The sequence below is a fragment of the Odocoileus virginianus genome, chromosome 18 (genome assembly GCF_023699985.2).
Source record: "Odocoileus virginianus isolate 20LAN1187 ecotype Illinois chromosome 18, Ovbor_1.2, whole genome shotgun sequence".
NCBI lineage: Eukaryota > Metazoa > Chordata > Mammalia > Artiodactyla > Cervidae > Odocoileus > Odocoileus virginianus.
Genome location: NC_069691.1, coordinates 56,976,980 through 57,121,158, shown reverse-complemented (window position 1 = coordinate 57,121,158; position 144,179 = coordinate 56,976,980). Strand labels below are relative to the sequence as shown.

Here is a 144,179-nt window from a genome sequence, read left to right as displayed (position 1 = left end):
CAATCATATGGCTTTTATCTTTCAATTTGTTAATGTGGTGTATCACATTGATTGATTTGTGAATACTGAAGAATCCTTGCATTCCTGGGATAAAGCCCACTTGGTCATGATGCATGATCTTTTTAATATGTTTTTGGATTCTGTTTGCTAGAATTTTGTTGAGGAGTTTTGCATTTATGTTCATTACTGATATTGGCCTGTAGTTTTATTTTCTTGTGGCATCTTTGTCTGGTTTTGGTATTAGGGTGATGGTGGCCTCACAGTCCTGAATATTCATTGGAAGTACTGATGTTGAAACTGAAACTCCAATACTCTGGCTACCTGTTGCGAAGAACTGGCTCATTTGAAAAGACCCTTATGCTGGGAAATATTGAAGGCAGGAGAAGGGGATGAGAGAGGATGAGAAGGTTGGATGGCATCACTGACTCAATGGACATGAGTCTGAGTAAACTCTGGGAGTTGGTGATGGACAGGGAGGCCTGGCATGCTGCAGTCCATGGGGTTGCAAAGACTTAGACACAACTGAATGATTGAAGTGAACTGAACTGGTCTCATAGAAAGAGTTTGGGAGTTTACCCTCCTCTGCAATTTTCTGGAAGAGTTTGAGTAGGATAGGTGTTAGCTCTTCTCTACATTTTTGGTAGAATACATCTGTGAAGCCATCTGGTCCTGGGCTTTTTTTTGTTGGAAGATTTTTGATTACGGTTTTGATTTCCATGCTTGTAATGGGTTAAATAAAATTATATCTTATTTTAGAGGCAAGGCAACTTAGGTTCTGAAATGTGAAGTAACTTGCCAAGACTATATGTCTTGGGGCCTGCTATGTCTGACACCTGACAGCCCATACTCTTAATTAGTCTCTGTGCTGGACTTTAGTTAATGTGCAACTGTTCAGTGATTGCATTAAATTTGTGATGCTGCTTTCATCATAGTAAAAGCAATAATAATCACACAACACACACACAGCATGACAATTTGCAGTGGCTTCTGGCCAAGGTCACTGATTTAGAGTCAGAACTTCACATTTTTTTGTGTTTGTCAAACTCAAATAAGTGAAGTTTTAATATCTGAGGAAAACCAAAGTGATCTTTATTTAATATATCACATAGCAAATTCCTAATTTCACATATTTCAGTCAGTCTCTGTGCTTTATTCTTCAAGCTTTAGAAAGTGGAGAATTTAAACATCTTTTTGAGAATTACTCCAAAGATAAGGGGTGATTAGGTATTCCTTTCCAAGGCAACAGCTTTTTAGTGAGAGAGTGGAGATGAGAATTCAGGTCCTTAACAGAGAGCTCACTGTCCTTTCTAAAACACCAAAGAATCTGGTGAAGAATCTGTCTAAAGATATGGGTTCCTCATCTATTAATAGCCCTTCTATTAATAATTTTCAGTGACTGGATATCCTTGGCTTTTGCTGGTATTTTGGAGAACTGAAAATATTTTCAAAGTTATATTCAGAAAGTCTTCAGTGTTTCTCAAATATGTTATGTGGTAAGCAACTGAAACTATGGCAGGCAGGAAGGAAATAAACATGAAGAATCTATTATTTGCCAGACATATCAGAATGTCCTTTACATATAATGACTTTGTGAGGCTGATATTAACTCCACTTTACAAGGGATAAAAAGTCTGAGAAATTAGTCATTTCCTGTAAATTATATGGACAGAAGGATTTGAATCTAGTCTGTCTACCACCAAAGTCTTCACACTTTTCTTTACCTGCCCTCCATCTTGGTTGAAAATTAAATATATAGCTTTTTATGTCTGGATCACCTCAACAAAACAATTGGGTACTCTCTCACTGAAGTAGCTCACACTAAAAATAAATACCCTTCTTCCTCCCATGAGCTTCCGAAGTTTGAAGAGAGGAACTCAGGATCTCTGCTAAACCTGAGTGCTTCCTAGAGTAATCTGAACTCAGAGACTCTAGTTAAGATCACTTTTCCCCCCCTTTCTGAGACTGTCCCACTGATCTCTTATAAAATTTTGAAGTTTTATATGATAGAGATTTTCAAGCATACACTAAAGTAGAGGAAATAGCATTGTGAAAAAACTGGGTACGTTGACCTGGCTCCAATATTATCTGCCCTGATTTTATGCTCTGTATAATACTGCCATAAATTATGGTGTGTCTGTCTCTGGTGGTTAGCCTTGGGTTCTTACCCCAGTACAGGATGAATATTTTTCCTTTCAATACCAAGTCTTAATGGTGACTAGCACCAACATTTTAAAATGCACAATATGTGAGATAACAATAACTCAGCTATCAGAATAAGATACAGTAGGGATGTAAATTTTTCACCTTGAAAAGAAAGCAAAGTCAGGAGAAGTGTGTAAAGACTGAAAATTAGGAATGTGAAAACAAAAGATCATTTGGAGCCATTCTGTTCCCATGAGTGTATGTATATTGGTTTCATTGAAGGTTGGGAAGGACAGTAAAAGGGCACAATGATCAGGTTAAGACCACTGGATTACCTGAGAGACATAATTATCTTTGGTTACATGGAGTGCCTGTCTGCATTGGGTACTATATCTTATCTGCCCTGAGAGAAATAGAAACTCAAGAAAGAAATTTGTTACATTATTTTTCAATTATCCACCAAAATGCTTGGAAACATTGGACTATGAAAGATAGAAGATAATAAAAAGCATTTGTATTTGACTTTGGAATGTACTGCTGTACTTACAATTGTCTAAGGGGTGTGTCTATCTGGCAAGTCTCTTCACAGAACAGGAGGCCATTCTGTTACAAGTAGGGCCTGTTGGAGCTGTTTTCTTGTTTCCTTTAGCTACATGTCTCTTTCTGACTCTCTCTGTCCTATTTCTGTCTGTCTGTCACTCTTGTGTTACCTTAATGACAGGGTTTTAAAAGGTCCTAGTCTTATAAAGTAATGCTCAAAATTCTCCAAGCCACGCTTCAGCAATACGTGAACCATGAACTTCCAGATGTTCAAGCTGGTTTTAGAAAAGGCAGAGGAACCAGAGATCAAATTGCCATTATCTGCTGGATCATCGAAAAAGCAAGAGAGTTCCAGAAAAACATCTATTTCTGTTTTATTGACTATGCCAAAGCCTTCGCTTGTGTGGATCACAATAAACTGTGGAAAATCCTGAAAGAGATGGGAATACCAGACCACCTGACCTGCCTCTTGAGAAACCTGTATGCGAGTCAGGAAGCAACAGTTAGAACTGGACATGGAACGACAGACTGGTTCCAAATAGGAAAAGGAGTACGTCAAGGCTGTATATTGTCACCTTGCTTATTTAACTTATATGCAGAGTACATCATGAGAAACACTGGGCCGGAGGAAGCACAAGCTGGAATCAAGATTGCCGGGAGAAATATCAATAACCTCAGATATGCAGATGACACCACCCTTATGGCAGAGAGTGAAGAGTAACTAAAAAGCCTCTGATAAAAGTGAAAGAGGAGAGTGAAAAAGTGGGCTTAAAGCTCAACATTCAGAAAACTAAGATCATGGCATCTGGTCCCATCACCTCATGGGAAATAGATGGGGAGACAGTGGAAATAGTGTTAGACTTCATTTTTTGGGGCTCCAAAATCACTGTGGATGGTGATTGCAGACATGAAATTAAAAGATGCTTACTCCTTGGAAGGAAAGTTATGACCAACCTAGATAGCATATTAAAAAGCAAAGACATTACTTTGCCAACAAATGTCCATCTGGTCAAGGCTATGGTTTTTCCAGTAGTCATGTATGGATGTGAGAGTTGGACTGTGAAGAGAGCTGAGTGCCGAAAAATTGATGCTTTTGAACTGTGGTGTTGGAGAAGACTCTTGAGAGTCCCTTGGACTGCAAGGAGATCCAGCCAGTCCATCCTAAATGAGATTAGTCCTGGGTATTCATTGGAAGGACTGATGCTGAAGCTGAAACTCCAGTACTTTGGCCACCTCATGCAAAGAGTTGACTCATTGGAAGAGACCCTGATGCTGGGAGGGATTGGGGGCAGGAGGAGAAGGGGACGACAGAGGATGAGATGGCTTGATGGCATCACTGACTCAATGGGCATGAGTTTGAGTGGACTCCAGGAGTTGGTGATGGACAGGGGGGCCTGGCGTGCTGTGATTCACAGGTTCGCAAAGAGTCGGACACGACTGAGCGACTGAACTGAACTGAACTGAGTCTTATAGCTTTCAAATATTAATGTTAACAAAGTTGCAACTAAATGGATGAGATTTGGAGAGTTAAGCTTGGATTTTCCAAGTCAAGTCTATCTTCACACAATTACTAGGGGATGGCAACCCACTCCAGTACTCTGGCCTGGAGAATCTCATGGACAAAGGATCCTGGTGGGCTACAGTCCATGGGGTCACAAACAGTCGAACATGACTGAGGGACTAACACACTTTAGACACCATGAGCCTTCTGGACCATTTTCTATGTCCACAGGGGTTCCAGTTCTATCAACAGTATCCCTCCAGATTTGGTTGTCACATGATAGTAAGTCTACTTCCTCCCTGTTTCATCTGCTGACCTCTTCCACCCTGGTACTGGGAAGGTTTTTCTCCTGATATTGCCCTCATAACAAATTCTGGTAAATGAAGGTAAGGTCTTCTCTAAGAAAACTGCCCTGTTGTTTGCTAATGATCTCAATCCTGAATCCCATAAATGGCTAGTGCACAACTGCAAATTAAATAAAGTGAACCAAAAGGTAAAAGTCTTTAACTTGGATGGGAAAGACTTCCTGCAAGGACCAGTCAGAGAAGAGTTAATGCAGCAGCTGGGACTACTGTCAAAAGAAAGAAAGCACTCTGTGCACATTGTCATGAATTTGCCAGCAAAGGCTATTGAGTTTCTCAGCACTTTCAAAGCACTCTTAGATGGACAGCCATGTGGCAGTGAGCTCCTTCCCATCGTGCACTGTTACTGCTTTTCCAAAGATGTTAATCCAGCTGAGGATGTTCAGCAACAAGCTGGAACTGTGTTAGGCATCTCCTTGGAGGCATGTAGTTCAGTTCACCTAGTAAGAAAAGTGGCCCCTAACATGGAAATGTTATGCATCTCTTTTTGGATTCCTGCTGCTATACTTTACAAGAGTCAGACTATAAATTGAAACAATCATGAAGATCCACCTCTTCAATGCCAGAGGACAGATAAAGAATTTTAAGAAGAAAAAACACAAATTGCTTCAGTCACTTAATTGGAAATATTTTCTCCATTTCTTCACTAGACTTTGTGAAAGTAAACTATCATTTGTATGATTTCTAATATTTTAGCATTCAGTTACTTTGAACCCTTTTATTTTACCCTAGCTGGCTTCCCTGGTGGCTCAGATGGTAAAGAATCTGCCTGCAATGTGGGGGACCTAGGTTTGATCCCTGCATCATGAAGATCCTCTGGTGAAGGGAATGGCAACCCACTCTAGTATTCTTGCCTGGAGAATCCCATAGGCAGAGGTGCCTGGCAGGCTACAGTCCATGGGGTTGCAAAGAGTCAGACATGACTGAGCGACTAACACACTAAGAACAATAGCCTGGGGTTTTCCAGGTGGCTCAGTGGTAAAGAATCTGCCTGCCAATGCGGGAGACATGGGTTCAATCCCTGCCTTAGGAATATCCCCTAAAGAAGGAAATGGCAATTGCTCCAGTATTCTTACCTGGGAAACCCCATGGACAGAGGAGTCTAGCAGGCTATAGTCCATGGGCTAGCAAAGAGTTGGACACAACTTAGTGACTAAATAGCAGCAGCAAGAACAATAGCCTAGTACATTGCATAGGTGTCTATATTTATGCACCCCAAGCTGGAAGGAAAACAACTTGTCTTAACTTGCCTGTAAATTCAAAAACCCCAAGCAAATCAGTACTGTATTTCACTTGTGTAGATCTGGCATGCTTTTATCTGAGAACTCAATCTATTAAAAAAGCAAAGCACAAGACTTACACATACAGTGATTTTCCCACCCTGAATCAACTGGTACTGTTCTCATTTCAACACTTCTTTTCCTTTGCCAATAAGTATATGCAATCGGTGGGAGCATTTGTTCAGATTTCAGTTCAAGTAGTGCAGTCACCATACTTACAGGATGATACAAAGTTATATGAATTACTTTGCCTTTGCACTGAAGAGAATTGCCTTTGTGTTGGTGAAATAATAGAAAAGACAATAATAATAACCAGTATTGATTTGTTCTCTACCAGCACTGTACTGAATGCTTGCTTTACTTTCATTACCTTATTTTGTCTTCACAGTATCCCCATTAGGTATTAATAAATTGTTATAATCTTCACTTTATAGGTAGGGGCACTGAGGCTTAATGGAATCAGTTAACTTGATTCCCAGCAGTTAGGGCAGAGCTGGAATTTGAGTATAGGCAGAATAGCTCCAGAGCTCAAATCTTACACATACCCACAGAACCACTTCTGAAAGTAGGGTGCTCAATCACTCAGTCATGTCTGACTCTTTGCCACCCCATGGACTATAGCCCACCAGGCTCTTCTGTCCAAGGAAATTTAAAGGCAAGAATACTGGAGTGGTTTGCCATTTCCTCCTCCAGGGGATCTTCCTGACCCAGAAATTGAACCTGAGTCTCCTGCAACTCCTGCATTAGCAGGTGGATTCTTCACCACTGAGCAAGCTGGGAAGCCTCTGAATGTAGACCCAAGGCAAAATATCTTTGAGTAGAGGAGCAGCATGTGAGAGTGAAGGTATAGTGCTTATGTGACATAGACATAAATAAGGTTGATTGGGGTTAATCAGAATGGGCTCAGGGTGCAAGATCAGTGAAGGAGGTAAAGGTCATGGGAAATTAGTGGTGGAGAGGAGAGGAAGGGTAGTCAGGGGTAAGTTAGATCAAGGTGGAGGGCCTTCAAGGTCTAAGAAAGAAGTTGGGGATAAGAGATGACACTGGAAACATCTCTAGGCTACTAGTCAGTTTAAGAGAAATAGTGGTCTATTGCTTTACTTTTTAGTAGCAACATTCTTACCATATAGACTAATGAGAATCTATATGATACATATAATCTATACAATATACTGTTTATGTTCCATCTCTGTGATAGGTTAGAACTGGATTCTAACTTTCTTTCTTTCTTTTTGAAAGATTATTTACTTTGGGGCTGTGCTAGGTCCTCACTGCTGTGCACAGGCTTTCTCTAGTTGCAGTGAGCAGGGGCTACACTTCGTTGTGGTGTGTGGGCTTCTCGTTGTGGTGGCTTCTTTTGTCACCTAGTGGAGCATGGACTCTAGGGTGCCTGGGCTTCAGTAGTTGCATCACGTGGGCTCAGTAGTGGCTTGCAGGCTCTAGAGAACTGGCTCAGTAGTTGAGGTGCACGGTCTTAGCTGCTCTTAGATGGGATCTTCCCAGACCAGGGATCAAACCCATGCTCCTGCACTGGACCACCAGGGGAGTCCTGGATCTAAATTTCTTTCCTGAGGTTCTGATCTGAGAAGTTTTCTTCCTATTGTACTTTTCTTCTAAACACCTGAAACTTACTGAAGAAAGTGAAATATGCCTATGCTTTTGACTTTGATGACTAATATTCATTGCCATTCTAAAAAGTGACAAATTTTCCTTTTTTTTAAAGTCTTGTTTGAAAGTACATTAGGCATGTGTATAAAGATAATAACCATGAAAGTATGAAGGTGTCCCCTATAGTTAGTTCTATGATATTTTACCATTTAACATGTACTTGACCTTCAATAAAGGGGTTTATCTGTTACGGTTTTATTAGAGTAGATAACTTATCTTTTGTTTCAGGTACATTTTTCCTTGGTGCCAGGGTAATTGATACTAAGGCAGAATGTTAATACTTAAGAAAAAACTAAGTAGGGAAGAATAATCTTTGCAAGTAGGAAATGTGGTATATAATTGTATTTAGAGTTGAATCATATTTTAAAATATATTCTATAATATAAACCTAGCACATTAAAAAATCACTTTACCAAACTCTTTAATAATAGCTACTTGCCCTTAAAATCTTGGACTATGCCACAGAGGACAGATTATTATACTTTTAATTGTAGAGCCTTCTGATCATATGAATTCTTCTCATGTTTCATTGTAGTCCAATAAAACATTATACTTCAAAGGAAAAATGCTATGAATTTATAGTGCTTTTAGAATTCTAAAATCTGTTTCCTATTTTGTTGATTAAGACAGAAGAGCATTGATTGTGAATAAAGAACATGCTATGTTGAAAAGAAAATTAAGGATTCTGATGTTTCTCTGCCAGATAGCACAAAAACTAAGAACACCACAGGAATTTTTCAACATTATTAACCTCCTGACAATGTGTGGGTCGTATAAAGGACAAATGAATGTTTTGGAGGGACTGAGAATGCCAATTTTAACAGACTGTCCAATGACTGTAGATAAATATTTGTGTTCCTGGGGATTATTTGATTTTTATCAAAGCAAATTGAATTGGAAACATGGCATGTATTAAGTCATTGGTACTTATTGTCTAATTCTTTTTCCCATAGAAGTTTCTATGCACCGAAAGAGCACTAAGTCATCAGTTAGACATACCATGTAATGATCCTTATCATATCCAGACAAAATAAAAGCCTTTTAAGAAGCTACTTCACAAGACAACTGCATAGCTTTCCTCACAGGAACTTGTTAAACAAATAACGATTATTAAAGCTATTGGGTCAATCGCTTACACCAGTTTAACAAGAACAATTCCAAGATGTCTAGCCTATTCCACATTCCATGTGACTAACTATGGTATCCAGAGCTTGGAAAATATCCAGGCAACTCACAGTAGCTTGTCTTAAACGCTTTGTAGACACTGGATTTTAAGGAAAGTAGTAAAATTAGGTTTACAGAGGAGAGTCTTCAAGGCATACCCACTGTCAATGCTATAAATGGTCTCAACTGTATCAAAAAGTTGTTTAAAAGCACCCAAAGCTGAAAACGTTGCAGATTTAGCTCCTATCTATATCAGAGTTGGCAAGTGTATAAATCCTAATTGCTGATGTGGAGGTTTATTGTATCCAGTGAGATGAGTACATGGGGGTTTGCACAAGCCTCTAATAGAGACGGTACTGTGAGTTGGAATGACTAACTTTTAAAAATGTGTCACATTAACCCCTTGCTTATTTTTATAGTCATGCCACGATCAGGGTAGAAACAGAAGGAAGATTTAGAGTGGAAAGACAACAGATGAGAAAGACAGGAAATCAGTCCTTGTCTAAGGAGGATTTGGGCAGCTTTGGGGTCATTCTGTGTTTGTACTCTAAAACAGTAGGAACGGCATTTATTGTAATAACATGTAAGAGGTCAAGTTCAGAAATAGTAAGTGAGAAGACCAATTGGTACTCTAGGTCCCTTTTCTTGAAAACAGAGTCTGGAACATAAAACTCTGAAGCTAAGTTAAATGCCCAAGATAAGAGATTTTAGAATACTGTGTCAGTGTTCTAAATCCAGGCAAAAAAATCTGGGTCACAGAACCACGGGCCTAGGACACCAGCTCTAATAGGCAACACAGTCAAGTGTTTCTACATTTCCTGCTTAAATTCCAAACTTCTGAAGATTTTGAAAGGTCTGAGCCCAAAGTTTTCTTTTTTCATTTGATTCATATTTATTAGACACTTATTACATATCAGGCACTGTATGCACAGCAGAGACTATTACTGAACTAGGCAGACATACTATCTCTTTTTAAAGGAGACACACAATAAATCAGAAAATGTAGAAATGGACAAATGACTCTAGAAGAAATAAAGGGAATGATAAGTTTGAGAATGGAAGGAAGTTGTTTTAGATAGGATGGCCAGAGAAAAAATCTCCAAAAAGTGATATTGGAGAGTGAGAATGAAGTTTGAGAATGAGCGGACTTTTGAGGAACTGGAAGAAGAACCTAGTGGAATGTCCTGGAGGTTAAAAAATAAGATGTCTTGGTTAAAAAAAAAAAAAAAAAAAAAAGAGGTGGGTTTTGAAGATAGTGAGCACAGGTGAGATGGGGGGGATAGAAAAGTTGACAAGAGCTGGCCTATACAGTTAAAAGAGAAAAGCTTTTTGCTAGAATAAGGCATGTGCAAGTAGTTTAAGAACTGACTTGAGATAATATGGTATTTTTATAAACTAAAAGATAGATCATGAGGGACTGAATATTCCGCCTAAGAAGCCCATACATTATGAAGAGTTTAATAAGGAACTTTCTAAAAGTAGAGATGCACATATGAGGCAGACTGCTGGTACTGGATTGTGGTGTTCAAGTGAGTTTCTGAAGAGCCTGGGGTTAAAAATCAACTTCAGGGCAAAACACTGCCATTCAAAACAGTGGTGGTGGAAGCCGGAGGTTTTTTTCTTTGGATGATGAAACTGTTCTACAAAAGACAGCAGGGCAGGATGGTGAGTCACCCAGCGTGGGCTGGTGTGAGGCAGAGCATTATGTGGCTAAACCTGAAAGGCACATGAATGGGGGACAAAGGAAGGACAGAAAATCTGCTCTTCATGCTTCTGCTGTTTCCTGGGAAGACACGCTCTAGAAGTAGCTGCTGGTGTCAGAAGGAAGAGACGTGTGAAGCCAACCTGACCCTAATCTGACTGTAAGCAAGCCTTGAAGATCTCCAGAGAACCTGCAGACTTGTGAGCAAGTAAAATGCTTTCTAAAGTAGGTCACTGAGATTTGTGGTGGGTGTCACCCAGCACTATTACAGTGGGAACCTCATTAACAACAGGTTGATGGTCCAGCCAGAGTAGAACACACATTGTCTGTAATCCAGTAATCCAGAGCAATCTAGTGTTCCTACTAAATTAGCCTGCTATTCATCTGTGCATTCACCACATATTTATCATATATTTAATATGGAAAACAACAACAGCAGCAAAGTTCAGACAGACTATGGTGTCTGCCTTTGCAGAGAAACTATTTCTAGTGAAGGAAGTGGACAAAAACAAGTAAATTTAAACCTAATCTAATGTGAAACTCTTACAATAGCACACATGTCCTTCTGAGAGAGAATAATAGATGGGGTGAAGGACAGGAGATGACGACCTTGGTGGTGGCCAGGGTGGGGCTCTTTGAGGTGACGGCGGGGCTGAGCAAGCACATCTTTCTCTCGCTTGAATGGTCTCAGATAATGGTTTCATTTTTTTCACTTTTCTAAATGTATGTAGTGTCAGCCCAACTGCGTGCCTTTGCTCTAGGCTAACTAGTTATCCATGGTTTGCATTCTGTGTGTTCAGAGCTACTGAGCTGTTTTGCAAGTTTGTAGAGAAAGGCTGAAAAAGGCTTCATTTTCCCTTTTCCAAAGGGAGCAATTACTTACTCTCACTAGAACAACAAACTTAGGTCCTAGGTTGTGAATGAAATTTGATTTCTCTCAGGTGAGAAGTATTCTGTATATGGCAAATCCAGAGAAAAATGTGATTTTAGCAATACTGCAGGGACTGTGGTCAGCATGGAGCTCATAAAGGCCTTTGTTTTCCATGTTTTCCTTGGCCCCGTGAGAAGCCTGGAGCAGCTCACACACCCATCTCTATCCATGTTAGTGGGACTGAAAAGTGCTGACACAGGATTGCAGATCAGGGCCGGTGGCTTGCCAGGGTAAACTTGTGCAATACACTGTACATCCCTCCGAACAACAGTGGTTCTTTTGTCACTTAAACAGAGGCTATTAGAACATGAGTCATTAAAAGAGCTTTAGAAAAATAGGCAACATTTTCCAATAGTGTGGCTTTAGGCGATCCCTATAAAGTATCAGAAGCTCTGGAAGAGGTGAAGCATTTTCATGAGTAACTAACAGTGGATTCGGAATCCTAATCTGAATTGATTAAAAGCAAGTAATATTTTAAAATGTAATTTCTGAATGTCAAAGAAGCCCATTATTATGGAGAACTGGATGAAGATTTAACCAGAATAATTTATTTATTTATTTTTTTTTTTATTAGCTGGAGGCTAATTACAATATTGTAGTGGGTTTTGTCATACATTGACATGAATCAGCCATGGAGTTACATGTATTCCCCATCCCAATCCCCCCTCCCACCTCCCTCTCCACCCGATCCCTCTGGGTCTTCCCAGTGCACCAGGTCCGAGCACTTGTCTCATGCATCCAACCTGGGCTGGTGATCTTTTTCACCCTAGATAATATACATGTTCTGATGCTGTTCTCTTGAAACATCCCACCCTCGCCTTCTCCCACAGAGTCCAAAAGTCTGTTCTATACATCTGAGTCTCTTTTTCTGTTTTGCATATAGGGTTATCGTTACCATCTTTCTAAATTCCATATATATGTGTTAGTATACTGTGATGGTCTTTATCTTTCTGGCTTACTTCACTCTGTATAATGGGCTCCAGTTTCCATCTCATTAGAACTGATTCAAATGAATTCTTTTTAATGGCTGAGTAATATTTCATGGTGTATATGTACCACAGCTTCCTCATCCATTCGTCTGCTGATGGGCATCTAGGTTGCTTCCATGTCCTGGCTATGATAAACAGTGCTGCGATGAACATTGGGGTGCACGTGTCTCTTTCAGATCTGGTTTCCTCTAACCAGAATAATTTTTGAATGTACATAAATAACACGAATAAGAATACTTTCAAATCTTAAACAGGTCTGCGAAATTCTAGCTTACTGATAAAATACAAACTCAAATAAATGGCTTTAGGATTTTTCTCATTTTTAATACATGCAACAGTGGAGTTGTAGGAATGAGGAAGGGAAAAAGTCCTTATTCCACCTTTCAAGAAAAAATCTGGTTAATATTTTAATGATATTTCTGCTAGCTTTTTTTTTAAATCACAAATTCTTTTTTACATAGTTGAATTCATAAGTTCAGTTCAGTCACTCAGTCGTGTCCAACTCTTTGCAACCCCATGGACTGCAGCATGCCAGGCCTCCCTGTCCATCACCAACTCCTGGAGCCTACTCAAACTCATGGCCATCGCATTGATGATGCCATCCAACCATCTCATCTTCTGTCATTCCCTTCTCCTCCTGCCTTCAAGCTTTCACAGCATCAGGGTCTTATCAGTGAGTCAGTTCTTTGCATCAGGTGGCCAAAGTATTGGAGTTTCAGCTTCAGCATCAGTCCTTCCAATGAATATTCAGGACCTATTGCCTTTAGGATGGACTGGTTGGATCTCCTTGCTGTCCAAGGGACTCTCAAGAGTCTTCTCCAACACCACAGTTCAAAAGCATCAATCTTCAGCACTTAGCTTTCTTTCTAGTCCAATTCTTACATCCATACATGACTATTGGAAAAACCACAGCTTTGACTAGATGTAACTTTGTTGGCAAAGTAATGTCTCTGCTTTTTAATATGCTGTCGATCTTGGTCATAACTTTTCTTCCAAGGAGCAAGCGTCTTTTAATTTCATGGCTGCAGTCACCCATATGCAGTGATTTTGGAGCCTCCCACAAAATAAAGTCTGTCACTGTTTCCGGTGTTTCCCCATCTATTAGCCATGAAGTGATGGGACCAGATGCCATGATTATAGTTTTCTGAATGTTGAGTTTTTAAGCCAGCTTTTTCACTCTCCTCTTTCACTTTCATCAAGAGGCTCTTTAGTTCTTCTTCCCTTTCTGCCATAAGGGTGGTGTCATCTGTGTAACAGGTTATTGATATTTCTTCCAGAAATCTTGACTCCAGCTTGTGCTCCATCCAGCCCGGCTTTCTCATGATGTACTCTGCACATAAGTTAAACAAGCAGGGTGACAATATACAGCCTTGATGTACTCCTTTCCGATTTGAAACCAGTCTGTTGTTCCACGTCCAGTTCTAACTTTGCTTCTTGACTTGCATACAGATTTCTCAGGTGGCTAGTCAAGTGGTCTGGTATTCCCATCTCTTGAAGAATTTTCTAGTTTGTTGTGATCCACACAGTCAAAGGCTTTGGCATAGTCAATAAAGTAAAAGTAGATGTTTTTCTGGAACTCTTGCTTTTTCGATGATCCAACAGATGTAGGCAACTTGATCTCTAGTTCCTCTGCCTTTTCTAAATCCAGCTTGAGCATTTGGAAGTTCAGGGTTCATGTACTGTTGAAGCCTGGCTTGGAGAATTTTGGGCATTACTTTGCTACCATGTGAGATGAGTGCAATTGTGAGGAATTCATAAGGTACATGTAATTTTGCTTCATGCATTTTCTTTCACTATGTTATTCCTTAGGAGAGACCACAGGTTGGCAAATTATGGGCCAAATCTAGTGCACTGTCTGTTTTGATGGAACACAGCCACTCTCATTAACTTCCAGAATTGTCTATGGCTGCTGTCATGCTTCAGGGAGAGTTGAGTATTTGCAACAGAGCCTATGGGGCCCACAAAGCCAAAAATATTTGCATGCCAGCTCTTTCCAAAAACAGCTTACCAACCCTGAGGATAACTATTAGAGTCACATGTGAACATTTTAAGGCTCTTGTAAACATAAACTAAAAGTTTATGTATCCATGGGCACTTTTCCTAGCATTTGTCTGATGAGACTACTGTTTGTCTGTAACCAGCTATACATATACATTAAATATAAATATACGCAATTTTAGAATTTAATAGGCAATAGTATTGTATCTCTTTTATGCTTTAATTTTTATTTATTTGAGTAGCAGTGAAAATAATTTCCCATTGCTTTTTAAGCACTTTCATCTCCTCCTCTCTCAATTGCTTTCTCTTGGCTATGGCCCATTTTGAAACAGAGATATCCTTTCAAAAGTAAATTAGCAAGGGCTCTATATCAATTTAGAATATCAACTCATTTATTGTTTTCACTTTGAATATGCTTTCTAGGTTTTGGTTTTTTTCCCTTTGAGAACCTATTTTGAAACTTTTGAATTATTTAATCAATATAAAATTTGCTCTGTGAATTATTTCAAAGCTTCTGAGTTTTAAGTTTCTCTAGTATATCATGTTTAGGAAGTATCTTGTTATTTTTTAATAAAAATTATTTTTTAATCCAGGCATCACAACAAGCAAGAAACAAAATTTTATTATGGACTATAGGCCTAAGGATGGAGAAGGCAATGGCACCCCACTCCAGTACTCTTGCCTGGAAACTCCCATGGACGGAGGAGCCTGGTGGGCTGCAGTCCATAGCGTAGCGACGAGTCGGACACAACTGAGCGACTTCACTTTCAGTTTTCACTTTTATGCATTGGAGAAAGAAATGGCAACCCACTCCAGTGTTCTTGCCTGGAGAATCCCAGGGATGGGGTCACACAGAGTCGGACACGACTGAAGTGACTTAGCAGCAGCAGCAGCAGCAGGCCTAAGGAATCCTAAATTGATACTACATTGTTGGCATGTTGCAATTACCTAAAAACAGTCTAGATTTTTTCACAAACTGAAAAGATGAATAAAAGAGAATTTAATAATATACAAAATTCCAGTACCAGAAAAAATACATATATAAGAAAAGGATTCTAAGTCTCAGATAATAACTCCACTTGTTTCAATGAGTCAATATATAAAAAATTCTTCTTCAAAGAATTATAATATCTCCTTGAAGTCAATTTAATGAGATTTTGTCAATAGTTATAAAAAACCTTTTTTTAAATAAAATTTGGGTATCTATTTAAATAATTTTCAACATGATACTGATTTCACATCACAATAAAATGAGCCTAATGAAAAAAAATTTTTTTAATGGAAAAGGATTTATATTTAAATTTATCAAATGTCTTTTCAGTGTGTGCTGAAATCGATTTTTTAAATCTATTTTTACAGATCTATTTTTAAGATCTATTTTCATAAATAGATTTTTTTAGGAAAAATTTTGGGCTTGCAGAAAAATTGCAATGATAGTACAAAGAGTTCCCATAAACCCCACACTCAGTTTCTCAATTATTAATATCTTACATTAGAATTGTATGTTGATTACAATTAATGAACCAATATTAGTACATTATCATTAAAGTCTATATTTTATTTGCTTTCTCTAGTTTTTATCTGATATTGTTTTTGTTTCAGGATCTCATCCAGAATGATGCATTACATTTAGTTGTCAAGTCTCTTTGGCTTTTCTTGGCTATAATAGGTTCTCAGACTTTCCTTGATTTTGATGACTTTGACAGTTTTTTAAAGGAATGTTGATTGGATATTTTATCAGATGCCCCTCTATTAGAATTGGCCTGTTGTTTCTTCTTTTCAGAGTTGGGCTGAGTTTATGGAATATGGGAGGAAGATCATGGAAGTAAATGACCATTTTCATCACATAGTGTCAAGGGTACATACTATCAAATGACGTATCATTGTTGATACTGACCATGAATACCTGCTGGGGTTGTGCTTGTCATGTTTGTTCATTGTCAAGCTACTCTTTTTCCCCCCCTTTCCATATTGTATCTTTAGAAAGAAGTTTCTATGTGCAGTTCACATTGAAGGAATGGGGGGAAAAAGTTAAACTCACAGAAACAGAAAAGTAAAAAAACAGTTGTCAGGGGTTGGAGGATGGGGACATAGAGATTGATAAAAGGGTATAAACTTTCAGTTATGAGACAAGTAAAATTTGAGACTAAGGTAAAACATTGTGACTATGGTTGTTAGTATTAAATTGTATAACTGAAATTTGATAACAGAGTAGAACTTAAATGTTCTCACCAAAATCAGAAAATGATAAATATCCGAGGTGCTGGATATATTAATTAACTACGGGGGGGAGGGGAAATCCTTTCTCTCTCTCTCTCTATGTATATATATACATACATATGTGTGTGTGTAAATATATATGTATATATATAAATAAAATCACCATAATGTACTCTTTAAATATCTTAGTTTAAGATGTCAATTATACCTCAAAAAAGATGAAATTAAAAACTCAAAACATTAAAAAATAAATAAAAAGGAATATGCAGTTATTTTCCTTTTCCTTGAGGATGGAGTACTTACATAAATTATTTGGAATTCTTCTGCGTGGAATATTTTTTTCTACTTCGGCATTTATTTATTTACTCAATCATTTCTTTATATCAGTATGTACTCATGAATATTTATTACACTTTGAGTTATAATCTAACACTTCTATTTATTTTGTAGCTCAAATTGTTTCAGATTTGGCTACTGGGAGCTCTTTCAGTTGGCTCCTGTATTTCTTTGACATACCTCTGTCAACATAGGGCTTTTTGCTTGTTTGTTTTGTTTTTTAGAGAACTTTCTTAATTTCTGGCACAACGAGAAGCTCCAAGTTTATCTTGCATATTTGCTGCCTTAGCAATAGAATCAGCCATTTCTCCAAGGAGCTCCAAGTTCCTTTTAATTAGTTTCCTTTTATTAGAAAGCAAGATCTGATCATTAGACATGGTTATTACTCCTAGGTGCAGTTGCTTCTAGGACCCCTCAGCTGACAGGGCAAGGTAATGCATGTGTATCTACTAAGCTGTATAACACACACATATATAAATATTTCTATATGTAACCCACTGGTATCAAAAGTAACCTAAACATAAGTTCACACGTACATTTCTAACGCTAATCCATTATCCTTTGTATGTTTTAGTTTCGTCTTGTTAATCTGTATGCTCCTACTCCAACAATGGGAAACCTTGCTCCCATCATCTGCCAATTACACCATGCATGTACCAGAACTGTTAACCCAAGATCCTTGTGGAAAACAACTTTATCAAGTAGCATAGAGTGTATATATGCAATATCCTTCATTTCAAGTCTTAAAGATTCCACCCATTCCAGTTATTTGGTCTGTCCACTAACTTTTAATTCTTATTCTACTGCATTTTCTATTAAGACTTACTTCCTGTTCCTGCTTGTTAGTCTTGAAATTGACATGATGGTAAAGAGAACAGGTGGTATCTGTGAGAGATTTTCAAATTTCTTGAGGTCATGAAGTATGTATGTGGACATATTTATAATAAAGCCTTCAGTTCAGTTCAGTTTAGTTGCTCAGTTGTGTCCGACTCTTTGCGACCCCATGAATTGCAGCTGATATTAGATTGCAGATAACAAATAGTATGAAAAATGTTTATGTAGAGTGAATCCTACCAATATGAGTCAAGAAGTAAGGTTGGTTGGAAGTTGTAGGCTTCATAATAAAATATTTCTCTTCCCTTAAATTTGTTGTTATCAGTAAAATGAGTGCAATCTCTCTACCGTTAACTTTCTCAAGGCTATTACTTATATTACATGTTATAATGTAACATGTGGGATTTAGTCTCAGAAATCAGGTAATGCAAATATCAAAACAAATATCACAGACATCTCACGCTAAGTCATATTATGAAATGCTCCACAAAATTCCAATGAACAAACAGTTTGATTATCAGTGAAGTGTCTGGCTTTCCTGAAGTAATCCTCACACTAAAATTGTTAATAAGAGTAATATAACATTATAAATTAACTATATTTCAATAAAAATTTTAAAATGTTAATAAGAAAATGTGAGTATATGTGATTCTGAGATAGCACATTTCAAAATCATTCCCTCAAGTTTCCTATCATCTCATATTGAAATATAAAAATGACACAAAGATAATAATTTAGAAAATGAAAGTGCAAAATCATATCAATTCCTCCTCTACGCACCTCCTTGGATATAACCACAGTGAACACATGAGTTTATTTTTTTTCTATCTATATACCATGACTGGCCTCATGAACCATTCACTAGCCTAAATTTGAAACCACATTGATTCCATCAATGAACTATTACTATTCAATGACTTGTAACAGCTAAAAGCTGATACTTTGTTATAATATCTTTGATCAAATTATCAGTGTGAAGTTTTTCTCAACTTTAATTTATTATCTCAAATCACTCATTAATTCTTGCCTTCTCCCATTCCCACTGACACTGCAAAATTAGCTATAGGTTAAGACCCCAAAATTGTCTCCTGTCCTTCATCATCCCATTCTCTTCCTACTTCATCCTCCTCAGTATTTCCAGTGTAATTTTCCTGCAATACAAACATAATTATGTCTCTTTTACTTAAAAGTCTTTGATATTTGCTATGTTTTACCAAATTCAGTCCAAATTACCTGAGAACCTTTTAAGGCTGTACCATAGCCTTTGGAACCCTAGTTCACATCTTCTCAGCCTCACCTCTGATGTCAGCCTGGATGAAATTGGTATTCTGGCTTTGACTCATCTCAACAGAATCTCATCTTAAATGGACACAATGTGTTTTTTACTTTTTGCTCTAGGACTTCTCCAGTGCCATAGCTGGGAATGGGATTCTACTTGTTTGAGCTCACTCATGGAGCCCCCAAATTTATGAAAGTTAACTCTGAGGGAAATCCTCAATTTCTGAGGGATGAAATCAGCTCTGAGACACTTTGAGCTGGTGTTTCTTAGAGGCCAGAATTAAGCCAGAGGGTCTCAAAGCTGTGATATCAAAAGTACACCTTTCCTGAGACTTTCCCTCCTTCCCTCATTCTCTCTGGGTCCCCATTTGTGCTGTGGGATTATCTCTTGGACAGAGGCTTTGATTTTTGGTAGAATCAAAGCTAAAACATATATTATTAGATTCTCACTGGAGGTAAATTAGGATGAGAAGATGTCAGAAACTGAAGCTTTGGGCAATTTGATATAGCTAAAGCATCAGCAAGGTGTAGGTCAATCATTAGCATTTTCTGGTGTTCACATGCCCAATGATAATGGTGAATGGAAATTTCAGCAACCATGGCCTGAAATTAGCCAAGGGCTGAAGATAGCCAAGGGCTCAATCTGCTTGGGGATGAAGGTAGATATCGTTCCATGGGGATAGAAATGTAGCCAAATAGGTCTTATAACGTCAAGGTCAGTTTCAGCAGTGAAGACTACAGCTTGTTACATTACTCTTTATCTATAAAGTCACTTGTGGAGATTATGGCTGGCCATCACCTTGAAGACTGAGAGGCAGATGGGACTTTTTACAGGGCATAGCTGTATCTGAGTGGTACAGAGGATACAGATGGCTTCCGAATTCCTAACTCACTTGGTCTTAGTCTTATCTCTGATGTCAACACACATTAGTTTGGCTTACCTCATGCTGACATCTTCTTTCAAGTACTGGATGTTCTGTACTTTTGCCTTCAGGTTTTTCCAGTGCCACAGTTGCTTCTGGGAAGCCTTCTGTTCGATCAGGTATGCTGAGTCTGGAAGTATATAGGAATTTATTTAACCCATAGTAGATCTCAACTAATGAGGAAAATGAGCTATAGACAAAAGACATCAATCCTCAGGTACACAGTTCCAAAAGATATTCTACAACTTCTTTAGACGATTCCATGCAGGTTTGAGTGCCAGTTGCTTGCAATAGTGATTTGAATAATGCATCTATGTTTGCTTTTTGCACTGTTCCTCACTCCTGCTCCCTATATACATGTTTTTACCTGAGGCACTACCTTTGGGAAAACTCAGGCTAAAAAAAAGTCCTTAAATCCCAATATGGCTCTATCGTCTATTTTCTATCCTTCCTGAAGACCTAAACATCTTGACAGGATAGCATAACCTGTGTGTTTCCTTTTTTGATCTAAGAAATAGATCAAATGGACATCAATTATTTTTTTCTTTAAAGAAGTAGCTGTATGTTTGGTTTGGGGAAATACAATGCATTATTTTTAATATTTGCTATTTCCTGGAATCTAAATCATGGAATATACTATAAACAACATTTACAGGTAAAGAAACTGAGGATCAGATCTGAAGAGTGATTGATCAAGGATACTATGGTACTGCAACCAGTTTTTCCTTTCATGTTTTGGCTCTCTTAATAATATTAGATTGTTTCATCAATTATTAAGTGAATCCTCAAGTCAGACTTACCCCAGAGTCACCTGATCCTTATTAACTATCTTTTTTGTCAGTTGTACAAACTTGTCATTTCATTCTGGTAACCAAAGCTCTTATAATTCACAAAAGATTTGGGAAGCAGATACCACTGAGTTCAGCCTTTCACTGACATTCCTTCTACAAAGGCCCAACTAAACATTGGATCAGGTCAGTTCAGTTCAGTTGCTCGACTGTGTCTGACTCTTTGTGACCCCATGGACTGCAGCATGCCAGGCCTCCCTGTCCATCACCAATTCCTGGAGTTTACACAAACTCATGTCCGTTGAGTCAGTGATGCCATCCAACTATCTCATCCTCTGTTGTCCCCTTCTCCTCCCAGCTTCAATCTTTCCCAGCATCAGGGTCTATTCAAATGAGTCCTTTGCATCACGTAGCCAAAGTATTGGAGTTTCAGCTTCAGCATCAGTCCTTCCAATGAATATTCAGGACCTATTGCCTTTAGGATGGACTGGTTGGATCTCCTTGCAGTCCAAGGGACTCTCAAGAGTCTTCTCCAACACCACAGTTCAAAAGCATTAATTCTTTGGCACTCAGCTTTCTTTCTAGTCCAACTCTCACATCCATACATGACTACTGGAAAAACCACAGCTTTGACTAGATGAACCTTTGTTAGCAAAGCAAGGTCTCTGCTTTTTAATATGCCATCTAGGTTGGATATAACTTTTCTTCCAAGGAGCAAGTGTCTTTTAATTTCATGGCTGTAGTCACCATCTGCAGTAATTTTGGAGCCCCCCAAAATAAAGTCTGTCACTGTTTTCACTGTTTCCCCATCTATTAGCCATGAAGTGATGGGACCAGATGCCATGATTGTAGTTTTCTGAATGTTGAGTTTTAAGCCAACTTTTTCACTTTCCTCTAAAAGCAACAGTTAGAACTGGACATGGAACAACAGACTGGTTCCAAATCGGGAAAGGAGTATGTCAAGGCTGTATATTGTCACCTTGTTTATTTAACTTATATGCAGAGTACATCATGAGAAATACTGGGATGGATGAAGCACAAGCTGGAATTAAGATTTCTGGGAGAGAGAGCAATAACCTCAGCTATGCAGATCACACCACACTTATGTCAGAAAGTGAAGAATTAATGAGTCTCTTGATGAAATCACAGAAACACTGGATAGTACCAAGTACTCTCCCCTAGGAGCTCTGGCCTAGATAGTGGAAGATGGTAGCTGGTAGAAGCTGTGGCAATTTACCCACAGCTCCTGCTCCTCCAGATCACCTACTGGGTGATCCCCCAGTAGGATCAACCCTCCCCTGAAGTCTAGCTCTCTCAATTGACCCTATAAATTTATATAGGTATTGGGTTGACCCAAAAATTTGTTTGGGTTTTTCCATAGGATGTTGGATTTTCAATCCAATATATACAGTATAGGTAGATGCAGGAATCATCTACACGAGATCTTTTTCATTCTAATAGTTTGTGTGTCTTGTAATGATCTGCTTGTGGGTAAGGATTGAATGTTTAAAGTTTTGACTCTTTAGAACCTAGCAGAGTGCTTCAGGACTTAGTAATCAATCAGTTAATTCTGTTAGACAAAGGAAATTCCTCAAATCATGAACTTTATATCAACATCATCAAAGTTATAATGATAAGCTAGCTCATTCTAGGCATGTTCTGGGTAGTGACACTAAGGGAGTAATTTTAAAACTTGGAATAAACATAATACAATTATACATTATGGTTACAATGATGTATGTATATGTAATTAGGAGCAAGAACAAAAAGTTAAAATAGGCTGTTCTAGTGCAGTAAGGTTAATGAATAATTTTTTATTTCTTTGGCTTTTTAAAAACACTATTTTCAAAGGATAGTGGAATAAATACAAGGTTGGAGGAAGAAAACTTGGAAAAAAATGATAGAAGAGTATGACAATAACTAAAAAGCTATAATAAAGAGAGTTAGAAATCAAGTGGTTTCTGGCTTACAGAATCTGAAAAGAGCCTTGTTGGTTGGTCTATGAAGGTTGGTTGATCTATGAAGGATGATGACCATCTCCATTAAGGGACCAAGTTAGAGGCATAGGCTTAGGTTATAGCGTGAGGGATTTAGATAAGAGAAAAGGGAAAATTTTCAGACAGTGAGATTTGATAGACACTGGAATGTGTAACTGGGGAAGCTTGTGGAATTTCCTTCTCTAGAGGTTTTTTAAAAATAGAACAGCATCTCATCTGCCTGAAGGATGGACTCTGTTTGACCTTTCAGAGTATCCACTGAACCCAGAAGGTACACACACCTTAGAGAAGAACGTGAGCTTGAATTATCCTGGGTAGCTTGGAAAATAAAAATAGGGTGAATAAATTTCATGTTTAATTTGATTTATATATATCATATACGTAAATTACAATAGCTATAGTTCTTTCTTTTCCTGTCAGTTGGATATTTCAATTTTTAAGGCCTGGAGTTTAGAGCTTAAGAAAAAATACTGGAGGGAGGGAAGGAAGAACTCATCTTACTTTAGAGCCTATTTTTATAGGGAATAGTTAACGAGAAAAAAAGCATTTTGGATATTTTGATTTTGAGTTCACTCCCTATTTTAAATAATTTTTTGAAAAAACATCAACCTTTCTGTTGGCTTAAATATTTTTAGTGTAAAATTTAAAAATATAACTTAGTCTACATTCTGTTAGTGATTTTGGCAGAACTAGTATTCCAAACTGGAAGAGGTTCTCTGTATTTAATTTCCTCTCCGGAAGTTTACCTTCAGAAGTCCAAGTGTGAGGTCAAGTCTTGGGTTGCCGGAAATGTAATGTCCTTTACTGTCTGAGCACCCAGACAGCACTTAATGAAACATCCTACTTTGTGGACATTGGTAAGGATTAAAGTGCTTTAACTATTTCCTCTTATTTTGTGATTTCTATATTCAGCCTTCTAAGATTCAAATATAGTTATATGTAAGTAAGAGCTATATTCTTACTTATGTTCTCTATATTCAGCTATAACTGCAGATTTCTAGTTACAGGTGACATTCCTCTTTTCCTTCCTAAAAACCAAAATGTTCTGCAGGTCAAAAGGAATGTAAGTTGTAGAACTCATTATCTACCTCAAGCAAAAACAATTCCAGGGTATTCTAAACCTGATTTCTTTCCACCTCTGTTTTGTTGACCTGAGGACACTTAGAGTTTAAAGCAGTGAACCATTTTCTCGTATTCACAGAGCTCTTCATATTTGTCAGACGGCTTACTCTGTTAATATCTAATCTGATTGTAATAAGAACTTCATGAATGTCACGATCTTATAGATAAGAAGATAGAATCTCAATAAGAAGATGTCACTTGCCCAAGATCACAAAACTTGCAAATATAGAGTCGAAACACTTCTGATTTCAAAGCCTGTGTCTTTTCCATTGTCTGTGAAAAAAATCTTTGCTTTCCTGGGGTTTTATTTTTTCACCGTTGATGAGCTCTTTCCCTCTGATTTATTCTGAACCAAATTATACTGAGACCATTACATAATGTTATTATTACCAAATAGAAAATCATTCTATCATTCTCATGGAATAAAATCAAAGGTTTAAAAATTTTTTTTTGCCAGTCCACATATAAGTCATGTAAATTCTGATGGAGATTACAACCTGTTCTAATTCATACTAGCTATTGCTTATTAAGCAACATTTGCTTTTATTACAGAACTTACTTTATTATGTCAGTCTCTAACAGTGTTGAACACAATTTCTACACCCCCAGCTCTCTGTCCTGGGTGTCTTCAGGGTACACTGGCTTTATTTCCTTCTCTAACATTTCGGAAGTTTGTTTAATACTGACTCAGAGGAAGCATTCTAGCTGAGTCCTCACATGGTGGTGTTTACAGCTCCGGAGTGCACATAATAGATAAGCTACTGATTTCCACAAGACCCCCCGCACTTCCTGGGTGTGTGGGTGTGTGTGCTTGCGCCTGTGAATTAAGATTGTGCAATCTCCCGGGTAGCTGCATCAAGTTGCAAAGTCATTTCACATCTCTTCAACATTTCTCTAGCAAGCCTAATTTCATAAACCAAAAACCATTGTATTTCATAGGAGGTGTGCTGGTAACTGATAATTAACACTGCAAACCCCATGAGTTTACAACAAGATCAAACCTGATATTGAGGCAAGGAGTAGAGAAATTTGCCTAAGGAAATATTGTGAAATTAAGTTGCAAATGGCCATAGATGAACAATGTTCCATCTGCGGGATTTCTTTCCTTGATCATAATTATAACCAATACTTATAGGGAGCCAAGTTATATGGCAAGAACTTTGTTAGGTCAGTATCATTTTATTTAATTCTAATGCTTACCCTGAAAGACAAATATAGCTAAAGCAAATTTATGGAAGATGACCAGAGAATTCAAATAAAGTATCCTATGTTGCCCTGATCTCTCTTTGGTTCCTTTTTTGATGTTACTCTGGATGAGGTTTAATTGTAGGTTACATAAGGTATAGTAGAATTTATTAGAAGAACTGCCTCTGTATATTAAGGGGTTTGGGCTAAAGATGTTTGGGAAATGATGGTAGTGGGCTGAGAATAGATCCATCAAACTCTTGAATACTTCAGAGAAGGTGGATCTAAGGCAGAAAAGCCACATAGAACTCAGACCATTGTCATGTGGAGATAGACAACACATACATGGCTGTGCATATAACCTGTCTTGGGCATAGTTCTAAAGTGATTAAATCCATCATGAACAAGTCCCAAACATTAAAAATCCAGAAACAGATTTCTTTTAACCAATAACTGAGAAACCTTTATTATCTCAAGATTGTGCTTACCAAATTTAGGCATTCTCTGTGACTCTTAGTTTTAAAAGCCATCATAATTTTTTCCCTTTGTTTTCTCTTTCCAGCAGCTGCTGCTACTTCTGAATTATGAGGCTTGTCATATTTCTCTTCTTCAGTGGATAGCTTTATTTCTGCAAAGTGCATAGCATGAAGCTGTAGACTGCAAGCACTGAAAGACCTAAATGAACGTGTAAGAATGACCACAAGGCACCAGGCGTGGGTGTATTTATCCGTTTGTCTCATTACTAAGAGGTTTTAGTTCCAAAAAATATCCGGAAGGATTTAGTTTTGGGGAAGTGGGGAGGGAGAAGGAGTGGAGTAAGATTTTTAAATTTTTAAACAATTTATTTGAGCTTCCTATTGATATATTCTATTTTCTTTATGTCAGAATCAGAATTTTTTAAGGGACTCTTAAAGATTTTCAAACCAGTGTAAACAGGCATTAGAGAGTTGATTTTGGAAGTTTTTAGTATGTTAACAAAAAGGCATTTTATTTCAAAGATAATTGGAAATTGCAAAGTTTAAATACAAGTTATTAAAACAACAATTAAGACATTTTGTGGCCCAGAAACACGCTGATCTTGGTGGCACATGCTCTGCTCCATTTGCAAGCTGATTCGTTTACATATGGCTAGCCAAAAAGTTTGCTTTACATTGCATCATACAGAAAAACCCGAACAAACTTTTTGGCTTACTCAATAGTTCTAGCTGATATTTTCCGTGCCAAGGAGGTCATGTGTTTCTCATTGATAGAGGAAAAATGAAGCCACTTTCTCTCTTTGCAGAGCCAGCGTAAGACAGTGGTAAAAATATTCAGTTCTAGAGTCAGACTGCTGGGGTTAAAATCAAAGCTCTGCCTCTATCAAATTCTGGGGCCTTGGCAAGTTAGTTAACCTCTCTGTGCTGCTGTTTTATTTGTATTATTAAAACAGGGAAGATAATAAAATGACCTATTGTGCAGGGTTATTATGAAGATTAAAATGAAAAAGTCATGATAAGCATTTGACACATGAGATCAATATATGTAATTCTTCAAAATTTACATATAGTCATATTCACCTTTTTCCGGTGTACAGTCTTATGAATTTTAATACATGCATATTATAATCACCAACACAACAGGAAGCAGAATAATTTCAATACCCAAAGAATTCACTTATGCTGCCTCCTTCTAGTCAGATGCTGGTGACACTCCCCTTTCTCCTCCAGATCCTAACCCCTGGCTACAACTGATGTGTCTTATGTCCCTGTGGTTTTGCCCTTTCTCAAAATGTCATATATATGGGATCATACTGTATGTGACCTTTTGAGACTGAAAATTTTCATTTAGCATGATGCCTTTGTGGTACAATCTGATTTATACAGAATCTTATCTGAAGGGCTGACTTCATGGAAAAGGATTAGGTGAGAAGTTTTGCGTTTTTTTTTAAAGGTTTTTAAAGGATCATTAAAGGGAACAAAAGCTCAGATTAATCTTATCCAAAAGGAGAGTTTGGCTTAGTAAGAGAAAGGAAATTTTCAGAGTTATCAAAATAGGATACACCTTTAAGAAGAAATTCTTTCCCTGCTATTAGGGTCTAGAGACCTAAGTCAAAAAGCCATTTGGAAGGCCTGGTATAGAAATATATGAGTCAAATATGAATTAATTGAGAGGAAAGTGTGTTTGTGTATGGAGGCTTGGAATGGGGTAAGGTGTTGGAAGGTAACAAACAATTCCAGATAATCAGTGAATGTAATCATACTAGCTCTGTATCTTACAGGTGCAAATTAACTATTGTTTGGTACAGAGGGGACTTGGACCTTAATTACTTCCATGGCTGACCTGTATAACTGGGCAGGTTAGGTAGCTGCTATTATGAAACAGAGAAGTAATCTTAACCAGGATTGGAAGAGAGAATGCAGTGGGGTGGGTGGGGGAAATAGCAAGACTGAAGGAAGGGAAAGAACTCAAATGGAGGCTGAACAGATAAAGCTGCAACTGGTGAGGCTGGAGTTGTAGATCAATGTAGGTCAATGTCAACTGGTGCCAGGGGCAGCAATTATCATATGCTACAACTATCATGTGTCTTCTAATTTACACAGACACACATACACGTATTATGCATATGAATGTGTTTTTAATTTGATCTATCTTTATTCTGTAAATCAGCTAACTTGCTCCTAGAAAATGTAATGTTAACCATATTAACCTCAGTTTTCTGGGCATATACCAGGGTCATTTATTTGCTATTTAATTTAATCCTTGAGTCAAGACTCTGTGGGAGATATAACTTTTTCCATTTGATAGATGAGGAAATTGAGGTTCTGAGATGTGAAGTGACTTACCCAGAGAAACAGAGACAGTGAATGAAGGCAGAGTCAGATTTTGTTGTGTCTATTTAGAGCTTTGCCTTTGCTGGGCTTTTTCTTTACTCTGGTTTCACATGATGAGAGTGTTTGGACTTGGAATCTATTTGAAAATCCATGATCTATTTTTAAATATGAGGTGACAAAATATCTTATATTTTAAAGTGTATTCTATAATGACACTTTCTCTTTGAATGTTCGTTGTTATTTTTTAGTGGTGATGATACCTTTCATCCACAGTTACCAATTGAGCTTAGTAAGACGTTTAGGAAAGGAACCATAAACTATGAAAAAGTCTGAGAATCAGAAGACCTAAGTTGAAACTCCAGTTCTATTCCTTATAACTGCCTGAGCTCCTCAGCTTTGTGTCCTTTGGTGAATTTAAAGTGATAATACATAGAGGATCCTGCTGTGATTTATGTCGGAGAGTGTTTTGCCTATGTTCTCCTCTAGGAGTTTGATAGTTTCTGGTCTTACATTTAGATCTTTAATCCATTTTGAGTTTATTTTTGTGTATGGTGTTAGAAAGTGTTCTAGTTTCATTCTTTTACAGGTGGTTGACCAGTTTTCCCAGCACCACTTGTTAAAGAGGTTATCTTTTTTCCATTGTATATCCTTGCCTCCTTTGTCGAAGATAAGGTGACCATAGGTTCGTGGACTTATCTCTGGGCTTTCTATTCTGTTCCATTGATCTATATTTCTGTCTTTGTGCCAGTACCATACTGTCTTGATGACTGTGGCTTTGTAGTAGAGTCTGAAGTCAGGCAGATTGATTCCTCCAGTTCCATTCTTCTTTCTCAGGATTACTTTGGCTATTCGAGGTTTTTTGTATTTCCATACAAATTGTGAGATTATTTGTTCTAGTTCTGTGAAAAATACTGTTGGTAGTTTGATAGGGATTGCATTGAATCTATAGATTACTTTGGGTAGTATAGCCATTTTGACAATATTGATTCTTCCAATCCATGAACATGGTATATTTCTCCATCTATTTGTGTCCTCTTTGATTTCTTTCATCAGTGTTTTATAGTTTTCTATGTATAGGTCTTTTGTTTCTTTAGGTAGATATACTCCTAAGTATTTTATTCTTTTTGTTGCAATGGTGAATGGTATTGTTTCCTTAATTTCTCTTTCTGTTTTCTCATTGTTAGTGTATAGGAATGCAAGAGATTTCTGTGTGTTAATTTTATATCCTGCAACTTGACTGTATTCGTTGATTAGCTCTAGTAATTTTCTGGTAGAGTCTTTAGGGTTTTCTATGTAGAGGATCATAAAAGCAAAAATAAACAAATGGGACCTAATGAAACTTAAAAGCTTTTGCACAACAAAGGAAACTATAAGCAAGGTGAAAAGACAGCCCTCAGATTGGGAGAAAATAATAGCAAATGAAGCAACAGACAAAGGATTAATCTCAAAAATATACAAGCAACTCCTCCAGCTCAACTCCAGAAAAATAAATGACCCAATCAAAAAATGGGCCAAAGAACTCAACAGACATTTCTCCAAGGAAGACATACAGATGGCTAACAAACACATGAAAAGATGCTCAACATCACTCATTATCAGAGAAATGCAAATCAAAACCACAATGAGGTACCATTATACGCCAGTCAGGATGGCTGCTATCCAAAAATCTACAAGCAATAAATGCTGGAGAGGGTGTGGAGAAAAGGGAACCCTCTTACACTGTTGGTGGGAATGCAAATTAGTACAGCCACTATGGAAAACAGTGTGGAGATTTCTTAAAAAGCTGGAAATAGAACTGCCATATGACCCAGCAATCCCACTTCTGGGCATACACACCAAGGAAACCAGATCTGAAAGAGACACATGCACCCCAATGTTCATCGCAGCACTGTTTATAATAGCCAGGACATGGAAGCAACCCAGATGCCCATCAGCAGACGAATGGATGAGGAAGCTGTGGTACATATACACCATGGAATATTACTCAGCCATTAAAAAGAATTCATTTGAATCACTTCTAATGAGATGGATGAAACTGGAGCCCATTATACAGAGCAAAGTAAGCCAGAAAGATAAAGACCATTACAGTATACTAACACATATATATGGACTTTAGAAAGATGGTAACGATAACCCTATATGCAAAACAGAAAAAGAGACTCAGATGTATGGAACAGACTTGTGGACTCTGGGAGAAGGCGAGGGTGGGATGTTTCAGGAGAACAGCATTGAAACATGTGTATTATCTAGGGTGAAACGGATAACCAGCTCAGGTTGGGTACATGAGACAAGTGCTCGGGCCTGGTGCACTGGGAAGACCCAGAGGGATCGGGTGGAGAGGGAGGTGGGAGGGGGGACTGGGATGGGGAATACATGTAAATCCATGGCTAATTCATATCAATGTATAACAAAAACTACTGTAATGATGTAAAGTAATTAGCCTCCAACTAATAAAAATTAAAAAAAAAAAAAAAAAAGTGATAATACAGAGATTCCCTGGTGGTTCAGTGGTGAAGAATCCACCTGCCAATGCAGGAGACACAGGTTCAATCCCTGTTCTGAGAAGACCCCACATGCCTCAGAGAAACTAAGGCTGTGTACCACACCTATTGAGACTGTGCTCTAGAACCTGGGGGCCACAACTACCGAGCCCATGTGCCACAACTAGAGAGAAGCAGGCTGCCCTAGAGTCTGTGTTCTGCAACAAGAGAAGCCACTACAATAAGTCTGCACACCACAACTAGAGAGTTGCCCCTGCTTGCCACAACTAAAGAAAAGCTGGCACAGCACTGAAGACCCAGCACAACCCAAAGTAACTAAATAAGAACTTTTAAATCATGATAATACCAATTTCCCAGGGTTATTATCTGATTTAAATGGGGAAAGGTATGGGCAAATGCATAGCTATGCTTATCACATGGTAGGCATTTAATAGAATTTTGAGAAATTAGATGAAAATATAAAGGACTTCTAATTTCAAGACTTAAAGCATAAGAATAAAAGATTTATTTACTTGAGTTATAGTCAATTTGGGGCTCTGGTCTATGCTTGGTGATTGTAGAGTAGACTATACACAGCTATTTTGTTTATATTCAACTAAATATTATGCATATAAGTATAAATCTACTATAGTTGGATCAACAAGGTATACACTGAATGAATTAAATTTAAACATGGGATGGTATATAGATTTTCATGATAGTTCACACCTAAAGATATATAAACTTTACACCAATCTTCTCTCCTTTTAATTGTGCTCATATTGAAATTAATAAATACCTCGGGAGATTTCATTACTAAAAGTGAAAAAAGCCAAGCTGGGCTGAGAATTTAATTGTACTGCTATAGAACAGTAGATATGCTTTTCCCTTAAACCTCTTCTCTCGGATTTGAAAGATATGTAAATATGAGTAGTCAAGAAATCTATGTTCCACTAGAATTCAATGCTCATAAATTTTACTGGCAGTAACTGTATGAGGCTGTATTATTCACTTTAAGATTGGCATTTTCTGCTGGAGAGAGTGTGGAGAAAAGGGAACCCTCTTACACTGTTGGTGGGAATGCAAACTAGTACAGCCACTATGGAGAACAGTGTGGAGATTCCTTAAAAAGCTGGAAATAGAACTGCCATAAGACCCAGCAATCCCACTCCTTGGAATACACACCAAGGAAACCAGATATGAAAGAGACATGTGCACCCCAGTGTTCATCGCAGCACTGTTTATAATAGCCAGGACATGGAAGCAACCTAGATGCCTATCAGCAGATGAATGGATAAGGAAGCTGTGGTACATATATACCATGGAATATTACTCAGCCATTAAAAAGAATTCATTTGAATCAGTTCTAATGAGATGGATGAAACTGGAGCCCATTATACAGAGTGAAGTAAGCCAGAAAGATAAAGACCAATACAGTATACTAACGCATATATATGGAATTTAGAAAGATGGTAATGATAAACCTATATGCAAGACAGAAAAAGAGACACAGATGTATAGAACAGACTTTTGGACTCTGTGGGAGAAGGCGAGGGTGGGATGATCTGAGAGAACAGCACTGAAACATGTACATTATCAAGTGTGAAACAGATCACCAGCCCAGGTTGGATGCATGAGACAAGTGCTCAGGGCTGGTGCACTGGGAAGACCCAGAGGGATGGGATGGGGAGGGAGGTGGGAGGGGGGATCGGGAGGGGGAACACATGTAACTCCATGGCTGATTCATGTCAATGTATGGCAAAACCCACTACAATATTGTAAAGTAATTAGCCTCCAACTAATAAAAATAATTGGGTCAAAAAAAAAAAAAAAAGACTAGCATTTTCCACCTTTCTAGTAGCACTTTTTATGCTATTCATTTGAAGTTCAGTTCTACTCACCAGGTATATTTATTGAAAGCTTGCTCCTACTCGCGTTCTACATGCTAGAACTTGTTGACAGCAGGGAGGAAGCCAGGCACAGCAGGCGAGGACAGAAGTTTGGGAAGCCAGCTAGGAATCAGCGCCCGGCTGGGAGAAAGAGAAGACAGCCGGCCTGGGTAAAACTGGGGATTGATGATTACGAGAGCAGGGCTGTCAGCGGCAGGTAGCCACAAAGTTAACGCTGGAGGAGGGAGGGCAAGCCCTCCGAAGTACTGCCGGCAACCTGGCTGCTTCCCCAAGTCCCAGCTGTGCGTCACCCCTCCTTCCTGAACTGAGGCAAGGGCTGTGGGTCTCTCCATCTTTTTAAAGACGCAGACCACAGCTTCCGATACCAAAGAGAGTTTATACAGAGCTCGCTTGTTGAAAGTATTTTTAAAGATCATTTTAAGCACAGTATCTGACTTATTTGTTTACTGCTGTGGTGGGGATTTTTTTCCTCTTCTACTTAGAATGCCTCAATATACAGGTGAAGCCAAGTCTGTAGGTAGTTGCCAAGAGGCACAAAGTAATGAAGCTAGATTTTCGTCTATCCCATACGTCAGTCAAATTGACCATACCGGATTGAAATTAATTGAAAATGTTTAATTCCGTTAATGATGTAGAATTTCAAAAAGCCAAAGAAAGTCTTTTGTGTGTGTTTTTTTTAAACCCACTTCAGCATAACTGGCAGATTGAATAATACCCATTTGTATTAAAAGTGGACATCTTTACTGCAGAATTACTGAAAAAGACATGTCAAGTATCTTCAGCATCTTCCCAATGACATCATTGCTACTTTTTTTTAAAGTATTCTGGGCATTGTCCACATTTAATTTAAAAATACACTGTGTTTTATATTTTATAAGGATGTCTCACATGGTGTAGATGTTTTTATGTTCATTTTGCAATGGAGGAGACAGAATCAGAGAAGTTAAGTGCTTCATCCAAGAACACACAGCCAGTAAATAAATAAAACCAGACTGTGAATCTTTGTATACTGACTCCAGAGTCTTTGCTCTCTTTTCTATAGCACACAGACTTTGTGTAGATGCTAACAAAATGCTGGATGATATAGATGACACACTCTATCTGATAAAAATCTACTGTATACATTATATACCCTTTTCTTGTTTCTCTCATTTCTTATCTAGTTAGTTTAACAAGTATATTCACTAGGTACAAAGTCATAATAATATGGTATAGGCACAAAATTCAACAGTAAGAGGGAGCCATGTTACCAAGAGAACCAGGAACATATGAGAGTACTCTATGGAGAGACTTATTATGTGTCAGATGGTATATTAAAAGAAACAAAATTTAAGTGAAAAAGAAAAAAATGATTGGCTTATTATTTGGGAAACAATAAAGTAAGCCTATAACTCATGCCCACCAAGGTGAAATCTAGATAAAAATTTAAAAAAGTAAAGTCAAAACTTATGAGAAATTGAATCTACATCATCTTAGGGAGGACAAGAATTTTTAAGCTTGAGCATAATGAAAGAAAGCATAGACCAAAGTCTATAGATTTGATTACATAAAAATTTATTTCTGAATATTCAAAACATAAAATAAAAATCAAATAAAGGAGAAATATTTGGCATTAGATTAAGAAGAGCTGTTATTTAAAAACACCTTACAATCAAAGAACAAAAGTCACTAAAACTTGAATAAAAAATGGACAAAGAATATAACCAGACAATTCGGTGAAGAAGAAATACATGACTAATTACAGTTAAAAGATTTCAACCCATTTCTTGAGAAAACATTAACTGAAACAATATACCCTTATCTATCAAAATAGAATGAATGTTTTAAAATATATATTCAATTTGGTGATGGTCTGGTGAGATGGACACATACATATTAGTGCAGTTAATAAACTGGTACAAACTTTCTGGAGAGCACTTAAAATTTTTTTTCTGAAAACCTCAAAGAAGCTCATGCCTTTGACCCCATAGTTTTCTTCCTAGGAATATATTCTGTGGTTTCAGTAAAAATTTCAAAGTTATACACACAAAAAGATTTTTATATAAATATTCTAGAATTTTTTTTATTATGGAAAATTTTATACCAAAATAAAGATACAGAAAATATTACAAATCTCTATGTACCCATTATCCAGTTTCAACAGTTGGTGATATTTTCCTAGTCTTGTTTCATCTATTTCTGCTCTATTTCTGTCCCTGGTTTCCTCTCTTTTTTTCTCCAGGAGTATTTTAAAGCAAATCCAAGAAATCTTATTTTCTTTGTAAATACCTGAATATGATAAAATCTTTAAAAATTATTCAAAGGTTGTTATTAAGTCTAAGAGAATTGAACAGGTTTTATGCTAAAATTTCTTCATTGTCCCAAGAATGTTATTCTCCTGTTTTCTTCACATTAGAATCCAAAAGAGGTCTGCACAATGTATATGTTGACATTATGTCTCATAAGTTTCTTCTAATGTATAACAGTTGCCCCTTTCTTCTTTCCCCTTTATTTATTTGATAAATAAAACAGGTTATCTGTCCTGTAGAATGTCTCTCATTCTAGATTTAGCTGTTGTTTGCTTCATGGTTTCATTCATTTTTTTTCTAGCCCACTTATTTCCTGTAAAGTTGTACTTAGGGAGAGGCTGATAGAGACAGGCTCATTTTTATTTTTATTTTTTGGCAAGAGTACTGTATGTGTGGTGTTTTGTACTTCCTGCTGTATCATGCATGCATAAAATTTCTGGTTGCCCCACTTTTACTGATGATTTGTAGGTTCTGGTGAGGCCTCCCTTTATTTTTATCAGTTTCCTTATTGATTTTTTACATAGTTGCTAGTTATAACTTTCATTAATGATCATTGCCTACATTCATAATTTCATTAGATTTTTTATCAAAGTACAGTTTTTTTTACAATATTAGTTTCACATATGCAACATAGTGAATCAGTATTTTAAAGAATACACTCCATTAAAAGTTATTACAAAATAAAAAGGTTAAAAAAAGTTATTACAAGATAATGTCTATAATTCCCTGTATACAGTATATCCTTTTTGTTTATCTATTTTATATATGGTAGTTTGTATCTTAATTCCATACCACTAATTTGCCTCTCCCCTTTGGTAACTATTTTGTTTTCTAAAGATATATGCACCCAAATGTTCTTTAGAATACAAAATGATATTTTTCTAATTCTTCCAATTCTTTTGCATTAATTAACTAGAAATTTTCTACAGAGATAAACCTCTCTTTTTCAACAATTTGGTTACCCTAAAATAATTCATGCAGGACAGGTATGATACATGCTTGATTCTTTGTCTTATTTATCAATTTTCAGAGTAATGTGTTAATGCTCTTGCTACTTCCATTCCTTGGTTTATAATGGTGCGGTCTAGAAACAACATAAATGTCCAGCAGTAGAAGATAACCTGTGATATATTTGTGCTATAAAACTGCAATCTTTAAATGTAAAAGAATGTTTAATAATACAGAAAAATATTTCAGATGAAATATTAAATGTAAAAGGACATAAAAATATACATGTAGCATGATCCAAATATCTATAATACATACATTACAAAGTCCTATCTCAGTCTCAAATATTAGCATGATGACCATAGGATAGTGAGTTCTAGGGTCTTAAAATTTCTATATTTATTTTCCATAGAACTTCCTATGCAATACATTACATTTATCATGGTAGGGGAGTTTGAAGGAGAATGGATACATGTTTATGAATGGATATATATATGTGTGTGTGTATATATATATATATATATATATATATCAGTTCTGTTCAGTTCAGTCACTCAGTCATGTCCGACTCTTTGTGATCCCATGAATTACAGCATACCAGGCCTCCCTGTCTATCACCAACTCCCGGAGTTTACTCAAACTCATGTCCATCGAGTCAGTGATGCCATCCAGCCATCTCATCCTCTGTCATCCCCTTTTCCTCCTGCCCCCAATCCCTCCCAGCATCAGGGTCTTTTCCAATGAGTCAACTCTTCCCATGAGGTGGCCAAAGTATTGGAGTTTCAGCTTCAGCATCAGTCCATCCAATGAACACCCAGGACTGATCTCCTTTAGGATGGACTGGTCGGATCTCCTTGCAGTCCAAGGGACTCTCAAGAGTCTTCTCCAATACCACAGCTCAAAAGCATCAATTTTTCAGCACTCAGCTTTCTTCACAGTCCACCTCTCACATCCATACATGACCACTGAAAAAACCATAGCCTTGACTAGACGGACCTTTGTTGGCAAAGTAATGTCTCTGCTTTTTAATATGCTATCTAGGTTGGTCATAACTTTGCTACCAAGGAGTAAGCGACTTTTAATTTCATGGCCTGCAATCACCAACAGCAATCACCATCTGTAGTGATTTTGGAGCCCAAAAAGTCTGACACTGCTTCCACTGTTCCCCCATCTATTTCCCATGAAGTGATGGGACCAGATGCCATGATCTTAGCTTTCTGTATGTTGAGCTTTAAGCCAACTTTTTCACTCTCCTCTTTCACTTTCATCAGAGGCTTTTTAGTTCCTCTTCACTTTCTGCCATAAGGGTGGTGTCATCTGCATATCTGAGGTTATTGATATTTCTCCCAGCAATCTTGATTCAAGCTTGTGCTTCTTCCAGCCCAGCGTTTCTCATGATGTACTCTGCATAGAAGTTAAATAAGCAGGGTGACAATATACAGCCTTGATGTACTCCTTTTCCTATTGGGAACCAGTCTGTTGGTCCATGTCCAGTTCTAACTGTTGCTTCCTGACCGGCATACAGGTTTCTCAAGAGGCAGGTCAAATGGTCTGGTATTCCCATCTCTTTCAGAATTTTCCACAGTTTATTGTGATCCACACAAAGGCTTTGGCATAGTCAATAAAGCAGAAATAGATGTTTTTCTGGAACTCTCTTGCTTTTTCGATGATCCAGCAGATGTTGGCCATTTGATCTCTGGTTCCTCTGCCTTTTCTAAAACCAGTTTGAACATCTGGAAGTTCACAGTTCATGTATTGTAGAAGCCTGTCTTGGAGAATTTTGAGCATTACTTTACTAGTGTGTGAGATGAGTACAATTGTGCAGTATTTTGAGCATTCTTTGGGATTGGAATGAAAACTGACCTTTTCCAGTCCTGTGGCCACTGCTGAGTGTTCCAGATTTGCTGGCATATTGAGTGCAGCACTTTCACAGCATCATCTTTCAGGATTTGAAATAGCTCAACTGGAATTTCATCACCTCCACTAGCTTTGTTTGTAGTGATGCTTTCTAAGGCCCATTTGACTTCACATTCCAGGATGTCTGGCTCTAGGGGAGTGATCACACCATCGTGATTATCTGGGTCATGAAGATCTTTTTTGTACAGTTCTTTTGTGTATTCTTGCCACCTCTTCTTAATATCTTCTGCTTCTGTTAGGTCCCTACCATTTCTGTCCTTTATTGAGCCCATCTTTGCATGAAATGTCCCCTTGGTTTCTCTCATTTTCTTGAACAGATCTCTAGTTTTTCCCATTCTATTGGTTTCCTCTATTTCTTTGCACTGATCACTGAGGAAGCCTTTCTTATCTCTCCTGGCTATTCTTTGGAACTCTGCATTCAAACGGGTATATCTTTCATTTTCTTCTTTGCTTTTCACTTCTCTTCTTTTCACAGCTATTTATAAGGCCTCCTCAGACAACCATTTTGCCTTTTTGCATTTCTTTTCCACAGGATGGTCTTGATCCCTCTCTGCTGTACAATGTCACGAACCTCTGTCCAAAGTTCATCAGGCACTGTATCATATCTAGCCCCTTAAACCTATTTCTCACTTCCACTGTATAATCATAAGGGATATGATTTCAGTCATACCTGAATGGTCTAGTGGTTTTCTCTACTTTCTTCAGTTTGAGTCTGAATTTGGCAATAAGGAGCTCATGATCTGAGCCACAATCAGCTCCTGGTCTTGTTTTGGCTGACTGCGTAGAGCTTCTCCATCTTTGGCTGCAAAGAATATAATCATTCTGATTTTGGTGTTGGCCATCTGGTGATGTCCATATGTAGAGTCTTCTCTTGTGTTGTTGGAAGAGGGTGTTTGCTATGACCAATGCATTCTCTTGGCAAGAATCTATTAGCTTTTGCCCTGCTTCATTCCATACTCCAAGGCCAAATTTGCCTGTTACTCCAGGTGTTTCTTGACATCCTACTTTTGCATTCCAGTCCCCTATAATGAAAAGGACATCTTTTTTGGGGGTTAGTTCTAAAAGGTCTTATAGGTCTTCATAGAACCATTCAACTTCAGCTTCTTCAGTGTTACTGGTTGGGGCATAGACTTGGATTACTGTGATATTGAATGGTTTGCCTTGGAAGGAAAGAGATCATTCTGTTATTTTTGAGATTGCATCCAAGTACTGCATTTCAGACTCTTTTGTTGACTGTGATGGCTACTCCATTTCTTCTAAGGGATTCCTGCCCACAGTAGTACATATACTGGTCATATGAGTTAAATTCACCCATTCCAGTCCATTTTAGTTCACTGATTCCTAGAATGTCAACATTCACTCTTGCCATCTCCTGTTCGACCAGTTCCAATTTGCCTTGATTCATGGACCTAACATTCCAGGTTCCTATGCAATATTTCTCTTTACAGCATCGAACCTTGCTTCTATCACAAGTCACATCCACAACTGGGTAATGTTTTTGCTCTGGCTCCATCCCTTCATTCTTTCTGGAGTTATTTCTCCACTGATCTCCAGTAGCATATTGGGCACCTACCAACCTGGGGAGTTCGTCTTTCAGTATCCTATCATTTTGCCTTCTCGTACTGTTCATGGGGTTCTCAAGGCAAGAATACTGAAGTGGTTTGCCATTCCCTTCTCTAGTGGACCACATTCTGTCAGAGCTCTCCACCATGACCCAACCATCATGGGTGGCCTCACACGGCATGGCTTAGTTTCATTGAGTTAGACAAGGCTGTGGTCCTGTGATCGGATTGGCTAGTTTTCTGTGATTATGGTTTAGTGTGTCTGCTCTCTGATGCCCTCTTGCAACAACTACCATCTTACTTAGGTTTCTCTTACCTTGGACAAGGGGTATCTCCTCACGGCTGCCCCTCCTGACCTTGAACGTGGTTAGCTCCTCTCGGTCCTCCTGCACCTGTGCAGCTGCGGCTCCTTGGATGTGGGGTTGCTCCTCTCGGCTGCCGCCCCTGACCTATATATATATAAATCAGACTTACAAAAAGAAAATGTGAATTTATTTAAAGGAAAGGTCTCTGGGAAAGTCATACTTGAAGAAAATTATGGGTGGTGATCTAAGTTCTGGCTTTGACTTCTATTGTAACTTTGGATCTTCCTTCCTACATCTCAATGAGTCTTTACAGAGCTAACCAAACAATTGTAAGGATTCTAAATGTGTTAAGTTCTGTAGACTACTTTTTCTGTTAAACAGAACACTCTCTGTTGACTCACATGATCAGTAGAAAGAGGTCTGTTAAAGTTGAGTCATGCTCAACTCAATTTGATCAATTCAGAAGACGGCCAAACTGAATTTCCTGTTTTTGTTTCTTGCACATGGTGGTGGTGGTGGTGGTGGTATGTGTGTGTGTGTGTGTGTGTGTGTGTGTGTGTGTGTGTGTTGTGTGTGTGTGGTGTGTATGTGTGTCTGTTTTATCAACTGGTCCAGTGGTTTGTATTAGATTAACAAATGGACCACAGTCTCAAGATTGCATTTCTCATCAAGGCCTGTTTAACATAAAATTTGTTTGTTGCTTGGTTTCAAGATGAGTGAAAGGGAGCAGACACACTATCTTTGATTTTCACAAGTTCTCAGTGATCCCCTAGAAAGTACTTGTTTCTACAGGGACCTCCCTGAGGCCTAGTTTCTGCTTCTGTAAAATGAGGATTAGATGGTTTGACTCATATGATTGTTTCCAGCACAATGTACGTAAAACTGTTGGCACAGTCCTCAGCAATAAGCAGGTACTCAACAATGCTAGTTTACTCTTCTCAAAGAGAAAGTGAAGCAGTCTTTTCACCTTTTAATATATTCTAATATTAGACAGCATATCCTGGGGTCAGACTCTCTAGACTCAAGTCCATCTCCACTCTTGGCTTTGGGCAAGTGATAGAAATGCAAGTTTTGTCCCTCAGTTTTCTTATATGAAAATATGGATAATAATACTTCCTATTTATAGCCTGCTATGCATATCAAATGAGTTAGAGTGCTTAGAATGTTTTCTTCCCCAGACTAGGAACTATATGGTATACATTTTTATCTTTATTTTCTGCCTAAAGGAATGAAATTTCCAAGTCCAAAGTTTAAGGCATTTCCCCTTCGGATGATGCGTGAGATACACTGACCACTTCTTACTTTTTACTTCTCTTTTACTAGGTCTTATATAGACCTTCTTCCTTCTGTTGATATATTTAATACAGTCACATAATCAGGTCAAAGTTTCCTCCTGCGATTATAATTGATTAGAATTATGTGAGGTTTATCCCCCTTTTCTTGTTCCTTTTCCTCACTGCTGTTGTCATGGTTTGGTGGTGGTGGGCAGCGTCATGTGACCCTGAAGTATAGTGGTATAAACACCCTGTTGGACTTTCATGCAGCCCAACTTTCTACACACTCATTTTATGACTAATCTTTCGTTGGGAAATTTCTACAGATTTCTGCTTCTGTTGTGGGACATTTTATTACTGTCTCAAAAGGTAAACAGTGTACAATGCTTAGTGAAGGGTGGGAATGGAATATCCCAAGTTCTTTCCAACATGTTGACAACAGAGGATTACTAGGTTTAGGACTAGGATGCTGAATAACTCAGACACAGGGACAAATCACATGGCCAGATTACTCAGGAATAGGACAGCTTAAGTAGTGCACAGGAACCTCAGATGCCAAATGGGAACATTATTCTCAGATTGTAGGGACTGTGTCAGGAAACGTTTTCCACTCACACTGAAAAAAACTAATAGAGCCAAAGTAGATACACCCTCTACGGCAGTAACCAAAGAGATATTTTTAAATGTGTTGCTAATGGGACCAAGGGGCATCCTGGGTGTCTCAGTGGTAAAGAATCTGCCTGCCAATGTAGGAGTCGCAGGTTCAATCCCCGGGTTGGGAAGATCCCCTGGAGAAGGAAATGGTAATCCACTCCAGTATTCTTACCTGGGAAATCCCATGGACAGAGGAGTCTGGTGGGCTACAGTCCATGGGGCTGCAAAAGAATCAGACACCACTGAGCAACTAAACAACAACAACAAATGAGAGCAAGGCATCTTCTCTATTTATTTATAGGCACCAGAGTGTTTTTCAAATTGCATCAAAGTGACCAGGGTGTATACCCTAGAAAAACAGGACAGTAAGTATTGTATCACATCTAGGGAAACGTTGTATTATGAAAACAGCTGGAGTTATAGAAAGTGAGTTTGAAGATATGAGCGCCAATGGTTAAAACCTTCTCACTAGGCAGCCAGCAGTCCTCAGAGTAGAAAGTAATCTGATATGGAGGGTAGACCCCAGTTGTCTGGGCAGAAATATCTAGTACAGGCTAGAACAATCTACTTAGACACTTAGAAACTATTAAAAGCATCTATTCCCAGCTGTTTTAGTTCTGTGTTCACAAGGGCACAGACTAGGGCATTGTTTTTTCCATTGACTGTTCACGCCCAAGAGAAGGAAGCGATTTGGTAAATGCTTCATGCTGGTTATCTTGTGAGATGAACCTTCTGTCTGGGGGCAGAAAACACAGGGCCTTGTGGGCCACGCTAAAGATGTTGGGGGTTGGAAAGCCATTTGTGGGTTTTATAAATAAGGAAGTGAGAGAAAATGTGGTGCTATTTATAGATTTATAAAATATGAAATCAGAAAAAAAATCATCTGCTTTAGCTATTTAAATTTAAGAGTCACTTGACTTCCATTCATGAAAACTTTGGAAACACTCAAAGATAGTGTATTAGTCAGGGTTCTCCAGAGAAGCAGACCAATAGTATATATACATACACATATATATATAATACATATTTCACATTAAGATTATATATGTCTAAAATTTATACATTCAATTATTTACATGTATGTATTTACATATTTTTACAAATATTTACAATATTTACATTTATATATATATAGCTGGATTGGCTCTTGTGATTGTGAGGAGCAAGCCAGCAGTCTGGAAATTGAGATAAGAGTTGATGTTATAACTTTGAGTCGGAATTTCACCAAGAAGCAGTATGGAGATTCAGGAGGGTTTCTATGTTGCTGTCTTGAAAAGGAGTCCTTCCATTCAGTCCTTGCTCTTAAGGCTCTCAGCTGATTGGATAAAACTCACTCACATTAGGAGGGTAACTTGCTTTACTCAAGGCCTACTGATTATGTTAAGCTTCCCTCATAGCTCAGTTGGTAAAGAATCCGCCTGCAATGCAGGAGACCCCGGTTTGATTCCTGGGTCGGGAAGAGCTGCTGGAGACGGGGTAGGCTACCCACTCCAGTATGCTTGGGCTTACCCGGTGGCTCAGCTGATAAAGAGTCTGCCTGCAATGCGGGAGACCTGGGTTCAATCCCTGGATTGGGAAGATCCCCTGAAGAAGGGAAAGGCTACCCACTCCAGTATTCTGGTCTGAGAATTCCATGGAGTGTGCAGATCATGGGGTTGCAGGGTCAAAACGAGTTTCACTTTCACACCTAAAACTGCTTCGCAGCAAAATCTAGACTGATGTTTGGGCAAAAAGCTGTGCCAGTTGTAGCTCAGTTGGTAAAAAAAAATCCTCTTGCAATGCAGGAGACCCCGATTCGATTCCTCGGTGGGGAAGACACCCTGGAGAAAGGATAGGCTACCCACTCCAGTATGCTGGGGCTTACCTGGTGGCTCAGCTGGTAAAGAATTGGCCTGCTATGCGGGAGACCTGGGTTCAAGAGAAGACCTGGGTTGGGAGAAGGAAAAGGTTACGCACTTCAGTACTCTGGCCTGGAGAATTCCATGGACTGTATAGTCCATGGGGTCACAAAGAGTTGGACATGACTGAGCGACTTTCACTTCACTTTGGCCAAAAAACTGGGCCAGGCTGACACATAAAATTTACCATTGCTGATAGTAAAGGTTTATGATGTTACAGTTAGTTTAGAAGTGATTTTATTAGCCCAGGTAAGTCAATTGACCATTTTGCTGCAGGCTTGCAATCAGTTAAGAGAGAGGACCACTCTTGTTATCTGCTTCACACTTGGAAGGGGAGGCATAAGGTAACAGGAGTATTTGATAGCCCCCTAGTATTTTACAGCCCCCTTAGAATCCAAGGTGATAATACCGCTATTTGAACACTTCCCTTTTTGTCCTATATCACACAATCCTTTTATTGACAACTTTATGATAAGGGCTAATGACTTTTAGCTTCATCATTGACATCGTGGAAACCTACTAGTTGATGTTTTGTTAATTAATTGGATCGAATCCAGGTCTCCTGCATTGCAGACAGAAGCTTTCCCGTCTGAGCCACCAGGGAAGCCTTAATTAATTGGAATTTTCCATGTTAAAGTGAATGTCTCTACTTCCAGTGAACAACTGCTTTCTTCTAAGGAGGAAATATTTACAAAATATCAATGATTGTGTTTTCAGAAGATGAAAAATAATACTTGGATGGGTTCTGGAAGATTGTTAGCAATCCTCCTTGGTGACATAAAAGGGAGAGCTTCCTTCCTATTTTCTAGTTTCGAAAGTATTGCCCTGTACATCTTGGAGTCATGGTGGAAATACACCAACAACAGAGAAGCAAAGATACATCCCCAAGCTCATTACATATCATCTACAGTTGAACAAAAAATTCTAGTTTCTTAGAAAAATTGACTCATTACTTAGTTACATAAAATTTAAAGGTCACTTGCAATTAATTATTTGAAATAAAAATAATCATAACAGTTCTAAGAATCTTCCATAACTTTTCTTTAAACTCTGACCCTAAAACTTAATTTATTTCAGGTTTTATCAAAACAAATACCACCAAGGCTGTTATTAATTGCTAGTGTTCAATGCTAATAAACATGAGTTTGGGTTTTAAGGGCCATATTTTAGACTACATTTCAAGGTTTTAGACTATATCTCTAAGCCTTTGAAATACATCCTTACTCACTAAGGGAACCTGGTAAGAGGTTGGCTAAATCAATATTCACACAAGCTCCTGTGAGAAAACCATTCAGAATTGTAGGTTGTTGGGTTGTGGTATCAGATAAATTACATCATTGCCCAGTCAGGGATGGATGTGAAGGGCCATAATCTTTATGTATCTTATTTAATTTTTAAATGATATTTTGAGTTTTTTAAAAACCAACTAGCCAGGAATAAGTCTATTGCTGCACATGTCAAAGTACACAATAAAGTTTATCACTCTTGTTTGCTACATTACTCACAGATTCTAAAGACTGAAAACTGAACTTTTAACTAATTTGATGCATCATCTAATTCTGAATTTAATCATCTTTATGCAGGATTCATACAAATTAGTATTCTTCCTTTGTTTATGGGACCTAACCCATAATGGTTCTACTGAAACTTTATTGCATGGTGAAATGGAAACCTTTTTGTGAGTCTAAGACTTGCAGGAGAACTCCCTATGTGACAAGTACTGAGGACAAATATTCAAAGCAGCCCCCTGCCTGCAAGGAGTTCATAATGTCATGGGGGTCAAAGATAAAGGAACACTTGTAAAGTATTCTGATCAATGGGATAAAAGAGATTTGCCCAGAATTGGGTATTCTCCTGTACCATTTCTCGCATCACCCACAAATACTGTCACGGACACTGTGGTTTTTGCTGACTCAGACTTCCTTACTCCTTCTCTTTCAGGACCCCCACTTTCCCTGGTAAACCCTGCCTCCCAATACAACCTATCATTTGAAACTATCATTCAAGGTGACTGGACTCTTTTAACCAAGGGGGCAAGTATGTGATACAAGGTAGGCTAACTCACAATCTCTCTTAGGACTTTGAATCTTCGAGAGTGTCTTAAGGAAAGAAATAGTTGGAGACTTCATTTCTATGGTCATGTCCTGAAGAGACTATTCAACCAGCCAAATGACGGGTCTTGCCTTCCCTACCTTCTCTGTCCTGCAAGAAGCTAGTTATTCAAGTTTCCTTTGATTCTGTGAGCTATTTCATCCCATATCTTGCCAATAAACTCATTAAAAAATGTGGTTTATGCTGTTTAAAAACCAAAGAATTCCTGATTTGGTATCATTTAATATGAACAGTTCTTTCTGGCCCTCCTTAGTTTTCTCCTACCTTTATCCTCTCCTCACATAAATTTTACTCTCTTTTTTGTCATTCTTTACATCTTTCTTTAGGGCATAGTGATTGCCATCTGAGGAAGATCCTGGGCTCAACTGAGGCAGGCCTGCATTTTCCCTAGTTACAGTAATCACAATGGGTGGGCATTTGAAGAGCTATCATTTATTGAGCATCTGTTGTTCAGTCGCGAAGTTGTGTCTGACTCTTTGCCACACCGTTGACTGCAACATATGTGAGATCAGTTCATTATTACAGCAAGCCTATGTAATAGTATTATAGTTACTTAGAGAAGCAGAGTTCAAGCTTGTTAAGGAACTGGTCCAAGTTTACACAGCAGAAATATATCAGAGCTCTAATTTGAACCCATATCTACCTGACTTCAAATCTCAATATTTCATTGAGGCTGCTCTGCTACCCTACTCCAAGTCATCACAAGTTTGATAAGTTGCACATATTACTTTAACTTTATGAATCTTGGTTCTTTATCTGCAAAATTGGTATATGAATACTATGTCATATAGTTGTAATTACTAAACGGGATAATGCACAGGAAGCCTTTAGCTTTTACAAGTGGTCAAAAAATGTGAATGCTTTCTAGTTCAATTTCAAATTCAATATGTAAATCTGAATCTCAAGGACTACGGGAATTCAAAATCTTAGTTGAATCTGTCATTTCCAATTATCCCTAACAAACTTCTCACCAGAGTGTAGCTGTGGAAAAATACTGAATTCTATTTTCTCCTTTTATTTTTTCCCCTATCCTCACACCTTTCCAACTCCTGGCAGAAATGCTAACAAACAATGAAATGCCTATAGTAGGACATCAATGGCAAAGACTGTTCATGAATTCAAAGTCTAAGTAAATGGGCAGGAGTCTTCTGCACATTTGCCTCTAAGGTTACATATTTGCCTCTTTGTGTTTCACATGTCATTCATCAGTTTGATAAATATATTTTGACAATACTTTAGAATATATCTAAATTTCAATGTCTAAGGTTTTATAATTTTACAGGTAATTTTTAGTTTGGCAGCTGAAAATAGCATCCCCTCTGTCTCATAGTGTTGTTATGAGAATTAAATAAAATAATATATGGCAATTGTTGTACCTTGAACAGAGTAAGCAGTCAAGAGCTTACTATGACTCATTTTGCATTTATAATATTTTGAAAATAATTGATGCCTACCAACTGTTTGCTGAGTTGAACAGAGTCATTAGGTGAACATGTTTCATGGAAAAGTGAATAGCTGAAAAGAAAGGATTTTAAGTTACACAATGTTTGAATGCAAACTGGGGGGAAAGAAGTAAAATTCTAATTAAACAAACAAAAAAAAATCTGGTCAACTTTTTTAGTGTAGTATTTGGTTATGACAATGTTAAAAACTATTGACTCAAATGAAACTTTTGTTTTTAGCTTCAGGTTTAAGTTCTACTCATTTTCCTGATTACCAGGAAGCAATATCTGAACTTAGTGGGTGAGACGAAAGTCATACCTTTGAAATGCACCAAATTCTAAAGGTGCTTCATTGTCCCCACAACTGTAAATGAAGCCCACATCCTTTCCTTCTGGCCAAGGTGATGGTAAAAACACCCTAGAAAATACATATCATCAGAATTTATTTTATAAATTCTTGTCAAAGTGATATGGCTGTGAGAATCACTGGTTTAGAGCTGGTGGATGAGCCTTCGTAAGTCTGTAGCCTTGGGAGCATCAGATACCCATGTTCCTCTCTACTGGGTTGGGGTCAGAGTGGCTGGGAGAGTGGCCTGAAAGCAGAGAGGCTAGAAAAACTAGGAGTGGTGGTGTACAATTTATTACAGCAAGGCAAAGGCAGAGGGGAATAACTGAAAGCATGATAAAACAAGGTGTGTTGAGAGAAGTCGAAGGAACAAACAGTAGGGAGGGAGCTTACAAATGTCAAGATCTATGGAGGAACAGGGAGATTCCCCAGTGGCTCAGAGGTTAAAGCGTCCGCCCTGGGTTCGATCCCTGGGTCAGGAAGATCCCCTGCAGAAGGAAATGGCAACCCACTCCAGTATTCTTGCCTGGAGAATCCCATGGATGGAAAAGCCTGGTGGGCTACAGTCCACAGGGTCCCAAAGAGTTGGACACAACTGAGTGACTTCACTTTCACTTTATGGAGGTATAGGCAAGGCTGGGTCATACAGTCAAGAGTTCAGAGCTGAGTAAGGATCACAAGGATGTGGAAGAATCAAACAAGCTTGATAGTCTCAAATTCCATTGTATTTGCAGATCATGCATGGCAAATCTGCCACTAAAACAGACTAACTAGTTTAAGAGAGACTCCAGGACAGGGCCCTCTACTAACAAAGACGAGGCTTGCCATACATAAGCAGAAATCTCATGCCACTTTGGAAGTGATGAGAGATTTTCTTGAGCAAGATTTTTCATCTTTTATAATGATATATTTCTATCTGCCTTATATCCCAAATCTGTGGTAGAAGACCAAAACTGAAATAACACAGGAGAAATATCATTCCATTCTATCTTAATGGTCTCTCAAACTTTGTCCTCAGCTCTGGCAATGAGAAATGTTATAGGATATAGCACGGTAGGAGCAGTTATTTGCATACCGACATTGACCACAGTTGTGTGAATGAATCTTTACTTCTATTTGTAACTGATGGGAATACTGACTTATTTAAAAACATATAGCTTTAAAAAATCTATAACAATTTAATAAATATACAATATACTTATATAAAATATACTTTTCATAAATGTTATATATTTAAAATATAAGATATGTACATACCTTTATATTTGTTGTTGATCAGTTGCTAAGTTGTGTCCGACTCTTTGTGACCCCATGGTCACAGCAGCACGCCAGGACTGCAGCATGCCAGCCTTCCCTGTCCTTCACTATCTTCCAGAGTCTGCTCAAATTCATGTTTATTGAGTTGGTGATGCTATCTAACCATCTCATCCTCTGCCATCCCCTTCTCCTTTTACCTTCAATCTTCCCCAGCATCAGGGTCTTTTCCAGGGAGTCACTCTTCACATCAGGTGGCCCAAGTATTGGAGTGTTAGCTTCATCATCAGTCCTTCCAATGAATATTTAGATTTGATTTCCTTTAGGATTGACTAGTTGAATCTCTTTGCAGTCCAAGGGACTCTCAAGAGTCTTCTCTAGCACCACAATTTTAGAACTCAGCCTTCTTTACGGTCCAGCTCTCACATCTGTACATGACTACTGGAAAAACCATAGCTTTGACTTTGTCAGCAAAGTGATGTCTCTGCTTTAGAGAATACTGTCTAGCTTTGTCATAGCTTTTTTTCCAAGGAGTAAGTGTCTTTTAAATTCATAGCTGTCGTTACCATCTGCAGTGATTTTGGAGCCCAAGAAAATAAAAGCTGTCACTGCTTCCACTTTCCCCTTCTATTCCAGATGCCATGATCTTCATTTTCTGAATGTTGAGTTTTTTTTTCCCCTTTATTTTTACTAGTTGGAGGCTAATTACTTTACAATATTGTAGTGGTTTTTGTCATACATTGACATGAATTAGCCATGGCTTTACATGTATTCCCCATCCCGATCCCCCCTCCCACCTCCCTCCCCACCCGATCCCTCTGAGTCTTCCCAGTGCACCAGGCCCTAGCACTTGTCTCATGCACCCAACCTGGGCTAGTGATCTGTTACACCCTAGATAATATACATGTTTCGATGCTGTTCTCTTGAAACATCCCACCCTCGCCTTCTCCCACAGAGTCCAAAAGTCTGTTCTATACATCTGTGTCTCTTTTTCTGTTTTGCATATAGGGTTATCGTTACCATCTTTCTAAATTCCATATATATGTGTTGAGTTTTAAACTAGGTTTTCCCCTCTCCTCTTTCACCCTCATAAAGAGGCTCTTTAGTTCCTTTTTACTTTCTGCCATTAGAGTGGTATCATCTGCATATCTGAGGTTGTTGATATTTCTCTTGGAAATTTTAATTTCAGTTTGTGATTCATCCAGCCTGGCATTTCACATGACTACTCTGCATAGGTGTTAAATAAAGTGATAATATACAGCCTTGAAGTACTCCTTTCCCAATTTTGAACCAGTCAGTTGTTCCACGTCTAATTCTAACTGTTGCTTCTTTACCTGCATACAGGTTTCTCAGGAAGCAGGTAAGGTGGTCTGGTATTCCTATCTGTTTAAGAATTTTTCATAGCTTGCTGTGATCCACACAGTCAAAGGCTTTAGCATAGTCAGTGAAGCAGAAGTAGATTGTTTTCTGAAATTCCCTTGCTATCTCTATGCTGCTGCTGCTGCTAAGTCGCTTCAGTCGTGTCCGACTCTATGCGACCCCACAGACGGCAGCCCACCAGGCTCACCCATCCCTGGGATTCTCCAGGCAAGAATACTCGAGTGGGTTGCCATTTCCTTCTCCAATGCATGAAAGTGAAAAGTGAAAGTGAAGTCGCTCAGTTGTGTCTGACTCTTAGCGACCCCATGGACTGCAGCCTACCAGGCTCCTCTGTCCATGGGATTTTCCAGGCAAGAGTACTGGAGTGGGGTGCCATTGCCTTCTCCGCGATCGCTATGAGCCAACACTATATGTAAAAATATAAAAATATGATAAGCAGCATTAAGATATACTGAGATTTAAAAAATGATTTCCACTGTGGTTCTTGACCCACTTCTAGCACTCATGCAGTGACATGAACTGTTATTAAAAAGGAGAATAATGTGTGAGAGGTCCAAATGAGGGGAGATAACTCAAAAGCCAGAGATGTTTTACATTTTAACAAGATGTACTTGTTAAAATAGAGTACTGAGAAAAAAATTCTACTGCTTAGAAGGTGTCATTCTGTATGATTTCTCTAGGACAGTGTTTTTGTTTCTGTAATATATCTTTATTGGTAGCTGCTAAAACTATTCCACTGACATTTAAAAAAATTTTTTATTGTGAAAAATCTAAGGCATACAGAAAAGAAGAGAATAATAAATTCTCATGAACCTATTATCCAGCTTCAAGAATTATTAATATTTTTCTTATCTTGTTTCATTTAAACCCTTACTTTTTTTGAGGGAGGGACTAGTATTTAAGCAAATTTCAGACATTGTTTCATTTCACTCATACACACTTCATTATGCATTGCTAGTTGAAAGAGTATGTTTTATGTACCAACCATGTCATTATCCCAATTTATAAAATTAACAATTTTAACTTTCAACCCATATTCAGATTTGCTTATTTCACATATTTTTAAACAACATATTTCACTTATTATAATTAGGCAAAAATGTGAGAAGTTTTTTGAAATTATAATAGACTTATTTGAAGAAACATGTCTAGTAATAATATTTTGATAATAATAATGATGGTGGTGATAATGAGAGATGTGATCTATTACAGGAAAAATAATTATTATCTTTGAGATTAAGTTGCAAAATGTTTACTTTTAATTGCATATTATTTTATAAAGTCAATTTATAGATTTTGCTTTTTAATTTGTGTGAAATTTGTTTAATTTGATTTCCTATGGTGTTCAAGAGTGTGAATGCTTGTAAGATTTTTAAAATCTATTCCCCAATTATCCCCCAGAAATTGTTTTCCAATTTAATTTCTAGAAACTGAGTACTTATTTTAATTCACCTTCATTAGTATAAAATATAACATGTAACTTTTAATAAAATGGTGTATGAAATATTGCATCTTTCCTTTAGCTTTTTGTGAGAATAAATTATCTTTCAATTTTTTAAAAAATTCTTTTCAAATGTTTCTATCTATAATTTTAATTCTTTGCCTGGCATGATTCTGAACCAACTTTCTATTTCAGGGCTCATCTTACTGATTTGTAAAAACTTTGTCTATAGTAAAGACACAAATTTCTTGTGTACCTTATGTTGTTAAGTATTTTCTTCTAATTTCATTTGTTTTTTCCAATGTAGTTTTAGATTTTTACAGTAAAACCTATCAGTATTTTTTATTGTTATTTCTTTAGAAGTTTTACTCAGATAGTCCTCCCCATCCTAAGATAATATATATTTAAATTTGCTTCATGTTGAAATAATGATTTTTAAAAAACACTTAATTTGTTATTTCTTCTGAATTAATTTTAGAAGTATGGTGTAATGGAAGACGCTGACAGGACTTCTTCCATCATTTCATTTCCATATCATATAAAAAGTAACTTTTCCTTTCCTTACTGATTTTTTTAAACTAAGCTTTTATGTCCACTGTGGCTCATAATGGTGTACTGATTTACAAGTGAATGGGCTGTCTACATATTTTTTCCCTAGCAGACTGTTAAAGGACCCTTTTGTAGTCTTCCTTTGTATCTTTTACACTGCTTTGACCGTGGAAGTCATTAAAATTTGTTGTATGAAATAAACAATTAATGAGTCATTAATATATCTGGGAAAGTATTAACTCTAAGATAAATGAATGTCTGTTTTGACAGGTTTAAATATTTAACTTTTGGAAAAAAGCGCACTGGACCCGAAGGGTTCTTTAACAAATCCCCCAGTTGATGATTCTTTCCTATAACTTAAGCAATGCAGTCACTTTCCTAGTCAGAACATCAGTTTCTCATGGTCCCTAGGATCAGGATTAATATATGGGTTCAAGGCATTTGAATTCATCATTCTTCTGAAACAACTGTGATACAGCTGAGTTGTTATCTCTCAAACCCCTAGTAACCTACAGACATTTTTTTACAAAACACCTTTGATGATTGCATTATACCTTGTCAGTCCAGCAGGATTTCCATATATGCCAGCCAGTTCTGGGACATCTCAACAACCTTCTCCTAAGAATTTGCTTCCGGGGACACACACATCCTAACTCCACTATAAACTCCATCCTCATAGGGACTAGAGCTTCCACTTTTGCAACCTCCTGCGGTGTTGCCCTGAGTGACGAATACTGCCGCTTGCTCCATGCACGAGCCCGCACCTTGCTGCGCTCCTGGCTCCGAGCCGCTGGGCGGATCGGGCCTTGCGGGCACCGCCCAGTCTCCTGGAGGCCGCGGAGTCGCGCAGCGTCGCTCTGACGCTCGGCAGCTGCCTGACTTCGCTGAGTTCTGCAGGCTCGCCGGCCTCGGTCCGGCGCTGAACGCCCCGCGGAGGGCTGGGCACCGCTCGCAAGGCTCGGAGATGGACCCTTTCCCCGACTTCTTCCCCATTCTCGCCCCTCCCCCGCTGCCCTCTGCAGCGTCGTAAGAATGGATTGACAAAGTCTTTTTGTTTCGTTACTTCATTAAGTAAGCGTCTTTGCTTCTTACCGAGCAGCCCTGGTGTCTGGTCTTCAGTTTCCTTTTAGTAAAACAAGGAGACTGAAATAGATGGGCGTTTTCAAAATGTGGTTGAGTTCCTAGGAATGAAAAGGTGCTTCTGGGGCCGCGGTTTAAAAACAATCTAAACCAAAATATAACAATAGAACACTTCTCCCCTTCCCCCGAAAACTAGCCTCAAAAAACCCAACAGCAAAAAACCCCTTGTAAAATCTTTGAGGCAGATAACCGTCCACTGTTTTTTTCCCACAGTTAACATGCTATACTTTAAATTTTCTTCATTTTCTTTACAACACATTGGTTTTTCATCTGTAATGATTTTCATAAGTTGAGAATTTTAATTCAATAATTTCTTCATATAAATTTAATAACTTGTGTGCCTTATATGCACTAGCTGTTTAAAGCAGCTTATGTCAAAAATCATCACCACACAACTTCTGCTTCAGAGAAAATTTTAGAATCTAAACCAAAGGGTTTTAGACCTAGACCAAAGGCTTTTAGACCTAGGTGTGCCACTGTTTTGTCTTGAGCGATTCATTTGAGCAACCTTACTTTTGATCTCTGAAGAATGAGCTAGGACCTGAATGACATCCAAGTCTCTTTCCTGTTTTGAATTCTCAGGACATCCATGCTTGCTGAACTGTTGGCAAGCTGATTGTAGTCAACTTGATTATAGTCAGATCCTCAAATGAATATAGGTTTAACAGCCTAGGATGGTGCCTTGGCTCCCACTTTCAGATTTTTTTCCCCCGCTGTTGGGGCTTTGGGCACTCCATTCTTCATTGACCTTACCAATAGGAAGCAGGATGAGTCATTTGTTGATGGGTTAGGGGTGGGGGTGGGGGTGGGGGTTGGGGAATGGGTGTGTGTGTGTTTCACAAGGCTGGCTGCTGATAGCATCTGAACCTAGGTCCCAGGAAGGAACCCATGGCCATACCTCATTACAAGGATTTCATTACAAGAAAATCAGGCTAAGATCTTATACTTATTTATAAGAAGCCACTCTTCAAAATGTATTGGTCTACTAAGGCCGCTAACTATTTTTGACACAGAAAACTTCGACAAAGAAAAAGTTTGGTGCCAAAAAGTTAAGTCAAGTGAGGTAGGATGCAAAATAGGAGGTTGCCTGGGGTGAACAAAAGGTGTACAACTGGAATCTTCTTATAGGGTCAACTTTCTTGGACTAAAAGAAATGTTCACTTAGTATTGTCAAGGAGGTCAGGAAAAGCATTAGTGACAAACTTTTGATTTAACCCACAAATCTGAGACCTTCTTGAATAACTTCTACCTAACCAGCAAATTTGGAAAACTCAGCAGTGGCCACAGGACTGGAAAAGGTCAGTTTTCATTCCAATCCCAAAGAAAGGCAATCACAAAGAATGCTCAAACTACCACAACAATTGCACTCATCTCACGCGCTAGTAAAGTAATGCTCAAAATTCTCCAAGCCAGGCTTCAGCAATAAGTGAGCCATGAACTTCCAGATGTTCAAGCTGGTTTTAGAAAAGGCAGATGAACCAGAGATCAAATTGCCAACATTTGCTGGAACATCGAAAAAGCAAGAGAGTTCTAGAAAAACATCTATTTCTGTATTATTGACTATGCCAAAGCCTTCGACTGTGTGGATCACAATAAACTGTGGAAAATTCTGAAAGAGATGGGAATACCAGACCACCTGACTTGCCTCTTGAGAAGCCTATATGCAGGTCAGGAAGCAACAGTTAGAACTGGACATGGACCAACAGACTGGTTCCAAATAGGAAAAGGAGTACATCAAGGCTGTATTGTATATTGTCACTCTGCTTATTTAACTTCTATGCAGAGTACATCATCAGAAATGCTGGGCTGGAAGAAGTACAAGCTGGAATCAAGATTGCCGGGAGAAATGTCAATAACCTCAGATATGCAGATGACACCACCCATCACTTCATGGGAAATAGATGGGGAAACAGTGGAAGCAGTGGCAGACTTTATTTTTTGGGGGCTCCAAAATCACTGCAGATGGTGATTGCAGCCATGAAATTAAAAGACGCTTACTCCTTGGAAGCAAAGTTATGTCCAACCTAGACAGCATATTTGAAAAGCAGAGACATTACTTTGCCCACAAAGGTCCATCTAGTCAAGGCTATGGTTTTTCCAGTGGTCATATATGGATATGAGTGTTGGACTGTGAAGAAAGCTGAGTGCCAAAGAATTGATATTTTTGAACTGTGGTATTGGAGAAGACTCTTGAGAGTCCCTTGGACTGCAAGGAGATCCAGCCAGTCCATCCTAAAGGAGATCAGTCCTGGGTGTTCATTGGAAGGACTGATGCTGAAGTTGAAACTCCAATACTTTGGCCACCTCATGGGAAGAGTTGACTCATTGGAAAAGACCCTGATGCTGGGAGGGATTGGGGGCAGGAGGAGAAAGGGACAAGAGAGGATGAGATGGCTGGATGGCATCACTGACTCGATGGACATGAGCTTGAGTAAACTCCGGGAATTGGTGATGGACAGGGAGGCCTGGCATGCTGTGATTCATGGGGTTGCAAAGAGTTGGACATGACTGAGCAACTGAACTGAACTGAACTGAATCTAGGAAAAGTCTCTTGAAAAAAAAGATAGATATGTCTTTCACATTAAGATTACTCAATTTACAAGTTAATTTCCTAAATAGTTTCTTTGGTGACAAAGGTGTAGACAGTATACTGTGTCTGTAAGCATATTGACATTTCTGTTACTCCGAAAGCCAAGAACTATACTCCAATAATTTTTTTTTTTTTAAAAGAGTTCAAAATGTGTCTACTGTCTTCTACCCTTTGCGTTATAGTTTGCTCAAGACTGTGATCATGTCAAGTGTCAAATACTAATATGCCAAATACTGTGATCATAACTAAAAGTTATTTCCTTGCCATCTCATCCTTACAATGTTATGTTTTTCTTTTGAAATAATATTGAGTTCACTTGTTTTGGTTTTTTTCTCCTTATCCTTTTAAAAATATATATGTTCATTCTTTGAGTATGTAGAATATTAATGTAATTTCAAGTCAAAACTAAGAAAAACAGAAATTCACTGGGAAATGTCACTGCCTTGCATATCCCTTCTACTCTGTTTCCCTCACCCCTTGTAGGTAACCAACTTCATTATTTTTAGGTTTCTCCTTTCTGTTTCTTTTTGTGAAGTATGCAGGCATATGTACCATTTCTTACATCCTTGTCTTTTGTTACACAAAAGTGGCATACTATATATTCTTTTATGCTTTATATTGTCAGTCACTTTATAATATCTTTGGGATATTACTTCATGTGAGTTCACAGATATCTTTCTTACGGCTTCATGGACTTTAGAGAGTAGCAATGAGCCAGAGATTTAGAGAGAAATAGAGAGGGAGAGAGAGAGAAAAGGAGAGAGACAGGGCTACTGCTGTATGGTGTACAGACATGGGAGACAGAGATGTATTGAAAACATTTTTTGGAAGTTTTTCTCTAGGTTGTGAGGTGTGGTGGTGGTGGTGGGGGGGGTTTAAGTCACTAAGTCATGCCTGACTCTTTGCAACCCCATGGACTATAGCCTGCCAGGCTCCTCTGTTCATGAGATTCTCCAGGAAAGAATACTCGAGTGGGTTGCCATTTCCTTCTCCAGGTGATCTGCCCAACCCAGGAATCAAACCCAGGTCTCCTGCATTGCAGGAGGATTCTTTGCCAACTGAGCTATGAGGAAGCTGGAGCTGTGAGGTGTAATTCACTTTATTTCTCCATCCTCCAAGAAAATTTTCAGAAAAGGTCACCTTCCTGTTTTACTGGATGTGTCATTTTGCTAAAATACCTTTGAAAGTGTAACAAGAGGTTAATTTTATTTGAGTTTCAGGAGAGGATCAATGATATTATACAGGGGGTCATTTAACAGCCTTGTTTCAACTGTGGCTAATGGCATAGATCCTTCAAGATCTGGTTGGATTATAGGAAAAGAGGCAGAGAAGCCCAAAGCCCTGTGCTCTGGGAATTTGAAGGCTCTTCCCAGACAGGATTAGCAGAGTGAGCAGAGCTGCAGAGTCAGAATGGCAAAGCATAAGTATTTTGGTAATGGCCTGGGATCCAGAGGGTTAGATGCTGATGTCAGGGCTGGGTTATTATGCCAGAACCTGAGAACTGGAGATGAAAGGAGGCCCAAACCTTTCAAGAGTAAACAGTGGGGGTGAGGGGACAACTCAGGATGATCTTCCAGTTAGAACAAGTGCTGCTGTTCATAGCTTCTTTTGAAGTTCTGGTTGGGGTGTTTAATGAACCTGAGACACAAACATGAAGAACTCCAATGACTACGATCGAATGCCATAGAAAAGGTCCAGAGAGGGAGCTGAGGTGGGTAAAATATCAGAGTGAAGAGAAAATATTTGAACTTTATATTTTATGAAGAACCTAAGATGGAATGAGATAAAGCAACCTTGTCAAATTATAAGATACCCAAACTCAGACTCTTATGTTGAAACCTCTGAAAACTAATATTTTAAATGTCAGATAGTATATGCTAATGATTTACTTCCTCAAGAGGTTGAAAATTTGCTTTATTTCTGGTATAAATTCTTAGATGAGTGACTTGAAACAACTAAAAGAAAGTAGGGATATTCAAATATTCTTTTTTCTTTTTTAGTAAGATAGGAGGTAAATGCAAATAGCTGGATAAATTGCAAAACAAATCTTTCACTTCTTCTTTCTTCACTCCTTTCCTCTTTCACTATTAAAACTGTGACAAACATTTATATTAAAACTTGAAAGCCCAAACAAAAATATACTTAGTAAAATTTGTCCAAGGACTATATTTAAGGGGCAATTTTAGAGTTAAAAAATACACAGGGAATTCACTTTAATTTAAATTTGCAGATGGTCATAAAATTTTTTTTCCTGAGTTTGTTTTTGTGGTGTTATTCTAACCTTGCTTATGCCACTGACACCTTTGTCTGTCACATGCAGCCTAGGGACTTCTCTAAATAGTGATTTTTAAAAACAGGTAGGATAATATACAATAGACTAGAAAAGAATCCAATTATATTAAAATATAATTATCAAAAATATAAAAATTATGACATAGTAATATACTCCTTGGAAGGAAAGTTATGATCAACCTAGATAGCATATTAAAAAGCAGAGACATTACTTCACCAACAAAGGTCTGTCTAGTCAAGGCTATGGTTTTTCCAGTGGTCATGTACGGATATGAGATTTGGACTGTGAAGAAAGCTAAGCGCCAAAGAATTGATGCTTTTGAACTGTGGTGTTGGAGAAGACTCTTGAGAGTCCCTTGGACTGTAAGGAGATTCAGCCAGTCCATCCTAAAGGAGATCAGTCCTGGGTGTTCATTGGAAGGACTGATGCTGAAGTTGAAACTCCAATACTTTGGCCACCTCATGGGAAGAGTTGACTCATTGGAAAAGACCCTGATGCTGGGAGGGATTGGGGGCAGGAGGAGAAGAGGGTGACAGAGGATGAGATGGCTGGATGGCATCACCGACTCGATGGACATGAGTTTGAGTAAACTCCGGGAGTTGGTAATGGACAGGGAGGCCTGGCGTGCTGTGATTCATGGGGTTGCAAAGAGTCGGACACGACTGAGCAACTGAGCTGAACTGAACTGACTATACGTATTTTAAAATTAATACATTAAGAAACAGGGAAATATATAGGCCTATCATAATGAGTAATGTGATTCTGTGAGATGAAAATAGATAATTTGTGATATATGAAATAGTGATTGTGTGATATAAAAGTATCTGAGATTTATATTGATAAAAAGTCAAAGTTATTACTATCGATACTATGGTTTGTTGTTTATACTCTGAAAGCCATGCTAAATCATAGTTAACGAAAATAAATATGTAAATTTTTTCTAATTCAAGTTTGCAGACTCCCTGAATTCTTTGAGTTATGACCCCCATTAAGAACCCTTGCTCTAAGTCCATTATACAGAGTGAAGCAAGTCAGAAAAAGAAAAACAAATATTGTACATCAATGCATATAATGGAATCTAGAAAGATGGTACTGATGAGCATTTTGCAGGACAGCAATGGAGACGCAGACATAGAGAACAGACTTGTGGACACAATAGGGGAAGGAGAGGGTGGGATGAATTGAGAGAATAGCACTGAAACATATATGTTACCATATGTAAAACAGATAGCCAGTGGGAATCTGCTGTGTGACACAGGGAGCTCAAACTTGGTGCTCTGTGACAACCTCAGTTCAGCTCAGTTCAGTTTAGTCGCTCAGTCATGTCTGACTCTTTGCGACCCTATGAATCGCAGCACACCAGGCCTCCCTGTCCATCACCATCTCCTGGAGTTTACTCAAACTCATGTCCATCGAGTTGGTGATGCCATCCAGCCAACCTAGAGGGGTGGTTTTGGGTGGGAGGTGAGAGAGAGGCTCAAGATGGAGGGAACATATGTATTAAAATATCTATGGCTGATTCATGTTGATGTATGGCAGAAACCAACACAGTATTATAAAGCAGTTATCCTCCAATTAAAAATAAATAAGTTGAAAAAGAACCCTTGCTCTAAAAAATCATTATATTTCATTTCTCAATGAAAAAAGTATGGATCACACTTCCACATTCACTGCAGTATTATTTAAAATAGTCAATATATAGAAATAAACAATATGTATATCAACAGATGAATGGACATACATACATAAATATACATATTTTATATACTTAAAATATTACTCAGTCATAAAAAAGAGGGAGAAATCCTGCCATCTATGATAACATGGATGAATCTGGAGCAATTATGCTGACTGAAATTAGCTAGTCACAGAAAGACAAATACTACAGGATTCCACTTACATGAGGAATCTAAAAGACAAATGCATAGAAACAGAAAATACAATAGTGGTTTCCAGGGACAGGGGCTGGGATGGGGAAAACGGGCAGTTACTGTTCAATGTGCAGCAAGTTTCAGTTAAGAAAGATATGTAAATTCTAAAACTCTGCTGTAAACAGAAAAAGAGACACAGATGTACAGAACAGACTTTTAGCCTCTGTGGGAGAAGGTGAGGGTGGGATGTTCAGAGAGAACAGCAGTGAAACAAGTATACTATCAAGGGTGAAACAGATCACCAGCCCAGGTTGGATGCATGAGACAAGTGCTCAGGGCTGGTGCACTGGGAAGACCCAGAGGGAAGGGATGGGGAGGGAGGTGGGAGGGGGGACCGGGATGGGGAACACATGTAACTCCATGGCTGATTCATGTCAATGTATGGCAAAAACCACTACAATTTTGTAAAGTAATTAGCCTCCAACTAATAAAAATAAATGGAAAAAAAAATAAAACTCTGCTGCACAACATAGAGTGTGTGTGCTCAGTCATGTCCGACTCTTTACGACTCCTTGGACTGCAGCCCATCAGGTTCCTCTGTCCATGGGATTTTCCAGGCAAGATATGGGAGTGGGTTTCCACTCCCTTCTCCAGGGTATCTTCCTCACCGAGGGATGGAACCAGTTTTCTCTTGTGTCTCCCGCAGTGGCAGCTGGATTCTTTACCACAGCCCTACCTGGGAAGCCCCATAACATAGTCACTGTAGCTAACAGTACAGTATTATGCCCTTCAAAATTAGTTAAGAGGGTAGAGCTCATGTTAAGAGTTCTTATCACAAAAAAAGGAAAAAGAAGAGTAAAAAAGCACACAAGAAAATTTTAGGAGATGGATGTATCTATTCCCTTCATTGTGGTGATGTCATGGGTGTTGCCCATCTCCAAACTCCTCAAACTGTACAACATTAAACATGTGCAGTTCTCTGTATATTGATTATATCTTAATAAAGCTGTTGAAAAGAATAATTCTAAAAAAATATAGATCAATGATTCAAGCTTAAAGCTAAACATGTCCCCATGTATTGTCTGTTCATGTCCCCGAATGCATTTCTAATTTTTAAATGATTATATTTTTCATTTCTAGGAATTTTATTTTTCAAAAATCTGCCTGGTAATTAAAGTTTCATTTCCTTTTGTATATTTTTGTACTTATTTATTTCTTTAAAGTGTTTATCACACATTCATATTTTGACTACTTGTTAAATTAAAATTTAATATTTCTACTGACTTTTATTTGTAGTGCCTGGTTTTACTGTGTGCAAACACCATATGTCTTGCTATCTTATTTGTGGGAATGTTTTGAGGCCTGAATTTAAAGTTCTTCCTTCTAGAAAAAATTTATATTTACTTTTGTCAGGTGTGAGTGGATGGGGAGGATCAAGGAGAGGTATCACCAATCCAGAAATCTCATAAATTAAATATTCAGTTTTATTTTTAGTTTTAAGCTTCAAACAATATTGTGAACCTTTGTGAGTGCAGGATTATGGCTAGTAAGCTTCTGGGTAGATACATATTTTATCACTCAGATTTAAAGATAAGAGGAAATATCTTAATACCCCTCTGAAGGTGATTTTGAGAATCCTGGATTTAGGTTTTTGCCCCCACCTTGCTGGCTCTCTGATCGTGGATCAGAGAAGAAGATGCCCACAAACAAATGCTGTCTCAAGCACCTGCGTCCCTCTTTGCATATGTGTTTTCTCATTGTTTCTGGCCTCTGAGGATTTCCCTGGCTTTTTTGCATACTCAGAGATGCGCTGTGTGTGTGAGCTCAGTCGTGTCCCACTCTTTGCAACCCCAAGGACTGTAGCTGCCAGGTTCCTCTGTTTGTGGGATTTCCCAGGCAAGAATACTGGAGTGGGTTGCCATTTCCTTCTCCAGGGGATCTTCCTGACCCAGGGATTGAACCCACGTCTCTTGAGTCTGCTGCATTGGCAGTCAGGTTCTTTACCACTAGCACCACCTAATGCAGAAATGCACTAGTTAAAAAAAATTATAAGCCTATGTGCAGGTGCACATGTGTGACTGTGTCTGTGTCTGTGACATATTCTATACAGAGAGGATTTCTTTGGACACTGACACCTAGAACACTGTATTGTCAGGTCTGGTACCGCCAAAAATCCAGGCTTTAATCTTCTTTAATCTTTACGATAATACGATGAGATAACTCTTATGTCCTCCTTTGTTATAAATGTAGAAAAGAGAAGCAGCATGAGCAGGCTAATCTTCTACATTAATACAGCAAGTCAGTGGCAGAACTGAGATTAAAAACTGTATCTGCCAGGCCACCAAAATTCATATTCTTTCCTTTTTGCTGCCCTGGATTTTATCCTGTGCCTTGACAGCATTATATTAGAATGTTAGGTCCATTATGGAAGGAGCTATAGGTTCAATCCCTGGGTTGGGAAGATCCCTTGGAGAAGGGCTACAGTCCAAAGGGTCTCAAAGAATAGGACATAACTGAATGATTAAGCATATAAAATTCATAATGATGACTTTTGAGGCTATGTAACTTTCTAATGAGGGGATTGATTTGGGACAGTGCATTTTAAACTTTATACTAAGATATTGTACTATCTGTCTTCAAATGGCAAAAATGCTCAGAAACTGGCCAGTTATTTTCTTTTCTTGTACCAAGTATTGCTCTAATCCTTTTGAGTGTTTTTACCTTTGCTTTATTTTCTTTTCTTTTCCCAGCAAGTCACATCACAACATCTCTGCATTGTGACTCTCCACCCTGGGCTGGAGGGCTCTCTGCTCCTGGTTTTGAGGACTCTGGAGGTGGTTTCCCTTTCATCTCCTGCACTATTCTTTGTAGAGATTAGTCACAACAGCAACGTGATCCCAGGCATTCCTTCTGCTGCTTAATTGACCCTGAAGCAAAGTAAAAGGGCAAACTATGTATAAGTCAAAACGGTTACAGGTGCAGAGGACAGATAAGAGTTTAGCTTTGTACAGGCTGGACACAGAATTGAGCTTCATAGGCTTGTTTTAGATTTAAGATGTTAATACACAAAAAACGATACCAAAGTGTTTATATTCATGGAACAGATTGCTGATTAGTCACAGGTTTGGTTTTTTTTTTTTGCTTCCGTTTTCACTTCCTTTCTTGCTTCTCTTGCAAGCCCGTATTAATTCTTTTTTATTTCTGTAAAAAAAAGCCTCCAGATACGTATCTATGCTCCCAGCACTTTGCAAGCACAGAGTGTGTACAAAGTAATGACAGGAAATCCACCGTGGAAAATGGGAGGACATACTGTTTGAAATATCTAGAAACAAGAGCTGGTTCTATGCTGTTTTTGTCCAATACATATTTCATGACAGGTTTGACTCTTTATTTGATGTTTAAGAACCATGTATTACTTGGGGAGAATTTTACTACTGATTCAGATTTTCTGCCTTGGAACCTTAAGCTGTTATGGCAGATGTTGAATTTTTTTATAAACCTTGAATAATATACAGTATCTGCATTGAGGCTGATGAAGGCAGTGCATCTGAGAAAATTGGTTTTTCTGTAAGGAAACAACCCGCTATCATCCTGACCCTAGGCAATGAGTTTTAAGATGCATTTAGGAAATATGGTAATCCTTGCTTCCTATTATCTCTGAGTATGACAAAATAGAGTTGAATAAATATTTATTGAAAGCCCACAGAGAAGAGTCTCCCAGTGTCTGTATTAGGTCTGATACAGAAGCTGGCTGTAACGGAGAAAGAGAACTGTCAAAAGAGATAGGAGTAAGCTCATACTGACAAGAGATTTTAGGAGTCTGTGATGGCTACGGGCATAGAAATATTTCAGGGTAGAGTGGGGAAGCAAATTGGTGGACTATTTCTGAAAGGGCCTGGGATACTTGGCTGGACCTGGCAAGTTACACATGACCAACACTATTAGGCCTTGGCTTTTCATCCAATAATGAGTAAGTGTCAGGTGAGGCTCTGACGCAGTGAGAATGCTGTGCCAGCAAACATGTGCAACCCTGAAGGGCGGTCTCCATCTGATCTTTGTTTGTGACATGATCAGAGTAAGTAGTCTGCACAGTGGGGATCCCTAAAGTTTTTAAGCAGAGTTCTGTTCAGCAAGTTTTCTCCTTGAAGGTGTGAGGAGCTGTAAGAGCCCACACCTGTCCAAACCCACAACCTATTCCCGAATCATAAAACATTCCCATTTATTTCTTATGGTGCTTCAAGAGACAAATGGAGTACAAAGGCCATGTGGATATTTTTTTCTCTTGTTTTTGGAAATGATGTCTATTGAGGGTAGGGAGTATGGTTTCTAAGGTCCTTTGACCACTTGGTTTCAAATAGGGGTTAAAATCACTCACAAATCTTTTAAGACAATACAAATGTCTATTATTTGAAAAACAAATGATGAGTTGGGAAGAAGTTCTTTATCTATACCACTGTCATCATTTTAAGCTTTTTATTAAGGAGCTAGCAACTATAGTCATTTAACTCTTGGAGGCCATCAATGGCGGGGCCTAGATCTGTGATTTTCAAATTAGGTACTATTTGGGTGGGAGTGGGGATATAGTGGTTTCAGTTAGGGACTGGACACAATAAATCCTAAAATCTTTAATTTGTATCTTATTTATTATATAAACAAATATGTGGTAAGCAGTTATTGGCGTGCTGCGGTTCAGGGGGTCGCAAAGAGTCGGACACGACTGAGCGACTGAAGTGAATTGAACTGTGGCGGAGGAGTTAGTGCTAATTTGCATCAAGAGAATTTATAGTATTTATAATCAGGTGGTCTCTGTTTACTGTTCCCATTTTACAGATGGCAACTCAGAGTCTGAGGAACTTACTATAGCGGGTCAAGCGGCAGAGCCTGGACTGAAAGGGGAGTCTGATGCTCCTCCCATTGCACTAAGCTTCTTCCATGAATGTCAAGTGCAGCTGGATGATGGCATTCTTCTCAAACTCTAATCAAGGTGACTCTTTAGTAATTGGGGTTGTTGTGTATAATATTTTTGTTTTGTATCCTTCCTCTACAGGAAAAGGGAAGGATGACACATCAACATGGCTGCAGAACACAAGTACCTTGACCTGTAAAGACATCTGCAAATATTCTAATCACTTTATAAACTATCTTAAGTGTGTGTGTGTGTGTGTGTGTGTGTGTGTATGTGTGTGTTTAAAGTTTGGGTTGCTTTTCTGGATCAAGTTTTTAAAAACTGTCACTGTTTAAAAAAAGCCTGTCATTGTTGACATTTATTTTAGTTAAAAAAAAATTTTTTTTTTTGAAGAACCAGAGCTTTCCAATTTGGGGGTGGTAGTATTTGTTGATTAATTATTAAAAGTGCCAGGCACTGCTACCTGTATTCTTTTTAAGCTGTTACAACAACCCTGTGATAAAAGAACTATTATTATCTTAATATTATAGATAAGAACATTGAAGCACAGAAAAGTGATCTGCTGAAGGTGATGCAGCTAGCAGATGGGAAAACTGGGGCTTGAACTTGGGCTGACTGGCTCCGGAGACTGTGTCTAATCACAGCTTTATAAAATGCTCTGTCCTGGCACTTGACTGATGAGTGTGTGACCCTTTAAGTCAGTTAATGGTTGTGGTCTTCAGATTCCTTGTTAGTACTAGATAACTTATTCACTTAGCAGTACTCTTTGTTTATATACACATCTAACAATAGCATTATTATCATACTCACTTTACATATAGGGAAATTAGAACTTGGAGGGTTCAAGTAACTGCTACGGGTGGCATATCTGAGATTCAAACCCGTTTTAAGGGTTTATGCAGACTTAAAATTCTATACATTGAATCCTTTATTTGTTTAAAATTTCAAAGTTAAACTGATAACACTTTTGTTCTATAAAGCCGTTAGTGACAGTTCTTCCAATATATGACCTTAATCTACAAATGGTTGCAAATGTTTGGGAACCACTGACATAGATAACAGCAGTCTTAACAATGAAACACTGTGCTATTAATATTATATTATTATTTTTTTGAGAAGTCACATGTAGCAAACAGGATGTTGCCGGACATGTTAGGCAAGCTGTTGCTAATCCAGAAGACTGAAAGGGATTAAATTCTCATTATTACTCATAGTTAGTCCCCAAATATCTGTGTATGTTCAGTTTCTTCAGTTTGGCAGGAAGTTTTAAAGAACCAAACAGCATGCCCTTCCGCCCTTGGCATATTCATGAGCTATTTTGGGGTGAGTCATTGGAATTCTGTGGTTTGTATATCCTGAAGGGAGAGAAGAGACACTGTATGGTTAGCATTTATTTGAAACAGCTAGTTGGAAAAAAAATTCTTTGATAAAAGTTCAGTGTTAGGTAAGAAATGCTTGTGGAAGGACTTTGTTTTGTTATGAAGATTCAGCTCATAGCCATGTCTCTGAGAATATAACATAAATCATATTCTCTAGCCTGTGTATATTCACAGCTTAACCTAGCGCATGCAGAAGCCCTGATCTCACATTTAGTTGGGAGTAATACATAGAGACATACAACTGGTTAAATGACTCTTCTTCTGTCCTGGGGAGTCTCTGCTCCCTAATGCTAAAGTAACGCTCAAAGTTGGAGAGAATTGTAGCCACGTGAAAACAGAGAGCAAACTAAATCTCTGGTCTGTTGGATGATGTCACCAATGTTATAGCTGTGGATTATGATTAAATAATTACAATAGTAAAAAAAAATACAAGTGGGAAAGACTTAGTTTTTCTCCCTTGTAGCTACAGCGGAGCCCAAGGGGGAATTTCAGTCATTAAACACATTTTTTTTCTTTTTTAAAAGATTCGATAAATTTGTTTTATTTTTAAAAACTTTTTGTTGGGTATCGGAGTATAGCTGACTAACAATGTTGTGATAGTTTCAGGTGAAGAGCAAAGGGACTCAGTTATACATATACCTATTCTCCCCCAAACTGCCTTCCCATTCAGGCTGCCACATAATACTGAGCAGAGTTCCATGTGCTGTTAGATCCTTGTTGGTTATCCATTTTAAATATAGCAGAAACACATCAGGAAAAGAAACTGGTTATTAATGGAAGAAGGAAGGAAATACAAGTTTGTTTGATACTTATGGTATGCCAGATGCTGCAATAGAACTCCCCAGTCTCAGAGATACTATTTACATCTGGGGAAAATATTATTTTCAGAAGTTGAAGTGAGCCTATGGTCCATAGCATTAGTTGTCTGTAAGACAGGTACCAGGAAAGGAAGTGGTGATATTTGACACCCATGTTCAATCACAGTTACCCATTTGATTATGAGACCATTATTTGATCCTTAAAATGGTTTAGATGGCACACGAGTAGTGTATTATGCAGCACTGAAACACATAATGAGTAAGGCCTTCTTTTCCTCTCACTTTTCTGATTATGTCAAATAGGAAATTTCATTTTGACATTGGTGAGATTTGAAATCTCAGAGCAGGCAACCGCATCTCCCTAGATTTGAATAACTACTTACTCCAAGCACTTCTTTGTACAGTTACATTTTATTTATGGCAAGTGAAATTGTTTTTTTCATCTACATGGAGAAGTTTAAAATTTATCCATATGAAAGAGTGAGTTGATTTTTAAAATATTAGCTAAATAATAATACATATGCTGAGCTGAATGGGCAGTGGGTAATTGACCTGAAGAGGTTACACAACATACAAAACTTTATAACTTTGGTAAAAGGTAGATGGTTTCACAAATGAATACAGAAAACATAGCTTGCTTAAGTCCTCCCTGCTGGTCCAGAGTAGTCCTCCTCAAAGTGTGGTCCATAGATCAGTGATTGAGAACCCTTTTGTCCTCCTGGAGGAGATAAGTACAGAAATTGCAAGTAATCATTTAGAAACTTTTATAGCTTATTGACATTACATTGACATCCAACCTCATGAGCTATTTTTCTAGTAACTTATTTTTATTGCATTTAATTATATTTTCCCTGTATTTTACAAAAGTATTAGTCTGGAATGGATTAGAAAAGAAACCCAATAGTTTGAGAAGCACTGATGAGAGGGTATGTTTAGAACAAGTAAGTGGCAGCCTGAGCAATTATGATAAAGGACTATGTGTTGGTGAAATGTACATGATCTTCATGGAATCTGGAATCAGAGTTAAGAGGCTAAGATAATAAGTACATCTGAAAGGTACAGGACTATTTCAATCTTTTCATGGTTGTATCCCCAAGGTCCAGAACAGGTCTGGTATATATTAATAGTAAGCACTCTCTGTATATTTGGTGAATGGATGAATGAGTGAATGAGCTGTGGTGTTTTGCAGGCAGGTCTAATGCAATCACTAAAGAGTATGCTCTATTACAATGCAGTCGTAGTTCATTGTGCTTTTTCAGGCATCGTACAACACCCTCTAGTTCCTTTTGTTCTGATTATAGAAACACCAAGACAACTTCTGCGTATTAGTTGGGTTGTCAATATACACTGAATCCAAGTAGGATTAATTTAAAATAATTTTAAATTCTGGGCTGTATACTACAACAGATAGGATAGATTGGGTTATGTTTCTGTAATAAACAACCTGACTATCTCAGTGGCTTGATCCAGCAATTACGTTTTTTCTTTCTTTCACACACATGCACTCAACAAAGGTTGTTTTAGGGCATGGTCATTGCAAGTCACCAAAACCTGTACATCCACAATAACCAAGCTGAGGAAGTGGCAAATCACACTCTGTTTCTCAGAGCTTCAGCCTGAAAGTCACACATTTCACTTCATTTTTTTTTTTTAGCTAAAATACTGAGCATGGCTAATATCAGTAGGGTGGGGAAACAGTCCTACCACATATCAGAAAAGTGGAGAGCCAAGAATATTTTGTGAGGAGTGCTGATTACCAGCATATACACCCACCTATTGTGAATTACATTAACAAGAGTTATTCTTTCTTTGATCTTCTGTGATTGTGTCATCTTCATTGAGGTGTGGCACTTTCAGATCTGAGGACCAAATCTTGCATGTGATGACCCTATAAAGGGAGGGTCATTTGCATCCTCTGCCTCAGCCATCAGCTCACTTACTCTGGCAGTTCCATTTTCTGTTCTTTCTATAATAACAATAGTGACCTCTGCAAGAGAATACCAACTCCTTAGGTTCAGATTCTCTCTCCACCAACCAAACTTTACTGTTGAATACACCCTTTGCATCTTTCCATAAGAAGGCAGGTGGTTGGCCTTAGATCTTGGTCAGGGAGATTTCTTCTAGGGAATTTTTTTAAATGATTTTCAATAAAATTTTTTAAATAAATATTTTTGTATGAGATTGTTAGACTGAAGCAGCTTCCAAAAGGCTCATCAATCCTAAGAAAATCAAGCATATCAAGTTTCTAGATTTGCAAACTGGAGCAGTAGCTCCCTGGGCTAGTGATGTGTAGATTCCTTCTTTTCTTTCCTCCCTTCTCTCCATCCCTCCCTCCTTTCCTTCCATCTGTTACCTATCTATCTATCTATCCATCCATCCATCCATCATCCTCCAAGGCAGGACATATCTACACATCTAGATTGGGCTAGAGAGGATACTTCTGAAGTACATGAAAACTTTTACTTTCTAATGGAATATAAAACATTTTTGCCCCTTACAAATATTTTTATATAATCTGCTTGTGAGTTTACCAGGAAAGAAAAGATTGGCTTTAAAAAGATGATCTTTTTGCAGCTATTGTTAACATTACTTGGACTTACAAAACTAGTGGAATCTTAATCAAGATGGATGAAATTTGACAGCACATTTGAAAAGCCCATGGCTTTGGAAATTATAAATAGAAATAAAAATACCAATATCTGCCTCTGTCTATAGACAACAGAGGGAGGTAGAAATTTGAGACTGCAAAATGTGATTAGCATAAGCAGTCAAATGAGATTACTGAGATTCCCCCAAAGCCAGTTTGAAGAGGCCTATGCCTGTAGTTACCTCTGTTGAACACATTAGCAGAGTAATTTTCAGATTTTTACAGGATTGTGCCAGTGGACACAGATAAATCACCCAGCTGAAAGGTAATGGGGGAGGGATCTTTTATTACTCCTCAATCAGCTGTTGCACATCTAGACATGTAACTAATCATTTATTAGCCTCTAATTTTGGAGGCTGGCTCTAGATGATAAGCCTCATAAAAAGCTAACAAGGAGATTCCTTTGGTAAGGTGGTAAATCATTAAATGGAGAAATGACCAGTTGATTTATGGCCTACTGGACTACTTTAGACTGTGAAAGATAAACCTCAATTTCTCTTTTGCAAGTGATACTCCCCTGTTCCTTAAAAAAAAAAATTAAACATAGACTACACAAAGCAAAAAAGAGCACATTTTCCTCCAGTTTCAGAGATGCTGGCTGACTGGTGAAGCTCAAGTTCTATGTTGTCCTATTTACAGAGGCTGCTCTTAAGTTCTTTCAAACAGGGTCTGCATCTTTAGAGTAATCAGCCTGGTTTTGGCATAGTAGGTGCTTGGTGACACTCTTTTGACTGTGTGCACCAATCCTGAGTTAAAAATGTATGATTATATGACAAAAATATTGCGAAAAAGGTTAAGGATTAAGTCCCCTAAAAAAAAAAGTGGGACTCATCCTTCATTACTCCTGTTTTGGGGTCTTTGCACTTATTCCTTCTATCTGAAGCTTTTCTCTCAGATATTGCTTTGGTTTGTGTGGTCAGTTCTTTCAGGCTTCCTTTCAAAAGTCACTACCTTAAAGATACCTTACCTTGCCACCTTATACACCAGTATCACTCTCCCCACTGTAGCTCTGTTATTTTCTTCATAAAACTGGAAACTGCCTTACACATTCCTATTTATGGTTTTTCTTTGCTGTTAGAATGCGAATCCCATGGGATGGTGGGGGACAGGTAGTGTTACATGTTGTTTACTGCTGTCTTTCTCTAGTGCCTAATCATGGGCCTACATCCTACCCAATGAGTGCTTAATACATATGCTTGAAAATGAAGAAATGGGTAAATGAAAGATGAGTCAATTAATTCATAAAACTGGAAAATGACTGTGACTCGCAGGAGCAGGATTTTTTTCTTTAAAGTTAGTTGCGTGCATGCATGGTCAGTCGCTTCAGTCAGGTCTGACTGTGCGACCCCATGGACTGTAGCCCACCAAACTCCTCTGTCCATGGGATTCTCCAGGCAAGAGTGTGTTGCCACTCCCTCCTGCAGGAGATCTTCCCATCCCAGGGATCAAACCCAGGTCTCCCACACTGCAGGCAGATTCTTTATCATCTGAGCTACCAGGCAAACCCAAGAACACTGGAGTAGGTAGCCTATCCCTTCTCCAAGGGAACTTCCCAACCCAGGAATCAAACCAGGGTTTCCTGCATTGCAGGCGGATTCTTTACCAACTGAGTTACCCAGGTAGCTATAGGTAGTTGGTGACAACTAAAAGTTCTCAAAGTAAAGTTCTAAAATTTAGATTTTTTTGAATGTAAATAGATTTTAAAAACTTATGAAAAAGACATATTTAAAAAATAATGTGAAAAAATTTGACAATGAAATCACTTTCCCAGTCCAAAAAGAATTTTTCTAACATGTTGAAGGCTCAGATTCTTGAAAGGCAGTACCTCTCCTCTTCCTTAGAAAGTTTCTTTTCTATAAACAAATGGACTCCTAAAGAGTCTTTCTGAATTCCAACTGCAAGTTCACAGAGGCACTTCTAAACTGGGCAGGAGAACAGGACAGATGGCTTCGAATATGAGCTTTGGAGAAGTGCTGAATGTATGTTGCATGTCATATCTCACAGCGTAACTACAAACCTTTGGGAAAAAACTTGGAAAAACATTATTCAATGCAATGCCTTGGACTTTAGACACACTCAGTTAGGATAAATGCTCATTACCTAGTTCTGGTATCCAGTTTCCTCTTCTGACCATATAGGTACAACATGTGAAATGATGAGCTGATGAATCACAAGCTGGAATTGGTATTGCCAGGAGAAATAGCAACAACCTCAGATATGCAGATGATAGCACTCTAATGGCAGAAAGCAAAGAGGAACTAAAGAGCCTCTTGATGAGGGTGAAAGAGGAGAGGGAAAAAGTTGGCTTAAAACTCAACATTCAAAAGACTAAGCTGATGGCTTCTGGTCCTATCACTTAATGGCAAATAGAAGGGGGAAAGTGGAAACAGTGGCAGATTTTATTTTCTTGAGCTCTAAAATCACTGCACGTGGTGACTGCAGCCATGAAATTAAAAGACACCTCCTCCTTGGAAGGAAAAGTATGACAAACATACTGTATTAAAATAAAGACATCACTTTTCCGACAAAGGTTCGTATAGTCAAAGCTGTGGTTTTTTCAGTATTCATGTATGAATGTGAGAGTTGGACCACAAAGAAGGCTGAGTGCCAAAGAACTGATACTTTCAAACTGGAGTGCTGGAGAAGCAAGGAGATCAAACCAATCAATCCTAAAGGAAATCAAGCCTGAATATTCACTGGAAGGACGGATGCTGAAACTCCAATACCCTGGCCACCTGAAGAGTGACTCACTGGAACAGACTCTGATTCTGGGAAAGATTGAGGGTAGGAGGAGAAGGGGGGAACAGAAGATGAGATGGTTGGATGGCATCACTGACTCAGTGGATATGAGTTTGAGCAAGCTTTGGGAGATGGTGAAGGACAGGGAAGCCTGACATGCTGCAGTTCTTGGGGTTGCAAACAGTCAGACATGACTGAGTGAATGGACAACAATCACCATAGAGATAGGCAGTTCAGAAATATTTGCACAAATATTTCCTTGAAAGAAGATAAAAATGGTAGAAATTATGAAGAATAAGTACACAAGGGCAATATCATTTTGTGATAAAATACAAGTTACAGCAGTGTTTGGCTGAGAATTGTTTAGGGATATACACAATTTTGCCATAACTTAATGAGGTGTACATAATAAGAAATTCCTGTAAATTACTGTAATTGTTATTTACACTCTCAGATCAGGTTCTTCAGGGCCTACTTGGGGGAAAGATTTGAAGAGAAAAAGCAAGAATCATGTGGAAGACATGCTATGTAGACATGGTATAGCAACAAATTAGTGAAAACAGGAAATGAGTCCTTTCCCTTAAGTAGACTTAATAACCTGGAAGGAAAATTACTCTCTCTGATCTTCATTTGTCTTAGGTGTACAGTGGGGGTTTTACTTAATATAGCATTTCCACGCCATTTAAACTGCTATGACATGGAAATTCCCTGTGGCCCAGTGGTTAGGACTCTGTGCTTCCACTGCAGTGGGCATGGGTTTGATCCCTGGTCAGGGCTTCCCTGATAGCTCAGTTAGTAAAGACGCCACCTGCAATGCAAGAGACCCTGGTTCCATTTGGAACCACTGGAGAAGGGATAGGCCACCCTCTCCAGTATTCTTGGGCTTCCCTTGTGGCTCAGCTGGCAAAGAATCTGCCTGCAATGTGGGAGACCTGGGTTCAATCCCTGGGTTGGGAAGATCCCCTGGAGAAGGGAAAGGCTAACCACTCCAGTATTCTGGCCTGGAGAATTCCATGGGCTGTATAGTCCATCGCGTCACAAAGAGTTGGACTCAGCTGAGTGACTTTCACTTTCAGGAAACTAAGATCTGTCATGCAGTGGGGCATGACCAAAGGCAAAAAAATTGCTGTGACATATGACTCATTTTCTGAATTTTTATCTAGGTGAAGATATGTTGCTTTCTATTTTTCCTTTATTTTATAAGGTTTATTTAAGAAGAATTCACTCTGCTGAGTGCATAAAAAAAAGCTGAAAAAGATACAACTAGAGGAAAGAAGCTGAAGAAGATAAAATGATCAGTTGCCGATAACATGATACTGATATTATGCTGAAGATAATAAATTAAAAGTTCTTAGAATTAGTAAAAGTTTAAACTGAATTAATACAAAATAAGTATTCACAAAATGATTCCTTTCTTCTTTTATACCAATAATTAGGAAATAAAAGGTTATGGGGAGATGCCCATATACCATAGCAGCAATAAAAATAAAGCATCCTAAAATTAGCTTGTCAATAAATATGTAGAAATGATACAAAAACTATAAAATGTTGCTATGATTTATAAAAGAAGACAAGAAAAGGGACATATCATGCTCAAGTGAGAAGACTCAATGTTCTAAAGATGTGTATCTTTAATCTATATATTAAGAGTGAGTAAGTGAGTGAGTGAGTGAAGTCACTCGGTCGTGTCCGACTCTTTGCGACCCCATGGACTGTAGCCTACTAGGCTCCTCAGTCCATGGGATTTTCCAGGCAAGAACACTGGAGTGGGTTGCCATAACATCAATCAAAATCTCAATGGAACTCTTTGGAAAATATGCCCAAATGATTCTGAAGCTCATCTGGGGAAATGAAATGGAAATAATTTCTCCTACCTGTCCTCCTGGGGAGGTGAAGGTCTGGGCTGAGTGGCAAGACATAGATGACAGGAAGGTGAGGAGGCAGGCTGGGGACAGAAGACTGCCATCACTTGGGTCCTGTGACCCATTCTCCAAGTGATCCAGAGCAACTCTTAAACAAGACTTTGGGCATTTCTTACTGGGAAATGAGTGTATTTTAGTCATTAAACAAAGATTCATTGAACATCAGGAATTAGGGGTAGAGCAGTGAATAAAACAGTCTCATCCTTGGGGAACTTAGGTTCTAGTGGAGAGGCAGACAACAAAGTTAGGTTTTGCTGAGGCCTTATAAGGGAGACGTGGAGACACCTACAAAGATCCTAATGAAATAAATGTTTCTTACACTGTTTGTCTTGAAGGACCAATTGTTTCCATTTCCAATCAGTGGCAGACAGATAATTTTGGAAATATAGAATCTTTTGGTTGGATGATGTGGATGATGTGGATGTTGGATGATAAAATTTTTGTTGTTTTCTCATTCAGAACCTTGGCACACACTGAGTTATACCAAACTCAGGGAATGTGTTTCAAATGGGATATAGTACTACAGACAGGCTAGTTTCTAATGGAAGTTGGCTGTGGGAGTAATTTTGCTCCATTCTTTTGTCATTTCACAGTTGTTCCTCTTCATTCACACAAGAGGACTCATATTTCTAAAATTGTCAGTCCTCTACCCTTCAACTTGGTCTCAGTAGTAGTGGCATGGGAGGGGGGCACAGTGAGCTGCCAACAGGCTGAGTCAGCTGAGCAAAGAAATCGGAGTCCAGGTGCTGAACTGAATCTTCCTGGATTCAAATCCACTAGCTCTGTGCCATTGAATGGTAGGTGGGGTCTACTAAGAAAGAATATGGATAAAATTCTAAAAAAGAGAAAGACAAAAACAGGGGATGGTCAGAGAGTATGTTTCCCTCTATCGTATAATGAGAAATATCATTTCCATTTTTGAAGATTCAAAAATTAATGAATGGTCTAATCTCCCATCTAAATGCTAACTGAGTGTCTCCTAATTCCCAAGTTTTCAAGGCTCTCAGACAGTGTGAGGACTTCAGTCAAATTTTGTCAGAAGAAATTGCTGTCTAGTTAAAAAAAATTTTAAATCTCTCTGAGCAAAAATTTTCTTGTCAATGGAGATAATAATGATACACAATGGTAATCACATTGCAATATATAAATGTGTATTTATATATGCTGTACACCATAAATTTACACAAAGTTGTCAACTATGTCTAAATTTAAAAATTGATATATATCTTGTAGGGCTGTTGAGATCATTAAATTAATTGAAGTGTGTAGAGATCCTAGCACCAAGCCAGGGATATTTTAAGTGCTTGATTGATGTTAGCTGTTCTCTTAGACACAAGAGTTGAATAGGTGGTTATTTCTTTGTGTGTATGGTTTGCTTCTACTTCTAGGGTTTCTAAATTCAGGACTCCTGAGTTTCAGAAAAGTATTTTCTTGGTTCCTTTTCCCTTCTGATTCTCATACAAAAAGAAGAGACATGCTGCTGTTTATAATAGCCAGGACATGGAAGCAACCTAGATGCCCATCAGCAGACAAATGGATAAGAAAGCTATGGTACATATACACAATGGAATATTACTCAGCCATTAAAAAGAATACATTTGAATCAGTTCTAGTGAGATGGATGAAACTGGAGCCCATTATACAGAGTGAAGTAAGCCAGAAAGATAAAGACCAATACAGTATACTAACACATATATATGGAATTTAGAAAGATGGTAATGATAACCCTATATGCAAGACAGAAAAAGAGACATAGATGTACAGAACTGACTTTTGGACTCTGTGGGAAAAGGCGAGGGTGGGATGATCTGAGAGAACAGCATTGAAACATGTATATTATCAAGTGTGAAACAGATCGCCAGCCCAGGTTGGATGCATGAGACAAGTGCTCAGGGCTGGTGCACTGGGAAGACCCAGAGGGATGGGATGGGGAGGGAGGTGGGAGGGAGGTTCAGGATGGGGAACACATGTAAATCCATGGCTGATTCATGTCAATGTATGGCAAAAACTACTACAATCTTGTAATAATTAGCCTCCAACTAATAAAAATAAATGAAAAAAAAATTGAAGCAAAAAAAAAAAGAGGCGTGCTGGTGTATGATCATTTCTATGGGTTTAGTTAACAATTAGGTTATGGAGGTTATGGATTAGACTCTGTGGATCATACTTTCTCTTTCCCTGATTGCTTGCTTTCAGAAAGACTTTAATCACAAAGATCATCTCAGTTATCCTTGAGGTAGACAGAGAAGAAGACATGTCCCTGAAATGCAACTGGGGCCCAGTGAGGTGTATGAGGGGAGGGTTGGTCTGAGGGGCAAAGGGCAAACTTCTGCCAGCAGACAGGGTATGCCCACCACAGAAACCTCAGTTCTTTCTGGCCTCAAATAAAGTAATCTTTGACTCATTTTAATTTCCTTCCCCAGGCAGAAGAAAGCTTTAGTCCGTGCCACTTTATCACTTCATTTGGAAACTGTTTTCGACTGTCAGACACAACTATGTCTGAAATCAAGATTAAAGCCTGTGAGTCTTTGGTGAACAAAATGCAAATAAATGCTGAAAATTCCCCTACTCACCTTGAAAGGCTAATGTGGAATGAGAGATTGTTTTCTTGGTCAGTTTTATCTCTCCAGGTGTTTTGTAGAAGCCTAAACAGTCAGTCAGTGGATATGAGTCACCTGGCTGTGGTCAGATTAGAAATTCCTAAAACATGATATAGAAATCCAGATCTGAGGGGAAGGACGAAGGAGGGAGCTCTCTATGGCTTCTATCAGCACCGCTACCCCTTGGAAGCCTAATTTTCCTTCTTTAGTTTTGCACACGTACAGATTGAGATGCTGCTTGTTTTCTAATTTTCCCCCTTTCCTCTTCTGTTATTCCCCCTTTCCTGACTTTTAAAACCAGACACTTATTTGTATTGCATGTACAGCAGACCATCATTAGGGAATTGATTTTTTAGTAAAAATGCTTAAAAGAGGGAGAAGATGAAAGAGGAGAGACAGAAGAGGTAGAGACGGTCAAGAGCAGGGGAGGAGGGAAAGTGAGAAGGGTGAGGACTCGGAGCCTGCAAAGCCCAGTGATGGGACCCGAAGTCTGTGTCCTTAAAGGACGGATTGATGACGGCACACTTTGCCAAACAGTAATTTTCTGTTTGCCCATGCTACAACTAAAGAAAACAAAGGCAATTGTTGAAGTTCACCTAATTTAAGGTTTAAGGTGTTTTGACCTTAAACATCTTCCAGAGCAGTTTCTGTAGTCTTGAAATTGCTCAGGAGCTCAGAGCCAAGGGAAAGCTGGCCCCTGGGTGTTTTCTACTCTGAAGAGCTCTCCAGAAGACTGTTAGGTTTGGGCGAGAACAGTGTTCCCACTGAAAGTCTCCTTGGTCTGCTTGTCTGAAGCAGAGTAATACAAAATCTAATTGGAAATGAAAGTCAGCAGCTGAAATGTCCTTTTCTTTACAGAACTCCGTATCATTCACAGCAGTCAGAGGTTCCTGGTTGACTAGTAAATGCCGCGCTCTCCCTTAGCACAGAGGAGTCAAAGAACCTGCATGATGTTCTTTTTTTTTTTTTTTCTTTTGAGTTTAGCCCAGAGAAAGGTTTATTGCAACAGTCATTCAAAGGAAAACAGGTGGCTTGAGTCACGTTCCTTCTTAAAGGTTCTAAAGTACTTTTGAAGTCGTGATTATTTTTACTTTGAGGACACCTAGCGGCAGTTCATTGCCTGTGTCCTTTAAAGGAGAACTGAAAGAAGCTACCGGATGTAGTAACCGCAGGAGAGCCTGTTTTTTTAAAATTTAATTTTATTTTTTTGGGGGGGAGCCTGTTTTTCTTAACACCTTCAAACTGAAGACAAACTTGCTCTGGCCCTGGGTGATAGGCTGGCCCTCGCCACCTTCTGCAGCCAAATCCCCACCCCCAACTTTCACAGTTAGCAGACAAAATCCCCTGCCTGATTGTTTCACAAGTGGTTTTTAATGAGCTCATTGTTTATTTGCCACCAATGACCTCTTTTTAAAGACTACAGGATGACCACAATCTGGTCAATTCACCAACTAATGAAAAGATCCTGACGGTCTGTTTTAGACAGACATTTTGAAGAGTTTAGAAATATAAGACAAAGATCTAGGTGCATGGGTTTTTTTTTTTTTTTAATCTCTTTACTTCTGATGGTGAAGTGCTCCTTCTCAGCTGTATTCTCAGAGTCCATGACTTGATCCCTCTTTCCTTTTCCTCATCTCTAAAATGGAGGTGAGCCGTGCTTAGATTAGAAGGTGGGTGTGAAGATTACAAGAAATCTCGCGATAACTCGCATAGCACCTAGTATCTGGTAGATACTAAATAATTGTTAAGATCCTTCCCTCTCTACTCATCTGTCTTTACCCCCGACCTGGGGCATGGCCCTTGCTCTGATTGTCTTCCCGACAGAAGACAGCTATTCACTGCTGCACTCTGATTGATCCCCATCTCAGTCCCAGGAGCTTAATACATCTCACCACGTTCATTCTCACTTGCAATACAGATCTACTGACTTGCACTGGATCCATCTTACAACCCTATTCTGTTAGATGGAGATAAATCACACAAAGTTAAATCTCTATGGGCAGAGTTTCCTGTTAGTTATGATATCCAGCATCAAGACTGACTGTTTTAACAGTAAATTCCCTGATGGTCAAGAAGAGATGATGTGATTAGCTCTTTGCCAAGAAGCCTCTCATCCCCTACCCCCTGCTTTTTTTGGCTTAAATTTAGACAGGATAGTTTCTACAATCCTCACTGCATTTGGTATGAAGTCCAAGCATTTTGATATGGCCTTTAAGGAGCTACAAAGCTGTCTCTACCTACTTCTTAAGCTGCATCATGAGCCACTCTTGGCCTTGCTTATTACATTCCTACTCATTAATTAAAAAAAAATCCATAAATCAAGTGAGCTCTTTATTGCCTTGTGAAATTAGTACATGAGTGTTCTTTCTAGACCTCTCATTTTCCTACTCTTTGTCTAACTCCTTCTTAAAGGATTCATACAGTTTGCTTCCCTGGAGAGTTCTTTCCTGACAGTAATCTAAATTTAGTCTCTTCCTTATACTTCTCTTCTTAGCACCTATCATAATTTCTAGCTATGTGTTTTTGTTTATATTTTGTTTATTGTCTGTGTTCCCACTAGAAACAGATATTCAGTGAAAATAGGGACGGGGCATTTTTATTTATTTCATTTACCTAGCAAGATATTGGCTCATGCAGAGCACTCATTATCGAATGAATGAAACCAACGCTATTAATGAGGAAAGTCCATTTTCATTTCCACACACTAACCTGCCCTACATTTCCATCCACAAAGCATTTTTGTTCAGCAGCCTTCTGGGGATTCCCCTTTGCCTCAGAGGTTATTTTTGGCTATTGATAGTCTCGAATGAACAAAAATTGTTTCCTAAGAAGAATCTCTATCTTTTTACCATTCAAAAGATACTTTTCCCCCTTAAAATAGACAATTCAATTAATGCTCCTTACATATCTTTTTGTTTAAACTTATAATAGCACAAATTGTTTTTGGACAAATTCCCATCAAAACAGATAGCTTTGTGTAATGAAAAGATTTTTTCATGCCCTGAGTTTGTGGGTTGAGAAGTAATCCAAAAATTCAAGTCTATTTTTCAGTCAGTGATTCCATAGTTCAGAATTCCATAGTTTAGAATTCCAAAGTTCTTTTTCTTTACATGTGGCTAAACCTGACTTACAGGGGCTTCCCAGTTGGTGCTAGTGGTCAAGAACCCACTTGCCAGTGCAGGAGAACTAAGAGAGGCAGGTTCGATCCCTGGATCAGGAAGATCCCCTGGAGGAGGAAATGGCAACCCACTCCAGTGTTCTTGCCTGGAAAATCCCATGGGCAGAGGAGCCTGGCAGGCTGCAGTCTATAGGGTTACAAAGTATTGGACACAACTGAAGCAACTTAGCACACACGCACAGTATGAAGAGCAGTATATTTAGATCCAGCATTATAATTTTTCAAAAACTAACCAGACCTTAAGACTTGACATCTTTATAATTAAAATATGAATCATTTTGTCTTATTTTGGCTTCCCAGAAAGCAGAATCTGAAACTTAGATTTCTGTGCCAGTAGCTTATTTGTGGAGTGATTTCAAGATTGACAGGAAAGTAGGGAAATCCAATTGAGGGCATTAATGAAATTATTTTTGTGATCAATAGGGGCCTAGGTTCCCCTGAAAACTCTTGAGAATCTGCAAGTTTCACCCTAGGCAACCCTTTGGGTGATTCCTTTCTACCCTCCCTGACTTCCTAGATCACCTGGTAAGTGACCATTTCTTATTTGAGGATTGACCCCAGGGGCTCAGGGGCACTTCCGGGTTGTGCAGCACAGAGTCCGTGAAGGTTCTGAGGCAGAAAGGAAGAAGATGCACCAGGGGGTTGATGAGCTGAGTCTGAGGTTACACGGAGCTGTCCCCTGCTACTTGGCCGACATCAGAGGTGATCCAAGGGGGTGTGCCGCAGGGCACCAAAGGCTTTAAAGATATTTGTGTGATATTAAGGGAAAACCCCTTTCTTTTGTCTAAGAAAACGGGGCTATAAAAACATTTCTGACTCAAGTGGTTGGGCATCTACAGAACTCATTTCTATTTAAGAAACTCGACCTATAAAAACAACAATGACAAGTTGCTAGCTGTCTGCAGACAGCATTTATTTTGCAAATTTTAAATCAAAATAGTGACTCAGGCTGTTTGAACAGAAGTGAGAAATGAGCAAACATGTGTATAATGCACTTGATGAGTCAAATTAAATTTAGAGTAAGAAACCAATTTTGAAAGCCTGCCTAGTCATTGCCTGCCTGGGTTCTCCGTGATAGATGCAGCAGCACCTGCAGAACAAAGCTATCTTGATGTGTATTGGGTGGACATAAGAGTGTGACCTTGCCTATTGCAAGATGAATGTTTTGGATCGATTACATTACTATGATTTTTGTGAAGCTATTGGTTTCATGTAATCATTCTTGATACTTATTTCCATTTTCTTTTTTCTATTTTTGTAGCTCAGATTTGGAGAGACCGGAAATGCTCTTATAACACAAATCTATGTTTTTATTAGCATAAAAAAGTAATATATAGAGATTCTTAGGGTCAAGTACAAAATTCTTCTTTCTCTTAAATTTTGAACTATTCATTTTCTTTTCTTCCAAATGGGATTCTTTAACTCTTCTGTAAGTCTGATCTTTTTGTCCTTCTAGGAAAGGATTGTGCATGTTAAGAGATGTCTTGAATTTTTATAGTGGAGGGAGGGAGGGATAACTTTATATTCTGTAGTAAAGTTGAGGCTTATGAGGTTATTCCCAGGAGAAGTAGCACAAAAACTTCATTGCATATGAAGTTGTAGAAGGCTAATATGTATATTTGAAGTAGAGGACGGTTTTAATTTTAAGGGTATTAGTTGAGGATAATGAAGATAAGAAATTATACTCCAGAAGAATATTTATGGCCAATAACTACTAAATAAGGTATGGGTTCTCAAGAAAAAATGAAATTTCTTTAGCTTTTATTTAGGAAAAATTCAAATTAACAATCCATTCAAAAGTGATTCATTGGAAAAGACCCTGATGCTGGGAAAGACTGAGGGCAGGAGAAGGAGGCGACAGAGGATGAGATGGTTGGATGGCATTACCGACTCAATGGACTTGAGTTTGAGCAAACTCTGTGAAACAGTGAAGGACAGGGGAGCCTGGCGTGCTGCAGTTCGTAAGACAGCAAAAAGTTGGACACAACTTAGCAACTGAACAAAAACAACAAATTATAGTTTTTTTTTTTTTAAATTACCTATGTATTTTGAAAGAATAGCTATTTAGACAGTGTTCTGGGTGGGGAGGAGGAGAGAGAATTTTGGAGCATGGAACCTCTCATGAAGAAGGCAAACCTAGTTGGCCCATTATGTTGATGGCCTTCAGAAAGCATAAGGGTACATGGAAGACTGTAAGTGTGGTGGTTTAGACATATTAGACTCCCAACCTCACCACATGTCAGCTCTGTGAGTTTGGGTAAACTACTTTATCTCCCTGGGTCTTAGTTTGTCTTCTCATTTGTAAAACGTGATAATAATAGTATCAAAATTCTCATAGGACATTGTGCTAATTAAATGAGATTAGTACATAGTAGATGCTGAGGACATAAATAACAAAAAAATATTAGTCTCTGTCCTCCTCTTCTTCCTCCTTCTTCTTTTTTCTATTTTCTCCTCTTCTTTTCCTCCTAGACCCTTGGTGGATGGGAGACGAGAGCATACCAAGAGAGGCAAGACACATCAGAAGAAAAAGGCAGACAAAAATGAGATAGCGCCAGTGAGCCATGCGTGGTCTTTCTCTCACAATCTCTGTCCACCCTGTCAACCATCCTCTGTCCTGACGTGAAGGAGACTGCAGGCACCACGAAGGTCTCTACGTTGAGACTCTTAGTCTCATATAACCACTGAGGCTCTGGTAACTTTGAGGAATGTCGGGAGGTGCTGGCAGCATTTTCCTTCATACTAGGGCTGAAAGGTCAAAGTGATCACCTCTGAGGCAGCTGGTTCCCTAGACTCCCCCCCGCCCCCAGAGTCCTTAGAGAATGGAGTCAGATGTCTGTCTGGGAGCTTTCCTGGGCATCCCTGGGCTGGCTCCCCTACAGAACGTGTGTGGAGGGAGATGGAGTCTCAGCTCCATTTGTACCTCACTTGATGACTGCTTCCCTTTTCAGCCCTTATGAGTTTATACTCCACCCAAAATAGTTGCGGCCAGTAAGTGTTGAGCGTTCGCTCTGTGCCAGGTGCACTTCTAAGTGCGTTCTCTGTGTTAACTCCTTTCATTTTCACAATCACCCTATGGGAGAGACATGGTTACTGGCTCAGTTTGATGAATGAGACAATCAAGGCACACGGGGTAAAGGAGAAGAACTGAGATTAAACCAGGCTGTTCCGGCTTCAGCCTGAATCATTAAGTCTACTCCTTAATAATTGTGCCTCTGCCTCCTACTATAATCAGTTCCCTGAAGGCCTTCTAGTCTGTGCTTCCAAGCTATCACAAGGCTGTTATTTCTGCCTGCCTTTCTCCTTAATTCTTCATTTGGAAGTGTGGAGGCAAATGTCTGCTTGTGAGCATTCACGGGCATCTTAAAAGTCGTTCTTAAAATTCAATTCAGGCTGTAAATACTGATTACACTCTATTGTATCTGATTCCTTGTTTATCTTCACTACCAGACTGTTAGGTCTTGTTTTTCATCCCTAGCCCATTCATTGTACAGTGCCTGGTACAAAGTTGGAATTCAATAATGCCAGTGGGATGAAAGAATGAATTGTGTATTGGGCTGAATTTCTTTCAGGATATGAGTGTGTAGATATATACAACAGTCTATGGTTGCTATAAACACTGAGGTTTGCAAGGAGCTAAAATGCTTCACAGTTTCTATTTGTGGAGAAGAGGCTAATAATTTCCCAGATTGCTTTTCTAAGGAAAAGAAGAAACTGGCAATGTATGCTCTGAATTAGAAGTCATGCTTATCCTGTAATTTTTAATTGCTTGGCACTAGGTGGAGCCAGGGAACCTTGGAGGGAAGCTCAAATGAAATGGTGAACTACTGTTACCAACCCTCAGACTGTGCTCAAAATAGTTTTAAAGGTAATTCTTTTTTAAGATTTGTAAACTGGTGCATTATTTGAGCCCATATATAATGACATTCATTCTCCATTTATTTTTTGCTTTCCTGGTTATTTTATTCTTTAAATGGAAAGGTCTTCAACTTTATTTCTTTCAGTTTCCCAGTGCATGCATGTGTGCTCAGTCACTCAGTTGTGTCCGACTCTTGCAACCCCATGGATTGTAGCCTACCAGGCTCCTCTGTCCAAGGAATTATCCACGCAAGAATACAGGAGTGGGCTGCCATTTCCTTTTCCAGGGGACCTTCCCGACCTAGAGATCAAGCTCACATCTCATGTGTCTCCTGCACTGACAGGTGGGTTCTTTACCACTGTGTCACCGGGAAAGACTCCCACTTTCCCAACACTCAGAGTCAATTTCTAATTATTTAGATGAAAGCTGTTTTTTGTAATTGAGACCCAACATCAACATCTTTCTGTGCCTCAACCCCTAATGCAACAGTTTTGCAGACACCAGAGACCTGGTGTATTGTGGGAAAAAAAACACAAAAAAACACAAAAACCTGGACTAGAAGTAGGGAGATTCTCTTTGTTTTCTTCCTCTCTCTCTCTCCACCCTCCTCCTCTCCCTCCTTCTTCTTCTAGCTTTTTTATAGGTCAAAAACAATACCAGCAATTGCAATAGGTTCAGTCTGTAGTTTGACTCCTGACCTGCCTCTTGAGAAACCTGTATGCAGGTCAGGAAGCAACAGTTAGAACTGGACATGGAACAACAGACTGTTTCCAAATAGGAAAAGAAGTACATCAAGGCTGTATATTGTCACCCTGCTTATTTAACTTATATGCAGAGTACATCATGAGAAACGCTGGGCTGGAAGAAACACAAGCTGTAATCAAGATTGCTGGGAGAAATATCAATAACTTCAGATATGCAGATGACACCACCCTTATGGCAGAAAGTGAAGAGGAACTAAAAAGCCTCTTGATGAAAGTGAAAGAGGAGAGTGAAAAAGTTGGTTTAAAGCTCAATGTTCAGAAAACTAAGATTATGGCATCTGGTCACATCACCTCATGGCAAATAGATGGGGAGACAGTGGAAACACTGTAAGACTTTATTTTTGGGGGGCTCCAAAATCACTGTGGATGGTAACTGCAGCCATGAAATTAAAAGACGCTTCCTCCTTGGAAGGAAAGTTATGACCAACCTAGATAGCATATTAAAAAGCAGAGACATTACTTTGCCAACAAAGTTCCGTCTGGTCAAGGCTATGGTTTTTCCAGGGGCCATGTATGGATGTGAGAGTTGGACTGTGAAGAAAGCTGAGCACCGAAAAATTGATGCTTTTGAAGTATGGTGTTGGAGAAGACTCTTGAGAGTCCCTTGGACTGCAAGGAGATCCAACCAGTCCATCCTGAAGATCAGTCCTGGGTGTTCATTGGAAGGACTGATGCTGAAGCTGAAACTCCAGTACTTTGGCCACCTCATGGGAAGAGTTGACTCATTTCAAAAGACCCTGATGCTGGGAGCGATTAAGGGCAGGAGGAGAAGGGGACGACAGAGGATGAGATGGCTGGATGGCATCATTGACTCGATGGACATGAGTTTGAGTGAACTCCGGGAGCTGGTGATGGACAGGGAGGCCTGGCATGCTGCGATTCATGGGTTCGCAAAGAGTCGGACACTACTGAGTAACTGAACTGAACTGATATTTTAACTCTGCCTTTTACTTGCCTTGTGATCTTGGTAAGTCATCTGTTCTCTTTGGGCCTTATTATTTTTATCTGTAAAATGGCAGGAATGAGTATCTGTCTGAAGGACCACCTATATTTTAATTTTTCATAATTTGCCAACTAAATTCTGTGCTATTTTCTTGACTGGTTCTCCGTGTCTTCGCCTACCATGTAGTCTTGACGTATCTTAGATGTTGGCTAATTATGAGTTTTATTAAATATTAATTAGTTATGAACTGCCAGAGACCTGAAATGAGCCCTCTACATTGTTCCAAGTTATTGGTACTTTCCTGGAATATGTTCTTCACAGGAAACAAAGTTGCTATTCAGCCTATTTAGCCCAATTAAAAGAATATGATAATACAGACTCATATTTCATTATATTGTCACCCTAGGTTTTTCCCTTTATAATTTAGTTTGGGAGGCAGTTGATGTGGCCTCTAATTATTTCTGTGAAATATGTGATGATCTCCATGCAGACAGCATTCTACTCTGGAACTTTTAATCTTTCATAGTAAAATTATTACTTGAGAAAGTTGAACCAATTTTTCGTAGTATCATTATTTACCCTGGGTTGGAGGTTGGACGAAATAGGTTCTAATAGCTTTCCCAAATTTCAATGTTAATAGCAATTAATAGATGACTTTTTATACCATCTCCATCTGATACTTTATTTTCTCTTGTTCTTAACATTTTATTCAAGGCAAGGGTTTATTTTAACTTTCTATAATAGCCAGTATCAATATTAACCTCAGGACCAAGAAAGAATACTCAGAATTTAAATACTCTTTGGATTTATTTACTTAGTAGTAAATCAAGGTGAAATTATAGCTGGAAATGGTATTTTGAAATTGTAGTTTCTTTTATTTTGAAGAAGATTTTCATTCTTTCATTTTCATTCCAAAATTCTTGACTGCTATTAGTGGGCCAGATAGATCCAATTTCTACACTAAACAGGATGGAGGAAGGCAATTCTGAAACTAAACCATGATAAAATTTATCCATGTTTCTCATTCCCCTGATGCTAAAACCTTTTTTCTTATATTTAATTGAGATGGCTTCTATTCTCAGCTAATCCACATCTGAATTTAAATCCTGACTCCCTGCTGTGTACCTTTCTACAAGTTAACTAACCTCTCTGTGCCTCATTTTCCTCATCTGTAAAAGGTAATATTAGTAGGTCTGTTACGGGGTTGTTGGGAGGATCAGGCGAATGAATTCACAAAGCACAGTGCGCATGGGGCACTGCCTGGAAAACCTTCCATGATGTGAGATTTATGATTAACGCTAGTGATGCTGTGCTTAGGTGGTGACAGAGAGGTGATGCGTTTCCCTCTCCCCAACACCTGCATCATCAAGATATAAGATTTTTTGAGAAATAAGGAAATCGGAGGCTCTAAATAATCAAGACAAGGATTTCCAGATCATACTTTATTTTTTGGTCAGATTTCTGTTTTATTTTCTTGTCTGTGTTTTTAAGATTAATTTATTACTCACTTATTCATCCATATGAATAGTAATTGAGTGGCTACTGTTTTCTAGGCACTATGCTAACTGTTGTAGATACAGTGTTGAATGAGTTATATGTGGTTGCTGTTCCTGTGGGCCTCAGAATTATATAGGGACAAGCAAAGAGCATCCTGGGTGCTATGAGACAGGAAGTGATGAGAGCTGACAGGAGTTACTCAACTTGGGGTAGAGCATATATGGAAGTTTTCATGGAGGAGGTGACATCAAAGTTGAGATCTTAAGGGTTAATCAGAGCTACCCATTTGGTGAGGTGACTGCAGAACAGCCTAAGGGATAATGAGAGGCGAGCAAGCCAAGTTCAAAGAATTCATAGAAATTCCACAAAGCCTAAGGATGAAATGCAATGTTGGAGAAGAGGTGTGTGTAGTGAGAGATGAGGTTAAATGCACATTATTTTTGTGAACTGTAAGGTAGAGTGAAATCTGACCAGATGTTATCTATTCATAGCCAGGCGTGAGATTCTCCTTGCAATACCTTGCGGATGGCAAGCTGTTTCAAGGCAATGATTTCTGATAGAGTGCTTAATAACCATGTTGCTATCTACAATCTATAATATTTACTTGCTTATAATTTTGCTTAGAAGTCAATGTACATAAACCTATGGCATGTTGTAGGGGAAAAAAAGCCTTGAATTCTTAGTGAGAGTTTTTCTTTTATTTTTCTCCCCTTTTAAGAGTTTTTCAATGACCTTGTAACTGTCATTGAAGTTCAGCAAAACTGGCCACAGGGTGAAGTCATTTGTGGTAGTTAGCTGAATACGGCAGTTGGCCTAGCTTATCTCAGTGCTTAGAGTCAAGAAATGGCAAAACCTTTAAGACTGTGCTTCTATCAAGGATTTTGTCAGAGAGCTTTGATCTCCCAGGTGCCTTGGTAGCTACAGAGGATTACAAAATGATACATTATCTCCATTGACACTTTCCCTAAAGAGATGATTTTCTTTGTTTTAATTTGAGATAAGAGTTGAAAATTGCTTCAGAGTCTTAGTGCTGGGCCGTATTTAAAAACCAATACATGAACCTTAATTTTAGTCACTTGCAGCAAATGTGCTCACTCCACTTCCTAGTGTTTTGAAGTGCAGTTATGAAAGATCAATTCATAATGAAACCCAAGTTTCTCCAGGCTGTGGTGTATGACCATCCCACGGGGAATACAGTCACAATGAAAGTAATAGGTTTTCTCTTTTTTCACAACAGAATTGTAGGTCCTCTTCTCTCTTATTATGTTGATATTTCATCCTGAAATGTTCTTGCTTGTATTGTACATCTTGCTGCTCCTGCGGTTCAGTTGCTTCAGTCGTGTCCAACTCTGTGCAAGCCTATGGACTGCAGTCCACCAGGCTCCTCTGTTCATGGGATTCTCCAGGCAAGAGTACTGGAGTGGGTTACCATGCCCTCATCCAGGGGCTCTTCCCAACCCAGGGATCGAACCTGAGTCTCCTGCATCTCAGGCAGATTCTTTACCACTGAGCTACCAGGGAAGTGTGTATTATTCATCTTACGCCCTTGCAAAAATTCTGCAATTTTTTTAAGCATTGAGTCTTTACTTTTTACATCACAAAGTGAGACTTAAAACATTTCCTGAATATGTCTTGCAAAACATCTGAGAATTCTCCTGAATGACTTAAAATAACTTTGGTTTGTTTAAACCAGGATCCAAACAAACCACTTGCCAATTTATTTCACTGAAGACTTTTTAAGTCTCCTTTAATCTGGAATAGTAGCTTTTCCTCACTCCCCTTTTCATGGTTGTGTTGGTCAGTTGTCCTATAGATTATTTCAGTAGCAGATGCTATTCCTGCCCTGCTTATATTCCTTCCGCACTCATTGTTCTCATGTACTCTGACCCAAAAGACTCCAAAAGAAAGCAGCTTACTATGACTCTGCCCTTGGGCTTTCTTGTCTCTTTCTACCATCAGCCATGTACCCTCTTCCTGTTACTGAAAGTGGTAGAATGACTGCTTACCACTCAAAAGCAAATAAAGAGGCAAGTTAGTGGAAAGGAAAGTTTGGTTTATTTAGGAGCCTGGCGGGGAAGTGGAGGAGGGTGACCTCCTGTCTAAAGGCCAACTTTCCCCACTGACAGTCAGTGGGCAAGAGCTTTTATAGATGGAGGGAGGGGGCTATATGCCAAAACAGCACAGTCAGCTCTGGCAGTCATCTTGATATTAGTCATGCAGTGTTCTGATTAGCATCATCTTGAGTGGTTTAAGTATAGTTAAATCTTTCATTCCAGGATGGTTTGTTTCCATTTCTTAGAGACAAGTTCTCAGAATTGTTGCATATTATGTCATGGCTTCAGTCTAGTCCTCCTGTAGTTAACTTCTACCTGGTGGAAGTATCTATAAGACAGCTCACAGCACATGGCTCAGAATATCATCTGTCACACTTGAGAAGGAACCAAAGGTCTTTTTGTTTTGGAACTAAAGATTTTGATTTTACTTGATTTAATGACTAAACTCGTTATTTGGTCTCATTTGACTGTTTTCCTTTGTTTCTGCGTTTTCTCACTTCTTTGATTAACCTTATTCCTCAGTTAAAGTTTTTCTACAGAGGCTGGGGACCTGCGGGGCAAGGACCATAGAGTCCAGCTCCATGTCACTCCCACTCGACCACCCCAAGCAGCCTTCAAGCAATGACTGAAGTGAGTTAATAGAGGATATATCTTCCTAGCCATTTGGATAACTCTGAGATAAGTTCATAAACTATTGATGACAGGAGCATTCAAATGAGAAAATCTTCTGAAGATGTTGGATCAGAACACAGGTGAAATCTATTCCCTCCTTCATGATATGAAGGATAGCGTTAATATCACATTGTTATTGTGAACACTGAGTAGAGATAAAATTTTGGAAAAAGATTTTCCCCTAGGAAAGTCCTATACCAATGTTAGTAATTACTACAGCAGTCTGTCATTCTGAAGATAAACATTAAATTGTAGAGCTACTTTTCCTTATATTTAATTTGAAAGTATTTTCTTTTTAAAACTCATAGGTTTAAGTTATTATAATTTGCAGGTTCTATGAAATTCCATGTACAGGCCAAGAAGGAAATGCCTTTGAAAGGGAGAGATATATTTTTCTTAATCCAAAAAGACTTCATTTGCTGCATTTCCAGAGAATCTTATTTTAACTTTAATTCACTGATGCTTTAACAGTGTTAATCTGAAGCAATGGAGACAGCTTTATTAATTGGAATCTTTCATTACAGCCATGATTTCTTTGCTAGGGGAGTAAGTGGCCTATGTTTTTTAAAAATATTCATTAAAATGTCAATAAGTATCAATCAGAGAAATAATTTCCAAAATCTTTTAATCTTAAAAATAGGGTGAAAAGAACCTTCACGCTCATTTCTTTGTGCCAACAAAGGCTGAGATGAGCAATGTCTTGAGTTAGAGCCCAGAACTGGCTGAAGAACTGCTGGTTGATTCAGTTTAATGCACAATTTTTTTATTGTCACTTGAAATTAAAGAGCTAAGCCAAAGTTTAAAAAAAAATACTTACATAAGAGAAGAGCAGCAGCTTATGCAGATCATTTGCCAAGTTGTCCTTTATAGGATAGAAGGCATACAAAAATGCAGTTTTTACAGGAGTTTTGGTAGGCCTACAATCCTCATTCATGTTTGTGTGTCTTAGATCATCCCAAGGGTCTAGTGACAGAAATAGGTCATCTCCCCAGAAAAATGCTCATATTTACAAATATATTTACATACTCTTTTGAAGCATTCTTGACATACTTCCTCCCCTAAAGTCCATAGATTTTAGGTAATGAACTGCTGGTTTAGGTGTTCAGTTCCCAGAAACAGTCATCAGAAGGGCAATTCAACTTTTAATCTTGAGTTTGAGCCCTGATGTCACGTAAAGCTGTGTTATAGTTTGGTTTGAAAGAGGTCTGAATTTCAAGGGATGATGTGATCAATACATTGGCTTCCATACTGGGATATATCCACTCATACTTACTTTACCTAATCATTCAGAGGAAACAAAGCAGTCTTTCAATTCAAAATTAGTTTGAAAAATCCTAATGAAAAAATAAGACTCTCCAGGGAATTGGATATAGGCGTTAGAAAGCAGTTCAAGAAGCAGACAGGCGTTAGAAAGCAGTTCAAGAAGAATATATTCCCATGAATGTCCTTCTAGGTCCCAGCTGGATAATGAAAACCTGAACCCTTCACCTGAAGAATAACAGGAGGGGTTTGGATCAGAGAAGTACTGTGTTTGTTCTCTGCATCTATCTTCTGTTTCTGAGCACATGCTCTCTAATTCAGGAATTGAGTTTCTACTTTTTGCCTTAGAATAGGTCTGGACATTTAATTTCTTGATTTTATTTTTAAAATTCAGCACATTTCTCTCCTTTATTGGGCACAGTCAGCACCATCTGAAGTTTGCTTCAGTGGAGCTGAGGGTAAGTATATCCCTAAGATGACTTATGTACTTGGGAGCTTCCTACTATTTCAAAGTAAATACATGTAGTTATAAGAAGGCACCCCTAATGGTAGCCAATTAACTTTCCCACATTTGTAAGGTATATATAATTCATAAAAGGCTTTCATATTAATGACCTATGTTCTGAATGAAGTACAGGCATTACTATGTCCAGCTTATGGGTGAGGAAATGGAGGTTTGCAAATATTTGAGGCATACTGTGAGTAAATGAAAGCTGAGATTACACCCTGGCTCTCTGGCCTTTATGTGGATGCTTAAGTTCTTAAGTGTACTTGAAAGTCCATTTTTTCTTTTATTCATATGTTAGTTAATTGAATTTATTTAATCATAGTTATCATTGTGACTAAATATCACCTCGGGCCCATTTCTGGGTGCATTTCCATCCTATTAGTCCTTGGATGGATTGGGTGGATTTTAAGCCAGAACTAGTCTGATTCCTGCTTCTGAATCAGTTTGTCTCATGAAACAAGTAGTCCTTTTGTTTTTAAAGGTTTCTACATGAATTACTACATCTGTTTGATGTCATTCTCGGAAAAACAATTCATCCATGAAAGGTCATTTCACATCAGCTTTACAAAAGAATAATCTTAATTTTGTATGAACTCATTGTATAAAGGATTGTAGTTATAATAAAAACCCATCACCAAGAATGCCAGAGTAAAAGCCTCCTGCTCATACCTGTGTCATTTTTACATTCTTGGTGTCTCAGAGTGCATGGCACTGGGCGGGTGTCTACTTAATTGAATATTTCAAAACGTCACCACATTGGTCTGGTGGAAATAACATTTGAATTTAAGAAAACATTTCCCCAAATTTCTAAATTTTACAGAAATCTTAGCCTCCATACAGGAGGAAAGTTCTCAAAGCGCTAAAGCTATAGGATTCTAAAACATCCTTCATCCTAGTATTGTGCATGAAACAGGACTAGGAAAAAGCAAAAGCAAGCTCACCAAACACGTAAATACGCCATGCACTCCACTTGACTCCTCAAAGAACAGGAAAATCAAAACTCTCTTTTCCTGTTTGTGCATCTTTGCTTCTAAATGTTGACCGATTGCTTTTAGGTAAAAGCTGCCCATTGAAAAATAGCGACAAAACACCTGTAATGCTGACAGTGGAAAATGCATGCCTCTGTGGTCTGAAGCGCTCAAGCGGTACCTTTCTTTCAATTTTGTGTAGAGTAGAGCTACATCCTTCTACGTCATTAAGCACTAATTGCCTAATTACAGTGCTTCCGGACACTGTTAAAAATTGTGTCTGAGGCTTTTCAGCAAATTCAGCTTTAAAGCAAATGATCCCGGTAAACACAGTACTAAACACAGTACAAAGTTTCTCCTGGAAAGATTATTTAAGGCCTATTACACTTGCTAGATCTTTAAATTACAAAACACTTGAGTACTTAGTGAGCCTGTTGCCTCTTCTCATGAGGACTTTTTTTCAGCACCAAATTATAAAAGGAACACTATGTATTTGAGAAGAGTAGGCTCAGATCACGTGGTATGTGCACACACTGGGGTAGTATGCTGGGAGTTTCCCCATAAACCACTAAGGAAGCAGATCTTAACCTGAAAGCAGTTTCCTTTATCTTAGGCCATTTTGAAGACGGATAATGAGTTGTTCTTTATCAGGGCATTATTTATAAATACAGAGTTAAAAGTTTATCTTAAAAAGATACTCTCCTTGTGTTAAAATACAGTCATGTAAGCTATAAGAGATTTGAGTGTGTGCTAAATCATTGCATTATTTGAACATATTCCTTTCTTAAAATCTGTGTGGAAAATTTTACCAAACATTTTGCATTATTGAGAATATGTAGCAACCATTGAGGACTGTGAGGCATTTTCTCATACATTTCTTCTTAGTTTTTCTTAGCTCTCGGCTAGCATTTCCAGATCCATTTTACAGAAGAGGAAGCTGAGGCTTGGATGGACAAATACCCTTGGAAGATCACACTACTGGTAAGAGGCAGGAGCATGGGTGTTATGTATAGGTCAAGTTCTTGGACTCAATTGCAATGTGTGTGTGTGTGTGTGTGTGTGTATGCACATGGGGGTAGGATGCTGGGAGTTGCCCCACAAACCACTAAATAATTCTTGGACACCAGCAGGGTGTCGAAGAATCCCACTCAATTCAGTTCAATTCTGACTCTATCTGTTGTACCTAAATATAGCATCAGGTTCCACCATCAGTCCTATAAGACTGTCCTCCTGCTCCCTCTTCAGACACCAGTTGCAAGCACAGGCAGTTACCTATACTTCTGACAACCGGCTGTGAATCAGAGCTTCCCACAGTCTCCTCCTCAGGTTTGAAAAATTTGCTAGAGCAGCACACAGAACTCAGGGAAACATTTTGCTTCCTAGGTAACCTGCTTATTACAAAAGGATATAATTCAAGAACAGCCAGATGGAAGACAAGCAGAGGGAAAGGTATAGGAACGGGCTCATAGTTTCCATGCCCTCTCAGAGTGAGCCATTCTCCCCAAATCGCCATTGCTCACTAAGCTGGAAGCTCTCCAAACCCTATCCTTTTGGATTTTTACGGAGGTTTCATTACACAGGCCTGAAGGATGCAGTTAATGGCCATTGGTGATTCAATTTCTAGCTCCTCTCCCCTTCTAAGAAGTCAGGGGATTGGACTAAAGTTCCAAACCTGTAAGCACATGTTAGGTTCTCCTGCTAATCAGCCCCCATTCCTAGGTTGGGGGGGGGGTGTCCCAAAATCACCTTATTAAATATAACAAAAGACATCTTTATTGCTTCCATCACTTAGAAAATTCTGAACTCTGTGACAGAAAAGAGGACAAAGACAAAATATATATTTCTTATTATAAATCACAATATCAGTTAAAAATGAAAACAGTCATGGTATTTATACAGAAGTTAGGGCAGAAAGGGAGATTTTAAAAACTAAAAGATCTATAAAATATGCTGATAAAAAGGTTATTATAAATATATTTTAAAATTTGGGATATATTTCAATTAAATATTTTAAAAATCTTTTAGCAATTTTTAAATTTTTAGGCATACAACATAGTGATTTGATGTTATTATAGATTATGCTCCAGATGAAGTTATTATAAAATGTTGACTATATTCTGTGTGCTGTACATTACATCCTTGAATCTTATTTATTTTATACCTAGTAGTTGGTACCTCACATCCCTTTCCCTATCTGTTTCACCCAACTTCTCTTGCCCACTGGTAATGACTAGTTTATTCTCTTTATCTGTGAGTCTGTTTCCATTTTTGTTATATTTGTTTGATTCAGTTTTTAGATTCCATATATAAGTGAGATAGTATAGTATTTGTCTTCCTCTGTATGACTTATTTCTAAGCATAATACATTCCAGGTCCATCCATGCTGTTGCAAAAGGCAAAATTTCATTCTTTTTCTGGTTGAGTAGTATTCTATTTTTGTTTCCATGAAATTAATTGACACAGTTGCCTATCCTGGTCTCGAAGGCATGTCCTTGTGTGAGAGTGTTCCTATGCAGTCCGGGTGTTCCCGATGGTTTAGGTGGAAGAGCCAGATCTGAAGTGAACATAGACCATGTCTTCTCCTGGCTGTGCTGCAGTTGGTGTCTTGGTGCAAGGTGTGGCTAGGGATGGAGAGGCTATCATAGAGCCAGGTGTGAGCCGGGGCTTCTCTGGGGCTCAGTAATAATCTCTGCTGTGGTTGGGGGGATGGCCAGGGCTCAAGGGCTTGGAGCTGGCCTCCTGAGCTGGCTTTGCTCTTGCCTTTGTGTATACGCACACCCGCAATGGCAGTTTCTGCCCTGGCTAGAGGCAGGGCTGGGGCCCAAGCTGGCTCCCGTCCTCCTCTGATGCATGCCCACACATTGGCTATGGCAGCCTCCTCCTTAGTGGGGAGGCAGGCGGGGCTGGAGCAGGAAGCTGATGTGGTGGAGGGCCTGTGGGCTGTCCTGGCAGGATGGCCAGAGCATGAGGCAGTTTTCAGTCTGCTGCTTCTGTGCTGAGATGGGGAGACAGCAAACCTGTGCAGGCGTTCATTGAGAGTGAAGTCTTGGTTTTTCACACCCCTCTGTTAAGCCCCACTGATATTCAAAACAGTTAAGTCGATTTGACTTCCTGGTGTTAGACCCCACAGCTGGGTTGCCTAATCTGTTGCTTGAACCCCTGACTTCAAAGGGAAGCTCCCCAAGCCTGTGATATCCTCTTCCTCTTATGGGTCACCTGCTAGGGGTGTGGGTCCTGCCTGACTAGATCACTTCTCCCCTTTCTACCACGCTCCATGTGGTTCTTTCTTTGGAGCCTTGGCTGTAGGAGAGCCATTCTACTAGTCTTCAGATCATTCTCAGAGAATGTTGCTCTGTATTTATTTGTAGTTTTGAAATGTTTGTGAGGGAAGGTGAGCTCAGAATCTTCCTATTCTACTATCTTGATCCCATCAGTCTCACATTTATTTTAAAATCACTCTCCATCTTTTATATTAGTCTAGGTTTCAAGTATCAGATTTGCACAAGTGGGATTCACCTGCAGCATTTAGAACTATACCTATATAACACTTGTTATATCCTTTAACATATATAATTCATATAATCCATTCACCTCTCTTGGTCTTCCTAGTTAATAGAGATTGTGGTGTCCTTTATTGTGTTCACAATATATTATGATATTTATATCAAATATCACCTTTATATATATAGATATGTGTATATATATATATATATAGACCTTTCATGCCTTTCCCTGACCTATTTGAATTTATAGGTAAGTTGTACACATAATTATGTACTTCAAATGTAACAGAAATAGTCTTGACTTTCATCATCAATAGTTTCTCTTTTGGTGTATTTTTTAAGTTTTTCATTTTTTATATTTTTCTCTTTTAGTTTAGACTGTGAGAAAATCCAGAAGTAGGTAAATTTACTCAGAAGGGTCAGCTCAGAAGTTAGTGTCTATGTATATTTGATTGACTACACCAAACCAAATCAAGAAAAAAAAAAAAGCTAAAAAAATCTCTCAAGGGAAAATCTCAAGAAAAAACTAACTTTTGGTGTAGAATTGCCTTGTCCATAGTAGGCATACAAAAATACTTCTTGAATTGAATAGATTATTCCTTGTTAAAGACATTTCTTTGTTATAATCCTGACACTGATATATGATTTGACAATTCTGCAAGTTGGATTTTCTGAAAAGCATACTCGGATAGCAGTTGGTACCAACTTCTGGTAGGGAGCATTCTTAGGGAAATAGCTAGGAATGGGCAGAAAGAAAAGTCGGTCTACAGTGTAATATCTGTAATATTCAGTGTAATATTCAGCCAACCCCTTAGGGAGCTTTGAAGACGGGTTGACCCTTCTGATTTGTGTCTTATTCTGGCAAGAGAGACTAGACCTTTATAATCTGGAACTGACCACTTATTTAGTATGAACTTCCCTACTTCCTTCTTAGTAAGAGTCTGACCTTGACCAAAACAGCTGACTCCAGCTAAGGGCAATTTCTGTAGAAATAGCAGTATTTCCAGTGGCTGGAATAATAGGAATAAATCCTGGTACTTTGTAGGAGGATCTGAGAGGCACACACTGGATTCTGTATAGGTAGGGAGCTAAATTCAGCAAAAATGGCAAAAAGCAGTATTTTGACCTTGTCATTTCTTTTTCACATCCCACCTTTCAATCTCTAATTCTGTCAAAAGACAGGCATTTTTATTTATTTCTTTACTTTCAATACACAGGTAGATTTGCAAGGTCTGACTTGACTAATTATTCTGACAATTTCCTATTCATTATTTCACATAGCAGGGAGCCTCATTGGACCATCAAGCCTGTAAATTTATGATTGTACATCAATTGGTGAAATATAATTGCTAGCTGCTGCCTCTGGGCTTAGGGTGCACTGGATAAGCCAGGATATGTACAGTTAGCCCCAAGGTTTTCTCAGGAGCACTCAGCCATCCGATAAGTAAAGGAACTTTGCAGTAATTGAGAAAATGAACACCTTGGGTTATTTTCTTGCTGGCAATTGTTAGAAGCTCTTATCATTGAATTGCCCTGCCTTGTTTCTCATTATCTATCAAAAGCTTTGCCAGGAAAGAAGCTATTTGGCACACACTGAATTTTAGCTTGTTTGGGGGTGAAGAAGGTGATTTACAAGAAATGTTAAGTTCTAACTCAGTACAGATTCAGGGCTTTCAATTTTTATATTTTCTATAATTTTTCATTACATGGGTGAGATGGTGGAACTTAACCTGCAAGTTCTAAAGATCTTCTAAAAGTTTATGTACTATTTAGCTATATATACATCTGGACATTTTCTTTGCTTTTTTACTGAGCATATATAGCTGTGATTAGATGTTCAAAGTGGCATACGATACCAGAAAGCTTAGAAATCATTGCACTAAAAATAAAACAAAATAAGACAGGATTCATTCATTCATTCATTCTCTGATTTTTCAAAGCTCTTATCTCTATATCATGCTTAAAGATGTATTTGGACTCTCCATAAGTACCTTCTTCAAGTTTTCTACAACTCATTTATCACAAGAAAACCCAATCATTGTTTTCTCTATTTCTGTTAATACCACAGTCATGTAATCCTTCAGTTTAAAAATCTAGGCATTATTTCCTTCTCTTTGGCTTTGTTCCCCACTTCTGAGATCCATGTCATGGTGTGGTTGAAAGACAAATCATCTTATTTCCTAGAAATCCACTTATCTTGGTGGACTCTTAGTACACTGCTTCTCACAGTGCTTCATGAAACTTTGCTCAATGAGAAATAGTTCTGGAACAGGATAGTTATGAGAAAAGAGTAGAAAATATTTCTTTATGTTAGGACAGAAAGAGCCAATCAGGTCTAGTTTGTGGGGAAAATACTTAGTTTTTTTGCTTTGTGGTGGATGAATTAGGAGAGGGCCTTTCAGAGATCAAGCTGAACCTTGCTGCCTTAGCTCAACTGATTATACAGGGGCAGTTACATGAACTGGAATCGGTCCCATGTAGGCTGGGTTTCAGAGGTCAATACCCTTTGAGAAGACTTGCTGTGAACTCTGCTCAGTAGCAACACTTCATACCTAGAGGGGCAAAAGTCAGCATTTAAATTCACAATTTGGAGGAAACACAAATGTGAAGTGAAGAACAGTTAGGTCACACAGGCAAAAATTCTTGTCCCTAGCAAAGTTAGGCAGATTTTCCTGGTGTCTTATGAAGTTTACCACACATTCCTGAGCAGGAAGCTGCTCTTCTAAGACCTCCCTTTCTATTTCCCATGTATCCTTACAATGAATTAATTGTAAACAATGAATTAGAAGCAATTTGCTTATCTCTTCCTTGAAACTTGAGAATCTTGCTAGGCTAATAAAACCTTTCCAACTTAGAGGAAATATTGCCCTGCCAATGAGCTTACAGGTGTTGATTGATGCCTGAGAGTCCAGTCACAAGGTAGAAAGCCTTTTATTCCACTAAGAAAGATGAGGAATAAGGGAGGAAAAGAAGGAAGTCAATTTTTATTTATTGGGAATCTATTATGGGACAGGCACTATACCAAGCCCTTTATTTAGATTATCTATTTGTATACATGACACTACCATCCAAGATAGATGTAACTATTCCAGAATAGGAAATTAATGTCAGTGAGTTTATGCAACTTGCCCAAAGTCAGTTATCTTTCCCTTAGGAGAATTTGTCATTTACCTATTTTCCCTCAGCTCCAAGTCAACTCTCCTATGACTTCTTTGTCAAGGATGTTCTCTTTTTATTTAGTCATTAAGCTCTGTCTAACTCTTCTGTGACCCTGTGGATTGTAGCCTGCCAGGCTCCTGTGTCCATATGGGATTTTCCAGGCAAGAATACTGTAGTGGGTTGCCATTTCCTTCTCCAAGGGATCTTCCCAAGCTAAGGATCAAACCTGCATCTCCTGCATTGGCCAGGCATATTCTTTACCACTGAGCCACCAGGGAAGTCCCTGTTGTCTTTTAGGGTCTGCCAATAGGGGCACTAGAGAGAGACTGGAAAGTAAGGAAGAGGGAGAGGACTTCTCTCCTGTTTTACCTATTTCTACAGTGTGAAGTGGGCTTCCCTGGTGGTCAGTGGTTAAAAAAAAATCCACCTGCCAATGCAGGAGATAGGTTCAATCCCTGATCCAGGAAGATTCCCTTGGAGAAGGAAATGGCAACCCACTCCAGTATACTTGCCTGGGAAATCCCATGGAGAGAGGAGCCTGGTGGGCCACAGTCCATGGTGTCGTAAAAGAGTCAGACATAACTTAGCAACTAAACAACAGCAGTGACAACATAGTAGGAGGCCCTAGCAGCAAAAGTTGGTTCCACACTCTACTTTTAGCACCCTAAGAACAGTGTCTTCATACCCTCTTGGGGTACCAGCCATGGCCACTGATGTGCCCTGGCCTTAGAGGGCTAAGCACCAATTCCTAAGGCTCCTGGTTCATGCTCATAGGCTCTTGTAAACTCCTCTCTGCCTTTTCTTCTTTCAGTCTTAGGGTAGTAACTGCTTCTTGCCTAGTCTACCTCACAGCTCCCTTCTTCCTATTTTAGTCATCCAACACCTGTGGTACCAATTTCCTATATTAAGCCCTTTGTGTGTATTTATATATATATAAAGGAAGAAGAAAGGGAAACAAGAAAACCCAAGACAAAGAAGAGGGAAGGAAAACAAACTTTGCCGCTTCCCCTTCTTCTTCCTACCTCCTTGGCTAGAGCACCATACAGCTAACAATCTCTTCCCAAATACTCAGCTGATTCCCAAGGCTGAAGCCTGGGATGGACAGGGAGTCCACGAAACTCTAACCAAACTGGAGGTGGGCAGGGAGAGATGCTCCGACTTACTCTCCTCACAGCTTACTCTCCTCACAGCGCTCCCTCCTCGCCCTCTCCTCACCTGACAGGGCAGCCCCTGCGGCGAAGCCGCCACCAGGAACCCCTCTGCCAACCCCCACCCCGCACCCTGGGAAATGCAGTAACTTATTCTCAAAGGCTTTAAATGCAGAGATCCTCTCAGCAGCCGTGGGCCTGCCCCTTGTCCCAACCCTGCTACATGGGGGTCCAGCCTCCGAGACCAGCGCTGCCCACCAATGGCAAACACAAAGTTCTTTTGAAAAACACTGAAACACACACACAACCAAAAAAAAAAAAACCAACAAGAGAGAGAGAGCACGAACTCTCGTGTAGGAGAGATGGAGAGACCAGACCTCTTGAGGAACGAGCTAATGACAAACTTGGAAAACACAGAAAAAAAAAAGCCTGAAAACTCTCCCATCAAACAAGTGTTTTTTTTTTTCCCCCTGTTTGTGTCACTCCCCACCTCACCCCGTTTTAAGGGTCTCTTTGAACCACCTTGTCTCTGGAAGAATGGCTTTAGTCCTTGCTCGGGTACATGGCGACTGCCAGCCGTACAGCCCTGCCCTGGCTGTGCCCAGCCACAAGCTGGTAATGGGGAGAAGAGCCTGGAGGCTGGGAGAGACCCATCCTTGCTTCCTGAACTGAGTATTTTCTCAGGAAAGGTAACATCCCCTCATTCTCAGCTGTGGGTTAGAAAAAGTGTCACTGAAAGTGGCTTGCCATCTCAGGAGGAAAGGGGTGGACTGGACTGGGCAAAAAACCCCCAAAAAGCAACAGATATATATATATATTTTAAGTAAAAAAAAATATATATATATAATATATATATATATATATTTTTTTTTTTTTTTCCACACTGTGTGGCTTGTGGGATCTTAGTTCTCCCATAAGGGACTGAACCTGGGCCGCCATTGTAAGAGCTCAGAGTCCTAACCACTGGACAACCAAGGAACTCCCAAGTCCTTTGTGTTTTGAAATATCTCAGTGGTTTCTGTTTTCCTGATGAGATGTAGATCGTGTGTGTTTCTATGTCCAACTGTGGAGTGGATACACATGCAACTGGGAGTACCAAAGGCTGGAGGAAACTAGAATGATCTCTGATCTGGTCCAGTAAACTGCTGGCTGCATCAGAGGAGTGTTAGAGGAGGCATTATCTTGACTGAGAAGCTCTTGGAAGAAAATGTCTGATTTCCACGTTATCCACAGTTAGAATATCTCTTAAAGCAGGGAAGTGTAAGGTTCAAAGAGATGCTTTAGATGACATGTCTGTTTAAAGAGAATGCAAAAGGCCACACAGAGGAATCAGGTTTTCATATTGTGGCCTCTTTTCACTAAGTCAGGCTGTAAAAGAAACTCATTTACATCTTGATCCTTTTCACTGGAGATACCAAAATAGTCTGCCCTCATGTGTCCAATCCCTCTCTTACTTTCAGAGAGCTTGGGGTGAAATGGCATGTAAGATTTTTTTCCTCCCCCATCTGAAAATTACTCAGTTTTTCTTTCCACTCAAATGTCATTGAATGCTTTCAACTGTTTTCTAAGGGAACAAATTACCTATTTATTGAAATGAGTTAACTGTAGCTTGCTGACAAACAGTATTTCATTTTCAGGAGCAGCTGTCAGACTTTTAAAACATGAAAAGCCCATCAAAAACATTTTAGAAAGTACAGCCAAAACCTTATAAGTGCCTTTCTAAAATCTGTTCTGCTCAGATGTATTCAAGGTAATTAACTGCTGTAGTAGTTTTTGTATTCTGGGCAGAGGATTTTGGTTCTGTTTTTTGTTTTTGTGTGTGTGTTTTAGAAGTTTTCATAGATATATTCTTTTTTTTTTTTTTCCATTTATTTTCATTAGTTGCAGGCTAATCACCTTATAACATTTCAGTGGTTTTTGTCATACATTGAAATGAATTAGCCATGGATTTACATGTATTCCCCATCCCGGTCCCCCCTCCCACCTCCCTAATAGATATATTCTTAAGTTCAACAAATGTACACTGCATGAAGCAGTGAAGATAAAAATGACCATATTACATTGGAGACCTACAATCTGCCCAAGGGTAATGAAAATTTCTTCCACATTGGGGTGGCATGGACAACCCTTATTTATCCCTCTCCTTTGCTTATAATTCCCTTTTACCCAGTCCTCCAACCTTATTTTTGGGTAGAACCCTTTGGGAGCACACCAGATGGAATGATCAAAAGCCCAGGTGGGAGTTAAATGATCCCTTAATGCTAAGCAGTTTGGAGTAGAAAAAAGCCTGGAATTTCAACTGGATACCCATTTTCTGAAATGTATTTCATGTAATCTTGCCCCACAGTTACTCCATGAAAATAGCATTTCTACAGTCACTCACATGAGGGGAATGAGACACATTTTGACCCTCACTTGGAGATTTGGGGTTTCCCAGATGGTGCTAGTGGTAAAGAACCTGCCTGCCAGTGCAGGAGACATAAGACACATGGGTTCAATCCCTGGGTCAGGAAGAGCCCCTGGGGGAAGGCATGGCAACCCACTCCAGCATTCTTGCCTGGAGAATCTCCATGGACAGAGAAGCCTGGTGGGCTGCAGTCCATGGGGTCGCAAAGAGTTGGACACGACTGAGCGGGAGCACAGCACAGCAAAGTGACTTAGCACATATGCATACACTTGCAGATTTAGCACATAAGTCATAGGCTAAAGACGCTCAGAAGTCCTTCAGTAAAGGAACTCATCTAACTTTGCAGAAGGAAGGAATGTCCACATTTATGTGACCATGGAGCATCTCATTCCTTTTACATTTTGTATGGTGCAGCAATCCAATTATACTTGTAACACATGTTTGGGATACTGTGTATAAATGAAAGAAGGAAGAGGAAGACATTTAAAGGTCCTTCAGTTAGTGAAGCCAAAGGAAGATTAGCTTTATATATAGTCATATATACTATCTGAAAAATGGAAGACATCTTAGATCAGTTAGGACTCTCTGTTGAAAGGGCTAAGAAAATTGTCTTGAAGAAGGTTAAAGAGAAAAAGAGAATTTAATATTTCACAGTGCTGAAAACCTGAGGGTAGCTGTGGCTTCAGACATGGCTGAATTCAGGGACCGAGCAGTTTTCCTTCACCTGCAGTGCTACCATTCTGCTCAGTGTTCTTGTATAGTTTCTGGAAGTTCATTGTCTCTGTTTGTGGGGGCATGGTAGCTACCGAGTCTCCATCCCTTCATGTTTTCCAAATAGAGCCGCCATGTTTGGTGGAAATAGTAATGGACCCTTCCAGGATAAATGAATTGGAAGGGAAGGCATTGAGGACTGTTAAAAAGAAACTGAGGATGGTTGCTATAATAAGAGAAAATGGATGCTGGGGAAGACACACAATCAAAATGTCAAAATAATAATCTAGTGCATCTTCCTGCCCTGTTTTTCACTGTTCTGACAGGAATAAAAAACCCTTAGAGCATGCTCTAAAGGTATGTGTGGTTATTTGGGTGACTGGAGAAGGGGAGAAGCTTGGAATGTTGACCTGATTCTCAGACTGCCCTGGAATAGATGGGAAAGATATCCTGGTTAGGAGCAATCACTGGTGAAGTAAAAGGGGAAGCAGAGGGCTTCAGAAGGAAAGAATCTGTTGAACTATTAATGTCCCCTAGATAGTTTGGGAGTGTGGTCCTAGTAGTTTGCACTGACAGGAGCTCCCAGAGTTAAGGGAAGAAGAATCTAAAGAAGACACAGAAGGAAAAATGAAGTCCATGATTGGCCCATTTTGAATATACTTCCTTTGGTTGCCATCCTCAACCCAGTGTCTAATCCCTTACAATTTTGCATTGCTTAGAGGGTTACCCCAGCTCTTCACTTTATCTCTCTCCCTTCCATATCACCAAGAATAAGTCTCTACAAATGATCACAGAGCCCCTGACCTCTGTGGTTTGGATCTAGGAGTCTCCTTATTTTTGGTGACTGGTGAGAGATGGGATGTGAATTATTATTTATTGTAAACAAGGAAGATACTTTCCTTGCCAATCAAGGTGGTATTTGAGTGATTTCCCTCCCTCTATTCACATCAGTACTTGGTATGTATTGAAGTTCAATGAATGCTCCTGTGAATTTTGATGGTATTGGGAATTGTTGCCCAAAGAACCTTGTTGGCCAGTCTATAAACTGGCTCCTCCCAATATTACCAGTCAGAACTTACACTTTATGCTCCATCAATGCAACCCTTTGAAGTTCTCCAAGCATTCCTATGCTGTAAACCACTGTCTTGGGTTTGGTTCCCTGGAAACAGCCTGAGATGTGGATTCTTGTGTCAGTATTTACTGAGGAAGTGCTTTCAGGAGAAACCTGGACTGGAACAAGGGAAGCACAACAGGGCAGGGAAGGAGGCCAGGCCAAGATATGGGTTCAGCTGGTCCTATAGGGAGCTTTTGGAGCATGAATTATACCATGAAGCTTTCCTACCCTGAGGTAAGGGGACTGGCCATATCAGTGTATTATTGGTGGTGGACCACTTTTGGAAAGAGCAGTAACTTAGGCATTTCCAGGCAAGTTCTTTCCCATAGGTTGAGAACAATTCTCAGAAGAATGCAACTGGGAGCTCTTAACAACCCATCCTCAGAGCAGCTGGGAGATCTACCACAATCATTCCAAGTGTTTGCTTACACAATTCACTCCATGAAAAAGCAGCAGCCCCTCTTACTGTGTTACTGCCTGAAAACTTGCCCTAATATAGTAATTTTCAAACCTTACCTATTACATCAGATTCACCTTCTTAAGATTCAGATTGCTGACTCCCACCCTCAGAGATTCTGAGTCAGTCACTCTGGTGTGGAGCCCAATAATGAATAATTCTAACAAGTTCTCAGATAACCTTGATGCTGCTGCTATGAAGTCTACACTTTTTGAGGATCAGTGGCTTAATAAACTCCTTACATCCTTTATAACTCAACTGAGCAGTCTTCTCCTTTAGGAAACCTACCTATTCACTCATATCCTCATCACCCTTCCCCTTCTTGGATTAGTACCCTTTTTCCTTCACTAACACTCTATGCACTTATTATACTGCTTTGGAATTATACTTGGGAGAGTCTTTGCTCCAGCTGGTAGGCAGAGGGATATGAGGAGTCCATGAGTAGAGTTAAAGGTGATACATGTTTAGACCTTTCAAGGAAAAGCTTTGAATGAATTTACCATAAAAATAAATTCTGTCTTGTTACCTTGCAAATCCTTGAGGACAGCACTCTATCTTATTCATCCTATTACTCCTGGCCCTTAGAACCTCACCTGATGCCTTGTAGGAGATCCAATACAGGTTTGCTGAATTAAACAATATCAATCTTGTTTAGGATTGGTATCATGGAAAAATAAGTTGAACTTAACCTAAGTTAAATACATACATAAATTAAAATATGTTTAACTTACCTATGGGAAAACATGTCAACCTAGGGTAAACTTTTTGAAACTAATTTATTTTCCAGTTGAAGGTTGCCTTCTCTAGTATGCTATGTCTGTTCCTAAACATACAGAGAAAGACTTTAACCTGACTTTTTGTACACAAATGAGTCACTTCCAAAAATAAGCACCGTTTCTTGACCAACACTTACTTAATTCATCAACCTGTAATTTGCTTTTGGAAAAATCATCTCATAAAATGATAATGACTTGAGGTTTAAGAAATCTGGCGCAGAGCTAGAAAAGAAGTAAACTTTGTGGCAACGTTGCAAAGAACAAAATGCAAACTGCAGTTAGTGTTGGTAGCTGTTAAATGCAAGCATTCACTGTAGCAGACAGTCTTTCTTTAGAAAATACAGGCCAATGACAGAAGATAACAAATAGACACCCTTCTCTCCAGAAGAAACATAATAATTAGGGGGGAAAATTAGCAAAAGGTGACTTTGGAAGAGTGGCTGGAGAGTATATAATGTAATGACTGTTCAGGTGTATATTCATCAAAGCTGTTGACATAGTCCTCTTATTAGCTAATATGTAAAATGTTGTTTTAAGGAAATGGTGCCTCTGTAAAATATCAGAGGCGAGAGAGTCTGGAGTAGCTGCCATTAAACCTCTTTGCTAATTGGACACACCAGCTACTGCTATCACATTAATCTGCGGGCTTACCTGACAGGCTAAACAGCCTGAGCTAACAGAACATTTAGAATTAATGTGTTTACTTTAAGAAACACAAAGTCTGATTCAATTAGCATTCAAAATCATAGAGGCTACAGAATTAAACGTTGGAGGCTTTTCTTTCTTTCTTCTTCTATTTGATAGTCCGGTGTTTACAGAACTTACATTAATGATGAAGCGATGTAATTTTTTTTGTCTTGGAGGCTGAAATCATAAAAAAATTGGATTAAAATTATGAAGCTACTCTGACATGATATATTAAAGAGCTCTGAATGATGCCCAGGGATGGAGGAGAGAAGAAAAACACTTGAGTAAGTAAACAGAGTTTATGAGACTCGTTTATGCCAGGAAAGCAGGATGAATATTTCTGACTAAAAGTTAATTAACTATTTTGCCTCAGCGAGCCAATTTGTCGTCCTAAACTTTGATTCATTAACTGCAAACTGAGAGAGTTGCTTGTTCCTTGGTGTACTCATATACTGCATTTGTGTTAAATGGTGCCATGAGATATTGCCTGCTCTATCCAATTGAAACTAACGGAAAAGGCTATTATACTGAAAGTAAGACTTTTTAAGTAGCAGTAAGTAGATGGGTACTCTTTCAGAGCTATGCCCCAAAACTATATAGCTTAATTGCAAAGCTAATCAGCCCTTATCAAGAAAAATGAGGGTATACCAGGATTTTTGAATCTGTATATTAAATGGGGCATGAAAGTTGCCCAGTTGGAGATTCTATAGTCTTAAGTCTTGTGAACTTACCAGCAGTACTGCTTCAGTTTTTGCCACTTGGAGACTATAATTTAGAAAAAAGTTTGTTGTGAGGAGAAAATAAATCTCCATTTGTCAAGACATTGGCTTTGTTTCTAATAATGATATGTTTTGTGAAAGTCTGTTTGCTATGTATAAAGGACCTTTGAGCTTACAACTGGGTTAATGAAAACACAAACATTTAGGAGAAAAAAACCCTGACCATACTCCTAGGATAGTGATCTTTCAAGTTTTAATCAGAGTTGCATCCCAGGCGATGCAGTGGTAAAGAATCTGCGTGCCAACGCAGGAGAGGCAAGAGACAGGCGTTCGGTCCCTGGGTTGGGAAGGCTCCCTGGAGTAGGAAATGGCAACCTGCTCCAGTGTTCTTGCCTGGAAAATTCCATGGACAGAGGAGCCTGGGGGGGTGGTGGGGTGGAGGGTGCGGGCTACAGTCCATAGGTTCTCAAAGAGTCAGATACGACTGAGCCACTGAGCACAACTGTTGCAGGAAGCGGGACCCCTTTCAGGGCCTGAAACTGGGCTCTTGTCTAACACTTGGAAATGAATTGTCTGAGGAGACACATATGCTGACAAAGCAAGAGATTTTATTGCGAAAGGGCACCCGGGTGGAAAGCAGGAAGGTAAGGGAACCCAGGAGAACTGCTCTGCCATGTGGCTCGCAGTCTTGTGTTTTATGGTGATGGGATTCGTTTCCGGGTGGTCTTTGGCCAATCATTGTAATTCAGCATCTTTCCTGGTGGCACACACATCACTCAGTCAAGATGGATGCTAGCGAGAGGGATTCTGGGAAGTGGACGGACACGCGGTGTCTCCTTTCAACCTTTCCCAAACTCTTCCGGTTGGTGGTGGCTTATTAGTTCCGTATTCCTTATCAGGATCTCCTGTCATAAAACAACTCATGCAAATGGTTACTATGATGCCTGGCCAGGGTGGGTGGTTTCAATCAGTGTGCTTCCCCTAACACAACCACACACACACACTCTCACACACACACATGACTGACTATATCATAGGACATACTTGAGAATACTTGTGAAAATTCATGTACTTTAGGTAAATTGGATCTGTAAACCTTAATCCAAGTAGAAGTAATGGAAACGTTGTTCTTTAAAAGAAGTGGTTGCTTTTCTCCACAGTAAAGCATATGGAGTTTCTGTCTTACACTGCATCTCTGTCCCTAGTGTGGAGACAGAGAACATTCTGCCCATCTCTGTGAGAAGCCTTTTAGTGCATGCAGATTTTAAAGCCCCTTGAACATGGACTAGACCATAAATTCCAAGAAAGTAAGGGCTTTATATGTAAATAGCTGCATACCCAGTTTCTGGAATAATGCTTATGGAATGAATAAAGTAATGAATGAGTGAATGACGAAATGAATGAAGGCTTCAGGGCATTTAAAATATCCTAAGGAGATTGTAATGTTGTTTTGGTAAAATGAATAATGAGTTAATCTGGGTTTCCCCAGGGCTTTGAATATTGGGTGCTTGGAAAGTAAGTAAGTGAGTAAGCATGAAGTGTGTGAAATCTTTGTTCTAGTTACTGTGTAACTTTTGGCAAGCTATTTAATCTCTCTAAATCTTAATTTCATCATTCACAAATTAGGGTTAATAATGATAATATCTTTCTCATAGGTTTACTGAGGCAATATTTCATTGAGAAATAAAAAACTTATTGTTTGTCAAGTGCTTTGCATAGTTCCTGCTACTTAGCTGCAATTTATGAAGAATTTATGAAGATGCCATGTGCTATGAGGTTATTAGTCCAAATGTGGAGATTGTCCCAAAAGAGAGTCAGAAAAAGTCAGTATTTGCAGTTGAGGCTCTGTAAAGACAATGGACATTTGGGTTACTTCCACCTGTTGGTTGTTCTGAATAATTCTGCAATGGATGTAGGTGCAGAAACATCTCTTGGAGATCCTGTCCAAGCAGCTGTTTATTCAGCGTTCCTGGTGATTAAATCAAAATCAGATGGAATGGAGCTACTAACATGAGAAAGTAGTTATTGCTTGCTTTGATCTAGCAAATTATTTCTTATTCATTAGAAAGTATGTAAGGCTTCACTGCAAAGATTTGGGTGATCCTTAATGTGGATGCTTGTTATGCAGAAATGCAGGCTCTTCATTTCTCTCGGCACCCTCTCCCATTTTCTTGCATCTTAGCTATTATTTTAATGCTTCTAAAGTTTTTGCCTGTGCTCCCCCTTTTCCTAGGGTTTGATCTTTTCTTCTGTATCAGTCAAGTCCACAGCATCCAAAGATATAAGAATATCTTTGAATTTTCCCTGTGTGTATCTGAGGGCTAGGCATTCACTGCAGTATCTGTTTGTGCTGGGTTTCTTTTATTCATTTTATTTATTTATTTATTTATTTTTTGGCCATGCCACTTGGCATGTGGGATCCTAGTTCCCCAACCAAGGATCAAACCTGTGCACCCTGAATTGGAAGCGCGGAGTCTTAACCACTCGACCACCAGAGAAGTTCCCTGTGTGTGCTGTTTTGAGCCTCAAGTGTGGAGATAAGCAGGAAGAAAATAAGGGTGATCAGCAGTCTGTTTGCAGTAGGTTTTTGGATCTTCAGCTGTACTCAGAGAATGAATGAATGATTCTGTGAATGGCTACATGACATCTTGTGTTGGTGGGTTTCTGTTGAGCTGTAAATTTGTTGGTCTGTGTTTGAGCAGTACTGCAAAGGACTGTTCATTAAGTGGAGACTTAGAATTGAAGTTGGTGTACACCTTGTTCTGATTTCATATAGGACCTAATGGCAGCAGCATAAGGCTATCCATGTGTAGTGAGGATTAGGAGTTTCAGCTATAGCAGAGAGGATGCTGCAGGGCCAGTGATAAAGGCAATGAAAGCCAGCTTGGCAGGGAGGTTCAGTGGGGGCGCTACTGAGCCATCACTACTTAAGGTGAAAATACATAATAAAAGGCAGCAGAGATCGAGAAAAAAGGGTTAGAGATCAGGGCAAATGGATGTGTTCAGAGAGAGATCAAGACTAGGCAAGCTATTTGGACATCAGAAATGGGACCAAAGCAAAAAAATTAAGGCATTTACAGAGCTCTTGGATTAATAATATTAATTGTACTAGTAAGAATTACATTTATTGCCTACTTAATCTGTGCCAGACAATGTTAGGTACTTTTATGCATTGTGTTATTTAGTTCTTCCTGCAGTTCTATGAGGTAAGTTCTATTATTACCTTAATTTTACAAATGAGGAAACTTGTAGGAAGACCAAACGGAATGTAGGAAGAGCAAATAACGCCATGATAGGAGGCAAAAGCAAGAAGACCAGGCCCTCACCCTGGCAACTAAGGCGACTATCAGGTCACCAAGACACAACCAGTCAGAGACTATCAGGCCACCCAGATACAGCCAATCAGAACTTGTTTACGGAAAGATCCCGCGCGCGCGAATGTCTGACCAATGAAAAGACCCCCGCGAACATGTAACCAATCCGCTTCGCTAAATGACCCCTGCTTATGTTTGAAATTGGATGTTCTATAAATATGGGTAGAAAACCGGGCTCGGGGCTCTCAGCCTGTGCGCCACTGCGTTGGACACAGCGGGGGCCCTAGCTCGAGCTAGCAATAAACTCCCTTCTTGCGTTTTGCATTGTCTCTTGGTAGCTTTCTCTCTTCCCGCTCGGGGATTCGGACATCGGGCATAACATTTGGGGGCTCGTCCGGGATCCCTTGGCGAGGAGAGAAACCTCCCGAGACAGAAGGAAGAATCCGAACGGTACCGGTACCCAGTCAGGTCAGGGAAATCCAGTGTAAAACCGGGGCCTGCTAGGAGAGCAGGGAGGTAACTGGTACAGGGAAATCCAGTGTAAAACCGGGGCCTGCTAGGAGAGCAGGGAGGTAACTGGTGCAGGACTAAGGGAACGTTCCGGCCGGTGTGAGACCAAGGCCAGCGAAAACGCTGGAGGGCGACCGGCTCTGCGGAGAAAGGGGTCTTTCGTCCCCTGATCCCGCGGCAGTTGACCAGTGGACACTGTTTGGTAAGTTGAGTCTGTTACGGGGGAGTGCACCCCCCCAGAGACCTAGCACTTGGTTGTCGGCCGACAATTGTCTGTCCGTGTGTTTGTCTACGCCGTTCCGTGTTTGTGTGAGTGCCGGCATTGTCTCGCTTCTTGTCTTCTTTTGGTGCGTCATTTGCTATTTCGTTTTGTCTGATCTGATCTCAATTTCCTAATCTCTTTGGGAGCTTCAGTGAACGGGCGAACAATTGTGAGGGCAATTGATGAGTCCTGGCCTGGGCTACACTCTGGTGGACTCTGAAGGCCCAACAAAAGTGAGCCTAAGTAACTAGAGCCCGACCGGGTGAAGCTCCCCCTTAATACCTCAAACTGAGAACGTGGCCTAAAATTCTTGTTGTGGGCACGGGTCAGGCACTTAAGAGCCGCTAGGGCGCCTGCCACTTGAAGACTCCCGTGAAAGGATAAGGGGGTCACGGAACGGGCCAGAAACCCCTAGGGTGCCCGCCCCCAGCAAGAAAACTTCCGTGCAACGACACAGGCACATAAACAGTTCCAGAAGCATACCATAAGCCCAACCTCTTGGCCGCCACCACTCCTGATAGGATTTTTGGTGGTTGTTCTCATTGACTTCTCTCTCCCTCTTCTTCCATACCACTTGTTCCTTAACTACGGGTCAGGGAGAATCTACTCCACTCTCTCTCATGACTGATCATTTTCCGGATGTGAGAGCCAGGGCTCATAACTTGTCTCTGTCAGTCAAGAAAAGTAAATTAATAACTTTGTGTTCTGTAGAATGGCCTACCCTCCAGGTTGGATGGACCCCGGAGGGTACGTTTCAGCCCTCCATAATACAGGCGGTGAAAGAAAAGATAATGGCGCCAGACCCCAGGGGCCATCCAGGCCAGGTCCCTTATATCGTGGTCTGGCAAGATCTGGTAGAAAACCCACCTAACTGGTTAAAACCTTTCGTCCACAGAACTTCTAATCCACAGGTCCTGGTGATGGAACTCACTTCGGAAGAAACTAAGAAGAAAGAGAGCTCAAAAACCGGTCTTTCAGGATGCCTCTTGCCCAAACCTAATAGACTTGGAAACAGAAGCAAGACCCCCCCCTTACGTACCCCCCTTAGAACCCCCGGGTGGAGGGGAGGGATCAGGAAGGGCGGCAAGGGGCGACCACGAGGGAGGACCGGCACTGGGGACCCGGGGAAGGACTAGGGGAGATAGGAGTATGCAAGACCCTGGGGACCCAGAGTTACCGTCATCCACTGTTCAGGCACTCCCCGTCCGGGTGGGACCAGCGAACCCGAGCGGAGAACGGACCTATCAGTACTGGCCCTTCTCCACGAGTGACCTATACAATTGGAAAACACAGAACCCCCCTTTTTCGGAGAAGCCCCAAGGCCTTATTGACCTCTTAGACTCTATTCTGTTTACTCATAACCCCACCTGGGATGATTGCCAACAGTTGTTACAGGTACTCTTCACCACGGAGGAACGGGAGCGAATCCTGGCAGAGGCACGAAAACGAGTCCCCGGGGTCGACGGGAGACCTACTGCTCAGCCTCATCTCGTGGACGAGGGGTTTCCCTTAACGCGGCCAAACTGGGATTTTGAGCAGGCGGAAGGTAGGGAGCGTCTCCGAGTGTACCGCCAGACTCTGATGGCTGGCCTGAGGGCTGCAGCAAGGAAGCCAACCAATTTGGCAAAGGTAAATCTGGTGAGGCAAGAGCCCACTGAAAGTCCGGCAGCCTTCTTAGAGAGGCTAATGGAAGCTTTTAGACAATACACACCCATAAACCCCCAGGCTGACGAATCGCGCGCCGCCGTGATACTAGCATTTGTAAACCAGGCAGCTCCAGACATCAGAAGGAAATTGCAGAAAATAGAGGGGCTAGGAGAGCAGACAATACAGGACTTATTGAAAGCAGCTGAGAAAGTGTTCAATAACAGAGAGACTGCAGAGGAAACGGAAGAACGGATTAGACGGGAGGAGAGAGAACTAGCAGAAAGGATCAGGAAAGAAGATAGGGAGTATAGAACGAGGGAGAACCAGAAGAACCAGAAGGAGCTAGCCAAGATTCTTTTTGCGGGGATGAGAACTGGATCAGGAACGAGGGAGCGTCGGGACCGACAAGCGGGAAAGAAAGAGAAGCTAGAAAGACAGACCTTAAAGAAAGATCAATGTGCTTACTGCAAGGAACTGGGGCACTGGAAAAACGAGTGCTCTAAGAGAGACTCAAGGAAAGGAATGGCCCAGAGGGAGAAAGTCTCCCCAGAAAATCGGGCCTTATACATGGGAGAAGACAGTGACTAGGGGAGTCGAGGCTCGGCACCCCTCCCCGAGTCCTGGGTAACCATAAATGTGGAGGGGAAACCCGTTGGCTTCATGGTAGATACTGGCGCCCAACACTCTGTTTTGAATAAAAGGCTGGGACCAATGTCTAAGAAAACCAGCATAGTACAAGGAGCCACGGGGACAAAAAGATATTGTTGGACCACAGAACGAAAAGTAAATCTGGGGACCCATCAGGTGTCCCATTCGTTTTTGGTGATACCAGAATGCCCAGCCCCTCTACTTGGAAGAGACTTGTTGACTAAAGTTAATGCTCAGATCCATTTTGACCCTGGGGGAATCTCAGTCACAGATGGACTGGGACAGCCGATACATGTCTTATCCCTAGCCTTAAGGGATGAATACAGACTTTTTGTGCATAAGCCCTCAGAGGTCATAGCACCAGAAGTACAACCGTGGGTCCATAAATACCCATTGGCCTGGGCAGAAACGGCAGGAATGGGACTGGCCAAACAGAGACATCCGATCGTCATCGAGCTCAAGTCAGAGGCAGTTCCTGAGAGGGTGAAACAGTACCCTATGAGCCAGGAGGCACGGCGGGGGATCACTCCCCACATTCGACGGCTCATGGATGCCGGAATTCTCAGGCGGTGCCAATCCCCTTGGAACACCCCCTTACTGCCAGTGAAGAAGCCAGGGGGGACAGATTACAGACCTGTCCAGGACCTGCGAGAAGTCAACAAGCGGGTGAGTGACATCCACCCCACTGTCCCTAACCCATATACCCTCCTGAGCAGTCTGCTGCCTGAGTACACTTGGTACACTGTGCTGGACTTGAAAGATGCCTTTTTCAGCCTACCCCTGGCGGCCCAGAGCCAGGAGATATTTGCCTTTGAGTGGACCGAGGGGGAGGGCCAACCGGTAGTACAGTTAACTTGGACTCGCCTCCCACAGGGGTTCAAGAACTCCCCTACCTTGTTTAATGAGGCTCTGAGTGAGGACCTCTATGAATATCGGACTCGCCACCCCGAGGTCATTCTGCTACAATATGTAGATGACCTTATGTTGGCTGGAACCACGGAGGAGGCATGCAGCCGTGCCACCGGGGACCTCTTACAAACCCTAGGCACCTTGGGGTATCGCGCTAGCGCAAAGAAGGCACAAATAGCCCGGCAAGAGGTCACCTATTTGGGGTATAAGATCAGGCAGGGGCAACGATGGCTAACCCGGGCCATGAAGGAAACAATACTACAGATACCAGAGCCCAAGACCCCCCGCCAGGTGAGGGAGTTTCTGGGGACTGTTGGATATTGTAGACTGTGGATCATGGGGTTTGCAGAGAAGGCTCGGCCTTTATATGAAGGGAGCAGAGAGACTCCAAACTGGACCTGGACTGAGCCCATGAAACAGGCTTTCCAAACACTCAGACGAGCCCTACTAGAAGCCCCAGCTCTTGCCCTGCCTAACCCAGACAAGCCATTCCAACTGTTTATAGATGAGAAGCAAGGAATAGGAAAGGGGGTCTTGACGCAGCAATGGGGACCATGGAAACGGCCAGTAGCATACCTGTCGAAGCGATTAGATCCAGTGGCCGCTGGGTGGCCCCCTTGCCTTCGCATCATTGCAGCCACTGCCCTCCTCGTCCGCGACGCCGACAAGTTGACGTATGGGCAGCAACTCTCGGTCTTCACCCCCCACGCCATCGAAGGGGTTTTGAAACAGCCGCCGGGTAAGTGGATCTCCAACGCCCGCTTGACACATTACCAGGCCCTGCTGCTCGATGCCCCACGGGTGCGCTTTCAGACCCCCTGCTTCCTGAATCCAGCCACGCTCCTACCTAACCCAGAGAAAGGCCGCCCTCTCCATGAGTGTAATGAGATACTGGCTGAGGCCCTGGCGGCACGAAAAGACTTAACTGATGTGCCACTAAGCAACAGTGAGCTGGTATGGTTCACCGATGGGAGCAGTTATGTCAAAGACGGGCAAAGAAAATCGGGGGCCGCCATAGTTGATGAGTCTGGGCAGACGATATGGGCTGAAACACTCCCCCCAAATACTTCGGCACAGAAAGCCGAATTGCTTGCCCTAATACAAGCTCTAGAGCGAGCGAAAGGGAAAAGAGTTACCATTTTCACGGACAGTCGATACGCTTTCAGCACTGTCCACATCCAGGGCCCCATATATCAAGAAAGGGGATTTCAGACAGCTGAGGGAAAAGAAGTCAAGAATTTGCCTGAGATTCGCAGGCTCCTAGAAGCTGGCCAATTGCCCCGAGCAGTAGCTATAGTGCATGTTCCCGGGCATCAAAAAGGGGAAGACCCAAAGGCAAGAGGTAATCGGGCGGCTGATGCGGCCGCTCGGAGGGCAGCCAGCCAAGACTACGCCGCCCCCATATTGACTGTGGAACTTCCCCCTCCCGGTATGGGGGCCTTGCCACCAATTCCCGAGTACTCCCACCCTGATCTCGACTGGATCACTAAGGACACCACCCTCCAGAAGGATGAGAAAGATGGATGGTATCGGGACCAAGACAGCAACCTGATATTGCCTGCCACCCTGGGTCGTCATTTGTGTGAACACCTACACGCAACCACACATTTGGGAGAGAAAAAGACTTTGACACTTCTCCAGACGGCCCGCCTGAGGTTCCCCCGACAAAAGGCAACTGTACGAGAGATAATTCAAGCCTGTAAAGCGTGCCAGTTAATGAGAACAGAGAGGAAGCAGCACTCAGGAGTGAGGTACCGGGGGGAGGGGCCCGGGCAGCACTGGGAGATAGACTTTACTGAGGTAAGGCCAGGGAAGTATGGGTATCGCTATCTGTTGGTTCTGGTAGATACCTTCTCGGGGTGGGTGGAAGCTTTCCCCACTAAGGGAGAGACAGCCATAGTGGTTGCTAAAAAGATCTTAGAGGAAATAGTGCCTAGGTACGGGCTGCCAGTGACTATGGGCTCTGACAACGGACCTGCCTTTGTGAGCCAGATTGTACAAGGGCTGGCCCGAGCTCTGGGGACGAAATGGAAGTTACATTGCGAATATAATCCCCAGAGCTCAGGACAAGTTGAGAGAATGAATCGGACCCTGAAAGAAACACTGACAAAATTGGCAATAGAGACTGGCGGGGACTGGGTGACCCTCCTTCCCTTCGCACTCTTCCGGGCGCGTAACACCCCATATAAGCTGAACCTTACCCCCTTTGAAATTTTGTATGGAAGACCCCCTCCTGTGTATCCTATTTTTGAAGGAAAGTGCCTGCCACCCCCTGCTCTGGGACAATCCCGGCAAACAATAATGGCATTAAGCAAGGTGCATAACCGTGTTTGGAAGTTGATCCGGGAGGTATACGAGGACCAAAATGAGAAGGCCCTCCCCACACATAATATTAGCCCGGGTGATTGGGTTTGGGTAAAACGACACCAATCTAGAGTATTAGAACCTAGATGGAAAGGTCCTTATGTTGTTCTCCTAACCACCCCTACCGCTGTTAAGGTTGACGGGATTGGACCCTGGGTTCACTGCAACCACGTGCGGCAGGCCACGCCAGAGGAACGAAATAAGGCACAGACAGAATGGAAGGCGAATGCTCATCCGTCGGATCCTTTGAAATTGAAGCTCACCTGCCGGGAAGCCTCCTAGTCCTCTTGCTGATGGCAGCCATCGTCAATCCAGGGATGACTTCTCATGGCCACATGGACGATCCCCATCATCCTGTCAATATGACTTGGGTGGTCTACAATCCAGAAACCGGAAAACTGATCAACTCAAGCTCGAATGTGGCCCCTCGGGGAACGTGGTGGCCCGTTTTGACTTTCGACTTATGCGTCCTGGCAGCTGACAGCAATGGCTTTGGTCCCCACCAGCTAAGTGACTTCTTTGCCCATGGCACTTTTGGCTTGTTCACTCATGGATGGAATAAGGTACCTGTGTATGTTTGCCCGGGGGATGGTAGAGATCGGAGCCAAATTAATAAATGTGGGGGAGTTGATTCTTTTTATTGCGCCGCCTGGGGATGTGAAACCACCGGGACCGTAGACTGGCTCCGAGGGGATTCTAATAGGGACCTTATTAGCGTAAAGTCAGATCCCAACCACCATAACTGGCAGACAATGCCCAAACCAGGACAATGTTTCCCATTACAGATTGAGTTCACAGATGAAGGAAAAAGATTTACCAGATGGGATTTTGGCCGTGGCTGGGGCCTCCGTCTTTACAAGAACGGATATGACACTGGAGTCCGGTTTGAGCTTAAATTAAAACTAGGACCACTCTATTTGGCCCCCAAAGTAGCTCTGGGACCAAACCAGGTGATAGCTCCAAAACCTCCGTCTTCACGCAGGCCCAGCCCAGAGGCCAGAAGGACCTCAGAGCCTGGCCCCTCTAAACCTGGTTCGCAGGGAACACCCACAACTGTTAGTCCGCCCCCCCCCCCCCCCCCAGATCCTCTATGGGCTTTAGTAAATGCAGCCTTTGCGACTTTAAATAATACTGACCCTAATGCAACCCAATCCTGCTGGCTGTGTTATGATCCTCGCCCCCCTTACTATGAGGCCATAGGCCTCAACGTCTCCTATGACTTATCTTCAGGCCAGAACCCACCCCAATGTCGGTGGGAGGAACGTAAGGTTGGTCTCACGATGAAGGAGGTATGGGGACAAGGACTTTGCCTAGGCACAGTACCACGGGACAAGACTTCCCTTTGTGCTCAGACTGAAGGTAATCTAAGCCTTCAAGGAAAGGACTGGATTGTGCCAGGGGTCGGGGGATGGTGGATTTGTTCACATATGGGGTTGACCCCATGTTTGAATGTGAAGGTTTTTAACCAGAGTCAAGAATTTTGTGTCCTGGTTGCTATAATGCCAAAGATTTTATACCATTCTGAAGAGGTTATGTACTCACATTGGGACCGAGGAGTACGTAGAAAAAAGAGAGAGCCACTTAGTGTAATCACCATGGCTGCTTTATTCAGCCTCGGGTTGACAGGAGCAGGAACAGGAATAGCTTCACTGTCTCTACAAACCAAGGAGCTGTCCTCTCTCCGAACAGCCATAGATGAGGACCTGACTCGTATAGAAGAATCAATCAGCCACCTAGAAAAGTCTCTAACCTCCTTGTCTGAAGTAGTATTGCAAAATAGGAGGGGATTAGACTTAGTCTTTCTCCAGCAAGGTGGGGTCTGCGCAGCTCTTGGAGAAGAATGCTGTTTCTATGCAGACCATACAGGTGTGGTGAGGGATTCAATGGCGAAAGTGAGAGAGGGACTAGCGCAACGCAAAAGGGAACGGGAAGCCCAACGGGGATGGTGGGAATGGTTTGGATCCTGGTCACCCTGGCTAACCACTCTGGTCTCAACCCTCCTGGGCCCACTTTTACTGTTAATACTAATACTTACAATTGGGCCTTGCATTTTAAATAGACTAATCACCTTTATCAGGACACAGCTAAATACTATCCAGATTATGGTGCTAAGACAACAATACCGGCCGATAGGTCGAAATAAAGAAGAGGAAGATTCCTCCCCATAATCAAAAGACAGGGGGGAATGTAGGAAGACCAAACGGAATGTAGGAAGAGCAAATAACGCCATGATAGGAGGCAAAAGCAAGAAGACCAGGCCCTCACCCTGGCAACTAAGGCGACTATCAGGTCACCAAGACACAACCAGTCAGAGACTATCAGGCCACCCAGATACAGCCAATCAGAACTTGTTTACGGAAAGATCCCGCGCGCGCGAATGTCTGACCAATGAAAAGACCCCCGCGAACATGTAACCAATCCGCTTCGCTAAATGACCCCTGCTTATGTTTGAAATTGGATGTTCTATAAATATGGGTAGAAAACCGGGCTCGGGGCTCTCAGCCTGTGCGCCACTGCGTTGGACACAGCGGGGGCCCTAGCTCGAGCTAGCAATAAACTCCCTTCTTGCGTTTTGCATTGTCTCTTGGTAGCTTTCTCTCTTCCCGCTCGGGGATTCGGACATCGGGCATAACAAAACTAAGTCTCAGAGAGATTAAGGATACAATTAGTAAATGAATGAGTTGGTTGTCAGACTCAGCACTGCTATCTGGTTGTGAGCAGATATGAACTGGACTGAGGGAACAAGGAGTAAGTACAGTGTCACTTATCTCACTGTACTGTGCCTTGTAATGAATTTTATGGTGAGTAGCAGGTATCATTTGTCATTTGATTATGATTCAGTCAATGGTTTTGCTTGAATAAATGATATTTCAACTTAGTCTCCCTCAAATTCAGTAGTTATTTCTACATAATCAAACAAAAAAAGGATGTAGAAGTAGAAACTTCAAGTTCTGAATTCTTGAGGGACTCTATTTCCAAAATACTCTATCCTCCTCAAATGCATTTCCAAACATATCACAATTATCTTAAATTCTTGTTCAAAGATATTGTCACTGTGGAGAGACGTATTAGCATTAACTGAGGCATGTTTTAAGAGTTAGGAACATCTGGCTTCCAATCTAGATTTTCTGTTTTAATTTTTCAGTCATATATCTGGTATTAAATTTTTGAAGAAAGAGATATTGGGACAGTGATCTGAGACTCTGAAACTTGAGAAAGAATCTTGCTTTGAGAGGAGGAATGGCAAGATTGCAAATGTGAAAGTGAGGATTGGGTGGGATGGGAAGAATGTTGGATTGGGTGCCAAAAGATTTAGGTTTATGTCTGATCCCTGCTGACTCCAAACCTGAAACTGAGCATGGTAATGTTGCATTTTCAGAGTCACCCTGTAGTTCAAGTGAAATAGTGTTATATGAGTGTCCTTTGTAAAATATAAATTTAGTAAAGCAAATAGTAGGCATGCATTGTCACAACTAAGTTTTTAAAGCTTAATTTTTTACTTACAGTGATGGTTCTAGGATTGATTTGGAGAGTCAAGATAAATTCCCAGAACAACTAAGCATAGGTTGAAATGGGGATTGTTCATTTGGTGAGATATTTGGTGAAGAAGAGGCAAGATATTAGACTTTCTCTTAGAGACGACCTAATTTCAAATTTACCTACATTCAATTTGAGTGGCTGGAGCTTCTAGTTTCAGAAGTGACTTCCAAGACCCACAAGAGGGAGCTCATGCACTTCTTAGGCTCTGCTGGTTAGCTTTCCAATATCTTATTCAAAACAGGCAGTTGTTGGGGAGGTGAGGTGTGATGGAGAAAGTGATCATGAGGAATGAACTCCTTCAAGAAAAATTATTGGGAAATGCAAACTTAATTTCTGTACTATGTTTGAAAGCTATTGAGAAAATTCTGGCCAGAATCCTTTTAACTGTCTCCCTTAAAGGAGAAAGAACTGCTACTACCATTTTAAATTAATTTCTCTGGCTTAACACCCATTCCAAATATTCTCTTCTTGCAAAAGAGCACTGAGAGATGATGATCCAGCAGGAATGATGTCCAATTCCACTTAGCCCAGGCAGCTTTGGGAGGCAACCAGGAATATCATAGTTTTGGCATTTGTGATCACAGCCTGTTTAAGTTAAATATTCAGGGAGAAAGGAGTCTATGCCCACAAATGTAAACAAATGTTGATTGTCTTAAGTACTTTTGTAAAGACTGTCATAGACTGGGAAAGGATGAATGAGTGTGTGTGTGTATGTGTGTTTGGGGGGGTGGGATGGGATGGAAGGCAGCATGGACACATCCTCAGTTTTGGTATTTTTCATTTTATGATGTGGCACACTTCTCAGAGTTACAAAACATGATCAAAGGAGAGACATCTAAAAGGCACTAAACCCTCTGCTTGTGAAGGAACACTGCCAATGAAAGATGAGTTTTTGGCTCATCCATATCTTGTTATAAATGTTACATTATAATGGAAAAGTAGGCTCAATAATATATTCAGTCAATGTATTATAAGCATTAATCATTATATTGAATGCTTATTTTCCACATAAGCTTTGTGTAGACTGAATTGGTATACATGAAATGGAACTTTATACTTCATTCTTATAATAAAATTGGAAATGTATTTTGCTGTACACATTTTTTGACCCAATACCTAATAACATTACTAAGGCAGTAAATCTTTTAAAATCAAACAGTTAAAGGAAAATAATGACTGTTTTGACCAATAATTAATAAGAAAATATTTTACTATCCATTAGTAAATCAGTAATGAAACAAACCACAAAATACCAATTCACAGGGTTAAAGTTTAAATTGAATGAGCTGCAATGAGGTCAAGCTGTTACGAGGAAAGGTCAACTGGCCATCTCCCAAAGGGTCTACATAGGGACATATTCATTGTCTGCAAAATCAGAAACTAGTTTGGGTAACCCTTTTGAAGTGAATCCACTTTGCAAGGATTAACTAATGCATGAATTAAAAAAACAATGGGAAATGTAACTTGCAATTCGAATCATCATGATCAGAGAATTATTTTCTAATAGGAAAAGCTCCAAGGGAAGTCACATTTAATTAGAAGCTTGATTTGTGTAAAATTAGCATAGAAAGGCTGATTTAAAATAGTTTGAGGGTTTTTTCCTTAGGTAAGCTGTTTGTCACCATTCCCTATTGCAGGGATAGTTTTCCCAAAGGTATAAAAATATTAAATACCCGGGAGCCAACATCCTCTTCTCTGGACTCTGTTCAGATGGTGAATGAGGCCTAGCTCTGTCCCTCATGGGATTTCCAGTCTGGAAACATATGATGAAATGCCTAAAATATAAAATAATATCTTAATTGAGTCACTAACAACATTTATATCAGAACTTTTCCATCATCCGAAGTCCCACCATGACCCCTCTAATCACTAATACCCTTTTTTTCCCCCAAAGGTATCCATTGTCACCAAAGGCAAGATTTGCTATTTTCTTAAAATTATATAAATGGAATCATAGAGTAGTAATTATTTTCTTCTGTCTTCTTTGACTTAAGACTATGTGTTAGGTTCATTGATAATGTTGCATATAGTTTTAGCTCATTTGTTTTAATTGCTGTATAGTATTCTACTGTATGACTATATAAAAAAAAATCTCTGGGCTAGTATTCTGGAGATCAGGAGTCAGTAGAATTTTTCTGTAATTATAAGATACTAATTATTTTAGGCTGTGTGGGCTGTATGGCTTTTGTTGCAACTATTCATCTTTGATATTATATCATTACAGCAGTCATAGACAATGTGTAAATGATAGCTGTGGCTGTGTTCAAATAATGTACCAAATGAATGACAGGTTGGATTTGGCTTGTGGATCACCCTTGAATATTTGGATTGTTTTCAGGTTGGTGTTACCATGAAGGAACCTGTGTAATTTCTTGTACGTGTCTTTTGGTGTTTGCATGTAGGTGATTCCCTTTGATAAGCAGCAAGCAATAAATGACTTTGTTCAGCTTTGGTCAATGCTGCCAACTTTTCCAAAGTGATTTTCTAAACAGCCTAGGTGCTCCATGTTTTTATCAACATGTGAAATTTTCATTTGTTGAAAATTTAGCCCTTTTGGTGGGTATGTGATATCATTTCCCTAATGTAAGCCTTTTCTGATATGTCAACTGAGAAAGCCAGTGAATTCTGTCATATGAATGTATACATTCCAGTGATTATTCTCTGGGTTTATTTTATTTTATGCAAATGATTACCTGGAATTAAATAAAAATCAGAATATTTAAGTGTTGCAGTTCAAAACAAAAATATAAAAATACTGAAATTTGGCTTAGCTTTGAGAACAGTGGAGAGAGGGGATATATGTATACATATAACTGATTCACTTCCTTGTATAGCAGAAACTCAATTAGACCCCAATAAAAACAACAGGAACAACAAATTAAATGGAAGAATAAAGAGCTTTTGAAGTGCTTTTACCTGAGAAACTTTTAGGCTTTCAGAGCAGAGAGTTTAAGATTAAGAATTAGTTCTAGATTTATAACAGCTAGTATCAAGTAGGTTATGAGGCTTATAAACTGTATGAGCTTGAATAAGTTACTTTAAAGCATTATTGTAAAGTAAAATTAATAATATCTGTACCATCATTTCCACATGAATTTTGTGACTATAAAATATGATTTTATTTGTGATAATGTAAAATATTCAGAGAGAATTAAACTTCATTAAAGTTTCTTTATCCACTCAGGATACCAAATCTTGACTGTCAGGAATCTCCCAAAGTATACATTCATCTGTAAAAATAGTTGAAGAAATTCTTTAACTCAAAAACCCTCTGAAGATAACAAAAGTGTCAGTTTGGCTAAGAAAAGTATGATATTGTGATTTATAATAAGAAATATAGATTTGACTCTTACCCCCTTTTCTGGCACAGAGCTCCTAAAATCCTTGGAATTTCCTGAGAGGACCAATAAATGTGACTTTTGTTATGTGTTAGTAAGGTGACTTTGGGACTCCATCGAAGAGTGGGGACTGATGGATGGGAAAACCAACGATGCAATTAGATGATTGGAACTTTCAGCCCCACTCCCAACCTCTGAGAGGCAGAAAGGCTGGTGGTTGAATCAATCACCAATGACCAATGGGTTAATCAATCACAAGCCTCTATTAAAAAAACCAAAAGCAGGGGGTTTGGAGATCTTCCTGGTTGGTGAACACAGGGAGATTATCTGAGACTGGAGAGCTTGGAGAGGGCATGAAATCTCCTTGCCCTTCTCTATACTTGCCCTATGCCTCTCTCCCATCCGGTTGTTCCAGTTATACACCCTTTTACACCAAACTTACGATGCTGAGTCAATGGGTTTCCTGAGTTCTATGAGCTATTCTAACAAATTCATCAAACTCAAAGAGGAGGTCATGGGGACCTCTGATTGATAGCCAGTCAGTCAGAAACACAGTTAATAATCTGGGCTTGTAATTGACATCTGAAGTTTTGAACAGGGGGCATTCTTGTAGGACTGAACCCTAAGTTTTTGAATCTGACACTGTCTCAGGATAGACAGTGTCTGAATTGAGTTGAATTGTAGGATCCCTAGCTGGTATCAGAAAATTGCATGTTGTTGATGTGACAATCCTGTTCCCCCATGCCCCACACACATTGGAATTGGTCTCAGAATACCAAAAAAGAAAACTATACTGTATAATGGGAACTACATATGTGACACAATTAGCTTATGCGTAGATACACTATCCTACTGTGAAGTGGAGTTTTGGCATTTTCTAGCTCTTACTCACAAAGCAAAAAAGCTGGACAGAAACTTCAGTTATTAAGATTAAGGAAGTGTTTCTCTTTTGGTTTGGGTTTATCTCTTCCTCAGTTCAGTTCAGTTCCTCAGTCATGTCTGACTTTTTGCAACCCCATGGACAGCAGCAGACCAGGCTTCCCTGTCCATCACCAACTATTTGAGCTTGCTCAAACTCATGTCCATTGAGTCAATGATGCCATCCAACTATCTCATCCTCTGTCGTCCCCTTCTCCTCCTGCCTTCAATCTTTCCCAGCATCAGGGTCTTTTCCAAAGAGTCAGTTCTTCGCATCAGATGGTCAAAGTATTGAAACTTCAGCTTCAGCATCAGTCCTTCCAGTGAATATTCAGGACTGATTTCCTATAGGATGGACTGGTTTGATCTCCTTGCAATCCAAGGGACTCTCAAGAGTCTTCTCCAATACCACAGTTCAAAAGCATCAATATTCAATACTCAGCTTTTCCTTATGGTCCAACCATCACATCCATGTGACTACTGGAAAAAACCATAGCTTTGACTAGATGGACCTTTGTTGACAATGTAATGTCTCTGCTTTTTAATATGCTATCTAGGTTGGTACTAGTTTTTCTTTTAAGGAGCAAGCATCTTTTAATTTCATGGCTGAAGTCACTATCTGCAGTGATTTTGGAGCCCCCCAAAATAAAGCCTGTCTCTGCTTTCACTGTTCCCCATCTATTTGCCATGAAGTGATAGGACCAGATGCCATGATCTTAGTTTTTTGAATGTTGAGATTTAAGCCAGCTTTTTCAATCTCTTCTTTCACTTTCATTGAGATGCATATTTTCCTGGTGCTAGTAATTCTTTTCTGTTTTCTAATTTCATTGGAATATGATAGCTCTGCCTCATTGGATATTCTTTGCAGATATTTTTCAGAGTCTGCTAATGTTATAGTCTTGGAAGGACTGATGCTGAGGCTGAAACTCCAGTACTTTGGCCACCTCATGTGAAGAGTTGACTCATTGGAAAATACCCTGATGCTGGGAGGGATTGAGGGCAGGAGGAGAAGGGGGCGACAGAGGATGAGATGGCTAGATGGCCTCACTGACTTGATGGACATGAATTTGAGTAAACTCCGGGAATTGGTGATGGACAGGGAGGCCTGGCATGCTGCGATTCATGGGGTCTCAAAGAGTCGGACATGACTGAGCGACTGAACTGAGCTGAATGTTATAGTCTGAAGTTCAGATCTTTAGTTTTGATGAAGGTGTGGTTTTTCCATTAAGTTCTGCATATTGACTGACTATGATTTTTAACAGGGGATGGCATTCTTTCCCTTAATTTTTTTTTGTTTTTATTGGCTGTCCCACTTCAGTGGTTGGAAAGTCTACATAGCTTATGTCTTTCAGCAAGAAAAATAGCATCCTGTTTAGGGACCAACCTGATAATTTATCTCCCATCAGGAGAAAAAAATGGATGTCATACTATTTTGCAGAAGTTTATTAAACATCCATGGCTCACAGTATGTTTTTTTGACTGTTTCATTCCTAATAGTGGCTATCCTCCAAAAAATAGTTTTTAAACTGTAAAGTTCTCAGTTCAGTTCAGTTCAGTTGCTCAGTCATGTCCAACTCTTTGTAACCCCATTGACTGCAGCATGCCAGACCTCCCTGTCCATCACCAACTCCTGGAGTCTACCCAAACTCATGTCCATTGAGTCAGTGATGCCATCCAACCATCTCATCCTCTGTCGTCCCCTTCTCCTCCTACCTTCAATCTTTCCCAGCATCACGGTCTTTTCCAACGAGTCAGTTCTTTGCATCAGGTGGCCAAAGTATTGGGGTTTCAGCTTCAACATCAGTCCTTCCAATGAACACTCAAGATTTATCTCCTTTAGGATGGACTGGTTGGATCTCCTTTCAGTCTAAGGGATTCACAAGAGTCTTCTACAACACCACAGTTCAAAACCATCAGTTCTTCAGTGCTCAACTTTCTTTATAGTCCAACTCTCACATCCATACATGACCACTGGAAACACCATAGCCTTGACTAGATGGACCTTTGTGGGCAAAGTAATGTCTCTTCTTTTTAATATGCTGTCTTGGTTGGTCATAACTTTCCTTCCAAGGAGTGAGCATATTTTATTTCATGGCTGCACTCCCCATCTGCAGTGATTTTGAAGCCCTCCAAAATAAAATCTGCCACTGTTTTCACTGTTTCCCCATCTATTTGCCATGAAGTGATGGGACCAGATGCCATGATCTAGTTTTCTGAATGTTGAGTTTTAAGCCCACCTTTTCACTCTCCTCTTTCACTTTCATCAAGAGGCTTTTTAGTTCTTCACATTCTGCCATAAGGATGGTGTCATCTGCATATCTGAGGTTCTTGATATTTCTCCTGAAAATCTTGATACCAGCTTGTGCTTCATCCAGCGCACCATTTCTCATGATGTACTCTGCATATAAGTTAAATAAACAGGGTGACAATATACAGCCTTGACGTACTCCTTTTCCTATTTGGAACCAGTCTGTTGTTCCATGTCTAATTCAAACTGTTGCTTCCTGACCTGCATACAGATTTCTCAAGAGGCAGGTCAGGTGGTCTGGTATTCCCTTCTCTTTCAGAATTTTCCACAGTTTATTGTGATCCACACAGTCAAAGGCTTTGGCATAGTCAATAAAGCAAAAATAGATGTTTTTCTGGAACTCTCTTGCTTCTTTGATGATCCAGAAGATGTTGGCAATTTGATCTCTGGTTCCTCTCCCTTTTCTACAAGTTCACAGTTTATGTATTGTTGAAGCCTGGCTTGGAGAATTTTGAGCATTATTTTACTAGTGTGTGAAATGAATGCAATTGTGTGGTAGTTTGAGCATTCTTTGGCATTGCCTTTCTTTGGGATTGGAATGAAAATTGAACTTTTCCAGTCCTGTGGCCACTGCTGAATTTTCCAAATTTGCTGGCATATTGAGTGCAACACTTTCACAGCATCATCTTTTAGGATTTGAAATAGTTCATTTGGAATTCCATCACCTCCACTAGCATTGTTCATATTGCACAAAAGCACAGCTGACTTTGCATTCTACGATATCAGGCTCTAGGTGAGTGCACACACCATCGTGATTATCTGGGTCGTGAAGATCTTTTTTGTACAGTTCTTCTGTGTATTCTTGCCACCTCTTCTTAATATCTTCTGCTTTTGTTAGGTCCATACCATTTCTGTCCTTTATTGTGCCCATCTTTGCATGCAATGTTCCCTTAGTATCTCTCCTTTTCTTGAAGAGATATCTAGTCCTTCCCCTTTTATTGTTTTTCTCTTTCTTTGCATTGATCTCTGAGGAAGGCTTTCTTATCTCTCCTTGCTATTCTTTGGAACTCTCCATTCGAATGTGTATATCTTTCCTTTTCTCCTTTGTTTTTCTGCTTCTCTTTTTTCACAGCTATTTGTAAGGCCTCCTCAGGCAGCCATTTTGCCTTTTTGCATTTCTTTTTCTTGGGGATGATCTTGATCCCTGTCTCCTGTACAATGTCAGGAACCTCCATCTATAGTTCATCAGGTACTCCATCTATCAGATCTAGTCCCTTAAATCTATTTCTCACTTCCACTGTATAGTCATAAAGGATTTGATTTAGGTCATACCTGATTGGTCTAGTGGTTTTCCCTACTTTCTTCCATTTAAATTAAAGGGCTAGATAAATATTAATTTTTAATGTTAATTGTATTGAATCTTGAAAGATAATTTCTTTTCTCTCTTGTTCCTTGAAATTCTTTTTTCTTCCTACAAAAGCAAGGGAGAAAAATCATGATGATGAATCCTAGACAAACAAGAAGAAAGAAATTTCTGGTCTATTTTTAGTATTTCCATATTTTCCAAAGTGAGTACCATAAACTATACCTATTTCCCAGAGTTTCTTTTTCCTAACAGCTTTATCAAGATATTCTTGGTATACAAAAAAAGGACATATTTTATGTATATAATTTGATAGGTTTGTGGATACACATACACCTGTGAAACCATAATCACAGTCTTTCTTTCCTTGTATCTACTAATTCTCAGTCCTTGGAATACAAAGAAGTTCAAGCTTTAAGCTTTCTAATCTTGTTCTTGCTTTTAATCTCATTTTTGATGAAGCATTCTAAATTTTTACAATGAGGGAAAAGGCTCCAAAAGCTCTGGACATAAAGTCTAACTCAGTCTCAATATATACAATTTTCTTTTCCCCTCCATATCTAGTGAAATTCACACTCAGGATATGCTCTAATTAGTTTCACTTTTAGGAGTCTAACATGGGATCATCAAAGTAACAAGTCTCAACTGCACAACTTGACATCTCATTAACACGTGCATTACAACATATGGTGCTTAGGTGACTTGAGTTAATGTGGGTGTCAGGGAGGTGGTGGAGGTGAGGTAGAGTCAAATTTTCCTGGCATTTGACACGTTACTGTAAGGAAAATATTAGTTACATTTTCTGAGCACAGTAGATGATCATGAATGTAATAGAATCTTCAGGTCCAGCAATTTAAATAAGTTACTGTGTATATGCTTCTGATATTTAAGTGAAAACATGCCTAATGCCAATATAATAGAGCAGAATATAATTTGATGGATAGTTGCCTTGTTTTGGCTCATTTATTACAAAGGAGATCTAATCAAGTTCATTACCTGAAGATCTAGATATAGTGTTTATACTTGAAATTCTTTTTCTATAGTTTCTGTAAAAAACTCAAGTTCTTTCTTCATGACTTAGATTTGGATATTCTGACAAATCATCACCTACAGTTTAAACAAGTTTACTGAACAGACTGTATGTTTATTTAATTTGAGATATGCCTTTTTTTTTAGGAAGAAGAACAGGAAACTCTGGTATAGCTAGTTTTAAAAATTAGGCTTATGACATTTAAAAATCTAAATGTTGAATTGCTTTTACTTTAGCTATTCACAAATATTTTTCAGTTAGTCTACATGGTAAGAACTTCATTGAACACTGTAAGGCTGAGGTGACCAGATGGTAGAATTATAGGATTTGGAGCTCAGAGGGACTCAGGGGTCATTTAATCCAACATCTTAACTTTACAGAGGTGAAAACTAAGCCTCGTAGCTACGGCTTATATTTTTTAAACAGCAATTTCTTTCTTTACAAAATAAGAGAGCTTTAGACAGACAAATGAGTCTATGATGAATGGATGTAGACAACCAATTCAGTTATGACAGTGTATTTAATATTCTAAACAAATGAAAGAAGAACCCATGGGAAGAGTTATGATACAGAATGCATTAAGGCCTGATGTCATAAGTCATGCAATAATATTGCTGTAGGTAGTGATTCTCAATTCCCAGAGCAAGAAGTATCATTTTTTAAGTAAGTATAATTGGTTTTCACACTGAGATCTAGGATTTCAAGGTATATATTCTGTAGAGTTGTATGCACCACCATGGATAAATGTTCTACTCCATTACCATGCTTCCTCATTTATTTCACTACCCTCTGTGTTCAAAACACTGCAACCTCTTCTCTTAAGGTTTTGTAGTTTTGCTTTTTAACATCTTTTTCTTTTTGGATACAGCATTATTTCCTTAAAAATACATAATAGAGCTTCAAAGCAGTTCTTTAAATCCCGGTGATACTTAATTTGATCAGAATGTTTTATTTATTTTTGGTACAGAAATTACTCTTATGAATAGCTTATAGCAAAGGTTACGGGAAGAAGAAAAACAGACAAATGAACATGATGCTCTGAATTTTTTAAGGTTTGTTCAAGTAGTGTTGAAAAATATGGAAGCAAAGAGGAAAATCAGCATATGTAACAGTTGTAGATGATTGTTCTTACTAGGATAGTATAAAAAGTGTAAGAGTATTTGCTTCTCTGTTTTTCTTTTAATTGCTTTACAGTTGCAGTAATTTTTTATTTCTCTAATGTTGTAGACAACATCGTTTCATTGTGATAAAGTTTTAAAAGTATAACATGTAATTAAATTTATTTCTTCCATTATAAATACCAAGAATAAAATATTATGTGATAATTTGTCTTGAATATGATGAAAACTTTAGCATTCATAATTTCATTCCTTCTTTCTTTACCCTCCCAATTTTTTTTATGTTAGCTGGGATTTAGGTCCAATTTAGTATTATTTCTTTTAAGACTAACTTCTAGATGCCATTTTGATATTTTGCTTTAAAGTTTAAAGGCTTATTAGTAATTATATTCTATTGTAATTAAAAGATTAACCATACTTATAAATACAAAGAGTATTTGCTTGGGTTATTTTATCATTATCAATGCTTTTATTCTGAAATTTACATAGTTTGTTTCTTTATGTTAATTCACCACTTAGTTAGCTAGAGTATGTTTTTGAGCAATTTTCCAGGAAGAAAATATAGGTGTCACAGTCTCTTGCTTACTTGTCTAAAATAACTTTTAGTTGCTCTTGAACTTGCAAGACTGATTGACCATCATGGAATTTTTATTTCAGAATCATTTCCTCTTCAAGCCATTGATACCTAGCATTTTATGCTGTAGAAGAGAATTCTCATTCCAAACTGATTCCATTTTTTTTTTTTTTTTGGCCTCTATTTAGGCAGTACTTTCTTTTCTCTGCTGTGGTGATTGTAGACCTTTTAAAATACAAGAATTTTAAAAATAGAAGATTAACAATTTTGTTCCTATTGGTGTGCATCCAGAATTTGACATTTTACTAGGTAAGAAGTACTCTTACTTGGTAAAAACCTTTTTATCTAGAGTCTTGTCTTGCTTCATTCCTTATTCATTGCTTCATTCATTATTCTTTAGCTATTGCTCAGTATCTATTTTGCTCTGTTGTTTCCAGTACACACAGATATCTTAAAATCTTATAATCTTTGAGTGGATTGCCTGAATTTTTGTATAAGTTGTTAATTATCACCATTGTATTTGGTAAATTTACAGTTGAGTTTTTAGTTTCATATCATCTTCTCTGATCTCAGAAGCCACCTGATTTTGTGACTGCTGGGATGTTTTCTTAAATGTCATTGAGAATATTAATCCAAATTTTCCTTGCAGTTTTCTCTTGTATCTTGATACGCACTAACTTTCTCTCTTAAAATCATTCTCCTGGATTAAAGTACAGTTCTTCATACATTTTGTGACTTTTCCCTACTCTTGTTTTTTCATTTTGCTATGACAAAATGATTTGATCTGCTATTCTGGCCCTATTGCCTCCTGGCCATTGACTCTGAAGGAAACTCCATCCTATTGGCCTTGACCTGATATTTTCTGACTCCTCATAGTCTATGGTTTTAGAATGAGATTCAGTTCAAGTTTCGTCTATTTCCTCGCCATTGATCTCTATGTCTTATTCTGTCTTGTTCTATCCACACTGTACCTAGTAGAAATTCCTTATATTTCTGACAGATAAAATTCTAGTTTTGTACAGCTGATAAAGTTTATTGCTTATTTTTAAATCCTATGGCTTCTGTATTTATCTGTGGAGGTCTAGCAAAATGCCTTTGCTATTTCAACATATTACTCAGAAGTACCCAGGATTTTCTATAGACCAATTAGTTTTTACCTTTTACATCTGAGTAAGTTAAACAGTCATCTGGCTTCTGACTCTATGATCTGTCAACTTTCTGTATACTATAATCCATGTACTTTACTTTCCAGCCATGTAGAACCAACCTTCTGTTTTCCATTAAGCAATTACACAGTCATATCTCTACCTTAAACACCAGGGGCACTCCTGAAAATGTATCCATCCATCAGTTTTCAGATCAAAGTCTTTCTGTCTTCTTCTAGGCAGATCTATTCTCTATTATTATAATCATTCTGTTGTTTAGTTGTTACTCATATACAGACATCTTCCCACTAAGATGTAAACTTCATGAAGGCAGACAATGCAATTTATTCAATCCTGAATCCCTAGCTCCTAGAAAAGTGCCTGGTCCATAGAAGGTACTTGAATGACTGGATGGGTGAATGATTGAGTGGATCAAACCCATTACAAGCACTTTGGATAAGCAAGTCAATAGAACATGTGTAAGGACTGAGTATGGAATGATATACTTTGGTCATCAGGTTCACAGGAAAACATCTCAATAAACAAACCCAACTACTGCAACCAATTATTAATCTACTATTTAATGGACTACTGCTGGAGATATAAAGACTTAGAGAGCTGATAGCCTCCCATTTCTCCCACATTGTTCATAGGCTACAGAGCTCTTACAGAACATATTTGTGTAGGGTTTTAGTTTAGTTTAATTTTTTGGGGGAGGTTTTAATTTTAATGAAGAGTAATTTTGAAAAAAAATTATGTTAGAGAGGTATGTTGGACTAAGGAATCCAATGCACCTTTCATTCAAATCCCACATCCAATATTTATTGGTTGCCTGGCAATATTTGAAGCTCTTTGATCATTAATTGTTTTATTTTGTTGTTAGATATGTAAATACAAATACACACAATAGGTATATGGTACTGATTTGAAATCTTCCTTTCCCTTCAACTCATATTAATAATGTTGCTGTTGTTTAGTAGCTAAGTTGTGTCTGACTCTTTGCGACCCCATGTACTGTAGCCTGCCAGGCTCCTCTGTCCATGGGATTTCCCAGGCAGGAATCCTGGAGTGGGTTGCCATTTCCTTCTCCAGGGAATCTTCCTGACTCAAGGATTGAACCCACGTCTCTTACATTTGCAGGTTGATTTTTTACCATTAAGCCAACAGAGAAGCCCATATTAAGAATATAGAAAAATACAGTCTTTCATCATATTAATTATGTGATGAATTTATATTTCAAAATAAATTGGTGGCTTAATATCACAATTAATATTAATATCTTTCCAAGTTAGAAAGATAATTCTCAGTAAAATCTTAAAGCATGACATGTATTTACAACTAGCGGGAAGAATCATCTACATATTCCCTTAGTTATGGTTTGTACACAGTATTTAAAGTTTATACATTATTATATGTTTATCGGTGAGATTTCAAAAGACCTGTTCACATGGTGTATCATCTGATAGTAATAATTGAAACAATAGCTACCTGTTTCATAACTTTATAGTTTGCAAAGCTCTTTCTTACACACTTAATCCTTTGATGCCAGCTGGTGATGAAATGTTTTCTAATGAAATTATTTCTAATCATCATTTGGCAGGGTGAGCCTGAAGGCCAAAAGCAGTTAACAGGTATTAATTGTAACTATTTACTTTTCTCTGAACTTTAATTGACATTCCCACAGGTTAAAATGCTTAAATATTCTATACACTTGCTTCCTCAGCTTCTTCTCTATTCATTTATCTTTTAAATATACTGTGTATTGACCACTTGATAAATTTTTGTGGCTCAATCTAGGTTGTTTCCTACTGCAGGTGATTTAATACAGGTTTTTAAAGGTTCTTTGCTTTCTATTGAGCATATAATAATTTGTGCTGGAAACATAATAAATAAATTCCCCAAAATGGTTATTGAAACTGAAAACAGTTAAGAAAGACAATTTTTACATAGTCCAGTTACATAGACATAGTGTAGTTGGCCAACACCATATTTATTGACTTTAAAATCATTTAAGTGTATGGATTAAAAATAAACCAAAGAGCTTTCAGGTGACTGTAAGGTCATGGAGTTCAGTGACTCTCAACTTTCCTCAAGTTAGAGAGCCCATAGTGTCTAGGATATTGAGTCTCTTTAATTGCCAGAACAAAAATTTTTTTCCCAAGACTATGTATATATTGTTATTATATAGTCACTAAGTCATGCCAAACTCTTGCAACCCCATGGGCTGTAGCCCACTAGGCTCCTCTGTTTATGTGATTATTCAGACAAGAATACTAGAGTGGGTCGCCATTTCCTTCTCCAGGGTCTCTTCCTGACTCAGGGATCAGACTCATGACTCCTGTATTGGCAGGCTGTACTGCTGAGCCACCAGGAAACTCATGTATATATAATAATTTAGGGCAGATTATATAACATGAAGTTGAGAGGCAGTAGTGTTTGGAGTTGGTTTTAATTGTATAATTTAAAACCCAAATGGACAAAAATGGTTATCCTGTTTGTAGTTTAACACTAGAATAAGAATGCTCAGTATAAATTTCTTAATACATAAGTGTTAAGATAATCAGCACAAAATGTCATGCATAATATTTGGAGATAAACAGAAAATAGAATATACTATAGGGAGCAAATTCTTTTTTACAAATTCTGTGAAAAATGTCTATCCTAGCTAGACTGTCTTTATATAAAATTGGTTTCTCTCTATATATATGTATAGATAATTCAATAGCTGCTTGATAGATAGATGCTTTGATAGTTCCATTTCCTATCTCTTGTGGTACATCACATATTTGTCCCAAACATTAACTTTACCTTTCCCTATATACATGTTCCTTGTACATGACTGTGTATCTTCCCGTTTAAGAGGAAGTGCATTTTTCTCTGGATCTTGACTTTAGATTTCTCCATGTGACTTGCTTTGGCTAATAGAATAGGGAAATGACAGTACACCAACTTTAGCTTAGACCTTAAGTGAACTTTCATGTTCCTCAACCAGATTCAGCCCAAATTAACTGACTTCCAGTGGACCCACAGATGTATGAGTGAGCCAAGCTAAATACACTGTGTATCTAGCTGTTAGTCTGTTTTTTTAATAATCAGTCTATTGATATATCAATTTATCCATCCTTCTCTTTATGTTTCTATCTAACCTCCAAACTTATTGTATTAAAATGAGATATTTATGAATCTGAATTCATCAAAGGGAAATAGACATAATTCATCCAACACTCTCTTGTGGATTGTAAATAGAAAGTAGGTAGAAAAGTGCTGCAAAATTCTGTAATATAAGTACATGTTTTTCTTTGTTTCAAAGCAATAAGGAGAGGAGGCAATTTTTTTTAAATGTTTCAGATATTAATAGTTTTATTTGGCTTCCTGATATGGAAAAAAATTAACAAATCCATTAGATATCAGAATTAATTAACCTAATATTTATTGAGCACCTACTATGGTCCAGAATATACTAAAGATACATAATATACAGTAGTCAGCAAGAGACACATGATCCTTACCATCAGTCTGGAAATGATGATATTAATCTAAATAAATATTAATCCAAATCCAAATAAAAACATAATGATTAATTGTTATAAGTGATATGAAGGAAAAGTGTGGGATGTTATAGGAGCACATAATAGGGGGTTTTATCATAGATTATAGGGTCAGAGAAGGCTTGTTAAGTGACATTTCAGCTTAAATTTGAAAGATGAGTTAATCAAGATAAGGAAGTCGGATTTGGAGAAGAGTATTTCAGGGAAAGGGGAAATCTGTGCAAAAGTCCAGGAAAAGGAAAACATGTGGTGTATTCTTAGCTCTGAAAGAAATAAAAAGTGTGACTAAGGAGTGGTGATGAGGTTGAATCCAAACCTGGGACACATGATGTTGGACCCTGTAGTCCATTTAAAAATGTTTGGCTTTATCCTAAGTTCAATTGAGAGCTATCAAAAGATTTTAGAACAGACAGGATTATATTCACATTTGCATTTTAAAAGATCATTTTGGATGCAGTGTGACAAAGCATGAGAGAGAAAAATGGACCTAGCGATGCTCAGCAGCCAGGTGGTGGCAGTAGTTTAGGTGGAAGATAGAGGTGGCTTAGACTTGAACAGGAAGGGAATTTTGGAAGTAAACTAGAATTTTATGGTGGTTTAAATATTGGAGGTGCTTAGATTAACCCGTGGTGCATGACATGTTTTCCAGAACCGCAGTGACATACAACAGTAGCATTTACTTAGCACATGCATCTGTGTGTTGGCTACCTGTGATGGGCTATTAGGCAGCTATGCCATGTGCCTTCCTTATTTTGGATCTTTATACATTTTTATTTAACTACATGCTGGCTAGTTTTGATGTTTCTTAGTGTTACCTTTTTCTTTTCACTTGACTGGATTGTGGTTTCTTGAGAATATGAAATATCATTCACATGTTAAAAATATTCTCAATATATAGCAAAGCATGTGACTAAATAAATGGTAGGCCCTTAATACCTTAATAAGTACTGGTTTATCTACCACTTTTTATGATATTTTGTTCAGAATTTGGAAGGGCATATTGAATCACTTTCTAATGCCTTGCTTACTTGATAGATGCATTGATATATTAACTTACCCAGCCCTTTATTTAGAAGTTACTCCAGCAGTCACTATACTAGGTCTCCAGGATTCAAAAAATTCCAAAACCTTATCCCATCCTCATGGAACTCATTCTAGTAAGGGAAAGAGATCTGTAAAGGAAAACAATATGTGTTTACCAGTCTTAATTATCAATAAGTGCTATTACTTGACCACTATAAAAGTCACATTTAAAATGCACTCTTGCAAAATAACCATTAAGATCTCAGACCAATCAGCCTGAATTATATAGTCCAAATGAAGTGAACTTTGTCCATATCTTTTCAAAGATCAGTTATCCTCATTCCAAACTCCTGGTCTACAACTTTGATTTAAATGCAAAATGCTCCCACTTCTACCTTCTATAAACAAACATGTTCTTGCCTCTGACCCATTCGTTGAAGCTTCCAAAGACCAAAATTCAGTAAATAGTATTAAAATGAATTTTATCCTTTATAAGGAGCTCAAAAATCTAAATGCAAGAAGAGATGATTTGACAAATTCTATTTAAGCTCCCACATGTATCCTAATTCCAGACATCATATGAGCATTGTGGAGTGAATACATACAAACAAAAAGAGGATTTTATGGCTTCTGATTAGAATTAAAGAAGGAAAATCTTTCTTGAAAAGATTTTAAAATGGAAAAGAATGGTGTTCTCTATTACGTTCCCAGTTATTATTTAACATTGAATACCGATACTGAAATAATGCAAGAATTTATTTTCAACTATTTTTAGTTCTGAAGACTTACAACAAATAAAGAAACCACTCCATCTTCAATTTTTTAAAAAGAAAACTGTAAAACTACCACATTTGAAATATTATTTTATAATGCTGGTAAGTAAATTCTCTATATAAAAATATCAAATGCATCAGCTAGACATATATTAGACTATTGGGAAATCTTGCCAAGTGTGAATGTGATGGTTTTCACAGCCAGTACAGAAAGTTTACAGTAATTATATTTGTTATTCATACTTTAAGTTCATTTGGTCTCAAATAGCTGAAGTAAAAGTAGAATTTTTACCCATCCAGGGAGTGCTAAAATGATTTAAGCTCTAGTAAAATGTTGTGGTAAAAGTGAAAAGGAGACATTTCCATGACTAAGTTTTTATAGTCTTATTTTTTTTAACCTCCAGACTAATGTTTTGCTTTTTATTTAAATATATTTACTCTTTTAGTTTTGAAAGCAAAAAACTAAAGTGATTTAATGTAACTGAATTACTCATAAAATTGCAAATGATATTTATTAAACAAAATTGTTGATCATCTGGATTTCATCTAGATGTTATAAAAAGATCGTGATTTCTTTTTATGAAATTTTCACAAGGTGTAAGGAGGAAAAATTTTTTTGCCAAGTAAAACCTATAAAATTAGAGAATTTTTATTATCTGATATTTTAGAGGCTTATTTTTGGTTTCCAGGATAAACTTTATGTAACTTAACTTGTAATTGCACACAAAGAAATGATATTTTAAAATTTGCTATATGTCTTCTAAAAGATATTTCCCTACTCAAATTCAACTACTTTCTACTGCCAAAAACTTTAGGTCAAAATAATCCACTATTTCTTGCATTTACATATACACACTCACATACATACATTAAAAAAATATAAATGAGATCTTACCACACACATTTTGAGATATTATTTTAAGAGTTTATCTTGGTGATTTGCTAGTCTCAGTCTATATATAATTATTCACTAAGTACAATGAATTTCATAGAACTGTTATAACAATTTATTTAGTTACTGTCTGAGAGAAATTAGAGTGATATGATTTATTTGCTTTAAAAAGTACAGCAATGGTGGAGAACATAGGCAAAACACTCTCTGACATAAATCACAGCAGGATCCTCTATGACCTACCTCCCAGAATATTGGAAATAAAAGCAAAAATAAACAAATGGGACCTAATGAAACTTAAAAGCTTTTGCACAACAAAGGAAACTATAAGCAAGGTGAAAAGACAGCCCTCAGATTGGGAGAAAATAATAGCAAATGAAGCAACAGACAAAGGATTAATCTCAAAAATATACAAGAAACTCCTACAGCTCAATTCCAGAAAAATAAATGACCCAATCAAAAAATGGGCCAAAGAACTAAACAGACATTTCTCCAAGGAAGACATACAGATGGCTAACAAACACATGAAAAGATGCTCAACATCACTCATTATCAGAGAAATGCACATCAAAACCACAATGAGGTGCCATTACACGCCAGTCAGGATGGCTGCTATCCAAAAGTCTACAAGCAATAAATGCTGGAGAGGGTGTGGAGAAAAGGGAACCCTTTTACACTGTTGGTGGGAATGCAAACTAGTACAGCTGTTATGGAGAACAGTGTGGAGATTTCTTGAAAAACTGGAAATAGACCTGCCATATGACCCAGCAATCCCACTTCTGGGCATACACATCGAGGAAACCAGATCTGAAAGAGACACATGCACCCCAATGTTCATGGAAGCACTGTTTATAATAGCCAGGACATGGAAGCAACCTAGATGTCCATCAGCAGACGAATGGATAAGAAAGCTGTGGTACATATACACAATGGAATATTACTTAGCCATTAAAAAGAATTCATTTGAATCAGTTCTAATGAGATGGATGAAACTGGAGCCCATTATACAGAGTGAAGTAAGCCAGAAAGATAAAGACCAATACAGTATATTAACGCATATATATGGAATTTAGAAAGATGGTAATGATAACCCTATATGCAAAACAGAAAAAGAGACACAGATGTACAGAACAGACTTTTGGACTCTGTGGGAGAAGGTGAGGGTGGGATGTTTCAAGAGAACAGCACTGAAACATGTATATCATCAAGGGTGAAACAGATCACCAGCCCAGGTTGGATGCATGAGACAAGTGCTTGGGGCTGGTGAAGTGGGAAGACCCAGAGGGATGGGGTGGAGAGGGAGGTGGGAGGGGGGATCGGGATGGGGAATACATGTAAATCCATGGCTGATTCATGTCAATGTATGGCAAAAACCACTACAATAGAGCCTCCAACTAATAAAAAAAAAAAAAAAAAAGTACAGCAATGAGCTTATACATGAATCTTATGGCAAGTACGAATTTCCATAGGCCAAATATATGCTGTGCTGTGCTAACTGGCTTCAGTCGTGTCTGACTCTTTGCGACCCCATGAACTGTAGCCTGCCAGGCTCCTCTGTCCATGGGATTCTCCAGGCAAGAATACTGGACTGGCTAACCATTCCCTTCTCCAGGGAATAGAACCCAGGTCTCCTGCAATGCAGGTGTATTCTTTACCATCTGAGCCACCAGGGCTGACTTTGTCTGGGGTGCAGATGGACTGTCTTCTGCAGTTCTCCCAATACTCATCTGCTGCTTTCTCCACAACTTCTAGCTCTCTGGAAGTTTTCACCTCTGTGTGTTTTAAACTGTGCTTTCCTCTGGTTTTGATTTTCTAATACAATCCCATTGACTTTTTATCATTCAAGAATTCCATTTATTGTTTCTTAACAATGTTTTGGATTAAAAAATATTCTTCCACAGTTTTGGCAATATTCAATGAAATGGTGGTTACCCTTCTTGTCACATTTTCAGTAAGTTATTGAAAACATTTTCTGGAAGAAAGCAAGTACCAAGTTGCCCCATGAGATTCAGTTTCTGTATTTATAAAGCAGGAATGGTGAGAAACTCTTTTACAAGGCTATTCTGGAGATTAAATGAATCACACATGTATCTTAAACTCTTACCATAAAATACATTTGATATATATCAAAGAACATCACTTTTCTTTAATCTTAACAAAAGCTCAGCCTCATGAAAAAAATTCTGACAGAAGGGTCATGGAAGGGGCAAAATTGGTCATCTTTTGAACGCATTTGTAGCATCTGAAATTTCTTGGTAAAATCTGCTACGAGAAACGCTGCAGGCAGAATGATGGGAAACTGAAATTTGGTCAGTATTCTAGATGTGTTTGGCCCCACAGCTATAATCTGTTAGCAGCAAGAAAACTTCATGGGAAAAACGACATTGGGATATTCTCAAGAAATGACAGTGACACTGTTAGTACTGTCAAGGTTCTTGTCTATTGTATAGCCGCTGTTGCAGCAATTCATTACTATAATGACCTCTCAGTGAAGGTAGGGTCCAGAGCAGCAGCAGTTTAGGACCATCATAGAAAAGGCCATGAGACCCCAGAGTCATTTCAATGTGATATTATAGCAGCAGCTTTTAAATCACTGAGGTTGATTGTTCTGATTAAAATCTACTTTTAAAAAGTAATCATCTGACCTATTTGTAATCATAAGTAATCTTGTGAACTCTGTCAAAAGTCAAAATGAAAAGTTTACAAGTAGCTTTTTGCTTTTTCATCAGTTTTTAACTCAAATCTGAATGTGTGTAAAAAGTAGAGGCTTACATAAACCTAGCCTTGGTAAATTAAAAAAAATTGAAATCATTCCAAGCATATTTTCTGATCACAATGCAGTAAGATTAGATGTCAACTACAGGAAAGAAACTATTAAAAATACAAACATATGGAGGCTAAACAACACACTTCTGAATAACCAACAAATCACAGAAGAAATAAAAAAATAACTTAAAATATGCATAGAAATGAATGAAAATGAAAACACAACAACCCAAAACCTATGGGATTCAGTAAAAGCAGTGATAAGGGGAAGGTTCATAGCAATATAAGCTTACCTCAAGAAACAAGAGAAAAGTCAAATAAATAACCTAATTACACCTAAAGCAACTTGAAAAGAAAGAAATGAAGACCCCAGGGTTAGTAGAAGGAAAGAAATCATAAAAATTAGTGCAGAAATAAATGAAAACAAAACAAAGGAGACCATAGAAAAATTCAACAAAGCTAAAAGCTGGTTCTTTGAGAGGATAAATAAAATAGACACACCATTAGTCAGACTCATCGAGAAACAAAGGAAGAAGAATCAACTCAACAAATCAAATCAAATCAACAAAATTAGAAATTAAAATAGAGAAATCACAACAGACAACACAGAAATACAAAGGATCATAACAGACTACTATCAGCAACTATATGCCAATAAAATGTACAACTTGGAAGAAATGAACAAATTCTTAGAAGAGTATAACTTTCCAAAACTGAATGAGGAAGAAATAGAAAATCTTAACAGATCCATTACAAGCATGGAAATCAAAACTGTAATCAGAAATCTTCCAGCAAACAAAAGCCCAGAACCAGACGGCTTCACAGGTGAATTCTATCAAAAACTTAAAGAAGAGCTAACGCCTATCCTACTCAAACTCTTCCAGAAAGTTGCAGAGGAAGGTAAACTGCCAAATTCATTGTATGAGGCCACCATCACCCTAATACCAAAACCAGACAAAGATGCCACAAAAAAAGAAAACTACAGGCCAATATCACTGATGAATTTAGACGCAAAAATCCTTAACAAAGTTCTATCAAACAGAATTCAACAACATATTAAAAAGATCATATATCATGACCAAGTGGGCTTTATCCCAGGAATGCAAGGATTCTTCAATATTCACAAATCAATCAATGTGATGCACCACATTAACAAATTGAAAGATAAAAACCATATGATTATCTCAATAGATGCAGAGAAAGTCTTTGACAAAATTCAATATCCATTTATGATAAAAACCCTCCAGAAAGCAGGCATAGAAGGAACACACCTCAACATAATAAGAGCCATATATGATAAACTGACAGCAAACATTATCCTCAATGGTGAAAAATGGAAAGCATTTCCCCTAAAGTCAGGAACAAGACAAGGGTGCCCACTTTCACCACTACTATTCAACATAGTTTTGAAAGTTTTAGCCATAGCAATCAGAGCATAAAAAGAAATGAAAGGAATCCAGATTGGAAAAGAAGAAGTAAAACTCTCACTGTTTGCAGATGAAATGATCCTCTACATAGAAAACTCTAAAGACTCCACCAGAAAATTATTAGAGCTAATCAATGAATATAGTAAAGTGCAGGATATAAAATTAACACAGAGTAATCCCTTGGATTCCTCTACACTAACAATGAGAAAACAGAAAGAGAAATTAAGGAAAAAATTCCATTCACCATTGCAATGAAAAGAATAAAATACTTAGGAATAATCTACCTAAACAAAGCTTGCTCCTTGGAAGGAAAGTTATGACCAACCTAGATAGCATATTAAAAAGCAGAGACATTACTTTGCCAACAAAGTTCCATCTGGTCAAGATTACGGTTTTTCCAGTGGTCATGTATGGATGTGAGAGTTGGACTGTGAGGAAAGGTGAGTGCCAAAAATTGATGCTTTTGAACTATGGTGTCGGAGAAAACTCTTGACAGTCCTTGGAGTGCAAGGAGATCCAACCAGTCCATCCTAGGAGATCAGTCCTGGGTGTTCATTGGAAGGACTGATGCTGAAGCTGAAACTCCAATACTTTGGCCACCTCATGCAAAGAGTTGACTCATTGGAAAAGACCCTGATGCTGAGAGGGATTGGGGGCAGGAGGAGAAGGGGACGACAGAGGATGAGATGGCTGGATGGCATCACTGACTCAATGGGCATGAGTTTGGGTAAACTCTGGGAGTTTGTGATGGACAGGGAGGCCTGGTGTACTGTGATTCATGGGGTCGCAGAGTCAGACATGACTAAGTGACTGAATTGAACTGAACTGAAAGAAACAAAAGACTTATACATAGAAAACTACAAAACACTGATGAAAGAAATCAAAGATGACACAAATAGATGAAGAAATATACCATCTTCATGGATCAGAAGAATCAATATAGTGAAAATGAGTATCCTACCAAAAGCAACCTATAGATTCAATGCAATCCCTATCACACTACCAACGGTATTTTTCAGAGAACTAAAACAAATAATTTCACAATTTGTATGGAAATACAAAAAAAAACCCCTCAAATAGCCAAAGCAGTCTTGAGAAAAAGACTGGAACTGGAGGAATCAACCTGCCTGCCTTCAGACTATACTATAAAGCTACAGTCATAAAGACAGTATGGCTCTGGCACAAAGATGGAAACATAGACCAATGGCACAAAATAGAAAGCCCAGAGATAAATCCATGCACCTATGGACACCTTATCTTTCACAAAGGAGGCAAGAATATACAATGGAGAAAAGACAATCTCTTTAACAAGTGGTGCTGGGAAAACTGGTCAACAACTTGTAAAAGAATGAAACTAGAACACTTTCTAACACCATACACAAAAATAAACTCAAAATGGAGTAAAGATCTAAATGTAAGACCAGAAATTATAAAACTCTTAGAGGAAAACATAGGCTAGACACTCTCTGATGTAAATCATGGCAGGACCCTCTATGACACACCTCCCAGAGTAATGGAAATAAAAGCAAAAATAAACAAATGGGATCTAGTTAAACTTAAAAACTTTTGCAAAATGAAGGAAACTATAAGCAAGGTGAAAAGGCAGCCTTCAGGATGGAAGAAAATAATAGCAAATGAAGAAACTGGCAAAGAATTAATCTCAAAAATATACAAGCAGCTCCTGCAGCTCAATTCCAGAAAAATAAATGACCCAATTAAAAAATGGGCCAAAGAACTAAACAGACATTTCTCCAAAGACGACATACAGTTGGCTAACAAACACATGAAAAGATGCTCAACATCACTCATTATCAGAGAATTGCAAATCAAAACCACAGTGAGGTACCATCTCAGGCCGGTCAGAATGGCTGCTATCAAAAAGTCTACAAACAATAAATACTGGAGAGGGTGCAGAGAAAAGGGAACCCACTTACACTGTTGGTGGGAATGCAAACTAGTGCAGCCACTGTGGAGAACAATGTGGAGATTCATTAAAAAACTGG

The 144,179-nt window shown here is 39.1% G+C and overlaps 1 protein-coding gene and 2 long non-coding RNA genes across 7 annotated transcripts; 2 read left to right on the top strand and 1 right to left on the bottom strand.

The window, feature by feature from the left end:
* Positions 1 to 18,641: 18,641 nt before the first annotated feature.
* Positions 18,642 to 32,456, bottom strand: LOC139039534 (uncharacterized). The gene is made up of 3 exons (XR_011492878.1): positions 32,152 to 32,456; positions 19,887 to 19,998; positions 18,642 to 18,818 (listed from the first exon to the last, which is right to left on the bottom strand). It is a non-coding gene; the product is annotated as an uncharacterized lncRNA (long non-coding RNA).
* A 31,805-nt stretch (positions 32,457 to 64,261) lies between these two features.
* LOC139039533 (uncharacterized) lies at positions 64,262 to 139,266 on the top strand. 5 transcript variants are annotated; one of them, XR_011492876.1, is made up of 6 exons: positions 64,262 to 64,408; positions 83,393 to 83,481; positions 83,618 to 83,815; positions 84,308 to 85,203; positions 93,024 to 93,119; positions 137,094 to 139,266. It is a non-coding gene; the product is annotated as an uncharacterized lncRNA (long non-coding RNA). The 5 variants fall into 5 exon arrangements; XR_011492875.1 differs by having other exon boundaries at positions 84,308 to 93,119; positions 137,094 to 137,193; positions 138,156 to 139,266; XR_011492874.1 differs by adding an exon at positions 76,259 to 76,355 and having other exon boundaries at positions 84,308 to 93,119.
* Positions 110,103 to 116,818, top strand: LOC139039532 (uncharacterized). Its single transcript, XM_070480739.1, is given in 2 exon segments — positions 110,103 to 115,860; positions 116,609 to 116,818. Coding segments are annotated over 2 exon segments (3,921 nt in total). The 5' UTR covers positions 110,103 to 112,054; the 3' UTR covers positions 116,724 to 116,818.
* Positions 139,267 to 144,179: the final 4,913 nt, after the last annotated feature.